The sequence below is a fragment of the Trachurus japonicus genome, chromosome 10, assembly GCF_045865225.1.
Source record: "Trachurus japonicus isolate A0001 chromosome 10, Traja_1.0".
NCBI lineage: Eukaryota > Metazoa > Chordata > Actinopteri > Carangiformes > Carangidae > Trachurus > Trachurus japonicus.
In genome coordinates, this window is record NC_140916.1 from 4,835,212 (window position 1) to 4,979,390 (window position 144,179).

At 44.5% G+C, this 144,179-nt stretch overlaps 5 protein-coding genes and 1 long non-coding RNA gene across 6 annotated transcripts; 2 read left to right on the plus strand and 4 right to left on the minus strand.

Moving 5' to 3' along the window:
• The first annotated feature begins 230 nt into the window (after nucleotides 1-230).
• noa1 (nitric oxide associated 1) lies at nucleotides 231-14,286 on the plus strand. The gene is made up of 10 exons (XM_085788996.1): nucleotides 231-438; nucleotides 2,448-2,699; nucleotides 4,206-4,898; nucleotides 6,300-6,464; nucleotides 7,127-7,234; nucleotides 7,576-7,667; nucleotides 7,753-7,884; nucleotides 11,194-11,310; nucleotides 11,599-11,716; nucleotides 13,153-14,286. Exons 1-10 carry the CDS (start codon nucleotides 291-293, stop codon nucleotides 13,404-13,406), a joined length of 2,079 nt encoding a protein of 692 aa, XP_085645122.1. The 5' UTR covers nucleotides 231-290; the 3' UTR covers nucleotides 13,407-14,286.
• Nucleotides 14,287-18,487: 4,201 nt separating this feature from the next.
• Nucleotides 18,488-29,055, minus strand: rest (RE1-silencing transcription factor). Its single transcript, XM_085788999.1, has 7 exons — nucleotides 28,923-29,055; nucleotides 25,863-26,161; nucleotides 24,488-25,090; nucleotides 23,131-23,291; nucleotides 22,971-23,054; nucleotides 18,651-20,393; nucleotides 18,488-18,614 (listed from the first exon to the last, which is right to left on the minus strand). The coding sequence occupies exons 2-6, from the start codon at nucleotides 26,147-26,149 to the stop codon at nucleotides 18,658-18,660; spliced, it is 2,871 nt and encodes a 956-aa protein (XP_085645125.1). The 5' UTR covers nucleotides 26,150-26,161; nucleotides 28,923-29,055; the 3' UTR covers nucleotides 18,488-18,614; nucleotides 18,651-18,657.
• A 6,026-nt stretch (nucleotides 29,056-35,081) lies between these two features.
• b4galt1l (DP-Gal:betaGlcNAc beta 1,4- galactosyltransferase, polypeptide 1, like) lies at nucleotides 35,082-72,097 on the plus strand. Its single transcript, XM_085789000.1, has 6 exons — nucleotides 35,082-35,426; nucleotides 53,766-54,001; nucleotides 62,618-62,805; nucleotides 64,129-64,251; nucleotides 69,714-69,818; nucleotides 71,958-72,097. The coding sequence occupies exons 1-6, from the start codon at nucleotides 35,111-35,113 to the stop codon at nucleotides 72,085-72,087; spliced, it is 1,098 nt and encodes a 365-aa protein (XP_085645126.1). The 5' UTR covers nucleotides 35,082-35,110; the 3' UTR covers nucleotides 72,088-72,097.
• A 3,910-nt stretch (nucleotides 72,098-76,007) lies between these two features.
• Nucleotides 76,008-81,738, minus strand: exosc3 (exosome component 3). The gene is made up of 4 exons (XM_085789001.1): nucleotides 81,411-81,738; nucleotides 77,886-78,035; nucleotides 77,564-77,715; nucleotides 76,008-76,255 (listed from the first exon to the last, which is right to left on the minus strand). The coding sequence occupies exons 1-4, from the start codon at nucleotides 81,639-81,641 to the stop codon at nucleotides 76,048-76,050; spliced, it is 741 nt and encodes a 246-aa protein (XP_085645127.1). The 5' UTR covers nucleotides 81,642-81,738; the 3' UTR covers nucleotides 76,008-76,047.
• Nucleotides 81,739-84,237: 2,499 nt separating this feature from the next.
• Nucleotides 84,238-87,983, minus strand: LOC146979286 (uncharacterized). The gene is made up of 6 exons (XR_015036793.1): nucleotides 87,833-87,983; nucleotides 86,755-86,885; nucleotides 86,372-86,480; nucleotides 85,726-85,823; nucleotides 84,729-84,898; nucleotides 84,238-84,488 (listed from the first exon to the last, which is right to left on the minus strand). It is a non-coding gene; the product is annotated as an uncharacterized LOC146979286 (long non-coding RNA).
• Nucleotides 87,984-111,291: 23,308 nt separating this feature from the next.
• On the minus strand, nucleotides 111,292-139,496 carry tgfbi (transforming growth factor, beta-induced). The gene is made up of 17 exons (XM_085789002.1): nucleotides 139,267-139,496; nucleotides 138,664-138,762; nucleotides 135,262-135,326; nucleotides 134,270-134,427; nucleotides 129,616-129,780; nucleotides 124,925-125,071; nucleotides 124,173-124,314; nucleotides 123,877-124,089; nucleotides 123,360-123,497; nucleotides 123,098-123,240; nucleotides 119,240-119,376; nucleotides 118,610-118,740; nucleotides 117,438-117,562; nucleotides 117,258-117,360; nucleotides 116,748-116,812; nucleotides 111,938-111,962; nucleotides 111,292-111,807 (listed from the first exon to the last, which is right to left on the minus strand). The coding sequence occupies exons 1-17, from the start codon at nucleotides 139,386-139,388 to the stop codon at nucleotides 111,746-111,748; spliced, it is 2,040 nt and encodes a 679-aa protein (XP_085645128.1). The 5' UTR covers nucleotides 139,389-139,496; the 3' UTR covers nucleotides 111,292-111,745.
• Between the last annotated feature and the right edge of the window lie 4,683 nt (nucleotides 139,497-144,179).

Sequence of the window (144,179 nt, forward strand, 5' to 3'; positions counted from 1 at the left end):
TCCCCAAAAAATAAAAAGTCATGCCATAGAGGGATAAGGTAAAAAAAAACAAAAAAAAAACATCACTGATATTTCATATCGATTCGTCCGCGCGACATGTTTGTATTAATTTTTTAATCAAACAAACTTTTAAACACTTTACGTTTCTTTCACCGGAACATAAACAAGTGACGGGTTTGACGTCACATCCGCCCCGGAAGTGTCTCGCCTGTAGTCGCGTGTGTGTGCTGCCGTTCCAAGGTGAGCTGGGTTCGGCTCGGCTCGGCTCGGCAGCAGGTCTCGGTCTCCAGATGTTCCAGATGTTCCGGCTGGTCCAGGTGTGTGTCCGCCGGGCCCCGCCTGTGGCCCGGCAGCTCGGCTCCAGAACCGGAGCCAGAGTCCGGAGCTGCACCGTGGACCCGAACCTGGAGGAGCAGTTCGTGTTCCCGGATTTTACAGGTGAGAACGGAACCGGTACGTAACACTGAGCCTCCTCCTGACCGGACATTTATTTACATGTTCAATAACTGAAAAGCCTCTGTTTTGCTGCTTGGAAAATATTTGGATGTGTGACATCACATGTGTGACGGGTATGACGTAGGAGGCCAGGGCGGGGGTCACTTTTTGAAACTGATCCATCATCGTCCAGCGTTTTGCTATTAAGATTTACATACATAGGCCTACAGGACAGAACACACTACGAGGAGAGAGAGAGAAAGACTGCAAGAGTGTCATGCAGTGTTCATAAAGGAAAAGAAAGACATACAAACCAATTCATAAGGCTGTTGTAGACAATGTCCCAGTGATCTTCTAGCAAGCACGCTGCCCGTTCCATATTCAGGAGATCTAGAAATTCTCCAAGCCATGACTCTCTGGTGAAACAACCCGGTTTGCGAACTTTCCAATTCATAAGAATGAGTTCAGCTATACCTATAATAATAAATATTCATAGGGTTAGTGTATGTGAAGAGGCTGTCACGTCTTCCACATGATAAAGATTCCTCACAATGATTATTAACAGTTATTTACTGTGGTTTGAAACACATGCAAACCTAATAAAAATGCATCTGCACAAAATAATCTGAAGTAATCTACTAATAAAACACGATGCTGACGTCAGACCAGCAGCTAATGGGTCAGTTTGCTTTAGTGAATGAATTGACAGTTTGAAGAAGATGGTTCATGTGTAGACAGATATTGAACAGGAAACAGCGGGTTTCACCTCGGCCTCGTCACGCCAGACTCTGATTGGACGAAGCTGTCACATCACTGATATGTAGGTCTGATAATAATAATAATACTAGAAAATTTCCTCTGGGAAACCCACGACCTTAAAGTCAAGACAGAGCTGATCAGACACATGATCATCTTTCTATAAGCACTGATATGGAGGAGCTGTAATCATATTAGGTTACCTGTGTGTGTGTGTGTGTGTGTGTATGTATTGCTTTAATCACATTAAGTTACCTGTGTGTGTGGGAGAGGAGTGCGTGCATACGTGCACATGTACATGTTACCTGTGTGTGTGTGTGTTTGATTGTTTTTGAACCTTAACAAGCTCTGGCCTGAGACTCAGAGGTTACCACGGCAACTTGAGGTGGTTGCCATTGACGATCGGGGTCCCCCAGACTAAGGCAGACAGAAACGTGGAGAAAAAGAGTGATTTTCTGCCTCTGCATTGGTCTCACATTTAGGCTTATTCTGACAAAACGGTAACTCCTATCAGAGAAAAACACAGGCCGAGAGCGTCACAAGGACTTCCTGAACACTTTGATATGATTTTGGTGTTTCTACAGTAAATATTTTGGAGAGACCTGTGAGTTTAAAACAGGGGTCTGTTCTGCTTCTCTCAGAAAATCTTTGTATTGGAGTCAATGAGGAGCAGAGACAGACGTGGCCGCACTTAGAGGCTGCCAATTCAAATTCTGTAAGTCTCTCTGATATTTTGAGTACATGATGAGAGACAGAACAAGTTTGTCTACAAATTTGGAAAAAATCATGTGTGTAGAGTGTAACTTGTGTCTGGGAGGAGTGTGGAAAGAGAAAAGTTTCAGAAGATTTCAGACAACTTCTCCCACTCCAAGCGATGATGTCACCCACTCTGACACGAACCTTCCGTGCAATACACAACCATTATAATCTCATAATTTCTCCAAAAATGATCATGGTCATTGATCAGTGATTGATCAAAAACTATACGACCTATCAAAACGTGGATTTATACACTAATACACAAGACTTGTGTCTACTGTTGAAAGTTTAAATGGAGTCTCTAGGTGAAAGTATGCCTGAGCAGTAGACGTTTGTAAAACTCCAATGATTGTTCTTTTACGCTCTTTTTTTTTTTCGCCCGTCCCATTCACTTCAATGCAAAAACTTTTAATGAAATAGCTGTAGGGACTAGTGCTCGTGGCGATTGCCCCGTGGCCCTAATAGTAATGTGTGTTGATCTCTGTCTCCTGGTCCAGGTCCAGGCGACGATCCCCCTCAGGACAGAGACCTGATCCATCACCTGACCCCCCCCTCCCCATGCTCGGCCCCTCCCCCTCCTCAGAGACACCTGAGGTCTCTGGAGCGCCAGCTGCAGGTGTTGAGCGCTGGCGCCCAGAAGGAGGCGGAGCCAGACTCTCTGATCCAGTTCCAGGACGTGGACTTTCCTCTGGACCAGGACCTGGTTTCCGCAGAGACCAAGAGGAAGAAGAAGAAGAAGAAGGCGGCGGGTAAAGCTTTTTAAACCTCTGTTGGTTCAGGGAGAACAGGTTGAACAGGTGGAGAGTTTTAAATATCTGGGGACAAAGATGGACACCCGCCTGTCCTTTCAAACACACTCCGACACCATCTACAATAAAGCACTCCAGCGTCTCCATCTTCTTAGGAAGCTGAGGCATTTTAATGTCAGCAGAAAGATTTTAACAATGGTTTACCAGTCACTCATAGAATCCACTCTCACCTTCAATATCATATCTTGGTACAACTTCCTCACCAGCAAACAGAAAACAAAACTGTCACGCATCACAGCTCAAGCCAGCAAAATAATTGGTTCACCACAAACCCCACTGTCCCATCTGTATGAGCGCTCTGTGATCAGGAAAGCCATCTTGATCACAGAGGAACCACATCCTCTCCATTCCTCATTCACCCTCCTCCCTTCAGGCAGGACAAAGTCCCCCTGGCCAGAAAATCACTCTTACCCTTAGTCTTACACTCTTACCCATACTGTGTATGTAAAGTGATGACAAGATAGATAGATAGATAGATAGATAGATAGATAGATAGATAGATAGATAGATAGATAGATAGATAGATAGATAGATAGATACTGTAGATAAATAGATAGATAGATACTGTAGATAAATAGATAGATAGATACTGTAGATAAATAGAAAACTTTATTGATCCCCAAGGGGAAACTACTTTGCCACCAGTAAAAACACATACATCCACTTGAAAAACAATACAAACATACCATTGCACAAAAACAGCTAACATGATTTGGACAGAGTACTCAAAAACAATGAAAGATAAATAAATAAGTATATAAGTATACACCTCCAGAAGGTAAAAAACAGCAAACAACCACTGGCTAGTGATTGCTGTTAAAAAATGTAACTGCTGCAGGAACAAAGGAGCGTCTGAGTCGTTCAGTGGAACACCGAGGCATCACTAACCGCTCACTGAAGGAGCTTTCAAGCTCCTTAAATGTATTGTGGAGTGGGTGGTTATCGTAGAGAAGGACTGGTCCTTGTTCTCTTCTCCACTATTACCTCAAGCTTATCTGGGTTAAAACCAATCACTGAGCCAGCCCTCTTGATTATTTTATCAATCCTGTTCTTGTCGTCAATAGATATACTGCCTCCCCAGCACAGGACACCATAAAATAAGACACTAGCCAGAATGCCCTGGTAGAAGATTCCTAACAGCTTTGGGCTGATGTCAAAGGATCGAAGTTTCCTTAGAAAGAAAAGCCTAGACTGAGCCTTCTTTACAAGGACCCCAGTGTTTTCCTTCCAGTTGAGCTTATTGTCCAAATGGACACCAAGATATTTGTAGGACTCCACAATTTCTATTTTTTGATTTCTGCTACCCTTTGGGGCAGACAATATATCTATCTATCTATCTATCTATCTATCTATCTATCTATCTATCTATCTATCTATCTATCTATCTATCTATCTATCTATCTATCTATCTATCTATCTATCTATCTATCTATCTATCTATTTAAGGTGAGCACAAGGTGTTTGGGACGGCGGACGTGGACGAGCCGGTCAGCGACACCGTCTGCTCGGGCTGCGGCGCCCTGCTGCACTGCGCCGCTGCTGCCGCCCCCGGCTTCCTGCCCAGCGAGAAGTACAAGGCGCTGCTGGCGGCGGGCGGCGGTCTGCGCGGTGCCGTGTGCCAGCGCTGCCACCTGCTGACGCACCACCGCCGCGCGCTGGAGCTGACGCTGCCGCGGCAGCGCGTCAGGGACGTGCTGGCGCGCGTCCGGCCGCTGACGGTGCCGCTCGTTCTGCTGGTGGTGGACCTGCTGGAGCTGCCCGACTCCGTCCCGCCCGACCTGCCCCAGCTGGTCGGCGCCAACAAGCACGTGGTCGTCCTCGGCAACAAGATCGACCTGCTGCCCGGAGACGCGCCCGGATACCTGCGGCGGATCCGGCAGCGGCTGGCGCGGTGCTGCGAGGAGGCCGGGTTCGGCTCGCAGGTCGCCGACCTCCACCTCGTCAGCGCCAAGACCGGCTACGGCATCGAACCGCTGATCTCCAGCCTGCAGCGGTCCTGGAAGTACCGCGGCGACGTCTACCTGGTGGGCGGAGCCAACGCCGGGAAATCCACGCTCTTCAATGCGCTGCTCGACTCCGACTTCTGCAAGTCCAAGGCCTCGGACCTGATCCACAAGGCCACGGTGTCGCCCTGGCCCGGTCAGAACAATACAATACTGTACATACTGTAGACAGTAAACTAGTACATACTAGTACATAGTGTAGATAGTAAACTAGTACATACTAGTACATAGTGTAGATAGTAAACTAATAGCCTACATAGTGATAGTAAACTAGTACATAGTGTAGATAGTAAACTAGTACATAGTGTAGATAGTAAACTAGTACATACTAGTACATAGTGTAGATAGTAAACTAGTAGCCTACATAGTGATAGTAAACTAGTACATAGTGTAGATAGCCAACTAATAGTGATAGTAAACTAGTACATAGTGTAGATAGTAAACTAGTACATACTAGTACATAGTGTAGATAGTAAACTAGTAGCCTACATAGTGATAGTAAACTAGTAGCTACATAGTGTAGATAGCCAACTAGTACAGAGCAGTGGTGTAGTCTATGTGATACTCGGGTATACTCAGTATAGCCACTGAAAATGCATAAATACTTCAGTATACTCAGTACAACAAAACTATCTAACTAAAGTAAATGTCAATGGTTCTCAAAGTGGGAGGGTTGACAGGGTTCAAAGGGGTCCCCAACTTTTTCTGGAAATTTTACCACTTTTTCCTAGAATATTTTCACTTTTTTAATGATTGTTTTAATTTTTTTTCTTTTTTTTGAAATTTTACCACTTTTCCTAGAAATGTTACCAGTTTCTTCTCAATTTTTCTGTTCTACTTTTTACTATTTAATTTTTTTTAACCATTTTGTATTATTGTTTACCCCCCCTTTTTTGAGAAAATTTTTAATAAAATTTTTTTTAAACACTTTTTCTAGAATTCTTGAGTAATTTTACCAGTTTCTTCTCAATTAAAAAAAAAACTTTTTACTATTTACTATTACCACTTTTTTTTTTTTTTTTTTTTAAATTTTAAACAGTTTTTTAAAAAAAATAAATTTTACCACTTTTTCTGAGAGATTTTACCAGATTTTTCTAAGAAAATTTTTTGTATATTTTTTTGTGAGCATTTTTACCACTATTTTCTAGAAATGTTTAAACTTTTTTTTTGAGAAATTGTACCTTTTTTTCCCCAGAAATTTCTCTATAATCTTTCAAAAATGTACGCCTAATTTAATGTACATTGATTGTTTATTTCTGATGTTTGCTTCAAAGTTTTGTCCAATGGGGGTCCGTGGTCTAATTTGTGTCAATTTTGGGTCCTTGATGTAAAAAAGTTTGAGAACCACCGGTCTATGTGATACAAGTATGAACAGTTTACCACCTAAAAAGCAGTTTACCCACTACTAAACATTAGACTACACCACTGGTACATAGTGTAGATAGTAAACTAGTAATCAATACATGAGTCCTGTTTGTTCATTGATCAGCTGACCGTCTTCTCCTCTGTGTCATGTGACCATCCGTGGTGCGTTCAGGGACGACTCTCAACCTGCTCAAGTTCCCCATCATCAACCCGACGCCCGACAGGATGTTCAGGCGGCGGCAGCGGCTGGAGGCGGCGGCGGCGCAGACGGAGGAGGAGCTGACGGCCGAGGAGCAGAGGAGGCTGAGGACGCTGGGCCGGGGGGGCTACCTGATAGGTGAGGGGGGGGTTAAAGTTATAGGTGTTTAACTTCTGTGGATCAGTTGAGAAATCCTGCGTCATCACAAAAAACTGTTTATTTAAAGCTAAAACTAACAAAACAGATGACGTGTTCATCACCTATTAGTTCATTATTATTATTAGTTAAAGCAAAAGTAAGCGATCCGGTGGTTTTGGCTAACTTCCTGTCAGCCGATGGAGTTAGCAGTCCCCGCCCTCGTCACCACATTCACGCGCATCCCTTGGCTGCACACACAGAGAGGACCGCCCCTTCATGCCGTTCTCTCTCCTCATTGGATAAAGGTTGTAGGATACAAGGAAAGTTTTCTCCTCGGCTTACAGCAGAGCAGAGTGACTTATATTAAAGCAGAAGTAAGCGGAATATTTGTGTTAATGTAAGTCTTAAATAGTTATATCTTCCGACAGCAATCACTTCTATAGAGTGTTTGGTCTGAAACACGGGTCTGTCAGTCACTCTGCTCTGCTGTAAGCCAAGGAGAAAACTTTCCTTGTATCCTACAACCTTAGTCTCAGTTCTGTATCACTCGCCCCAGGCTGAACCTTCAGCTGCGTTTGGTGGTGCGTTTTGGTGTTGTTGATGTTTCCTGTCCTGAGGCTGAACTGTTTCTGTCTGGTTCTGTCCTGTTCTCTCCGGTCCAGGTCGAGTCGGCAGGACGTTCCGCTCCGACGTCAGATCCAGATCCGATGAGATCCAGTTTGATCCTGACAGTCTGGCTCTGGGAGAAACCGACCAGGAGGAAACGACAGGTGAGAAACCACCTGACTAGAGGTCACCTGAGGTTTCCATGTTTCCCACATTCTGTGTCATAAACTATAAACTGTTTTCTTGTCTGTAACAACATCTATGTCCCATCTGTCCGTCCTGGGTGAGGGATCCCTCCTCTGTTGCTCACCCTGAGCTTTCTCCTGGTTTTCCCTGTTAAAAGGGTTTTCTATGGAGTTTTTCCTCAGTGGATGTGAGGGTCTAAGGACAGAGCATGTTGTTATGATGCCATGTGAAGCCCTTTGAGACAAACTGGTTGTAAAAACGGGCTATACAGATAAAATTGCCTACCTGTTTCCTGATCACCTGTGACCTCTGACCTCAGGTCCCAATCCGGCGGCGGAGGAGTTCAGCTACAACGAGCTGAAAGACGCTCGCTGGCTGTTTGACACGCCAGGAATCCTGAAGGACAACGATGTGAGAAACCCTGAGCAGGTCCAGTCAGCAGACGGCGTACAACCATCCACTGACTGACTGACTGACTCTCTCTCCTCTCCTCCAGATCCTCAGTCTGCTGAACCAACAGGAAGTCAGGTCCGTGGTTCCCACTCAGGCCGTCGTCCCCAGGACGTTTGTCCTGAAGCCTGGGACCAGTCTGTTTGTGGGAGCGCTGGCCCGGATCGACTTCCTGCAGGTGAGTGTCCAGGACCAGGACCAGGACCAGGACCAGGTGTAGATAGTAGGGGTTGTACAGACTAGTCGACTAATCGACTAGTCGACTTTACTGCTCCACAATGACGTTTTCAGCTTGACGTCGACTAGTCGCTGATCATGTGACAGTCCAAGAGTAGCGGCTTGAAACAACAGCTGAGTGCGCTGAATGAAAAAAATATGAGCGCCGTCAAGCTGGATAGAACGAGCACATACCAGACAGGAAGTCGGGCACAGAAAAGGCGAGAGAATCCGGTCAATTTTCAAAATAAAATAAACGATGATTAAGTTTGCTTGTCCGTCTATAGATATTTGTCAGTTGCGTCTGCACACAAGACACACATCCATACATACAGCGCTAGAGACAGACCTGTGTGTGTGGAAAACCGAGTAGCCTACAGACGGGTCGATGTTTGACCGGCGCGGAGAGAGCAGGAGAAGCTGCTGCCTGACACCAGACAAGCGCCTGTGAGGCGCTCCGCTTCCGCGGGCAGTGTGTCCGGGCTGCCGACAATTACAAAAAAAAAAAAAAAACTCCGCTCATATCGACAGCTTTACGTCACGCACAACAACCAACAACAGCAACAACCAACCAGAAAAAAAGCTGTGAGTGAAACTGTGACTGAGCAGGACTGTGATGGTGACGAGGCCATGTGTGTCGTTTTCCTCCGTAATTGTTTAACGGACAGCAGCTACAGTATTTTCTTTTGCACTTGTATAGGAGTGCATGTTACAAAAAAACAAACTGATTTACAGCTTGTTGTTTATAAAGCTGCTGTTCTGTGGACTAATTTCTGTGCATGAGCGTCTGTCAGTGAATACAGATTGTTGCAAAGCATTTCCCTCCTCCTGTGATTATAGTTATGATGGGAAAAATATGAATGACGTCATCAGCGACTAGTCGACGTCGACTCGACTTTCATAACATTAGAGTCGACTTTTAAAAATCTGAAGTCGTGCAACCCCTAGTAGATAGTACACTAGAACATACTAGTACATAGTGTAGATAGTAAACTAGAACATAGTGTAGATAGTAAACTAGTACATACTAGTACATAGTGTAGATAGTAAACTAGTACATAGTGTAGATAGTAAACTAGTACATACTAGTACATAGTGTAGATAGTAAACTAGTACATACTAGTACATAGTGTAGATAGTAAACTAGTACATAGTGTAGATAGTAAACTAGTACATACTAGTACATAGTGTAGATAGTAAACTAGTACATAGTGTAGATAGTAAACTAGTACATACTAGTACATAGTGTAGATAGTAAACTAGTACATAGTGTAGATAGTAAACTAGTACATAGTGTAGATAGTAAACTAGTACATACTAGTACATAGTGTAAATAGTAAACTAGAACATAGTGTAGATAGTAGACTAGTACATACTAGTACATAGTGTAGATAGTAAACTAGAACACAGTGTAGATAGTAAACTAGTACATACTAGTACATAGTGTAGATAGTAAACTAGTACATACTAGTACACAGTGTAGATAGTAAACTAGTACATAGTGTAGATAGTAAACTAGTACATACTAGTACATAGTGTAAATAGTAAACTAGAACATAGTGTAGATAGTAGACTAGTACATACTAGTACATAGTGTAGATAGTAAACTAGAACACAGTGTAGATAGTAAACTAGTACATACTAGTACATAGTGTAGATAGTAAACTAGTACATACTAGTACACAGTGTAGATAGTAAACTAGTACATAGTGTAGATAGTAAACTAGTACATACTAGTACATAGTGTAAATAGTAAACTAGAACATAGTGTAGATAGTAGACTAGTACATACTAGTACATAGTGTAGATAGTAAACTAGAACACAGTGTAGATAGTAAACTAGTACATACTAGTACACAGTGTAGATAGTAAACTAGTACATACTAGTACATAGTGTAGATAGTAAACTAGTACATACTAGTAGATAGTGTAGATCGTAAACTAGTACATAGTGTAGATAGTAAACTAGTACATAGTGTAGATAGTAAACTAGTACATACTAGTACATAGTGTAGATAGTAAACTAGTACATACTAGTACATAGTGTAGATGGTAAACTAGAACATAGTGTAGATAGTAAACTAGTACACACTAGTACATAGTGTAGATAGTAAACTAGAACATAGTGTAGATAGTAAACTAGTACATACTAGTACATAGTGTAGATGGTAAACTAGTACATAGTGTAGATAGTAAACTAGTACATACTAGTACATAGTGTAGATAGTAAACTAGTACATAGTGTAGATAGTAAACTAGTACATACTAGTACATAGTGTAGATAGTAAACTAGTACATAGTGTAGATAGTAAACTAGTACATACTAGTACATAGTGTAGATAGTAAACTAGAACATAGTGTAGATAGTAAACTAGTACATACTAGTACATAGTGTAGATAGTAAACTAGAACATAGTGTAGATAGTAAACTAGTACATACTAGTACATAGTGTAGATAGTAAACTAGTACATACTAGTACATAGTGTAGATGGTAAACTAGAACATAGTGTAGATAGTAAACTAGTACACACTAGTACATACTAGTACATAGTGTAGATGGTAAACTAGAACATAGTGTAGATAGTAAACTAGTACACACTAGTACATAGTGTAGATAGTAAACTAGAACATAGTGTAGATAGTAAACTAGTACTAGTACATAGTGTAGATAGTAAACTAGTACATACTAGTACATAGTGTAGATGGTAAACTAGTACATAGTGTAGATAGTAAACTAGTACATACTAGTACATAGTGTAGATAGTAAACTAGTACATAGTGTAGATAGTAAACTAGTACATAGTGTAGATAGTAAACTAGTACATACTAGTACATAGTGTAGATAGTAAACTAGTACATAGTGTAGATAGTAAACTAGTACATAGTGTAGATAGTAAACTAGTACATAGTGTAGATAGTAAACTAGTACATACTAGTACATAGTGTAGATAGTAAACTAGTACATAGTGTAGATGGTAAACTAGAACATAGTGTAGATAGTAAACTAGTACATACTAGTACATAGTGTAGATAGTAAACTAGAACATAGTGTAGATAGTAAACTAGTACATACTAGGCTGGTTCTGGACTCTGGACTTCCACTGATTAAAACTTGTTCACATCTGAGACTCTGAACCTGGTGACGTCCAGAGTGCAGAGCCTGTTGTGTGATTGATGATCAGTTATTGATCAGTTATTGATCAGCTGTTGATCAGTTATTGATCAGTTATTGATCAGTTGTTGATCAGTTGCTGGTCTCGTGCTCCTCAGGGAAACAAGTCCTGCTGGTTTTCGGTCATGGCCTCGGCTCGGGTCCCGGTCCACATCACCAGTCTGGAGAAGGCCGACGGCGTATATGAGAAACACGCCGGACACGTCCTGCTGGGGGTGAGAGGTCACAGAGGTCATGTGATCATCACATGGTCAGGGCCGGACGCTGACGTGTGTGTGTGTGTGTGTGTGTGTGTGTGTGTGTGTGTGTGTGTGTGTGTGTGTGTGTGTGTGTGTGTGTGTGTGTGTGTGTGTGTGTGTGTGTGTGTGTGTGTGTGTGTGTGTGTGTGTGTGTCTGTGTGTCTGTGTGTCTGTGTGTGTCTGTGTGTGTCTGTGTCTGTGTGTGTGTCTGTGTGTGTGTCTGTGTGTGTGTGTGTGTGTCTGTGTGTGTGTGTCTGTGTCCAGGTGCCAGCAGGCGGAGCGGAGCGTATGAAGCAGTTTCCAGCTCTGGTTCCTCAGGAGTTCAGGCTTCAGGGTCGAGGTCACGACGAAGCGGCTGCTGATGTCACGCTGTCGTCTGCAGGTGAACAATGCTGCATATGAACCATAATCTGTTGTTTATGACGGATATGACTACACTTATACACACATGGTAACATGGTAGATGATAATCCATTGATCCACTGATTGATTATAAAGAAGGCTTCATTGAAAACGAATGCACACGACCAGGAGGAGGCTCAGCAACACAGAGGAGAAGAGACAGTTACTGGCTGGTACCAAGGAAACAGGAAGTCACTGTCAAATGCATCAAAATTTGTTAATTCAGACTAAATATAATTTTGAAATCTGGCGAGCATCGGTTATCAGAAAAAAAACAAACTTTAATAGCAGCTATTTTTTCCACAAAAGCCTATGTTTAACTTATTCCTACGGACCTGTCCCTCATCAAATACAAAATCCAACAACTCCAAAACGCTCTGGTGGACAAGACAGAGTTGTTTTAGAGGGCAATGCAGCCGGAACTACATTCCAGACACGGCTGCTGGGCGGAGGGATTTCAGAAGAGAAAGTAGTTCAGAGTATTTGCTTCATGTGTCGTAATGTTACATAATTAGGGTGAATGCTACTTTTTAATCTTTTCTCACCTATTTCAGATTTCAAGCCTTCAACTGTTAAACTATAAATATGCAAGATTTCTACATTTTCCTCAAACATTTGTATTAACATTTCTACTTTTAGATGTTTTACTTTTACCCTTCAGATATGATGTAGTTATTTTTTACTTATTCTTCCCTTTAACGGATTGTAACTACTTCTATATTATTCTACTTTTACTCTTCAGATATTGTTTCATCTATATTAGTAATGGTTCAAAAATGTTTTCAAACTGTCACTTTTAAATAAATCTGAGTAGACGTTAGCCTTTCAATTTCTTCATACTGATCTTCAACAATTCATCCATTTTATACTCTATATTGTTTCATGTCTTCAAGATTTCTTCAGCAGTTTCTTTCCTTAAAGCAGAAGTAAGGTGATTGTTTGTGTTATTATAAGTCTTAAATAGTTGTATCTTCCAACAGCAATCACTTATATAGAGTGTTTGGTCTGAAACACGGGTCTGTCAGTCACTCTGCTCTGCTGTAAGCCGAGGAGAAAACTTTCCTTGTATCCTACAACCTTTATCCAATGAGGAGAGAGAACGGCATAAAGGGGCAGTCCTCTCTGTGTATGCAGCCAAGGGATGCGCGTGAATGTGGTGACGTAGGGACGAGGGCGGGGACTGCTAACTCCATCGGCTGACAAGAAGTTAGCCAAAACCACCGGATCACTTACTTCTGCTTTAATTCAGCATTGTTTCAACAATTTATTCAGCTCATTCAGCTTTCAGCATTCACCTGTATTTCCTTCAGGAAATGCATTCTCTACGTTATTATCTCCTAGCAGATCGATCAGCTGATAATCACATGTTTATATCTGGTGTTTGCTGATGATGCCCCCCCCCCCCCTTGTGAACAGGCTGGGTGGCAGTGACGGCGGTGGAAGGTGATGACATCACTCTGAGGGTCCACCATCCAGAGCCGGTGGCGTTCGGCCTGAGGACGCCGCCGCTCCTCCCCCACGTCGTCTCTCTGAAGGGACGACGCGTCGGCAAGTCCTGCAGCTACAAACCCATGAAGCCGGCGGGGGGGCAGCTGGACGGCGGTCTGGCGCCCGGCGGCGGCGGCGGGCTGCAGGTGGTGAAGAAGAAGAAGAAGGAGAAGGAGAAGTGACGGTGGCGTCCATAAAACTGTCAGATGTTTCCTGAGTGGACGGACTGAAGAAGGTCCTGGATCGTCTCATTGCAGTGACGTCATGACCCAACGCTGACGTCACCATAGTAACTCTGATGTCATCTTCTTGTTGACGTCTCGTGGCGTCGCTGTCACAGGACGGAGCTGCTTCAGACTATCCATAGAAATATCCACCTTTTGTGCCGGTTTTGCTCTTCTGGTGGAATTTTATGTTTACGTTTCCATGGTTTCGGTAGTCGTGGTAAATGTATGGATTTTTTTTTTTTTCAATGAAAATCTGTAAAACGCATGGATCATCACACCAGCTTTTTAAAAGTATATTTTTTTGGCTTTTCATGCCTTTATTCGATAGGACAGTTGAGAGTGTGACAGGAAATGGGAGGCAGAGATGAGGGGAATGACATGCAGGATAGGGCCGTCCGACGCGGGACTCGAACCGGGGCCGCCTGCAGCGAGGACTATAGCCTCAACACATGGGGCGGGTGCTCTACCAACTGAGCTAAACACCGCCCCATCACACCAGCTTTTAACACTAGATAGGATATCACATAAACTGACATCTGTGTTAAAAGCCAGCGTTAATAGAGGGTATGCGTTTACGTCACGTTCGGACTGAGTGGCAAAACAAGCGTCCCTCAACATGCTGGCGGATAGCGGTGGACTCATAAACTGGATAAAATATCTTATATCAAAACAAATTGATGTCAAAAGGAATCGACAACCAGCTCCCCAAAACCGTCTGCTCCACGGACACTTCCTGTAACACGCAGTGTGACCGCGGCACCTGCAGAGTGACTGACAGGCTCACTGTTAAGCCTGGTTTAAGCCTGGTTTATGCTCGACGCAGTCGCGAGTGCGCGAGGCTCGCGCGCCACAAATGACGTAAACGCGCACCTCGCGACGGTGTCGCGCGCTGTCGCGCACCTCCAGGATTTTGAAACTTGGCGCGCGCTGCGCGAGTGTCGCTCGGTTCAAAATGGATGAATTTGAGGGAAGACTGGCTGAGCTGGTACGCTCTAGCATTTGTACAACTCGTAATTAAGTTATAAAGACCATCAAATGACCCAGAACTCGAGGAACTATGCAAATCCGGTCCCTCCTCTCCTCCATGTGCATCTGTTTACAACAAGCCGGCGAAAAATCAATACATGGAGCGATCGATAACGTTATATAACTACTACACTGATGTTGCAAGGACGGTTGGTTTTCAAATCATGTAGTTAACTATCACAATTACACTGGAGCTTTTTAATTAAGGTAAATAGTAGAGCTACAGGAGAAATCCTGCTTACTTCTTCTCTGTTTTTAGTTGCTTCTGCTACTTCCTATTGTATTTTTTTATCTACCGCCCCCTGTCTTTGCTACGAATATTGCAACGGTGAATGCGGCAAGTATAAACGCCTGTGCGCTCTGCCGAGGTGCGCGCGCCAACTGCCAACGGAGCCAGGCGAAAGTATAACCAAGGCTTTACTGTGTAGAGGGACGAGATTACAGCTGTTACTGTCGTCCTGACAGTGACTCCCGACACTAAAACACGAGCTGCTTTTATTCTGAAAAACTCTAACAAGTCAAACTGTAGGATGTGTTAGAGGACTAATTTATCTGTCTAAACATCAGAACTATGACACCTGAAACGGTAAACACAGCTGATCGATCGAAAAAAATGACCGCTCCAGTGAATTTACTTTCCGTCATTGAGAACAGGTTCTTGAATGTAACTCGGTCAAAGTGAGACGTATCCTCAAGATTTTTAGCAGCTCTGTTAGGTCATGCATGCTTTATATGCTGGCAAAGTTAGACATGTCAGACTTGTGTGGGCTCGGAGAAAATCGCTTCGTTACTTGCTCGTTTTTAAACTTTGGCGGCTCTGCCACTCGTCTTTTTGCCACTCAGTGGACGTTCCACAGCGACGTCCGAGTACCGTGACGTCATGTGCATACCCTCTATCCACCACTTTATTTTCCCGTGATCCATTGCGTCACACCACAACGGAAGTCGGTTTTCAACATGGATGTATTATCAACCCCGTAGTAGCATTCTAGCGAGCGGCTAACTGGTAGCGTTAGCCACCGGTGTAGGCACCAAATGTGGGGGCTCCGGGCTGCCAAAACCGCCCTGACTAATCTGATGTTTGTCAAGTCTACAAAACGAATTACCGATCAAACACCACCACTTCTGTGTGCACGCCTCTGCAACTAGTCATGGCTATTGTAGCCGTTAGCTTCGCTGCTGCTGACAGCTAACAGCAGCAGCAAACCAACATCACGACATGAAACTACTCCAGTTAGCTCAGTCATGTTGTTACAAAGATATCCGCTGGAAAAAACATTTTTTTTCATGGGCTGTTTAGTGTTTATTGAGTTATTTAAGACACTGCTAACGGCTAACGGTTAGCCCAGCTAACGTTAATCTACAATGTAATGAATGGAGTGTCATGGCGACACCCAGCGTCGTTCTCCGGAAAGTGGTGGATAGATCCATGCATTTACCGCGACTATGACAACGACTGAAAACCATGGAAACGTAAATGTACAATTCCACCGGAAATACAAGACCAGCTTATTGTGTATGACCTGAGGAAGAGCAATAGCTCGAAACGTTGTCACAATTAAATTATATTTATAGGAGCCCTTGCAGTGTGCGAGCTTTTCTTGATTTTTTTTCGTCTGTTTTTTTTGGCTCTGCACCTGCATACAGTGTTGTCTATGGATGTGCGTGCATTTCTGCTACTTTGCGGCTTATGATTTTGACCATAGATGACGTTCGGAAACTTGTGGATACACGTAGATGCCGCATTCTGGCCTGTCAGGCGCATCAATACGGCCGCCATCTTGGGCCAGGCTTTCTGACCGTAGACGTCTGACCAGCAGTCAGACCCTGTAGAACAGGTTTCAGTGTATGCATGTGGGTGTGTGTCTAAGTATGAAAGTGTATGTTTAATAAAAAAATAAAAATACAATGTTTTGTTGTATCATAAATATACAGCTCTGGAAAAAAATAAGAGACCACTTTCACAAATGTTTCTTAAAAGCATCTCTACATGTATGACAGTCATTCTTTTCTTTTTTAAACACCAACACAAACACAACTCCTTCTCCTTAATGAGACACTGATGAGGTCATCACTTGAACCACATCTGGTTTTATAGGAAGAGAGCCGTTAGAGCCGGAGCTTACCTACAGGTGTGATGCTGGTGGAGGTGTACATGTACATTTTTATGTGATTCTGGCTCCGGTATAAAAACCACTGCTGGGATTAAACATTGACATTATCCCACAAAAACTGATTTATAAACTCTTCCTGAGTTCAAATATTCTTGCTGTGTTCTTTAGGAATAAATATGAACATGTTTTCTTTGCATTATTATTATTCAAGGTCTGAAAAGACTTGATATTTTTTGTTATTTAGACTAGTTTAGTCATTTTCAGCCAATAAAAGCTCTAAATGACAGTATTTTTATTTCAATTTTGGGAGAAATGTGGTCGGTAGTTGATTTTTTTAATTTAATTTTACTCAAACACAGTTAAACCAGAGAAACTGATCATTTTGGGAGTAGTCTCTAAACCAAACGGCTTGAAAATCGGTTGAATATTCAGTGAGTTATGGTGATTTTAATGGTTGACAGACCTCTGCCTCTGTTGACTAATGCAGGAAGTAGACACGGCTTCCCCCTGACCAAGATGGCCGCCGCGTCGCATCGTTCCAATGGACAGCAGCGTCAGAGGCATACATACATCTATGTGTACATATCTATGGATCTATCTGCTGTGTGTTGTTTACTTTTCTCATGAACAAACAGACAAACCAACATGTTGATCTGTGAAAGTCTTTATTAAAAAAACATTGTGATACAGTTAATGTTTGAGTGTTAGTTTGTAGAAGAGCGCCCTCTACCTGCAGACAGGAGCAGCAGGTTGATGACGTCACAGGAAGAAGAAACAAACAAACAGCTGCTGAATTAAAAATAAAGAAAAAAGAACTCGTTTTTGTATTTTGGTCGATTCCTGTTTGTTTTTCTTCGTCCTGACGTCACCGACGGTGACGAAGACAGAAAGCTAGTCACAGAGACTCAGAGTCACTTTGGCTTCTAACTTAAATCAGATATTGCACAAGTTTATTTACAAGAAGACGATTTACGTTTGAGCTGCTCTCAACCGTTCTGGTTCTGGTTCTGGGTCTGGTTCTGGTTCTGGTCACGGTCACGGAGGATCTCAGACGGGACGATTGTCAAAGGCACCAAAGGTTTCAACCACTCAGAACAGTTACAGTACAAAAAATTTGCTTCGCACATGATGTCACACATGATGTCACACACAGGAAGTGACATCATCATTATTAAATCTTGTCAACATGATTTCACATTCTTTAGAAAAAGTTTTTTAGAAATGAATCTGGAGAAAATCAACAGTTACAGACACAGAGCCGTTAAAAAAAGTCATGTACACGTCACAGAACCAATGACCTCGGGTCAGAACGCTAAAACGAAGTTCTCTTCCTTAAAGGGATAGTTCAACATTTTGTCAAATTGGCCCATTGCCATAATCGCTATAATCATAGCAGTAGGTTAGTTACCCCAGGGAGAGTAGCTGCTGGAAATAACGAAGATAATAACACAACGTTACCAGACAGAGTTGTTTTAGAGGGAAATTCATGCAAAACCACTGATGCGCGTTGCCTTCAGGGACAGTTTTTCATCAAGCAGTCTCTGTATTTCCCTCTAAAACAACTCTGTCTGGTAACGTTCTGTTGTTATCTCATAGCGTGGTGAATGTGCAGGTCACAACTTGTCCACCAGAGCGTTGTGGAGTTGTTGGATTGTGTATTTGATGAGTTTGATGAGGGAAACCAAGAAATCCCATGAGACTCCGTAGCGTAGCTCTGAGCAGCTCGCGGCTCTGCTCCGCCGTTCTAAAAATAGCTTGCACCGACAATTAAAGGTAATGAACCTACTGCTATGACTATAGGGATTATGGCAATGGGCCAATTTGACAAAATGTTGAACTATCCCTTTAATGTGAAGTCAGTCGGACAGTTTCAGACCCGGTCCAGACTGCGGGTGGAGCTGCACCAGAACCAGGACGGAGACGAGGACAGATCAACGAAGACGCCGTAGCGTGGACGTAGACGCCGGTTCCTCCAACAGTTAGTGAGTTAAAGACGAGACGCAGGTGAACAACGCTCCGGTTCCTCAAACCGGAGGAAAGTCTGAAAGTGTCTGAACACACGGTCGTCACTTCTGTCCCTCGGCGCCGGTGGCGCCGGCGTCCATGTAGTAGACGTTGACGAGGTGGCGGTTGAGGTGGCGCCGGTACTCCGCCTCCAGAGGGAACGTGCGGTCGCAGAAGATGCACATGTGGCTCTTCAGCTCCGTCGGCGTCGGGATCTCGTCCGTGGGCGTTTCCGGGTCGTTGGGCATCTTGCCGGAACCGGCGCCGCCGTTGCCGTGGAGGCCGGAGTCGTCGCTGCCCTCGGAGGCGCTGTCGCTGATGTCACTTCCTCCCTCGTGGCTGCTGTGGATCCCCTCGTCGTCCTCCGGATCGGCCGCCGCTTTGACTCGCTGCTGGCCCGGCAGCACCAGCGACGGCGCCGACGTGGGTTTACGGAAGACCGGAGGCGATGGCGTGGATGGCGTGCTGGGCGTTGGGGTCGTGGCCTCACCGGCGCTGCAGCCGGGCGCCATCGGAGGCTCCTCAGCCGCCACAGCTGGCGGTTCTGGGCCGGTTCTGGCGGTCTGCTGCGGCTCGTCTTTAGTCGGATCCGGAACAGAGTCGGATTGGAGGCCGGCCGCCGGCGTCTTCCTGGTCTTCTTCTGTGGTGGCGGTGGCGTTCCGTCCTCGGCGGTCCTGACCCGCTTGGACTTGGCTGGCGGCGCCGGCGGCTCAGACGAGTTCACCGTGGACAGATCCAGAGCCTCCGACGCTCGCCGCTTGTTGGCCGCTGCCTTCTCCTTCTCCTTCCGGGTCTTCTCCGGACTCTCCGGGTTCTGCTGAGCTGCTGCTGCTGCTTCCGGGTTTCCTCCCGAGACTTTCTCCGACTTCTTGGATCCAGACTTCCGGGACTTCCTGTTCTCTTTTCCGGCGCCATTGTTCTTCTCCTTCTCCTCTTTCTGCTTCTCTTCGTCTCGAGACACTTTCTGTTTCACCGGTTTTTCTTTCTGTGGCGGTCCAGGTTTCTCCGTCTCCCTCTGGTCTTTCTCCGGTTCCGGTTCCGGTTCCTCCTGGACTGGCGTTTTTTCCACCGGCAGCTTCTTGACCCGTCTCTTGACCTTTCCATCCGTGGCGGCGGTGGCAGCCGTCATCTCCACTGCGGCGGCGACGTCTGCAGCAGGCGTGTCGTGGACCTTCTCGCTCTTCTTCTGCCTCGTCGTCGCCTTCTTCTCCGGATCCGACTTGTCCTTCGGTTTCGCCGGCGGCTTCTCGCTCTCGGACCGTCTCTGAGTCCTGTACGGTGCGTCGCTCTGCGCAGGCGCCATGGCGACGGCAGTGGCGGCGGGCCGGCTGCTCTTCCTGATGGACAGGTTGATGGGGCTCGTCGGCTCCGCGGCCTCGTCCTCGTCCTCCAGCTCGTCGAAGTCCTCGTCCACGCCAGAGGAGCTGTCCAACTTGCCGGTGGTCGCGTTGGTTCTGGCGTCCGGAATGTCGTCGCCGCCGCCGGGCTTCTTGATGCGCAGCTTGACCTTGGAGACGTCGCAGCCGGAGACGTCGCAGCCGGAGTGGCGAGACTTGATGTGGTACTGCAGGTTGCACTTCTTGGAGGCGGCGTACTTGCAGAGCGGACAGAGGAACTGGCGAGGATTCAGGTGCAGCTCCACGTGCTTCTTGAAGTTGCTGCGGTCGGCCGTCTTGTAGTCGCAGTACGGACACGACAGCGGCTTCGGCCCGTTGTGCACCTGCCGGGCGTGCCGCGTCACCTCGTGCTGATTGGCCGCCAGGTAGTTGCAGCTCTCGCACTTGAAGGGTCGCTCACCTGCAGCGGACGGACGGAGAGGAAGAGGAAGAGGTTAGGATGCTGCTGCCGTGGCGATGGGAACAGGCTAACAGTCTAATACTGCGTTCATTACAACTCGGAGGTCGGGATTCCCAACTTGGAAATTTCCGACCTCCAACATCATTGCATTCACGCTGCAGGAACTCGGAAGAGAAAAAACATGGATACCCGAAGTAAGTTTGACATGTTGTGTATGCAGCAGCAAATTATGTTTATTTTGGAGGCAAATGAAGAGGAGAGGAGACGCCGCGGACGAGTGCACATACGGTAATGTTATAGCCTTGATAACAGTTAAACGTTATTTCCGTCACATACGAGGACCGCAATTTCACACCATACAACAATCACAGCTTAATATAAACATATTTCATATAGGCTACTGCAATAACACACAAAAATATGCATTCAAACCTCAACAAATAACTTAAAATTTCTAAATTCTAACCGTTTAAGATGAGGGCTTTTTTCCGACTTCAGAGTAAAAAACGAGCTCCGAGTTGTAAAAAATGAATTGAACGGCGTCGAACTCGGAAATTACAGGTCGGAAACTTGGGTATCATATCAGAGCTCCGACTTGACGCCACGACAACATCAAAACATGGCAGCCCTCGTCTTAAACGGTTAGAATTTGGACATTTTAAGTTATTTGTTGAGGTTTGAATGCATATTTTTGTGTATTATTGCAGTAGCCTATATGAAATGCGTTTATATTAAGCTGTGATTGTTGTATGGTGTGAAATTGTGTTCCTCGTATGTGACGGAAATAACGTTTAACTGTTATCAAGGCTGTAACATTATATGTGCACTCATCTGCAGCGTCTCCTCTCCTCCAAAATAAACATAATTTACTGCTGCATTGATTTTTCGTATTCAGCTATGAGCCACAACAATACGCCAAAATTCCTTCAGGTAGCCATGTTTTTTTCTCCCGAGTTCCTGCAGCGTGAACGCAATGATGTCGGAAGTCGGAAATTTTTGAGTTGGGATTTCCGACCTCCGAGTTGTTATGAACGCAGCATGAGGCCGACGTCATCTCTGAGCCAATCTCTGAGTGAATGTGATGTCAGTTTTAATGACATCATCACTCGGCAATCCGCCTCAGAACTGATGATGTCACCACACAAACACACACACAAACAACTGATTAATAACAACAGACACTGAACACAACACACACCACAGGGTTACTATGGTTACCGTGTTAATCCACAGGTCAGTGAAGGCAGCACGGAGAGAGAGAAGAACAGACTGTCAGTTCTGTCAGTGGTTCAGTCAGTAGTTTAGTCTGTAGTTCTGTCAGTAGTTGTGTCAGTAGTTCTGTCAGTAGTTGTTTTGTCAGTAGTTCAGTTTGTAGTTTAGTCAGTAGTTCTGTCAGTAGTTCAGTCTGTAGTAGTTGTGTCAGTGGTTCAGTCAGTAGTTGAGTCTGTAGTTGTGTCAATGGTTCAGTCTGTAGTTCTGTCTGTAGTAGTTGTGTCAGTGGTTCAGTCAGTAGTTGTGTCTGTAGTTGTGTGGTTCTATCAGTAGTTCAGTCTGCAGTTCTGTCAGTAGTTTATTCAGTAGTTCTGTCAGTATTTTATTCAGTAGTTCTGTCAGTAGTTCAGTCTGTAGTTCAGTCAGTAGTTCAGTCTGTAGTTCAGTCTGTAGTTCTGTCTGTAGTTGAGTCTGTAGTTGAGTCTGTAGTTGAGTCTGTAGTTGAGTCTGTAGTTCTGTCTGTAGTTCAGTCTGTAGTTCAGTCAGTAGTCCAGTCAGTGGTTCTGTCAGTAGTTCAGTCAGTAGTTGTTAGGCCTGTAACGATACACGTGTCGAAACCAAAACCGCGACACTCTAAGACACGAACCTGTGTCGCCAATGAAATGGCAGAACCGCGACACACCCATTCCAACGCTCCCTGTCTGTTTTTTTGCTTTGACCCCTAGGTACATGGCACAGATGGCAAGCTTGTTTCCTAAACTTAAATAGTCTCCACAATGGAGTTAAGTTCTGTTTATTTTTTAACAGTATTTTGATTGAGAAAAGAGAATAGTTTCTCTGTTTTTAATTTATTATTGTCATGACCCCCCCCCCTCCACGTCGGAGTCAACATCGGAAAAAAAAGTAGGCACCGGACCTGCCGTGCCATGTAAAAAAAAAAAAAACACACACAAAAAAACTGACAGCGAATGATTGTCATGACTTCCTGTATCTGGCCCTTCAAATTAAAAGCCCTATAGCCTTTCATATACAGTTCAGTCATATTGATTTTGACTTGATTTTGACAAGAAAGGGCTTTTTTTTTTCCTGCAACCAATCGACCAATGAGATTTTGGTTGGCTAATGATTTTTTGGTCTATTTGGGTGAAGTTATAATTGTTATTGTTATATATTGTTGTTATAATAAATAATCCAGTTTTTGCTACCAAAATCTCTTCCTTTTTTAACCTTAAAAAATTAGAATTGAATCGAATCGTGTATCGAACCGTGGGTCAGAAATCAAGATACGAATCGAATCGTGACTTTGGTGTATCGTTACAGGCCTAGTAGTTGTGTCAGTAGTTGTTGTGTCAGTGGTTCTGTTACCTGAGTGCGTCCTCATGTGCCTGGTCAGGTGAGTCTTCTGTGAACTGGAGTAGTCGCAGTACGGACACTGGAATGGACGAACACCTGCAACACAACGACATGGTCACATGGTCAGCTGACCCACTCTGGTTCTGACCCGTAGAACCGGAGCAGAACTGACCTGTGTGCGTGCGGATGTGCTGGATGTAGTTGCTCTTGCGGTCGGAGAAGTAGGAGCACTGGCTGCAGGTGTGCAGTTTGCTGGGGAAGTGGTTCCTCAGGTGTTTCCTCCAGTGGTACTGGCTGACGGTGGTGTAGGGGCACAGCGTGCACTTAAACACCCTAAACACACACACACAGACACAGACACACACCCGTTATCCCTGGTCAGCTGCTCTTATTGTGAAGGTGCGTGGTGACGTCTGCTCTTATTGTGAAGTCTGCTCTTATGGACCACTTGCACAATGTAGTGTGACGTACTTCCGCTTTAAGAAGTTACGGTCCACTCACTTCCGGCGCTCATCTTTACCATAGTGCTGCTGTATTTAGATTAGCCTACATCTAACACTTTACACCTAACTCTCTCATTCTACATTCATAGTTATGTTTGTACATGTTGTTACTAGCATAGTCAGTTCAGTTTGTATTTTTATATATAGTAGTCGAAGCATTTTTATCATTTAATCATTGATCGCATTTTGCCGTTAGCCGCCTGGCTAACTTAGCATACTGGCTTTCATTATTTTTGTACATATTGTTTTAGTGTTCAGTGTGTAGGCCTATATAGTGTTCCGAAAAATTTTGATCATTTTTAATCATCGATCTACTCGTAGTTCGTAGCGTTAGCTTAACCTGCCACTAAGCTCTCAGCTGAGCATCAGCTGATAATGAGTGAAAAGTTATGGAGAACTAAGACATGAGGGGCGAAGAGAGGCTTAAAAAAGTCTTTCTAAACTCCGTAGAGCTGGTTGCACTCTCCATAAACATTACAGTGTTTTTTATTTTTATTTTTTAAATAAAAGACAAGCAGCTAACGGCAAAATGCGATCAATGATTAATGATCACAAATGCTTCGACCAATATAAAAATGCAAACGGAACCGACTATACTAGTAACAATATACTAACATGAATGAAGTGTGAAAGTATTGTTTGTAATTTTATTACGTTTATTAAGTTAGCCAGGCGGCTAACGGCAAAATGCAATCAATGATAAATGATAAAAAATGCTTCACTACTATATATAAAAATACAAACTGAACTGACTATACTAGTAACAACATGTACAAACATAACTATGAATGTAGAATGAGAGAGTTAGGTGTAAAGTGTTACATGTAGGCTAATCTAAATACAGCAGCGCTATGGTAACGATGAGTGCCGGAAGTGAGCGGACCGTAACTTCTTAAAGCGGAAGTACGTCACACTACATTGTGCAAGTGGTCCATTGTGAAGGCACGTGGCGACGTCTGCTCTTATTATGAAGGCGCATGCTGATGTCAGCTCTTATTGTGAAGGTGCATGCCGACTTCCTGTTACCTGTGGTCGTCGCCCTCCTTGCTGTGGTGCTTCAGGTGAGCGATGTAATGGTCGTATCTGTTGGTGTTGTAGCCGCACCGCTCACATCTGATCAGCCCTTTGATGTCGCCCGTCATCGCCATGGCTCCCGTGTCCCCGCCGCCGCCGCCGCCGCCATCTGTGTCGTCCCCGGACTGCGGCGCGGCGTCGTGTGCCTCGGTGTCCTTGGCCCGGGTCTTGCTGCGGCCCTCGACGCGGTTGACGACCATCATCTTGCTGACGCTGTGGCTGCTCAGGTGCTGGACGAAGTCCTGCTCGCTCTGCGCCTGGAAGCTGCACGGCTTACAGTGGAACGGCTTTTTCTTCTTCGCCTCCACCACGCCGCCGCCGCCACCGCCGTCTTTACGCTTCACGTCCCGCTGAGGCGTTCTGGTGGAGGAGGGGCGGAGCTGAGGGTGGCGACGGGACAGGTCCTCAGCGTTGACTCCGCCCACCTGCTCCTCCTCCTCCTCCTCCTCCTCCTCCTCTTCCTCCTCCACCAGCGACGCCTCCATGTTCACACCTGGAGACTCTGGATACTCGATGATACACACCTCCCTGTGGTTCTGGTCGTCATAGCTGTACCTGCACACACAGGTGAGTCAGAACAGGCGAGTCGTTACAGGTGAGTCAGAACAGGTGAGTCAGAACAGGCCAGTCGTTACAGTTGAGTTAGAACAGGCGAGTCGTTACAGGCCAGTCGTTACAGGCCAGTCGTTACAGTTGAGTTAGAACAGGCGAGTCGTTACAGGCGAGTCGTTACAGGCGAGTCGTTACAGGCGAGTTAGAACAGGCGAGTCGTTACAGGCGAGTTAGAACAGGCGAGTCGTTACAGGCGAGTCAGAACAGGTGAGTCGTTACAGGTGAGTCGTGGCATAGTGGTTAAAGCGGCCGCCCCATGTAGAGGCTACAGTCCTCAACGCAGGCGTCCCCGGTTCGAATCCCGCGTCGGGCAGACCTTTCCTGCATGTCATTCCCCCTCTCTCTGCCCCCCCCTTTCCTGTCTATCTCACTATGCACTATCAAATAAAGGCAAAAAGCCAAGAAATATACTTTTATTAAAAAAAAAGAACAGGTGAGTCGTTAATAGGCGAGTCGTTACAGGTGAGTCGTTATGGGTGAGTTAGAACAGGTGAGTCGTTACAGACAAGTCGTTACAGGTGAGTCGTTATGGGTGAGTTAGAACAGGTGAATCGTTACAGGTGAATCGCTACAGGTGATTTGGAACAGGCGAGTTGTTATGGGTGAGTTAGAACAGGTGAGTCGTTACAGGCGAGTCGTTATGGGTGAGTTAGAACAGGTGAATCGTTACAGCCGAGTCGTCACCCAGGTAACGGGTGGATGGGCAGGTCCTGACCTGATGATGCTGTCGTCCTCGCTGTCTGAGTAGCTGCTTCCCACCGTCTTCAGCTCCATCATCTCCTTCTCGTCGGCTGCGCTGCCGTCTCCACCTCCGCCCACACCTATGCCGCCGCCGCCGCCACCTCCGGCCTCGGACGCCGTTACAGCGGCGACGTTGGCCAGCATGACCAGCTGGGGGGCGGGCAGCGTGTTCCTGGGTAGGTCGCTGAGACTCTGGGCGTCCTCCATCAGAGACACGCCCACAGGAAACATCTCCACAGAGAACACGGCCTGAGACGCCATGACGGGTCAGCCCTAAGAGATGACATCACACACACAGGTCAGGTGATGTTCTCCAGGTGTTTAATACGTGACCTGATGATGTCATCACTGTTGTTGTCTGTTCGTGGCGCCAAGGCAACATTTTAAAGGGATACGCCAAAAAAATGTTTCGTGTCTTGCCTCACTCCCGAGTCCATGACCAGCAGATAGACACCATCCTTTCCACTGTGCGTGCAGTAACAAGGGAGATAGAGCCGTATCGCCCGTAATTAGCTTAGCTCAAACACTGGAAGTGTATAGGTAGTGTTAGCCTGCCTCCACCTAAAGTCGCTAATTAGCTTAGCTCAAATTCTGGAAGTGTATAGGTAGTTACTGTGCGTTCACACCAAAAGCTTCCAAAGCGTCAAAAACGCCGGAAGTCAATTCATTTTCAATGAGAGCCCGGTGACACTGAGCGTCTAAACAGGCGTCGCCGCGCTTCCAAAGAGTCCAAAGCGTCCAAAGCTTCCAAAGCGTCACCAGACGAGAAGTTGAGCCAGGTTTAACTTTAGGGTAATTAGCTATGACGCGGTTAAGCGGCAACCGGCGGCAACCTGTCAGAATAGAAATGTCCGTCGGCTGCCTTTTTTTTCTCTTTTTTTGTATTTCGGCTCCCCAATGACCAGCGCGATCGAACTTTGACGTCAGTCACGTGACGAGCGGCCAAAGCGGCTGAAAATATTTGCCGTTTTGGGAGCTGTCTTGTCTGACGCCCACCCTCGAGCGTTTTTGACGCTTTGGAAGCTTTTGGTGTGAACGCACAGTTAGCCTGCCTCCTACCCAAGCTGAAATCAGCTGTCAGAAGATTTCAAAATAAAGCGTCTTTGCTTGAACCCTCCGTTTTGACCGATCTCGTCCCGTTACCGGCATTTGACCGCTCAAGATGCCTTACCGGAGAGTTTTGTCAGCTCTGAGACGAAGATTGGCCCGCCGGTTTCCGTTTAGAGTTGCTGAAGAGTTTCTCTGATGACTTTAGGTGGAGGCAGGCTAACACTACCTATACACTTCCAGTGTTTGAGCTAAGCTAATTACGGGCGATACGGATCCCTTGTTACTGCACGCACAGTTGAAAGGATGGTGTCTATCTGCTGGTCATGGACTCGGGAGTGATGCAAGACACGGGAAAAAAAATGTTGGCGTATCCCTTTAACAGAACGGTGCCTCTGTGATGCTGTTACAATATTCTCCGCTTTCATGACTCTGAGTTGATAACAAACATTAGTTTTTCACCTCGCTTGCACACGGTCTATGAAACGAGTCCATTGTGTTTGCAACCAATGAAGCACTGTATATATTTGTTTTGATTTTCCTCTCTTCATTTCTAACAAACTTGTTTCAGTTTTTTTTTTTGCTGGTATGTGAGATCTGGTGCGTGCCCCGTGCCTTTGCTCTCTCTCTCTCGCTCCTGATCCACATAATAAATTACATTTATTATTTCTTTAGTAAAATTTGCGACATAACAAAATCCTGCTACTGTTTCTACCCTATTGTTTCTACTGTCTCTACTCTTTAAGATGTTTTTTTTTTACTCTTTCTTTCGTCTCTACTATTTTTACTCTTTCTACTGTTGTGTGTTGGAATTTAACCTGAACACGTGACCACGCCCACTCGGCAGATAGACAGGAAGGGTTAAACTCAGGTGCTGCTGGTGATGATGAGCTATAAACTTTAGTAAAAACCTGGTTCTGGTTCTTCTCTGCGTATTTTGTTTCTACACTTAAACAGAACTGATCTGAACTTTCTCTAAAAGTTTCCTCTTCACTTTCTTCCTCCTCTTGTTCCCTCCGCTGCCTCCCTCAACATGAGTCTGTCTGTCGGCCATTTTGAAAACAGCACCACGGCTCCGTCGACAGCGACACACACACACACACACACACACACACACATGGACGGGTGTGTGTGTACGTGTGTTTGTGTGTGTGTCCCAGTTCTTCAGGACTTGAACCCAGACCTTGATCGCAGTGAACAGTCAGAACCATGTTAGTTAAACCCGGTCCAGAGACTCGGTTTGTTCTGGTGGAGCTGGTTCTGGTCAAAATAACCACAACACAACCACATAAATCACATCATAGTCTCAGATGACAATGTGTTTTTTTTAATGTATTTTGCCCTATTTATGTATTTATTGTCCTACTTATTTTTATTATTTTTTAATCTTACCTGATCTTAATTTGCACTGTTTTGCACTTTTCTCCTCACTAACGTTATGCTCGTGTAAATGAATGTGGAGCAATGCAATGGTCGGTCAACTGTAGAAACAGAATCGCCCTATGGGATAAATAAAGTAATCTCAACTCAACTCAACTCGGATTAAAAAGTGAAACTAAACATGTTAATCCGGATTAACGGCCTGAGTCCGGATCAGGACCAGAACCGGACTAACGTTAACCTCCCCGTCTCCGGTGAAGTTGTGATTTTTCAGCCTCCATGTTAAAACTTCACGTTAGTTTGCGGAAGCGTTTTTAAAAAAAAACAGCGACCTGTTGTTGAAAAAAGTTGGACAAAGTGTCTCCGGAGAGTTTCCCCGGAGTGTGGCCGGGTTGTGGAGATGTGAGGCCGGGCAGGGAGCGGCTCGGAGCTCGCTGTTCGGTGCTCGGAGCTCGGCCGTTAGAGTGAGTGTTGTTAGCCATGGTCCTGATCAGCCCCGGACAGCGCCTTCTTCTTCCCCGACTCCATTTTACCCTCAGCACCACCACAACTCTGTTCAACTCTCTCCCAACTCTCCCCACACACTCACACACCGCCTCTAACTCACCCTCTCCTCCGGTCCAAACTTTTCCGTTAGTTTCCGAGACTTTTCTTCCACTTTTTCCGTGTTTTTTAGTTTCTTCTTTTCCGACGCGCGGCGCAGTCAGTCAGAGAAAAGTGTCCACGGAGAAGTTTCCGCACATTCCTCCACAGCGACGTGCTGACGTCACGGCGGCACGTCGGCCCGCGAGCTGCAACTTTGTGTCGTTGAAGATTTTTCCTCAACTTGAACAATATTAGGGGAGACTGGGGACAGTTGCAACACTTTATTTTATTTATTTATTCATTTATTTACATTTTTCTCAGTTACTCAGAGACTTTTTGGACTAGGCTCATCAAACTTTTATAGATTAAACATACATTTGTCAGCTAATTAGTCATACCATTTAAAGATGGTTACATATGACACATCAATCACAATATTCATTTGAATGGAAGAATCCAGGCGTTGCAACTGACCCCAAACGTGGGGACAGTTGCAACACGGATAAGGGACAGTTGCAACATATTAAACATACATTAAATTTCACTAATTAACTTTTGATTTTTATCTCAATAAGCATAGTATTCCTAAAATATGCACAGTCTTACAATAATACTATAGTATTATTTAGTTGTTTAATAATATTTATCAGAGAACAGTTGGAGTTTTGTTTTGCGTCGAACATAGGCCTTGAATCAATGTGCAGAGGTTAACAGTGTTAGCTCAGTGTGAGACAAGAAGAATGGAACTATTTGCAACACAAAAAACGTATATAAACACATAGGCTACTCTACTTTTGGATGATTTATTCACTGTATGACATCAAATAAATTTACTTTTCTCTAATTTTCATAGGAAAATATACATGTGGCTACTTCTGTCCCATAGAATAAGATACAACTAGGCTATAGATACAAATTGCATATTTCATTATAGCAAGTTATCTGGGGAATTATTTTTGAAATCTCTCATGGTTTAATATTATTGGCTGTTATGTTCATCATGAGGAATAAAATAGATATATTGTGCCTATTTTAAACTAAAAATGTTTCATTTTATACATTTGCATATACGTGTGTGCTTCCATATTCAAATGGCAGTTGTTGCAACCGTCCCCACCCTGTCAGCCTTGACAAAACATCATGTACTAGCTAGACACAGTGACACTGACACATGCTAACCACGTCATTTGATAGTCAACAAAACAGTGATGCAAACTAGGTATGTTTGGATTAATTCATACAAAAGGTCAGGACAGTATGACAAAAATACAGCTCATGAAAAAAGCTATTTTCATACCCTTAAAACAACTTTGTCTCAGTACAAGCAGGAGCAGATGCTGAATATGTCTTCTCTATTCTTGGTGGGTAGAGGGTGTAACTGTGAATGTGCAGTGTGAGTGTCATCACTCTAGCATGTTTCTGATTGGAGAAATAAGGCTTGTTGCAACCGTCCCTTGTTGCAACTGTCCCCAGTCTCCCCTATATAGTGTGTAAAATCAAGATAAACATCTTAATTGACTGTAGAAGTGTGATAATGTATTTGGTCCATGGAGAAAATGACATCACCTTTATTACAAAACCTATTATTTATATATATTTATATTTCTTTTTTATATATATTTCTTGACTACTTTGCTCTTTTAACTTGTACACTTTGAGTAGGAGATGTTATTGTAACAAAAATAAATTTCCCCTTGGGGATCAATAAAGTATTCTGATTCTGATTCTGAGTCTATTCATTTTGTATGTCAAATTTCACATAGGCTACACAAATGCAAAAACTCCAAAACTCCACCCAACTTTAGAAGTTTCTTGCATGAGTTTAAAGAGTAGGCTACATGAAATCCCTTACACTAATTGACACTAAAACAAAGCACCACATCCCCAGATATATAGCCTACGAGAGGTTTTTCAAAGAAGAATAATGTATTTACATTCTGTTTCCTTGTTTTCTGTGTTGTTTTTCCCCTTCCCTGTCATTTTATTTATTCATTTACTTATTATTCTCCCTTCTTTTTTTAAAAAGTTTACTGGCATTACTAATAATAACCTTATTTTACTGTGATTTATTTTTTATTTTTGATGATATGTATTATATAGGATTGGAGCACCTGCCTGTTGTTCTACAGTATGTACAATTGTTTGTATGTACAACCTTTTTCAATAAAGTTCATTGAGAAAAAAAAACTTTTAAGTTTTTAGAGAATTAATGAATGAATGAGTTCACTGCAGTCACAGTTATTTACTTGTGGTGATACTGATAAGAATGTAAAATTAACCTGTACTGTGTTTTTTATAAATTTGTTTTGGATGGAACTAGAAGACATGTTTACATTTTTTGACAGGCATCACTTTAAAAAAAAGACATAATTCTCATTTATGATGAAAAAACTTAAGCCATTATGGTGAACAATCCTGTTGTTAGTGTTGTTATTGGTACTTTTTGTGTATTTTTTTTTTTAAACTTTGTACACATTTTGCCTCTCACAGTTACAATAATCTCTAAAGGCTGGCCAGGTTAACAATGTGAATCTAGGTATTGGTTGCATGTGTGGGCGGGATATTGGGCATTGAATGTACCAAAATCAACTTTTGAGAGGATTTATCATTGATTGTTTGCATTGTTTTATTAATGATTATTATCTTCTATGTTTAAAAACACATAGGCTATAGCCTATTCAAATAAAGAAAAGAAAATCTGTCTGAAAATGAATGTAGGCTATAGGCTACTTGAATGATACTTTACAACATAGAAACACTGAAGAGATCTGTGACCACTGATAAAAACATCAACAGAGTGAGTAACCACCTGGCTTCATCCTATGTGCAAATCGCCTCATTTAGGTTAAAATGTGTCTCAGTGACGTCATCGCAGTTATCTGATGATGAGTGTGTGAAACGTTGTGACTCCAGAAAGTCTCGTGCCACCACGTTAAAAACACATTACCATACAAAGTTGGTGGTGGGAGGCAGTGTGACGTCACAGATCAGACCGACTCACACGGAAACCGAACTTCTTGCTGAATCTACTAACTACATCCATGATCGAGTCAAGCGCGCGGAAACACCCCGGAAGTCGACTATGTCTGCCTTCAAAATAAATGTGCAGTGCTGAGACATGGGACCAAGAGCCAGGGTTGATGTTACTGAAAGGTTTAAACACTGGAAATACATTTAACAACAAGTTAATAAATAAAACGGTGACACAACATTACAGTTTAACAAGAGAAAATTAGAGACATCACACCTGAAAATCAAGTGTTGGTGTCGTTGAGGTAAACAGTGTTTCATCAGCAGTCTGGAGTCTGCCAACAAAATAACTGTTTAATCTTAAAAAGTAAAAAAAACAATTAAAAGGTATATACTACACTTTGTCATTTTGTAAGTTTGTAAAAATGAATTCAGCTGGTTTTAATACATTATATTCTCTTTCATCTGAAGGGTTGATAATTTAAGAGTAAATTTAAAGGAGATAATGAAATCTAACCCACATGAAGTTACCACACCAGCTGAACAGATATCCGTCTGCTGCTCTCAGTTTATTTATTATATTTATATATTCTTTATAAGACTCAAAAGGGGTCCATAAAAAAATACAACATAAAAAGCATCAAAATCATTGTTGTTGTTGTTGTTGTTGTTGCTGCTGCATGAAACATAAAAGCTGAGATGACAAAATACAGTGACAGCCCAAGCTTGACTTCAGACAGTTTAATAGCTAGCTATATATTTTTTTGCTCCATTGATTTCATTTTCTTCATTAAATTTTTTTTTTTTCCCATTTTATTTATTTATTTAAGGAGGACAGTGCACATTAATGAACATTAATAAACGTAAAGGTGCCAGTGTTGGCCAAAGGCTAATTATCGACTGCAGTCCTCCTGGCAAGGTGTTAAAAGCCATTAAAATGAACAACAAGGACATAAGGAACATAATTCATAAAAGCAGGAAAACACAGGAAACACAAAAAACAGCACATGAATTGGAACGTATCTAAACAGAAACCAACAGACAATAAAACTAAAAAAAGAGACAATTAACATGACCCTACTATATATAAAAACAAACAAACAAACAAACAAAAACAGCAACAGCAAACTATTGCAAATTAATTGTATGAATAATTTTTTAAGAGCTTTGATCACTGTATCTTTGTGTTGGGATGAAAAAATCTGTAATAACTATTATATTTATATATTATTGATAAGACTCAAAAGGGGTCCATAGAAAAATACAACATAAAACACACAACACAACATAACAAACATTTTAGTTTCTTCCTTTTCTACAAACATGTTGTTGTCATTTTCTTCATTAATTGCATGAATAATTTTGACAGAGCGCTGCTCCCTCTGTCATTTTGTTGGGACATAGGCCTATAAAGTCTGTAGTTAATCGCCGCCGTTAATTTCCACATCTGTAAACATTTATTATTATTATTTTTTTATTCAAAACTTTGTTTCATATTACAAAACAGTTTTTCAAAATAATATGCAATATATAAAGCACTTCTATGGTATACGCTGGGGGGAATTTACAAGTTTACAAAAAAATGTTCAAGTTTTCACAAGTTTTTCTTAATCGCTTTCTGGTTGCTTGAAAATTTGATGGAGGTTATGTACTGCTTGAGCTCACCGCTAAGAGCAATAAAGGAAGGTTTTTTTTTTTTTATGAACTTACATGTGAATATGAAATTTTGCAATAAGGTTGATAATAAAAGTTATGTCGCTTTTTTCCTTGTTTTTTTCGGGACAGGGAGCCCAAACAGTAGGCTACATTCCTCCAAAACAAAATAAAATGTAAACATTTTTCATTGTGAAAAAACCCAACCGGAAGTGTGACGCGCAGCTCCGTCGCCCTGACAGTTCGGGCTTCTCCGGTGACGCAGCCGAAGTTTGCCGAGTTGCTCCGTCACTTTTTTCTCGTCGGTCGGTCGCTGGTAAAGCAGCAGTTTTCTCCGCGGCGGTTCTGAAAACGCGTCCGTCGTCGTCGTCGTTGTTCGTCGGTGACGTTTCCGGTGCGCGAGCAGAAGTTTGTTTGACCGTTTTCCAGCCGTTAGTAACCGGAAGAGTCACTACCGGAGGGAAGAGTTAACGGAGTTACCAGAGTTAACGGAGTTTAACAGAGCCGAGGAGCTAATGGTGTAGCTCTGTTTCCTCCTGTTGTTTAACGTTAACAGGACACAGTTTTGGACTTTAACGACTCTTTGTTCGGTTCTGTTCGGTTCTTTACTGTCCGGTTCCGCTCCAGGACCAGTTCCACCTGGACCGAACCGAGCCGGACGCCTGTTGGACCAGACTTTGTGAACTTCTGAGCCGACTTCTCCGGAGCATGGAGCCGGAGAGCTGAGCAGCAGCTAACGGTCTGAGATCAGATCAGATCCGGGGGTAGAAAGAAGAACTGTGCGGAGTATTGATAGGTGACTATAATTGATAGAAAACCAGTATTGATACCTGTCTATAACGTTAGTCGATAGAAAACCAATATCTGTCTATAATTGATAGAAAACCAACATTGATACCTGTCTATAGTCGATAGAAAACCAATATTGATAGCTGTCTATAGTCGATAGAAAACCAATATAGTCGATAGAAAACCAGTATTGATACCTGTCCATAATCGATAGAAAACCAATGTTGATACCTGTCTGTAGTCGATAGAAAACCAATATTGATAGCTGTCTTTAATTGATAGAAAACCAATATTGATACCTGTCTATAGTTGATAGAAAACCAATATTGATACCTGTCTATAGTCAATAGAAAACCAAGCTATAGTCGATAGAAAACCAATATTGATAGCTGTCCATAATCGATAGAAAACCAATATTGATAGCTGTCTGTAGTCGATAGAAAACCAATATTGATAGCAGTCTGTAGTCGATAGAAAACCAATATTGATACCTGTCTATAGTCGATAGAAAAACAATAGCTGTCTATAGTCGATAGTGAACCAATACTGATACCTGTCTATAGTCGATAGAAAACCAATATTGATAGCTGTCCATAATTGATAGAAAACCAATATTGATACCTGTCTATAGTCGATAGAAAACCAATATTGATAGCTGTCTGTAGTCGATAGAAAACCAATATTGATACCTGTCTATAGTCGATAGAAAACCAATATTGATAGCTGTCTGTAGTCGATAGAAAGCCAACATTGTGACTATATTTAGGAACCGTGCGGAGCAGCGGGGTGAAGTTCAGGATGCCCGGAGACTCCTCCACCGTCAACTTTAGCCTCCTCCACCGGGTGTGTAAGCTGGTGGTGCTGCTGTGTTTCCTCCACATCTCCGTCACCGTCGTCTTCTACGTCCGCTCCCTGGACATCCGGTTCGCCTTCGTCCAGCACCAGCAGTCCAACAACAACAATGCCACTCAGCGGAATGCGCTCAGAGCCGCCGGCTTCACGGCCAGAGCCGAGCCGAGGAACAGGGCCGAGATGATGGAGCCCAGAGACCAGGAGGGGACCCCTGAGCCCGGGAAGAAGCTGGAGAAATGCCCCGAGACCTCCCCCCTGCTGGGTAAGAGTCACCCCTTGGACGCACTGCACGCGGAAGCTGGGCGCACGCACTGCGCGCGGCTTCTCGGGCGCTTGGGTGGTCGCACTGGGAGCATACTTCTCCTCCTCTCTCCGCGCCGGTCAGACATCGACTGCAGTCGTTCATACTCGTATTCACTCGGTTTTCCACACACACGTCATTTTAAACATGTGTCTGTGTGTCTCATGTGCAGACGCAACGGTCAAATATGTATAGATGGACAAGCAACAACTTAATTAATCATCATTTAATTATTTTATTTTGAAAATTGACCGGATTCTCTCGCCTTTTCTGTGCCCGACTTCCTGTCTGGTACGACCACGTCTGTCCAGCTTGACAGACGGCGCTCTCGGTGCGCGCGGCTCGCGTGAAAAATAGAAATGAACCAAACTGAAGCGCTCCAGGCGCACGCACTGCGCTCCACGGCGCGAGATGTGCGGCCAGGCAGACCTGTTAACATGTGCGCCGAACTGAAACTCCCTCCGCTCCAGGGCGCTGCGCTTCGGTTCCGCGTCTAGTGCGTCCAAGCTGTCAGACCCACCAGAACCAGAACCAGAACCAGGTTCAGCTCAGTCTGAAGGTGACGTCACCACAGCTGTCAATCATCTGTAGCCTACGTCACCATACAGCACAGCAGGCTGCAGCTGATCGATCAACCGATCAATCAGGTGTTCTGTTCGTATGTTCCGTCACTAAACCGATCAATCGATTATTAATAACAGCTGATGTTGAACATTAGTGTGATTGATTATCAGAGGAGGAGGAGCACTGCTCACACCTCACCTTTATTTAGACAGGACACATCTGCTCTAATACCTGTCTATAATCAATAGAAGACCAATATTGATAGCTGTCTATAATCGATAGAAAACCAATATTGATACCTGTCTATAATCAATAGAAAACCAATATAGCTGTCTATAATCGATAGAAAACTAATATTGATACCTGTCTATAATCGATAGAAAACCAGTATTGATAGCTGTCTATAATCGATAGGAAAACAAAATTGATAGCTGTCTATAATCGATAGAAAACCAATATTGATACCTGTCCATAGTCGATAGAAAACCAATATTGATACCTGTCTATAGTCGATAGAAAACCATCAGAAGTTACTTTAAAAGTAGGGGTGCACGTCAGTCGTTCCAATAATTATCGTCCCGATATCAGAAAATGATGACGTCATTCTGATAAGTCCGATATCATAACGAATAGCCCCGATAAGATATAGTATATAATATTTGTATGTATGCAAAATATCTACTTCAGTTCTAGAGGCGTTTGTTTTTATCCACCTTTTTCCGAACGTCAAAAACATAAGTTGGTTTTGCTCTTCCGGTGGAATTTTATGTTTACGTTTCCATGGTTTCGGTAGTCGCGGTAAATGCATGGATTTTCTTTTTTTTTTTCCAATGAAAATATGTAAAACGCATGGATCATCACACCAGCTTTTAACAATGGATATCACACAAACTGACATCCGTTAGATCCATGCGTTTACCGCAACTATGACAACGACTGAAAACCATGGAAACGTAACATACAATTAGGGCTGGGCGATATGAGAAAAAATCCTATCACGATAATTTTTTTCATATCAGTCGATATCGATATATATCACGATAGGACTCAAGTCACTGTTTTTGTCAAGCCTAAATGTTCCATCATACTCACAAGTGAGATTTGAAGATATCAGAAGGTTATTTCTGATTTAAATATTTATTTTTCGTGAAAAATTGAACATTTCAGATTAGGGATGCACATGATTAACCTTTTAACCGTTAACCGATAACAAAAACTTTGACCGATTAATACTATCGGTTATTTATTTATTTTATTAGCTCCTTATGTCGTCAACTCATGGGGGCATGTCGACACGTGCAGAGTTCACGTGCCTTCAGTCATATTTCGCAGCAAAAAGTTACACAGGAGGACTGACAGTATGTGCAGCAGCAGCCCCCATGAAGGAAGATCAGACAATAAATGTAACCTACACGGACATAGATGTGCATCACCTGTAACAACGGCGCTGGAAAAAAAAAAAAAAAAAAGAGGACGTCGCTGCTCTCCAGCCTGTTCACCTGCAGCTCCACAGAGGAGCTGTCAGAGGAGCTCTGCTGCTCCTTCAGCCTGGTGTTTGGCTGCACTTTGTATAAAAACAGTTCTACATTGGACGATCTAACCTCCAGAGCGCGATCAGCTGAGACAGAGCGCACTGATCAGCTGTCGCGGCGCATGTGTGTATTTAGCGGCAAAAAAAAAAAAAATTTTTTTTTTTTTTTTTTTTTTTTGGGCGTGCGCCGCAAGATTCTTAATCTTATCGGTTAACGGTTAATAATCGGTTAACGAGCGTCGGTTATCGGTCAGAAAAAAAATTCAAAATGTGCATCCCTATTTCAGATGTAATGATTAACATATAAAAGCAATGAGTAGCCTAATAACAGTTTCAGATAAATAAAACTGGTATTATATACAGTTAGTTTCAACCAAATAATTTGATTGGACAAGAGACATACAGGAGTGCTGATATAGGCTACAGTACAACAGCACTGGGTCTTTTTACAGACATTATCACTCCGCTGTTCAGGCGTTCTTTAACATTACATCAGACAGGAGTTAGGTCAGACTAGAGCCAAGCTCCCCATACAGGAGCTTCTCCATCTCTCTGATGCTGCTACAGTTATAAACGGACGTGAAAATTAAAACCCGGACCTGACGTGGTCCGTTAATTAGCGATCATTCTCAGCCTAAACCCGGCTGAAAAAGAAATAGGAAGAGAAATCGCCGCGGTTAGCATTTGCTTCGCAAGTGGCCAGTGTTTAGGTCGGCACAGCTGAACAGTGTCGCTCTGGTGTGAGGAGCAGCAGCGGCGGCAGCAGCAGAGCGGCCACGCCGTGACTGCGCTCCCTTTGATGTGTGACGGCGAGCCGCTCCGACTGCCTGCTGTCTCCGTGGTTAAAGTTTAGGGTTGTTTACACCTACTGTATTAGAGTTCAATCAATCTGGGTTAATGTAAACATGACGTACCACGTCTTTTCGCGGTCACTCGTTCTCCTCCATTTTTTCTTTCGAGGCAACACTCATTTTCTCTCTCTTTTTACTGGCGATGCCCCGCTGCTGACGCCAGGCTGCAGCAGCCCAAACATTACCACGTGTTGTTGTGCTGTGTACAGTCTTCCTGTGCTGTGTCAATCTAACCTGGTTGGCTCAGCCAGTGGTTCAGCGCGGCGCAACTCTCGTTTTCATTGGCTGTTTCAAAACATGAATGAATGAAACCTATCGACTTTCTATCGACCACGTTTCATATTGCTATTGAGTAAAGTTATATCGCGATATATATCGTTGTCGTTTTATCGCCCAGCCCTACATACAATTCCACCAAATCCGGCAAAACCAGCTTCTGGTTTTGATCAAATAGTGTTTTTGGTTTTGTTCACAGTGTTGATGTCATGGAATATGTTAGGTCCTCACTAGTCCTTCTGATCTACAGGTAGGCTATGTTATCGGTTATCGGTTATTGGTTATTGGTTATTGGTTAAAAAAAAAGTTATCGTGTATCCGTATTTAAAAAGGTTTAAAGACACACTGTTGGACATCTTGTTCTCCTGTGTGGGCGGAGCCAGTGTGTTTAACAGTGAATCAGTGGAGCAGTTTACACAAGAAGTTTACAGAGTGTTTGATTGACAGGCGGAGAGCAGCACACACACTGGTTCAATATGTTGATCCTGTGTGTGTGTGTGTGTGTGTGTGTGTGTGTGTGTATGTGCGCTCACATGCACTTCACCCTCTGAGGGAGACAGAGACTTGTTGACACATGTGACTGCATCAGACCTCAGCGGAGCACATTCAGTCAGTGGTATCCATGGTAACACTGCAGGGTTTCACCCAGATGTGTTAAAGGGACAGTTCAACATTTTTGCCATTATCCCCATAGTCATAGCAGTAGGTTTGTTACCTTTAATTGACCTTTCGCAAAACCCCGCCCCCGAACGGTCATTGTCCAATCAGACATCATAGCAACCGTTACTATGTAAACAAGGTCCGTCAAGCTTTGGACCTCCGACAAGCAAAGTGTATTGTCGGACAGTAGTTGCCCGAAGAGTTTGGCTGGGGGAGTCATGTTCTCTCCCTTCCCAAAGCTGAAAACACAACAGGAGAGGTGCCTACAATGGGTCAAACCGTGTGGAAGCCCCACAGCCGGACCCTTCTCCCACTCCCAGCTAAATGTCATGAAAATAAACAAGCATACATAGCCTACATCTGCTCCAAGGTAAGCTAGCAGGACTAGGGCTGTATCCCAAATCACTCACTACCACAGTGTTTCCTCTGGATTTTTTTAAGGGGGGGGGGATCTGACCTTACAACTTTCACTTTCACCAAGCACTGCTGCAGCATGTGCGCTTCTCTCTCTCTCTAGCTCTGTGTGTGTACATGTCAATAACAAACAGCGCTATGAGGAGATGAATGAACGGAACACATGCAGCGGTGTATTTGCGACAATTTAAAAAAAACAGAAGGAGCTGTACATATGAGGAAACACTGTAGGCCTACTATAGTGTACTTCCACAGATTGAATCCTCTCGATGGGGAGAAAAAAAGAAAAGAAGAAGCTCTGGTCTCGGTCCGCGATACAAACACCACGTCCTGTTACCCGTATTCTCTTGCAGATGCGCCACATGATGCAATTTATGAATCGATAAAAGCCCTATTTTGATCATCATTATGTTTACATTGTGACCACGCAATTTTGTAGTGGTGTCAGAATGTTTAGTGATTATTAATATATTCATAAATATAGCGCTCATATGGCTCTGAGACTCTGATGCCTCAAGACGCTCAATATAAAAACACTGTTGACACTCGGGCAGCGTCGAGAAGCTTGTCCGGCTAGCAACGGTAACTAAGGGGGGCAGAGCTTTTGCGAAAGGTCAATTGTCGGTGCAAGCTGTTTTTAGAACGGTGGAGCAGAGCCACGAGCTGCTTAGAGCTACACTGTGGACCAGACTTTTTTTTACGATACGAAAAGGTTTTCAACCAAACACAAACTATTAACATGAACAGCTGCCTGACAGTGTCTCCATGGTTACAGCTTAATGTTACCTCTCAGAGACTCCCTGTCCCCTGTCTTCTCTGTCCTCTCTGTCCTCCATGTCCCTCTCTGTCCTCTGTTCAGTCTGTAGCTCAGAGACAAAGTCAAACAGAGAAGTGAAACCAGCTACAGGAAGGAGACACAGTTCACCAGACCAGGTTTCTGTTGGAGGAGGAGGGACACCTGTCCCCTGTTGTCCTCCTGTTGTCCCTGTTGTCCCTCTACAGGTGTAGTCTCAAGTCTAAGTGTGACCAGTTTGTGCAACTGTTGTTTATTTTCACACCGATGTCTCATGTTTTCATATCTCGTCATATCTCGTCTCGTCCGTCCCTTTGTCTCCTCCTCTGTCTCCTCCTCTGTCTCGTCTGTCCCCCTCTGGACACTCGGCAGCCCGGAGGCCCAGGTGTGTCCGGTGTGTCAGGTGTGTCAGTAGCAGGTGTCAGGTGTCAGGTGTGTTACTTGGCGTCCCACCAACACAAACTGGTTTTACCTGAGGAGGTCGAGTTACAGCTGTGACCTCACACCCCAGTGCCTAGGGATGGGAATTGATAAGAATTTAGCGATTCCGATTCCATTATCGATATTGCTTATCGATTCGATTCCTTATCGATTCTCTTATCAAAGTATAAAGAACATAGTTATTTAAGATTGTCTGTGGTGTTTTTAATCATAAAAGAAAAATAATTAGTTGAAAAAAATTGTATCAGAATTTTTTTCTTCTATCAATTAGGCTACTAGACATTTAAGGTGATCCCATTTGAATTCCAGGCGACCCCACATGGAGTCCCAACCCCAAGGTTGAAAACACTGCATTAATGGCTCTAACATTAAAAAAGTAGACAGGACCGACCTGCCTGGACAGGTTAACACTAGACCACTGTGGCTGTGGGGCAGCTGTGCTCACAGGACGAACTTAACAATGTTTCCATTACATGGTTTTTATGCATCTGTATTCTTCTCACTAGTTATTGTTTTCATAACGTTCATTTTTATGCGGAGTGAGCGAGTGAGCGAGCGAAAGAGAGAGAGCGCGCGAGAGAAAGACACAGGGCGTACCATTTCACCTGGCTACGAGCAAAACCTGAAACGAGGTGGTTGGAAATGAAGAGAGAAAAACAGAAAGAATAGACATGTAGCCTGTTCAGGAGACGTTGTCCTGTCATCACGACGTGAGGGAGGGAGAACCCAGTGTTTCCCATTAATTAAAAAGACTGTGGCGGGCCGCCACAGTCTCGTTTGGGCCCGCCACAGTCTCTCATGAAAATTTGAAATTTTTTTTTTTTCCTTACGTGTGTCTACGTGCGGTGTGCCCGCACGCGAGAGAGGCGGCAATTTGAGAGGCTGACTGGCAGAGATGAGAGCTGGTGAAACACTAGCATGGTCATTTAAAGGGATAGTTCAACATTTTGGCAAATTGGCCCATTGTCTTAATCGCTATAGTCATAGCAGTAGGTTCATTACCTTTATTTGTCGGTGTAAGCTAGTTTTAGAATGGCGGAGCGGAGCAGCAGGCTGCTCAGAGCTACACTATGGAGGCTAAAGGAATTTCTTGGTTTCCCTCATCAAACTCATCAAACACAAAATCCAAAAACTCCAAAACGCTTTCGTGGTCAAGTTCTGACCTGCACAATCACCACGCTATGAGATAATAACGGAACGCTACGAAACAGAGCCGTTTTCGAATTAAAAACAGAGTCTGCTTGCTGAAAAACGGTGCCTGAACGCAACTCGCATCAGTGGTTTTGCATGAATTTCCCTCTAAAACGGCTCCGTCTCGTAACGTTCCATTATTATCTCATAGCGTGGTGATTGTGCAGCCCACAACTTGTCCACGACAGTGTTTTGGAGTTGTTGGATTGTGTATTTGATGAGTTTGATGAAGGAAACCAAGAAATTCCTTTAGCCTCCATAGCATAGCTCTGAGCAGCCTGCTGCTTCGCTCCGCTGTTCTAAAAATAGCTTACACCGACAAATAAAGGTAATGAACCTACTGCTATGACTATATGGATTATGGCAATGGGCCAATTTGCCAAAATGTTGAACTATCCCTTTAAAACATCATCTCTGATCTCTGCCTGCACATACATACAGACAGGGGCGCACGCTAAATGCACTATATCGCGCTACTTGCTCAGCTGCGGCGCTATATCGCCGCCCCGTCGCGCCATGGTCTCCAGAAATCCTGTGGGAAACACTGGAGAACCGGATGTGGCTCACAGGTTTAGTGATGAGGAAACGTCACTGTCAGCTGCCGCTCCACGCAGACAAGTCACAAACTTTATTTTGGGAGAACAAACGGTGACATGTGAATATAAACACTAAGCACCCTCATTTATAATGATGATTGATTTTAACATAACGTTAACGTCATTAATCTCTCGTTCAGTCCGGTAATAATTCTACAGTATGATTATTATAGAATGAATTGATCGAACCAATACATCAGGGCTCCAGACCAAGTAAATGTTTCATCTACTCGCACATGTGCAACCAACATGTGTGTGAAATGTGGAAGGAGCGACTCAAACAATCTGGAATCGGTCATGGTTGTAGCAACCCAAAACGTAATAACAACCAATTATGTAATAATTTTGGCCATTTTAGATGTAATAAAGCCATTTTTTTTGCCAATAATGGAATACATTATTATTGGTAGTATTAGAAAAAACCTTTGACATTGTAATAGAGCTGCAGAAATTCATCCATTAATCGAACAATAATCGATTGTTAAATTGATCGTCAACTATTGATAATCTAATAATCGGTCTGAGTAGTTTTATAATAAGTAGTTTTATAATAGTTTTATAAGAAAAAAAGTCCAAGTCCAGTCTCTCTTTGGTTTGTGGACAAAACAAGACATTTGAGGATGTTGTCTTGTGGTTTAAGAAACACTGATTGATATTTTTAACGTTTTATTGACTAAAAAACTAATCGATTAATCGTTTAAATAATCGACAAATTAAATAATCCTTAGTTGCAGCCCTACTTTAGTGATACATATATGATGACGTTATCAGCACCAGTTATTCTAATTTCAAAGGGGTTTTTAATACTAGGCCAATAATGTAATAACTTGTTACATTATTTAATGGATAGGGGCCAGTGTGCTCCCAGTTAAAATTGTTAATTTTGATCAAACACATTGCAGCAGCTGCAGATCATTGTATCATGTTCCTAAATAACTTTAGATAACATTCATGTCCAATTAGAGAGTTCAGGTTCATGGAAACTGAAAGAAAATAATCAGTAAGAAGAAGATAAGTAAGAGTAAAGATGTTGTGGTGTTTACTGTGAGTCCAGATGCAGGCTGCTGACCTGGGACCAGTGTGGCTCCTCCTCATGTTGTGGTGTTTACTGTGAGTCCAGATGCAGGCTGCAGACCTGGGACCAGTGTGGCTCCTCCTCATGTTGTGGTGTTTACTGTGAGTCCAGATGGAGGCTGCTGACCTGGGACCAGTGCGACTCCTCCGTCAGGAACAGGCCCAGTGTTAATGAGCCGCCTGGACTCAAACCAGCGACATATTTCTGTGATTACACAGTGAAATTCTGCTGAGTGTGGAAACAGTTTCCCTCCTGTCAGCCTCCGAGCTGCAACACAAGTTAAACACAAGTTAACCCTTCACCAGGATGCCAGGACCAGTCACTGCTGTAGGGAGGTAGATCAATTATAGTGAAGGGTCTGATCAATTAGTGAGTTCTGTCATCACTTTGATGAAGTTTAACTTTGAACACAGGAACTGGGTTCATGTTGGCTCACCTATAACTCACCTGTAATTAGGGTTTCACGATACCAGAATTTCAGTAGTCGATACCAATACCTGTGAATTTCCATGATGATTAAAACAAAAACAAAAAAACAGAACCCATGTAGCCTACTTTTAAATTCACTACTTTATTGAAAACTGTTTCAAACTGTCAAGTATTTAACATCATCACTAGGCCTGGGACGATAATCAATAAATCAATTAATCGCACGATAAATGAAAATGAACTCGATAGTTTTTCCGGCCTCGATAAATCGCCATGTGCATGCGCACGTATTTGTTTTGGTCTCTGGCCTCCAACCAGGCTGGATGCCAAGAGGCTTCACTCTGTGCATCGGGCTCAGCACCTGGGCCGTTTGTTTTGCAGAATGAAAGGAGTGAACCCTCTTTTCAGTCATCCAGGATCTTTGTTTCCCAGAATGCATTTCTCAGCTAACCGGCAGCGCAGCGCTAGCTATAAAGCTAAGCAGCTAAAAGCTATTTTACCGTAATTCTTGCTGCCGCGCTGTTAACACGTCACTTTTTAAAGTTTTAATATTTTTTCATGCGGGAAAGTCACCGTTCAGATCCCCAGTCTGTGGTCAGTTTATCCACATATCGCCTGTTAGGAGATTTCCTCCAACGTTTTTGGAGCTAATGTGGCAGCAGCGAGCAGGAGGAGCGGGGCTTCCCACAGTCTGCAGCATGGATGTATTATGGTCTGCAGCAGCTCACGGGCCGGTCAGCCTCCGTCATTGGAGGAGCAAACGACTAAAACTTATCAGCAGGTTTTTAGAGGTTTATCGCCGGCTGGTTTGATACTTTTTAGGAGATAAATGCTGGTCTCATTGATGAAATCTTACACCTGTGGAAGTCATATTAGTTTGTTTGTTTGAATGAAAAGTGAAGCTTCAGGTGTATAACGTTATTGGACAGAAGAGCTGCACTGTTTATTATTTTTTGTTTATTTTATTTATTTAGGATAGTAGCTATATAAGTTCTTGTCATTCCAATTAAAATGGTTAAAAAAAAAATACTCATGAGAAATAAAAGTTTATCGCATTTAAAAGGGACTACTTGCATTATTATGAAATATTATTATTATATTACCGTAAAACACCAAATAAGGGCCCGGGCGTTTATTTGCTTAAATCGCTCAAATCAACAGGCGTTTATTAGGGACCTGCGTTTATTTGGGACCTGCGTTTATTAATAGTGTTCAACCTGGACCTCTTTCTGGGGAAAGAGGCTTCACTCTGTGGCGGCAGGCGGCGGTGGAATGATGTGCGTTTCTCGAGACATTACTGTAAATAAGGCCAGGGCGGACTCGTTCTCGGTCTCGCTGACCTCCGCGGTCCAGGCCTGCACGGGTACCACGGTCCTCCGCCCTCTCTGATCCGCCGCAAGTTACAAAACCCCCGCGGACGCCCAGTCTCTCCACTCCTCTCCCTCACTTCAGCACCTGTGTTGGCTCGCACCACCGTCCCTTTTTTTTCTTTTTTTTTTGATTGAATGAAGTAGGCCTATAACTAATAATAATGCAACGTATAGCCTAACTAAATACGCGTATGAGTAATCAGAGAACAGTAGGCTGTTTACGCTACTTTTAAAAGGAGTAAAGTCATTTAAAACGAGGAGCGAGCCGAGCCGAGCCGACACGGTGCAGCCCAGGACAGGTGCTGAAGTGCGGATGAGAGGAGTGGACAGACCGGGCAGGAGCAACCAGCCCACAGGCGTCTCGTCGGTCCTCGGCCGTCTTTAACGTCACAAGACACCCGCTATATTTGCATAGAATATTTTTTGGCAACCAGAAAAACAATGTTTGACCCGGCGTTTATTTGGGATGGGCGTTTAATATAAAAATATTTTGCTACACCCGGCGGTTAATTGGGACCGGCGGCAATTTGGGACTCGGCCATTATTTGAAGTTTTACGGTAGTGGTTCATTTGTTCTCAAAAAAATGTGTCAATAATATTGTTTATCGTCAGTAATTTGTGGGACAATATATCGTCCAGCAAAATTTATTATCGTCCCAGGCCTAATCATCACTGTGCTCCACATCTTTTTGCACAGAATTTATTAGGGCTGCCCCCAAATAGTCATAAAAAATCATTAGCCGACCAAAATTTCATTGGTCGATTGGTCGCAGGGAAAAAAACAAACATTTGGAGACCTGTCTTGTCAAAATGAAGTCAAAATCAACATGACTGAACTAGGGCTGTCAACGAATGGCAGAAATGAGGTTCGAATATTGCCGCTTAAAAAAAACAGATATTCGAATAAAATTCGAATATCTATTTTTTCACATTTTCTCCAAAAATCAATACAAAGAGATGGACTTTTATAGCGGTAGCCTGTATTTATTATCAGCGCATGTCAAACACGTTTTGAACAGCTTACATTACACAAAACAAACAGCTACACAATGCAAATCAGCAACGACATTATATGCATATTAATACGTGAAAAAAGACAGCGTTTTACTCAGCCTTTATCAATTCATGTCAAACAAGTTTTGTGATGACGCGAGCAAACAGCTCGCTCGGGAACGGGATAAGAGCCAGCATGTTTTATTCCCACATCCAAGTAATGATCCTTATAACGCGGATCAAGCACAGTCGCGATGAAGTGCAGAGGATCATCAGAGCTCTCAGTGAACGGCACTATTTTTTTAATGCGCGATTAAAGCTGTCACTCGGTAGTTTGGGAAAACAGAGAAGCTGCTTCTCTTCAGACGTGACCACACAGACAGGTGTGTGTGTGTCTGTGTGAGTTACTACGGTTACCGCGGCGCTCCCGTCCCCCGGATATTTCTGCAGCTGGATTGACATGATCCGGTCTGAGACATGAAACTCATGGACTGAGGAGTCGTCCTGCTGCGTTCTGCAGCGTTCTGCACGTCACACCGACGACCGTGCATTGTAGGAGGAAGTTGTAGGCTAGTTGCTGTTGTTGTGGTTGTGCGCGTGAAGATAATTTAAAAATAAATTATTAATATTCGAATATCATATTTTAATAATCGAATTTCATTGTTATTACTATAATTCGAATATACATTCGAATTTCAAATATTCATTGACAGTCCTAGACTGAACTGTATATGAAAGGCTATCCACCTTATTCCTGGGGTCGTTACTGTAGAAACGGTTATGGGTGGAACTTCCGGTCAGCACCGGAAGTAGCGGTGAGCCATTGGCTAACAGCAGTGGTTGCTAGCGGTCTTGATTACTGTTAGCGGTTTATTTGAAAGTTTTCACATTGTTTTCTGTTTTCTTAGTAAATTCGGTAGATGAGGCAATTCATGTAGTGATAATAGATCGGTTATTGATCCATGGTGGTGTGTGCTCGTAATTAAAAATCAGCTCGAGTGAAGAGAGGGAGTAGCGCTGTTTGGTTGACCCGTCTGCAGCTTCTGGGGGCTGCGGGTGGAGGACTGGACTGTGTTGGACGAGTCAGACCAACAGGTCCGCTTGGACCGTGGCCACTCGGACCAACAGGTCCGCTCGTACAACCTAATCTGGGCAGGAGACCGAGAAGTGGACGGGGCTGAACCGGGAGAGAGGCAGTCACTGGGCGTGTGCGTGTGTTGTGACGGGAGTGAGGGGGCGCGCCGCCCGTCACAGAGGAGAAATGCATTGTAATGAATGTAACAGCCCCCCCCCCCCTCGAGATTATTGTTATTCTGACACATGAGTTAAATAACAGCTGTGTTTGAAACCACACTGCGGTTCGCAATCGCGGTGCAGAAGAGTGAGTTTGGAGCTGACGAAAGGAGAGAAAAAAGAGAGTCGGTGGGAAATGCTCATTGATTATCAGACAGCGATCAGCTCCGCGGTGCTGACGAACCCGCTTTAATATGACAAACTATGATTGTGATTAAAAGAACCTAAACCAAGTGGAGTAGAGCTGAGCTGTAACTGTGTAGTGGAGAAGGGGCAACAACACACGCTATGCGCACGCACGCACACGCGCAATCGTCCCCTCAGATGCGGCTGCATCTCTCCAGGACACTGGTGTGTGTGAGTGCGAGAGAAATAAAAGTTGTGACTTGCTTGGGCAAACGTTGTTTGGTGTCACCCGCTGATTTGCATAGGTACATAAATATCTAGACCCCGAATCTAGGCAACTTTCCATAGCTAGCAGATAGCTCGTTGCCTCAACAACTGAAGCAACCAAGTTAACAAGTAGCTAAATATGCTACTGTACGTTATCTTTTTATCTTTGGACACTTTTTTAAGTCGTCCTCACACCTCACAATATTAGTAGGCAGCGGTATTATGATATTGTCTCGTTTGAGTTAAAGTAAAAGGTGGTGTTTTATGTCTCTAACGCTCGCAGAAAGTGGATTAGCGCGTACTGTTAGCATGTAAACAAACGGGACTTCCGGTTCGCACCGGAAGTTGCGCCCATAATTCCCGCAAAGCATCATGGGGGCTAGGAATAAGGTGGATAGGGCTTTTAATTTGAAGGGCCAGATACAGGAAGTCATGACTCGCTGTCAGTTTTTTTTTTTTTTTTTACACGGCAGGTCTTTAGACTTTAGACTTTAGACATTTATTGTCCCTCCCCAGAAAATAGCAAGTATCGATTAATTTTTTTTGTGTTGGTATCGAATTGGTACCGAAGTATCGGTTCTTGTGACAACCCTACCTATAATTCACCTGTAACTCACCTTTAGTCTCACCTATAATTCACCTGTATCTCACCTATAATTCACCTGTATCTCACCTATAATTCACCTGTATCTCACATATAATTCACCTGTATCTTACCTATCACCTGTATCTCACCTATAATTCACCTGTATCTCACCTATAGTTCACCTGTATCTCACCTGTATCTCACCTATAATTCACCTGTATCTCACCTATAGTTCACCTGTATCTCACCTGTATCTCATCTATAATTCACTGGTATCTCACCTATAATTCACCTGTATCTCACCTATAATTCACCTGTATCTCACCTATAATTCACCTGTATCTCACCTATAGTTCACCTGTATCTCACCTATAGTTCACCTGTATCTCACCTGTATCTCATCTATAATTCACTGGTGTCTCACCTATAATTCACCTGTATCTCACCTATAATTCACCTGTATCTCACCTATAATTCACCTGTATCTCACCTATAGTTCACCTGTATCTCACCTATAATTCACCTGTATCTCACATATAATTCACCTGTATCTTACCTATCACCTGTATCTCACCTATAATTCACCTGTATCTCACCTATAATTCACCTGTATCTTACCTATATTTCACCTGTATCTCACCTATAGTTCACCTGTATCTCACCTATAGTTCACCTATAGTTCACCTGTATCTCACCTATAGTTCACCTGTATCTCACCTATAGTTCACCTGTATCTCACCTATAATTCACCTGTATCTCACCTATAGTTCACCTGTATCTCACCTGTATCTCATCTATAATTCACTGGTATCTCACCTATAATTCACCTGTATCTCACCTATAATTCACCTGTATCTCACCTATAATTCACCTGTATCTCACCTATAGTTCACCTGTATCTCACCTATAGTTCACCTGTATCTCACTAAACCCTGCTAGATAATTGGGATTTCTCTGCACACCTGTTACACTCGGTTGCGCTGAGTTTTTTTTGACATGAGCTCGCGTCTACGTCGATGCGTGCCGGACTCCCCTACATGGTCATGCTGAGGTCTCTGCTCCAGCCGGCCCCGCCTCCCCCCATGCTGCTCTGTTGTGCCTGGTGTCACAGCGGAGAGCGGAGCAGAGCACTTCCTGCTTCTTCCCTGCATGTTTTAGCGCTGTCGCGCCACTTTACTGAGTTTTATGTAGGACGTTTCATGTAAGTGAAGCTGCACCTGTGTGAGGAGCGACGTACCGCCGGGGCAACGTTGTTCGCCGGACCGACGTAACGCTGGACCGCCGCAGCACCGGAGCTCTGGAGCTGGAGCGGCTCCTCACACAGGCAGAGCCCGTCTGCAGGCCTCCTTGGCCGGGCTCATCGCGGTAGAGAAAACCCTTTTTTAGACGTTTACCGCCGTGTGGTTAGTCTATTTAGCAGATTGTTGGTCTCATTGATGAAATCTTGTGGCAGTTGAATTAGTTTGAATGAAAAGTGAAGCTGTGAGAAGGAGGAGGAGAGGAGGTGCAGTGCTGCGGAGCTCTGTAGTCTATGTGCACAAATCACCACATTTACATCAAGAAATAACTGTTTTACAATGAACTGACCATTCTGCATATATTTTTAATTTATTTTATATATTTATTTTTGCATTTTTATATTACATGTTACATGGTTACAGTAGCCTACATGGCAAAGACTTCTCTATACCATCTTTGGTTAGGGTGAGACGGTCATGGGCACATTTCATTACACAATGTAGACTGGTCAGATACATACTGGAGATCTGGCACTTTGCCTACTGCAGATTTAGCTTTTGTTTGCATACTACATTTTGGCCAAATCAGTATAGAGGGATTATCTGTTTACCAACAAATCAGGATGCGTGCGCAACCTGACTGCAGAAAGAACTGGTTGTCATGGTTACCTCCATGGATCTAGTGTAGTCAAAGCGGTGTTAGTTAGCGATGTTGTCAGCCTACCACAACAGTTTATCACCTACTGATGTAGTGTGTGTTTTATACATAGACGGTTTTATAGTTTTATAACGGCAGGAAAAAAAAAAAAACGTCAGGACGGAGGATCGAGTTTGTACCGCGGCAACGGAAACTCAGCCACGGGACAAGCCACGGACTCTCACAGCACGGCGTCGGTCGGTCAGCGGTAAAAACAACACTGTCACTGTACATCCCTAACGTTACCTACAGTTATTTAACAGACAATAATGTTCAGGAAAATACTCACGTTTACAAAACTCAGTGTCCGTGAGGACTGATGCTGCCTGGTCAGAGACGAGGGAAGAGGACGGACCTGTCTAAAGTCTGGAACAACTGCATAACGTAACTATAACGTTACGTGCATGGCTGAGTATGTACCGGTAATGTAAAACAATATAGTTTAACGTTAATTAATCTCAGCTTGCTTTCCATTAGTATGTGACCTCGTCTTCAGTCACTGTCGTAGTAAACATTTCACAACTCATTCGCTGCAGTTCTCCAGCTGTGCCTGTGGGCATATCTAGCTTTATCACCATTCAAACCAACGTGTCTAACACATTAACTTATATTGCTCGAAATGAATCGCCAATGTACTATTTTCTCTCTCGTTTGCCTTGAAATGGGTGCGAGTTGACGCTATTCTGTAAATTTTGCGCGTTTTGTTATTTTTATCAAAACAATTAGTGCAACTAACAGCACAAAAAGGCATGATCACGGCTCTTGCTGCTCTCTTTCTGCAGGCGACATGCGCAGTAGAACGTCAGTGACGTAGGCTGGTAATCCCTCTATAGGTACTAGTAGAAGACATCGTCATGGTAACGCAATGCTGAGGGAGTGGTTCATTTGCATTTAAAGGGAGGGGCCACTGAAACAGACCGTTTTGCAGAGCCCTGTTTTTGAGAATGCTGTGATGTTTGATCTTTGGGGTATTTTGACCGAAGCACGCCACAGACATGTCTTTAAGACACCCAGGAACTATTTTAGTTGGTGCAAAAAGGAGCATAATAGGTCCCCTTTAAGGCGACCCCATCTGAATTCCAGGCGACCCCATATGGGGTCCTGATCCCAAGGTTGAAAAACACTGCTCTGCTGTCTTTCCTGTCTGCTCTCAGAGTGTGTGTGTGTGTGTGGGGGGGTAATGTAGTGTTGATTCTCTCTCTCACACACACACACGCGCGCACACATGTTGTCAGCGGTGAGGTCCGACCAGAGCGATTGACGTGTCCAACCAACCCAATCAGACGCGCGGGTTCGGAGTCCGGACCGAGAATTAAGAGTTGGACCGCGCTGGTCCGTGCTTCAGCACCCGTGTGTCAGGCCGCGTCTGGTTTTAATTAACACGGGGATAAACAGTCAGCGTCGCGGTCACCGGAGCTGATCCCTGCCCTATAAGCAATGAGAGCATTTTTTACCGGGCGCGCTAAACCACACAAACGGGTACGACAGTAACAACTCCACCTCGACGCTGGGACTTTAAGCAACGGCGGATTTTGCCACGGCTACGGCAGCCGGAAATAAATCTCTCCTGACGCTGGTGCCGTAGCCGTCAAATCCGTAGTAGTCATTAAGCAAGATGCTGCGGCTGCGGTAGCTGTCAGATCAAACAGCTGATCGCTCACGTGACAGGGTGAGGGTAAATAAACACAGCTGATGTGAGCGCAGACCTGTCAAAATGCCCTGTCCTAGCTGCGTCAGGTGCTGCACAGCGTCAGGTGTAACTTCATATGAACGCAGCTCAAAGCGCCTCTCATGGTGACCAAGCTCAGATAAATACATTGGATCAGCTGTAGTTTATCGCGTGTCCTCCTGCATAAAGCCGCAATATACCGGAGCTCCTAAAAAAAAAAAAAAAAACGCTACGTGCGGCGGAGCTGAAAACAGCTGAGTTCTCCTCTACTACAGCTGAACAGCTGGCATGTGGTCAAGACGTACAGTGACCTGTCACACCTAAACTTCAACCTCAGACTGTCTGCTTCCCAGATGATCACACAGGGAGAGCATGAATGTGTGATGAGTTGTGTTACAGAGCAGTGTTACAGAGTCCTGTATTTAGGCTTATTCATCAGTGCTTTATGTTGTCATGATAATTAATAGGCCTATATGCTGAGAAATAAAATTGTAAATCAAACAAATCCTACAGGGAAGATCAATTTATGTTTAACGAATCAAATATTGTTTTGGTCATAGTAACTGATAATAAATAAGCTATGTTTAATTCTCTCTTTTTTTGGGGGGGGCGCACAGCTGTTTATTTTTCATTAAGGGAGGCTCACTGTCTCTCTCACACTTTGAAAACTCCTGGGTTAGTGTGTCACTATCAACCGTAGAACACGTTTCATTTCAGAAATACAACGAAAACCATTTAATTCACTCGTCTGAGACACGCGTTGTAGCGACAACGTGAGGACACTTGATTTGCCGTGGTAGATCAGCCGGCGACGGCAGGCAACGCCGGCACAACGGCTTCAGTCTCGATCAGCGGAGCAAAGATCTATTTCCGGCTGCCGTAGCCGTGGCAAAATCCGCCGTTGCTTAAAGTCCCTAATGACGGCCTGACGCGCATACCTGACCAAAGTTCGTCTCTGCTGGAAAGACACATTACTCTGTCAGGAAACAACATACCAGCATCGTTCTCCACCAGTAACGAAAAAATGAAATTTTTGTCGGTAAAAAAAATAACTCGCCAGAGTGGCGAGTGGTCTTAAAAATTTACCAGCCAGAGACAAAATCTACCCGTAATTGGCGAGTGGCGAGTGTTAGTTTTGGACCCTGATCTCACCTGAAGCTCACGTGTAACTCACCTATAATTCACCTGTATCTCACCTATAATTCACCTGTATCTCATCTGTACCTGTGTGTGTCCTCAGTGGGCCCTCTGCGGGTGGAGTTCAACACGCCTGTGACCTTGGAGCAGATAAAGCGCGAGAACCCTGGCGTCCAGCTGGGCGGGCGGTCCAGACCGCGGGACTGCGAGGCGCTGCAGAAGGTCGCCATCATCATCCCATTCCGTAACCGAGAGGAACACCTGAAGTACTGGCTCTACTACCTGCACCCCATCCTGCAGAGGCAGCAGCTCCACTACGGAGTCTACGTCATCAACCAGGTACCATGTCACTCTGATGTCACTCTGATGTCATCACTCACCTTCACCAAAGACGGTTTATAAACCAAAGCTGTGTTCGAAATCATCCACTCATTCACTCACTCCCTATCCACTACATCATGTACACGATGTAGGGAACGACGGGAGGAGAATTCAGACACTACACGGTAATTCTCTGGACATGGTTACGTCAGCAGATGCTCCAGGTGTTGCTGTGACGGAAGCAGACGCGCCGAGAATCATGTAAACAAACCGGACACATAAAAATAAAATAAGAAAAACCAGACACTTGTGGGAACATTTGAGGATGTGATTCTGTGTGGTTGTGTTTCTCGGACAATAAACTGTTGAAATATCGGAAGTTTGGTTTGCTCAACTGCTGTTGTTTGTCCCGACCGTGAGCCGTTAACGGCTCTGTGGCTATTAGCTTAGCTCGTTAGCTCGTATTTACTACACATTCTGCTACAGTTTTGTAATTAGATTGATTTAATGCTGCCTGTTATTTATCGGATGCTGCTGCCCAACTCCTGCTCCTCGGGCAAACGGAGCGAAAGCAAATACGTCTGAGGAGTTTATTGGTTAATAACCTAAAGAAATCGTAGCTAACATGCTAATTAGCTTGCTCTTCTTCTCTGGCAAAACACGACCGCATTGCATTGTGGGATACGGGAGTAGAAAGTAGTGTACATCACTTGTTCACTCAATTTTGCGGTGCATTGTGGGTGTTTTGTCGTCCACTACATAGTGGATGAAATTAATCTCGGAGAATTCGAACAACACTACAAAATGGCGAACGCACTATATAGTTAGTAGTGCACTACATCCGTGATAGGGGGCGATTTACAACACAGCTCAAGACCTTCCATGACGAGTCAGCTTCCTGTATGATGTCACTAGGCTTCTGCACGGCCACGCCCCTTTAGGGAGACAAGAGGCAGCCTGGAGTGTATTGACTCCAATGGGAAAATTTAATGTGAACACCGATTATGGTCGATTCTTTCTCCCCACAGTCACTGAAGTAAATTTTGAACTCATTTTTCACAAGCCACATCTCTTCTGAACAGCCTCCTTTCATGGTCTGTGGTGTTTTGAAGTGTTCTGGTTGATTGATGGATTAACGGATTAATGGCCGCGCTCTACAGGTGTGGCGTGTTGACGTGGAGAAGTGGTCAGGTGTGAAGCCAGAGTGTTGGCAGAGGGAGTGTCTCTGGGAACGTCCTGGAAACATCCTGGAAAAGTCTGGAAACATGAGACTGGGGAAACTTGACTTGAGCCCTTTGCTCCTCTTGGATGCATAGGAAAACTGACCTCTATTGTTACAGGGAGAAATCAATATCTGTCAGAGAGGGAGTGGGAGTGTTCCTGTGTGTGCGTACGTGTGTGTGTACATGTGTACACGTGTGTCTTGCTGATGTCCACGTCTGTGCAACGTCACCACAGATAAACTCACGTAGCCAGGGGCAGAAAGCGGAACATTCCTCATTGTTAACAAGCAGCAAAAGAAAATGACAAGGAGTTGTTGTGCTATTAACGGCAAAAACCGGCAACAGGATGGGAACTGTATAATATCTCATCCGTTTGCCAGAAGAAGAAAAAGAAGATTATGGCTCCAGGCCGTTAAAAGAGCAGATTGGGGTCCCGAAGGATCCTGAGGAGTGTCCGTCATAAAACTTTAAAGGGTTTAAGGCTTTAAAGAGTTTCTCTATCTGCAGAACGAAAAATTCCGCGACAATAAAAAAGTATCATATTAATGTGGATGAATCTCCGCTACCCACACTTGTTAATGGGCCCATTTTAGATATCGTATATATCGTTTTGTCTCTATCGTTATTTTGTTATTATTAGTGGTGGCGGAAATGCTGGTCGAGCCGACCAGCGTTTCCTTACTTTCGGTTTCGTGGCGAGTCATGAGAATAACGCCGCCGAATCGCCGCTTATGGTGGGAACTATGACGGTATGTGATCGTCTTCGAACCTCTGACTTTAATTCTTGATGAATGAAAACATGAGTCCGTCTTGCGCCGGTCCAAGAATTTCACGGTGCGCGCGGAGGCTCATAAATGTAGTGTGAAAACACTTTGCTTTTCCAAAACTCCTCGTTGTCCCTTTAAGTTTTGCACATGACCACAAAGTACATAATTATATGATTTATAGACACGCAAATTGTCCTTTGTGTACACACTGGGCTTCTCCATGAGATAACTGTATGTCGGGCCATATGATAACTGGCCATTAGGACATCAAAGACACATGCAGCCGCGATTCCGTGCCCCCGAAGTCTGCATCGCATTCATGTGATCGGTTTGTGAGGGTGAGCGCTGGTATTTAAATATCAGATGTCAGAGGGAGAACAGCTCCGTCTGGTCTGGTCACACTGTTTACTGCCCTGAATGTCGCGACGCATGATGTTTATTTGCGTCGTTGTGGAACACACACGTTTGAACATCAGTTTCCACCTTCGAATGTTCTCATTTTTAAAATAATTTGAATTCTGTTTGAACAGCGAAGTTCGTTCTGACGGCCCTAGCACGCACCTAGTGTTGTCTGTACACAAGAAACCCGTCTATTAACGACTGCATCCGTCTACGCAGACCAGGTACAGGTGTGCACAGGTGAGGGCTCAGACTCTGAACCTCAGACCGTCAAACAAACATGTTTTCACTAAATGTAAATGAGCTGCTGACAGACAGGAAATCACCTGTCTCACCTGGCTCTTCATCTGGCTGTCGTACCTACAGGGTTTCCGCTACATGTAGTTGATCGTGCAAAATAAAACTTTTTTTAGATGTTAACAATGTAAAGCAGCATTACTTTGCACCTCTTTCCACTACACAGTTACAGCTCTACTCGACTCTACTCGACTCGGTTCAGGTCCTTTTCCATCACAGCTGAGTTCTTCATAGTTCCTCCTCAGCGGGGGCGTGGTCGTTACATCACGTCGTCTCCAGACTCACTCTTCTTCTGCACCTCGATGGCGGTCCACAGCTGGTTTTCTACACAGCATCATTTAACTCAGGTGACAGAACAACAATAGTCTCAGTACAGACCAGTTGCAGCTGTTTTTGGTGTGTTGTTAAAGGTACATTGTGTAGTATTTCCACCCATCTAGCATTGTGGTTGTATATCACAAGCAACTCAATCGTATTTTTCATGCTGCATTCACCTGAAATTGGGCAGACGGCAGACGGACCACAGCCGCTGCACGTAACGGCATGAACAAGCCTCTATGTAAACAAGTGGTCCGTCAGCACGAGGCAAAACAATACACGTGACAATGTGTTGTCATGGCGATGTGGTATTGTTGACCTGACCCACGTTTTACCGGCTTTCTCTGGACTTCTGTGACTAAAATGACATCTGGTTTGTTAGCGACGGCCATCTGCCCGACTGCAGGTGAATGCAGCATCAGTGTAACGCTCCATTCCTCCTCACTGCGTTACCACGGTGACTTTTCACAGACGCCACCTCGACCTGAGCCGACAGCTCCGGTGTCTCCGCTGAGTTTCCGTGGTTTCCTACCGTCACGCTGCCACTGAACGTAAAAACATGGAGACACCACATGGCAGCCAGCACCGAGCTTACCCGCTCCATGTAGATATGAATGATATGAACGGCTAATTCAGAGCTGAAAGGAACACTTCAGTTTGTTGATGGGGGGGATTTCTGGTTAATGAAAAATAGACTTTTAAACCAAATAATCGATTTTCCTGAATAGATAACAGGAGAAGTTACACAATGTCCCTTTAAAATGAGCAGGTTTGATTCTCGTGTCGGACGTCGTGCTCGAGTGCTAGTGGAAAAGCAGAAAAAAAACAACAACAAAAAAACGAGTAGAGCCTTGGCGAGTTGAGCCGAGTGGTGCTAGTGGAAAAGGGCCATAAATAATAACCCCCCCCTAAAGTGTCTCTGTTGTTACACTGTTTTTACATGTTTCTTACAACCTCTTTGAACACTGGGTGTTTCAACACATTCACCTGTTGTCATAGCAACACATTGATTGACAGGAGCCCGACACACTTTCAAAATAAAAGCTCCGGGACTCTTCTAATAACATCTTGTTCTTGTTCTCACAGCTGTGTGTGTGTGTGTGTGTGACTCTGACTCACACTTGTTCTTCTCTCTCCTCCTCCTCCTCCTCTTCATCCTCTCTTCCTCCTTTGTTCTAGTTTCTGCCTCACCTGCACCTCTCAACACCCCCCCCCCCCACCCTCTGCATGTCAGGCATTTCTAAACCAATGGCTGTGCTCGGTGGAGACGCTGAGACCCGCCCCCTGCTTGGTCTCAGCCAGTAGCAGCTGGTGTTGAGGGTCGCTCTGGTAAACAGGCTTCTTCTTTCTTTCTTTCTTTCTTTCTTTCTTTCTTTCTTTCTTTCTTTCTTTCTCTCTTTCCTTCACTAACATGAATGTCACGATGTGTCTTTAAAGGGATAGTATCATTTTTTTAAAGTGTGGTTGTATGTTCTACAAATAGCCGCTAAGTACTTTAATTGCAGTAGAAGACTCTCTGCACTAGGGATGCACATTTTGAATTTTTTTTCTGACCGATAACCGATGCTCGTTAACCGATTATTAACCGATAAGATTAAGATGCTTGCGGCGCACAGCAAAAAAAAAAAAAAAATGTATCGCTCCAATTTTTTTTTTTTTTTTTTTGCCGTTAAATACACACGTGCGCCAGAGTGCAACAGAGCAGCGCCACATCCACTCTGTCTCAGCTGATCGCGCTCATATGGAGGTTAGATCGTCCAATGTAGAACTGTTTTTATACAAAGTGCAGCCAAACACCAGGCTGAAGGAGCAGCAGAGCTTCTCTGACAGCTCCTCTGTGGAGCTGCAGGAGAGCTGCAGGTGAACAGGCTGGAGAGCAGCGACGTCCTCTCTTTTTTTTTTTTTTTTTTCTCTCTCTCAGCGCCGTAGTTACAGGTGATGCACATCTATGTCCGTGTAGCTACATGTATTGTCTGATCTTCCTTCATGGGGGCTGCTGCTCATACTGTCAGTCCTCCTGTGTAACTTTTAGCTACTAAATATGACTGAAGGCAGTGAAGTCTGCACGTGTCGACACGCCCCCATGAGTTGACGACATAAGGACCTAATAATAATAAAAAAAATAACCGATAGTATTAATCGGTCAAAGTTCTTGTTATCGGTTAACGGTTAAACGCTTAATCATGTGCATCCCTACTCTGCACTCCTCCCGTTAGCAACGCCAGCCCATAGCCCTGCCCAGAGATTTACAACATACAGTGTTGTGAACAGACCCAAAGAAACGGCCTATTTTCGTGGCCTAAAAGAGGTTTTACCTGAAAAAAAATACACAGTTCCATTGTTCGCTATAATATAATTTTTTCCAGCCCTTCAAAGTGCAGGAAAAACACAGTTTTTATTTGGACCTAACCAACTGCTGATCAGCGGGCGCTAACCCTGGGCAGAGGGATACGTGAGTTGGTTAGGTCCACATAAAAAATGCGTTTTGGCGTTGCTAACGGGAGGAGTGCAGAGAGTCTTCTACTGCAATTAAAGTACTTAGGGGCTATTTGTAGATCATACAACCCCACTTTAAAAAAATGATACTATCCCTTTAACTCATCCTCTCCCTGTGAATCAGCGTCCTGACCACAGGCAGAGGACACAGGCAGTGTCAGTGTTTACTACAGCAGAGGTCACAGGTTGTCTCTGCTCCGTCGGCTCCACAGGTGAACGACTCCTCACACCTGAGAGCTTGTTGCAGGTGTTGGTTGCCCAGCAACCTGAGGTGTGTTTACTGCAGTGAGCAGCCAGTGATCTGATGAGCTTCCTGTTTGTTGCTCTGAAACTTCACTTGTACACCTGCTGCAGTCAGACCTGCTCCTGTGATAGGATGGAAAGGTAGAAAAGGTAGATGGTAGAAAGGTGGACAGGTAGATGAGTGGACATTGGAAGTGTGTCCCTGTCCTCAGGACAGAGACCAGATCTTTAGACTGACCTCAGTGTGTCCTCAGGACAGAGACCAGATCCTTAGACTGACTCAGTGTGTCCCTGTCCTCAGGACGGAGACCAGATCTTTAGACTGACTCAGTGTGTCCCTGTCCTCAGGACAGAGACCAGATCTTTAGACTGACTCAGTGTGTCCTCAGGACGGAGACCAGATCTTTAGACTGACTCAGTGTGTCCCTGTCCTCAGGACGGAGACCTGGGGCCTCATGTATCAATGTTGCGTACGCACAAAAAAGTGGCGTACGTCATTTTCCACGCCAACGTTCAGATGTATCAAAAGTGAAATGACCGTGGAAAAGTACGGTGGCCCACGCCAACTCCATAGCTGGCGTACGCACGTTTCTACAGCAATTGTTCCTTTGGCGACACTTAGAGGTGAAGCTGTGAAACTGTTAATAATGTGAAAACAATTAGACCTCAGAGTAATGTGCACATCAGAGACATGAACAACTAACCCATCCACATGTTGCAATTAGATAAGTGGATAGAAAAGCATGCGCAAAGTGGTGCAGAAAATAGCATCAGCTTTAGTCTTAAGATATTGCAGATGGTGCAGTGCGAAGTGCACATGAGTCCCGGAGGGTTTTTTTTGCACATGATGACTCTTTTGGTTTCCGAGGGCAATTCTCTTGGAACTGAGTGCAGTGCGCTGCGACCGGCCTGAGCGCGCGACACGGCGGGGAGCATTCATCCATTCAGGTGCTGACCACACTGTGAACAGGAAGCATTTTTATACTATAAATGTACAGATCATATGTGATGCGTAAATGTATCACATATTAACAAACATTGTGGCGAGGTGGCTGGTTCAGCACACGATTCATTCATTCAGCACAGCTGGGGACAGATTACAGGCTGGGACTGTATGCGCGCAAAGTAAATGTACAGTATTTGTTTAATTGTCCTATGTAACCCCCCGATGCACACTGAGCATGTCCGCCCAGATATCACACTGTCAGTGACTTTCTTTTTGCTGGTTAAACTACACAGACTGTGTGAAGTACTTAATGTCAATAAACACATGCGTAAAGTTGGACATGTGTCTTTATCAGCCTCCCTGGCGCACTTCTGCATTTACTACGCGATCTGTGTATAAAAAAAGGCAAATAAAATTGTAAATCCATTTCACATAATTTAGAGTACATTGTCTGCTTTCATTTGGGATGACAGCGGTCCTCCGCTTCACGTTCACCTTTATATAACACACACACTCTCCCACCCCCTTTGTGATGGTGCCGGAGGACGGCAAAAAAAAAAAAAAAAAAAGATGTTTACACGGCTCAACTTTATCGAGGAGCACCTTCAACTCAAATTTGGTTAAATTGCTGTTCCTCACAGTTTCTCATGGTGTTATCTGACCGTAAAGAGAAGGGAATCTTTGGTGCAGGCCTTATTTACATTGATTTTGCATATTTAAATGGAGGCGTGGACAGGGAGGAGATTACCACTTCGGCATGTGCGCTCAATTCCACGTTGATTGGGATGTACAAAGGAAAAGTGCTTGGATCCATGCGTACGCACACTTTGATACATCAGATTTTCTTTGTGCGTACGACAGTTTCTGGATTTTGGCGTACGCCATGTTTCAGTATGAAATCCACGCAAGTATTGATACATGAGGCCCCTGATCTTTAGACTGACTCAGTGTGTCCCTGTCCTCAGGACGGAGACGAGATCTTTAGACTGACTCAGTGTGTCCCTGTCCTCAGGACGGAGACCAGATCTTTAGACTGACTCAGTGTGTCCATGTCCTCAGGACAGAGACCAGATCTTTAGACTGACTCAGTGTGTCCTCAGGACGGAGACCAGATCTTTAGACTGACTCAGTGTGTCCTCAGGACAGAGACCAGATCTTTAGACTGACTCAGTGTGTCCTCAGGACGGAGACCAGATCTTTAGACTGACTCAGTGTGTCCCTGTCCTCAGGACAGAGACCAGATCTTTAGACTGACTCAGTGTGTCCTCAGGACGGAGACCAGATCTTTAGACTGACTCAGTGTGTCCCTGTCCTCAGGACGGAGACCAGATCTTTAGACTGACTCAGTGTGTCCCTGTCCCCAGGACAGAGACGAGATCTTTAGACTTACTCAGTGTGTCCTCAGGACGGAGACCAGATCTTTAGACTGACTCAGTGTGTCCTCAGGACGGAGACCAGATCTTTAGACTGACTCAGTGTGTCCCTGTCCTCAGGACGGAGACCAGATCTTTAGACTGACTCAGTGTGTCCCTGTCCTCAGGACGGAGACCAGATCTTTAGACTGACTCAGTGTGTCCTCAGGACGGAGACCAGATCTTTAGACTGACTCAGTGTGTCCTCAGGACAGAGACCAGATCTTCAGACTGACTCAGTGTGTCCCTGTCCTCAGGACAGAGACCAGATCTTTAGACTGACTCAGTGTGTCCCTGTCCTCAGGACGGAGACCAGATCTTTAGACTGACTCAGTGTGTCCCTGTCCTCAGGACAGAGACCAGATCTTTAGACTGACTCAGTGTGTCCTCAGGACGGAGACCAGATCTTCAGACTGACTCAGTGTGTCCCTGTCCTCAGGACAGAGACCAGATCTTTAGACTGACTCAGTGTGTCCCTGTCCTCAGGACGGAGACCAGATCTTTAGACTGACTCAGTGTGTCCCTGTCCTCAGGACGGAGACCAGATCTTCAACCGGGCCAAGCTGCTGAACGTGGGCTACTCCGAGGCGTTGAAGGACGACGACTACGGCTGCTTCGTCTTCAGTGACGTGGACCTGATCCCCATGGACGACCGCAACAGCTACCGGTGTTTCAACCAGCCGCGACACCTGTCCGTGTCCATGGATAAGTTCGGCTTCAGGTGAGGCAGTCACAGGTGCACCCTGGGAGTCGTAGTCTGATGGAAGGGGAGGGGGGCTGTGGTAGGCCGTGCCTCTGGGCTTCAAGGTCACTTCCTGTCACAAGAGACAAGGGCTGCGTTCCAAAAACAGGTTGAGTTTCCCTCGCTCACTTGCCCTCAGCCCTTGCTATGACGTCACACGGAGGCCACTTGGAGAGCGGAGGGAAAGTGGGCGGGGGAGGAGTAGAAGAGGTAAACGGAACGCACCTGCCCTCGTTCACTAACAGCCGGGACAATCACTGGTCGACCACATGTCTTAGGTGTAGCGCTGTACTGCCTCTTAAGGGGGGGGGGGGGGGGGGGTCTGGCCGTATTTTTAAATTCAATACTCTATAATATCAATATATACTACTCTTTCTCTCTGTCTGTCACTGATGATGAGCTCTGCTTCATCAGACCAATCCTGATTAAAATGCCTTATTCAACTACACATCAACACAGGCACAGCAACTATGTGAATATGAAACGTCAGATTAAAAAGGCTCTTTAGACACGTTTTTTTTGTGACAAATAAGTTTGCCTATTATCTCTACTAGCCTACCACTTGTAAATAGTTTGTTCTGACATGTCACTGCTAAACTAGTTTATTGAATTGAATATTTACTGACCCCTTTCATTTATTTTCTTCTTTGGTGGTAAACACCCAACTGGTGCTTGAGGTTCATTATCGCCACCGCATGGACGTATTTTTCGTGCACCACTGCAATGCATTGTGGGTGATATACAGCTCTGGAGTGACCATCAATGTTGACTTGATCACTCAGCCCTCAAGGGTCGATCTCACCAAGTTCACTTCAGCTGTTTAGAGAAATGGAACAGCCCTTATGATGGCGGCGGGGATTCCCCCGAGGGCAAGTGCTGAGGGCAAGTGAACGAGGGCGACTCAACACGCTTTTGGAACGCAGCCCAGTTGTTTGTGTTGAGATGGAGAGACCACAGAGGAAGACATGGGCTGATTCTGCACTTCCTGTTTCCTGTTCACACTCTCACTCACACACACGCACACACACGCACACGCGCACACACACACACACACACACACACACACACACACACACACACACACACACACACACACACACACACACACACACACACACACACACACACACACACACTCTCTCTCTCTCTCGCACACTTCCTGTTGAGGTCACAGAACTTCTCTAGTTTAACTTCACTTCTAGTGGACTTGTTTTCTCTAAATGTTGTTACATTGTTGTTATGTCATCACAGCTGAGTGTTTACAACCTCTGTGTGTGTGTGTGTGTGTGTGTGTGTGTGTAGGTTACCATATAACCAGTATTTTGGTGGCGTGTCCTCGATGAGTAAAGAACAGTATCTGAAGATCAACGGCTTCCCCAACAACTACTGGGGCTGGGGGGGAGAGGACGACGACATCTACAACAGGTACGAGCTTCTACCTGACCTGACATGACCTCGCTGACCTTAGAGGTCAGATTCCCAGTGTGCTGATGTTGTTGTCATTGACTGACCAGATCCTGGGCCCTGTTCTACGCAGCCGGATCTGGTCTCATCCAGGTAACTTCAGGGTTAAAGGATAATAACTGTTTCTTTTACATTCTGGACCTTATTTCTATCATAAAATCCGATCATTTCCTCACCCAGATAACTTTGGTGTCATTACAAGTCGTTGTGATGAAATGAGCTCCAGCTGAGAGTCTACAGTCTACTCTACTAATGGAGTCTACAGGGCAGCAGAATGCAGCCTCTAAATAACACATTATCTGCAGAGAAACTCCTTCATTTCACCAATATTTAGTTCTGATAGGCTAGTGCTATTCCCCTCTGAGTCCGGGGTTAGCTGTTATCAACATCCGGGGTCTGTAGGTTGACCTACTGACCTCTGACCTGGATGATGTCATCTCTGAGCGCTGCACGGCTCATTCTGATAATAATCATTCCGCTTTGGTATTCGGGTCCATTTTTATCTCAACTAGCCGGAGCTTTAGTGAGTCCAGGTTGAGGAGAGGAAGCCTGTGGAAGCTGAACTTCACCCAGCTGCTCATTTTGTTCTGACAAGTCGGAAACACGCAGAAACGAACCGTATTATTAGCAACAAGCCACGCTGCATGGCGCTCAGAGATGACATCATCCAGGTCAGAGGTCAGCAGGTCAACCTACAGACCCCAGATGTTGATAACAGCTAACCCCGGACTCAGAGGGGAATAGCACTAGCCTATCAGAACTAAATATTGGTGAAATGAAGGAGTTTCTCTGCAGATAATGTGTTATTTAGAGGCTGCATTCTGCTGCCCTGTAGACTCCATTATACGGATATACGCGGCTCTCGGCTGGAGCTCATTTCATCACAACGAAATCTTAAAATAAAACTTATTTCTTAACTCATTGAGTGCCGCGCTCCTTTCCAAAGTTTTAGTCAAGTGTACCGGCAATTTAGACCATTTTTGCGATTTTTGTAGAGCCACAGTATATTCTATATTATTGCCACCAACACATACTGTGGCTCACTTGAAAGGTGAAACTTTATGCTTCAAATGGCCACAAACCGTTTGTTTCTACGGGCCTCTGTTCCTGAGAAAAGTCAAGCTAAACATGGCTGGGTTTCACCAAAATCCCTCCTTTTTTTCTAGAAAAGGAGATAGAGCGTCTTTTATGAAAGGTGCTCTGTTTGTGCCTGTCGCTCTTCTGACACTCGCATTTCTGGATCAAAGGGCTCGTGTAAGATAAATATATACAACAAATGTTGTTCTATTCACAAAACCGACATCGGGGGCGGGGGGGGGCGCCACTAAACAACAATAACAGACACACCGTGCCCTGTCACAGCCTCTCACCGCGGAATGTGATGGTCTCTCGGCCACAGCAGGTCCGGAACACCGGTCCCGCCGGTGGTCGCGGTCCTTCTGTGGTACAGGTCGGTGGTGCCAGCGGCCTGCTTTGACCGAGGGATCATCACATTTTACCGCGGGAGGACCTTGGGGAGGACACGATGTTGCTCCAGATTAGGGCTGCCACAAACGATTATTTTGATAGTCGACTAGTCACCGACTATTTTTTTCGATTAGTCGACTAATCGGATCAGACGTAAATTGAATGTAAAACATACAGCTTATCGCACCAGCATGCAGCTGCTCTTATATACCATCATTAGCTTTCAGCTTGAAGTGTTTAAGGTATATGCTAACTAAAAATAAAGACAATTAAGATGATAGTTCATTAAACTTTTAATGAAATATGCAGCTTTAACTGTAGCATAAAGTGCAAACAGCTGAGTAAAATAAGGATAAGGCACTGGCCTAAACAACACCAAAATAAATACTTAAAGCAGAAGTAAGTGATATATTTGTGTTAATATAAGTCTTAAATAGTTATATCTTCCGACAGCAATCACTTACATAGAGTGTTTGGTCTGAAACACGGGTCTGTCAGTCACTCTGCTCTGCTCTGAGCCGAGGAGAAAACATTTATCGTATCCTACAGTTTTTATCCAATGAGGAGAGAGAACGGCATGCAGGGCTGTGTGTGCAGCCAAGGGACGCCGTGAATGTGGCGACGTAGGGACGAGGACTGTTATGGTGCGTTCAAGGAAACTCGTATTTTTCCGACCGTGAAGTCGTACCAGTTCGATCTGGTACGAGTTCACCGGTCGGAAGTTACGAGTGGCCGTTATAGTGACTTTCACCGGTAAAACAGGTCGGAAAAACACGAGTGGGTTGCCTGAAACGCTACAAAGTCGTAAGTTGTGACTTGAAGCTGTAATTTACGATTTCAAAAGCCTGCCTGGAACGCAGCATTAGCGAAAACGACCGGACCACTTACTTCTGCTTTAAAGGTTTTTTGTCTTTCCTTCATTTGTCTCTGGCATTAGACATAGCTACATTTAAATAAAATGAGGTGGACACCTGAAACTAAGGAATTGTTCACAATAATAAAGTTTTGGTAGGCCTATCAATCAAATATAACTTGTGCTCATTGTAAATAATAGGAGTCGTTCTGTTAAAAAAAAAATCAAATAGTTTATAAGACAATCGTCTTGTCTGAAAAAATGTAAATGTGCCTTTTTACTGTCACAGAAGGAGAAACATGGAAAGATTCCACCAGAAAGTTCTGTGTGAAACTGTCAAATGAAAACAAGTGAAACTGAGGTGCAGCTCAAACTCTGCAAGGTGTGGACTGTGATGAGAAGCTACTGGAAAATATTGACGTAGTTTTACGCCGGGAGAGAAGACTTGCTCGTTAAGATGAGCGCTCATTACGTGACCAGGACGCTGTGACCAGACGCGGTAACGTTCTAGTATTCTCCAACACCGATCTCAAAGTCCGCGATTTTATTTTTAAATGACGAACGGCTGTTTTTCAGTCCGTGATTTAAAACGATGGAGCGGCGGTACCGCTCCTAGTAGCGCTTCTCATTTAAAATGACACAGAGAGAAAGAGAGGGAGAGGAGCGGCGGCGGGCGGGGGGGCGGGAGGGGGGTTAAGGCTCATTTATGCTCCACGTACGGACGTAATTGTATGCGTCCGTTTCAAACGTTGTTACCGTCACTGCTCACATACTTCCATGCGTCCTTAACGTTGGCATGGATGTTATCCAACACATCCACTAGGGGGCAGCTCAGAGTCAAAAGTTTATGACAACAAACATGGCGACTACGGAGGAGATCTTGATAATGTACATAATAAAAGAAGAAAACGGACTCGTTATGTGATGCGGTGGTCGGTAAGGCCGTTAAATTAATCACAGCTGGAGGAGGAGAATTTTTTTTCTCTCATTCAGCCGTCGTGTCTTCTTCTTCTGTCTCACACTGGCTCTAGGCTCCGTATCGGGTAGTGACAGCAACAGCGCCCCCACGGTTTCCGGTGGTACTGCTCCGTTTGGTGCGTATCCGTAAGCTTTGTGGAAACGGACGAAAAACGGACGAAATGAACGCAGAGTACGGACGAAAGGCTCCGTCCGTATCCGTATGCGTATTTAACGTTGAGCATAAATGGGCCTTTACACCGGTGCCGCTTGATGAGGGACAAGACAGGTAGAGAGAGAAAAGAGAGAGACCACCTGTAAACTCACCTTGAGTGAGTGAGTGCACGTGTGTGTGTGTGGTGGGCGGCTGCAGCGGTGGGTGCGTGTGTGGAAGGTGCCCCAGCAGTTTTGAGAGAAAAACAAAGTTTAAAAAAAAGAAAAGAAACGACGCATCGACTATTAAATTAGTTGTCGACGATTTTAATAGTCGACGTAGTCGTGACTAGTCGACTAATCGTGGCAGCCCTACTCCAGATGAAGACCGGGCGGGACTGTCGGCTGAGAGCTTCCTGTTTCGGCTCCGAGCTGCTGGAGCCTCGCGGGTGAGAGCAGAGCAGCTGCTGCATCCACATGCAGAACTCCGTTTGCAAAAGCTGAGTTATGATAAGAACTTCCAGATCATGAGCTGTCATGAGACTTTGATCGTCATCTATTTCAGTTCTACTTGTCGTAGAGTCCCCAAATTTACACACAAGGTGTGTTAAAGTGTCTAGTTTCATAATTTAAAAAAAAAGCAAAAAATGAGAAATCTCGTTTTTGGCACTCAACGCATGGGAACGAAAAACGAGAAATTACGTGGTTGGCACTCAATGAGTTAATATATACAGACCTGCCAACCTGTACGCATTTTGACATCAAAATACGCTGGTACGAACAAAAAAAGAAAAGAAAAGCAGAAGCCACTGACCCTCATATGAATAAGTTTGTTTTGCTCCTCTGCTGTTGAACGTCCCTGTGGCCGAGTGGTTGGAGTTTGGGATTAGTAATTTCTACTTTAACATATTTAAACTACAGACTTGATTCAACTCGTAAAATGTTCACAAGACTTTCAGCTATCATTCAACCGTCTTTGATTTATCACAGTGTAAAACTCATCTGAATTTAGGCTCTTTGTGGTTGAGAGGTTAGAGGTTAGTTTTAAGGTTTAAAGGCCTTCCTTTAAACCTTAAAACTGTAAGCTCCTCCTACTTTCTTTTTAAGTCTTCAATAAAAAAATGGTTAGTCAACCGATAAATTAAATCAAAAGAGCCGTGAAGCACCAGATTATTGTATTGTTTGTTTGTGTGTCTGTTTTATGTTTTGCTGTTTCTGTTTGGGACCTAATCTCTTGTTTTGTCTATTTTATCTTGTTCTTTCTCTTCAGTGTTGTAGTCTATGTGCCTTAGTGTCTCTCTCCCATGTGTGTCTTCCTTGTTTTAAATCCATGTGTACCGTCTACCATCAAATAGGACCACAATGGAAATAAGCCTTTGGGCTTCATTGTGTTTTTAATCCTTTTAAACACTTGTCTAATGTTGTTCAATAAAGTTATCAATCAATCAATCAATCAATCAATCAATCAATCAATCAATCAATCAATCAGTTTACTGATTATGACGTCATAGGTTCAACTCCTCCATGTCAAATCACTACTTGCTCTTTGTCAATCTCCTGCTCATTCAGCATGACTTCAGCAGTCGCTTTCAGCATTCACATGCATTTTCCTTTTGGAAATGCGTTTTCTAGTTTAATTTGAATCTTATGAACTTTTGCTTTTACACTGTCAGTATTTCTCCGCAGCTCTTCCTGCTCTTTGCTGCAGCGACTGAGTTTCTTTCTGTCTGGATCTGATCTTCAGTTCTAGGTGGGTTAGGTCTAAGTGGAGTGGGCGGAGCTTAGTTCTGACACCACCTCCTCTCACATGGTCACAAGACCCATCTTGGATTATTCAGATGAAGATCGGATTCGGCGATTAGTTTTCACTCCAGCTGCAACACTGAGGTCTCTAACATCTGGTTGTTTCTGAGGACTCAGAGAAACAGCTGTCTGCTCTGACCTCTGACCTCTGACCCGTCTGTTTAACCCCCGTCTCGTTATGATGTCACAGGTTGGCTTCTAAAGGCATGACCATCTCCAGACCGAGCGGAGACACGGGGAAGTGTCGTATGATCCGACACCAGAGAGACAAACAGAACGATCCCAACCCCCAGAGGTGAGACACCCGGTCACATGACACTACTGATGTCACCAATATAGATTTTATTGGTCACGATTATTATATTAATTAATTTTACAACACTATGAATGTGTAAAATCAAATATAGTCAAAATATAATCACATTACTATTTATATTAACAAAATATTTAAAGTATCTATTAATATAGGACCAATTATTCTTACAAATGATACTAACATTTAAATTCCTACCAGTTCAGTGTAACGTTAACTGACATTAATTCTGGTCAAATTGAATTCGGGGCTGTATTTTCCTAACATTTTAGGTCTAAAAGAAGGAATCTGAAGATTTTCAGTCTAAGTAAACTCAAACATGCACCGAGAAGTTTATTTACTTCAAGCAAGCCGACATGTTTGTAAAACTAGATCTAATTCAAAGTCTGGCGGAGTCGAGACCCAAGTTGACGCTCGGTGTGTTCAGGTGCAGTCGGAAGCTCCCGTTTGTGTCATAAACACAGGAATATCAACTCTTGACTTGCTTGAAGTAAATAAACTTCTGGGAGCATGTTTGAGTCGCCGTCTGACGCTGTCTGTGGCTTTGAGGGATGGAAACAGCTTAAGCAGCAGAACTTCAAACCGCTTCCATTCATCGGACTGTTTATACTGTACACTATATGAGTTCAGTGGTGTCTCTAAGGATTCCACTCATGTAGCCTACCATAGATATCCGATTGTTTTCTGAGTGTTTGTTGTGGTTGAAAGAATTGCCCCCATGGGTTAGCGTTGTCGCTATCCCAGCGCCAGGTAGCCATGGTAACTCCGGTTTGCCTGCATCAGTTTTAGTCACGTTTTTTGCTCCAACCAACACTGGGTGACTATCAGGTAGGGCTGGTCGATTAATCGAATTTCGATCGTGATTACGATTTTGGCTTCTCACGATCATAAAAACACCGTAATCGAAGAAAAACGATTTTTTTTTTTGTCTATTGGTGTTTTATTCTGAAAAATACACATGCGCGCTTCCGCCCCCGCGCCTGCACTGCACTCCTCTCTCAGTTAATGCTGTGGACGAGTCCACTCGCGTGTTGACGGCGGCGTTTAAAAATCAGCGCCAGTGAAGAGAGATTAGCGGCCACCGCTCAGGACGAATGAACGGGAAATAATCATTTAAAACACTCGCTCGTCTCCTCAAAGCGGCCGCACAACAACAACCCTCCTCCTCCTCCTCTTCCCCCGGCCCGTAGCCTACATGTGCATATGTTTATAAAGCTGGCAAGGAAGCAATCTGTAGAGCGGCGGATAACGTTATACGATGTTACGACGTGTATTTGTGTAGTTTAATCTGTCATAAACAAGAGATCACTTACGGGGCGCGTCAAAAAAAAGAAGAAAAAAAAAAAGTTATGGGATGCGTTTGTGACGAGAGCTGGGACAGCACAGTGGGGCGGAGGCTCTGATCTTCCCAGGTTGGATTTCATCCCAGAGACGCGATAAGCGACACACACGGAAGCAGAGAGCCTCCATTCTCCCTCTTAATAAGTTAAACCATGACAATTACTCCAAATCTGTTTATTCAAGGTAAAAATGTAGAAAAGTTAAGCTAAACATCCTGTAGCCTATAGTTTCTGCTGCTGGATCATAAAACTTAAAAAAATAAGTTTTAAATAAATCTTGAATAAATATTTAAAATTATAAACTTAAAAACCTTAAACACACATTTGCACTGTTTATTTAAGGTAATAATGTAGCATGGTCTAGCTATAAATCCTGCATAGGCCCATAATCGTGTCAATAATCGTGATTTCAATATTGACCAAAATAATCGTGATTATGATTTTTGCCATAATCGTCCAGCCCTACTATCAGGACAACGATTTAGGGGTCAAAAATGACCGGAATTCTCCTTTAAGGTAATTTTTCTGTGTGTTTACCTCCACTTTGCCGTCCTAACCCGGTGTGTGTCTGCAGGTGTTGGTTCATATCAGACGTGTTTCCTCCTTTAGCTGCTGCTTCACTGCATCATGTCTGACCTGTGTGTGTGTGTGTGTGTGTGTGTGTGTGTGTGTGTGTGTGTGTGTGTGTGTGTGTGTGTGTGTGTGTGTGTGTGTGTGTGTGTGTGTGTGTGTGTGTGTGTGTGTGTGTGTGTGTGTGTGTGTGTGTGTGTGTGTGTTGCAGGTTCGACCGGATTGCTCACACCAGGGAGACGATGCACAGAGACGGGATCAACTCTCTGAGCTACAAGGTGGTGAAGGTGGACAAGCTGGAGCTGTTCACCATGATCACGGTGGACGTGGGGAAGCCGTGAGGGAGGGGGGAGGAGGGAGGAGTCATGTGACCAGGACTCTGACGCTGCCTCTGACACTTGAATCTGTGGGTTCTGGTTCTGGAGGACCGGGACCTGCTGGACTCTGCTGTTTAACTGGGGGAGGGGGGCGGGGGGGTCTGTGTTGTTGTTTTCTTCATGACTCGTCTCTGATTGGACGCCAGCTGTAACCAATCGTCTGCCTCCGTCTGTCTGTCTGTCGGCCGGCCAGACGCTGCTGCTGCTGCTGTGACGCATCCTGAACCAGGCTTTTATTTTGAAAATCAAGACAATCAGAGCGGCCGCCGCTGGTCACATGGTCCAAGGCCTCGCTGGCCGGGGATTATGGGTAACGACGACGAGCAGGGCGTTTAGATCTGGTCTGGTTCTGGATCTGGACTCTGAGAGAAACTGTTACTGCATTGATCAGTTATCAATTATCACTGTGATCAATAATCCTGATGATCAAGACCAGAACCACATCTAAACGCCCTGAGTGTGTGTCTCTGTGTGTGTCTCTGTGTGTGTCTCTGTGTGTGTGTGTGTGTGTGTGTGTGTGTGTGTGTGTGTGTGTGTGTGTGTGTGTGTGTGTGTGTGTGTGTGTGTGTGTGTGTGTGTGTGTTCGGGCCCAAAGTTGCTGACTCCAGACCAGTTACAAACCAAAACGTCTGTTACTGAATTGATTGTAAAGAGATCGATCGATGATATTGATCAGCTGACGTCTTCATGTGAAACCATGTGACGATTGAAAATCAATCAGAGCCATTGATCAATTCATTGATCGTCCAAAAAGCTGCAGATTGACTGATTGGGTGACTGACTGACTGACTGATAGATGAATTAATTGATTGACTGACTGATTGTATCTAAGTGTCCTTATCAGAGCTGTCGGTACCAAAGACTTAATTTAAAGTGAATGTGATCAGCTGATAGCTCGTTATCAATACCCATCATTTAATTAAACAATCTGTGTGTGTGTGTGTGTGTGTTTCAGACCAAATCTGTTGATTCTGTGTAAAGTGATCACCTGTTTGTGCCTTAAATCAGCTCTGAACTGTTGAACAAAAGTCTCATTAAAGACTGAGTGTGATGATGCTGCTGGTTGTTGTTTGTTTGATGTTCCGGAGGAGGAAGAGGAGGAGAAGAAAGGAAGGAGGAGTAGAAGGAGAAGGAAGAAGAAGAAGAGGAGGAAGAGGAGGTGTCACTACCCGATTTGCAACGCTACCCGATTTGTGACAGCCACGTACGGCAACTCCACTTGGACAAACTTAGTTGAATTGACGTAGGATCACTGCCCTATGTGCATCGCCAGAGACGGTTTATCTTTTTATTTATTTTTTTAAATACTTTATTAGTAATGTAAATTGAGGGTTGGTTGTGGTGGTCTGGATCTTGATGCTCAGAAAACAGGAACACAGGCGGACTTTTAATGTTTACTGTCCTCTCTTCTCGCCGGCCTCATCACCATGACAACCACAAACAATCACAACTACCACAACACTCACTGAATAAACGAGTCTGCCGCGGCTGTCTTATGACGGACCTACACGGTTTTTATTTTATTTTATTTTATTTTTTAATCATTTTCACAGTACCGTATTTTAAATTCACAGAACTTTAAGCATGTACGCAAATCGGGCAGTGCCCAAATGAAGTTTGTCCAAGTGGAGTTCCCGTAGGCAGCTGTCCAAGATGGCGGCAGATCGGGTAGCGTCGCAAATCGGGTAGTGACCAAGGGGGCAGTTGTCGGTCTGAGAAGTGAAGCTCACTTCCGCGTTCAAAAAACTGCAATCCCCTCGGATTCCTCTGGGGGCTGGTGTCAGAAGGGAGCATTCTCCATAGACCCCCATGTTAAAATCGCCGACTTTACATCCTCAGTAAACATGTTAAAAGCCTGGTGTCAGAACGTTTTTTCGTCTCAATCGATAGTTTCTACCCTCGCACACACTCTGAGGGGGGTGAATTTTTTTTTAACTCTACCGTTTTACTGTTATTAGGTTAAAATTCTGGCCAATTAGGGCGCGGAAACGTTGAGTGACAGGTCCGAGCAGCTCCGTGGACAGCTGCTTCGAGGCCAGTGGGCGGGATCTCGGCCGGCCAATCCAACATGGCGCTGTTCAGGCCGCCATATTTGAGTCACAAAAACGACTCCCCAAAACCAATGGGTGACGTCACGGATGCTACGTCCATTCTTTTTACAGTCTATGGTAGTGACAGGAGCTACTGTAGTTGAGGGCGGAGTTGGAGCCAAACAGAGCGACTTTTTCCAACATGGCCGCCATGTTCTGAGTTCAACTGGAATCAAAGAATAAAAGAAAATGGCTAAATGACTAAATAAACTCCTCATCACTCTGACACTTGGTCCCTATATAACTATGACTGATGATGCTATAGTTAGTGGATGATTAAAGGGACAGTTCAACAGTTTTGGCATATAGTCCCATTGCCATAATCCCTATAGTCATAGCAGTAGGTTCATTACCTTTAATTGTCGGTGCAAGCTATTTTTAGAACGGCGGAGCAGAGCCGTGAGCTGCTCAGAGCTACGCTATGGAGGCTCATGGGATTTCTTGGTTTCCCTCATCAAATACACAATCCAACAACTCCACAACGCTCTGGTGGACAAGTTGTGACCTGCACATTCACCACACTATGAGATAATAACACAACGTTACCAGACAGAGTTGTTTTAGAGGGAAATTCATGCAAAACCGCTGATGCGTGTTGCCTTCAGGGACAGTTTTTTATCAAGCAGTCTCCGTATTTCCATCTAAAACAACTCTGTCTGGTAACATTCTGTTATTATATAGCGTGGTGAATGTGCAGGTCATAACTTGTCCACCAGAGCGTTGTGGAGTTGTTGGATTGTGTATTTGATGAGTTTGATGAGGGAAACCAAGAAATCCCATAAGCCTCCGTAGCGTAGCTCTGAGCAGCTCACGGCTCTGCTCCGCCGTTCTAAAAATAGCTTGCACCGACAATTAAAGGTAACGAATGACTATATGCTATGACTATAGGGATTATGGCAATGGGTCAATTTGACAAAATAAATGTTGAACTATCCCTTTAAGTATCAGTATCATAACAATCTAATCTTCTTATAAATGTCTATGGTTGAACAGGAGGTCACATGATCATCAGGATGAACATGTGACCTCATCCTAAAGTATGACATCATCATTGTGTTTCTCTGACACAGAAACGTTTTTTCATTTACTTCGTCTTTTATTTAAAACCTGGATTCAACAGGAAGCTGTGACCTTTGACCTCTTGTGTTCCCAGAAGGTGAGAGCCAATCAGCAGAGAGGACAGACGTGTATTATTACAAATGTTTATTACAAATAACAATCAACAACAACTTAAATCTCTCCTCCTCCTCCTGGTCCCGTGGTCAGCTGACCGTGAAGCTCCGCCCCCTCACGTGACCTCAGGGTCGTCTGTCCGTCAAACTGGCTCAGAACCAGTCGGATGTGAGGTCAGCTCAAACCCTCCTCTGATTGGCCACAGGCAGCCAATCAAGATAAAACGCACAGTCTGTGACCACACACTGCAAAAACTCTAAATCTCACCAAGAATATTTGTCTTATTTCTAGTCAAAACTAATCTCATTCTACTTAAAATAAGAGTCATCACATAAAAAGTAGCTTGTTTTTAGACACTTTTTACTTCTTTCAAGCAGATTTTCACTTGAAATAAGTAGAAAAGTTTTTCTTTCTTATTACAAGCACAAAAAACTTGCTTTCACTGGCAGATTTTTCTACTTATTTCAAGTGAAAATTAGTTTGAAACAAGTGAAAATTATCTCAAAACAAGTAAATTTTTAGGTGATGAGTCTTATTTTAAGTGAAAGAGATTAGTTTTGACTAGAAATGAGACATTTTGACAAGAAATAAGACAAATATTCTTGGAAAGATTTTGAATTTTTGCACTGGAGCCAGGTGGTCTGATGTGGTCCGACGTGGACTACAGCGCCCCCTGCTGGACCCTCTTGAACAGCTGTCGTCTCTGGGCGGTCGTCATGGTGTCGCAGCTCTGCAGCAGGTTGGCGATGACCAGCGTCTGCTGCACGCTGCTGGCCCGGACCCAGAGCCGCCCGTTCATCCCCACCACCAGCTCACAGGGGAACAGCTGGTCCAGGTCGGTCCGGATCTCACTGTGGGGGGCCAGGAGTCTGGAGAGGGGGGGGGGGGGGCAGTTAGGGTTATACGCTCTCATGACTTTGATTCTTAAAAGTTATAATGTGTAGGAATTCCCCCCATCTAGCGTTGCGGTTGTATATCACAAGCAACTCATGCTGCGTTCAAGACAACTCGGAAGTCGGAAAAAAAACGAGCTCCGAGTTGTAAAAAATGAATTGAACGGCGTCGAACTCGGAGGTCGGAAACTCGGGTATCATATCAGAGCTCCGACTTAACGACTTGACGTCACAACAACATCAAAACAAGGCAGCCCTCGTCTTAAACGGTTAGAATTTAGACATTTTAATTTATTTGTTTAGGTTTGAATGCATATTTTTGTGTATTATTGCAGTAGCCTATATGAAATACGTTTATATTAAGCTGTGATTGTTGTATGGTGTGAAATTGTGGTCCTCGTATGTGACGGGAATAACGTTTAACTGCTATCAAGGCTATAACATTATATGTGCACTCATCTCATCTGCAGCGTCTCCTCCAAAATAAACATCATTTACTGCTGCATTGATTTTTCGTATTCAGCTATGAGCCACAATAATACGCCAAACTTCCTTCAGGTATCCATGTTTTTTTTCTCCCGAGTTCCTGCAGCGTGAACGCAATGATGTCGGAAGTCGGAAATTTTCGAGTTGGGATTTCCGACCTCCGAGTTGTTATGAACGCAGCATCAGTCGTATTTTTCATGCTGCATTCACATGAAATTGGGCAGACGGCAGACGGACGACAGCCGCTGCACGTAACGGCATAAACAAGCCTCTATGTAAACAAGTGGTCCTTCAGCACGAGGCAAAACAATACACGTGACAATATGTTGTCATGGTGATGTGGTATTGTTTTACCGGCTTTCTCTGGACTTCTGTGACTAAAATGACATCTGGTTTGTTAGTGACGGCCGTCTGCCCGACTGCAGATGAATGCAGCATCAGTGTAACGCTCCATTCTTCCTCACTGCGTTACCGTGGTGACTTTTCACAGACGCCACCTCCACCTGAGCCGACAGCTCCGGTGTCTCCGCTGAGTTTCCGTGGTTACCTACCGTCACGCTGCCACTGAACGTAAAAACATGGTGACACCACATGGCAGCCAGCACCGAGCTTACCCGCTCCATGTAGATATGAATGATATGAACGACTAATTCAGAGCTGAAAGGAACACTTCAGTTTGTTGATGGGGGGATTACTGGTTAATGAAAAACAGACTGAAGAACCAAATAATCGATTTTCATGAATAGATAACAGGAGAAGTTACACAATGTCCCTTTAAGATAGTGATGATGTCATTACCTCCTGACCAATCCCAGAGAGACTGTGAAGAGGAGCCCGCCTCCTCCAAACACTCCCATCCCATTGGCTCGTCCTGAACTGTCGATACACGCCAGCTCCGGCTCCATGTCCTTATTGGCTACGATGAACTGGGCAAAGACCAGATCCCCCACCTGCACAGGTAACAGGGGGAGGAGTTAAAGGGATAGTTCACTCAAAATTTTAATTGAAACTTCTCCCAGCCCTTAGTCCACATTAGGGGGAGTAGATAATGAGTGAAATTTGAATTTTGGGTGAACTATCCCTTTAACTACAGGTAACAGGGGGAGGAGCTAACTCTCACCTGCACGTTGGGTCTGTTCCTCTTGGTGGCTCCTTCGAAGGCCAGGTAGGACAGAGACGCCTGCTCACTTCCTCCACAGTCCACCTTGAACACGTCGCCTGACTTGGCCGTGATGATGCCGATGACTGTCTCACCTTTAGCAGGGACATACTGAGGACACACACACACATACTCAGCTCCCACAATGCACTGCTTCAACACCTGTGTCCTGTCTACTAGCTGTTCTACAGTCAACACAGGTCTGGTCTCTCCTCCTCTGTGCTGCTGCTGCTAATAATAATAATAATAATAATAATAATAATCTCATGATATTGGCAAAATATTTCATTAAAAAAAATGAAATATACAAAGTCACAACATCTATATCAATATTTATTTGATCTTTCTCTTCATCAGACCCCAGGAAACTGTCATTAAAGCAGAAGTAAGCGGAATGTTTGTGTTAATATAAGTCTTAAATAGTTGTATCTTCCGACAGCAATCACTTATATAGAGTGTTTGGTCTGAAACACGGGTCTGTCAGTCACTCTGCTTTGCTGTAAGCCGAGGAGAAAACTTTCCTTGTATCCTACAACCTTTATCCAATGAGGAGAGAGAACGGCATAAAGGGGCGGTCCTCTCTGTGTGTGCAGCCAAGGGATGCGCGTGAATGTGGTGACGTAGGGACGAGGGCGGGGACTGCTAACTCCATCAGCTGACAGGAAGTTAGCCAAAACCACCGGATCACTTACTTCTGCTTTAATTTATGTAGCATAATATTATTATGACTCCAATATGTCAGGTTTGTATTTAAATTTTATTTATTTACCTTCCTTGTATTTAGTAAAAAAAAAAAAAAAAAGATTCATGGCTTTCCTGTTCCATTTGTTACTGTGTTACTCAAACGCTGATGTTTAGCTCAGTTTTAAAGTATAATATCATTGGAAATGATTCTGATTGTAAGATTTGTAGAATTTAAACAGGCAAGAACACTGTTTTTGGTGTACTGATCAACTTGACTCAAGATTTTAGGCTATTTTTCTTCCTTATCATGACTTCTTTTAGAATAGAGGAAAGAAATAGAAAATCCACTTGAAGGTTTTTATTTTTTTAAACTTAATTTCATCAGTAGATTTCTCCTAAAGTCACCAGGAGTTAGTCTGAGCCATGTCATGTCCGGTGTCATTGTAAAGCTCTCTGTCCTCAACAATGATGTCATTTCCTTTGTATCAGCAACAAATGATAAAAGTAGGATTGACAATAACAATCTGTGTAATTTTACAGTCCAAGTCTTTAAAGGCCGTTTTCTCAGAAAGAGTTTTTCAGACTCAGACTCTGAGCTAGAAATCTCCACTTCAGCAGCACTTACACACACCAAACCTTCCACTTTGATCCCTTTCTATATTCTGAAGGTTTTTACAGAGGGGATTGTTATATATATTAGGGGTGTCACGATTTCGATTTTTTATCGAAATTACGTCACGATCTCCCCGAGTTTTCCTTTACTTTTTATTTCGAGACATCTCTCTCTCTCTCTCTCTCTCTCTCTCTCTCTCTCTCTCTCTCTCTCTCTCTCTCTCTCTCTCTCTCTCTCTCTCTCTCTCTCTCTCTCTCTCTCTCTCTCTCTCTCTCTCTCTCTCTCTCTCTCTCTCTCTCTCTCTCTCTCTCTCTCTCTCTCTCTCTCTCTCTCTCTCTCTCTCTCTCTCTCTCTCTCTCTCTCTCTCTGTGCGCGTCTGCAGCAACCCAAACAAATGCACATGTTGACTGGCTCTATTCCAGCCACATGATTGGTTCTGCGCAGCGGAACTCTCAATATCATTGGCCATTTGCCAAAACATGGATGAATGAAAACTATCGACCACAGTTATTTCACAATTTATAGCGTTTTATCACCCAGCCCTGGTGGGCTACTGTCCCTCCTACCTGGGAAACAGGAAGGAGACACAGCTCTAACTACACAACACCGACAAGCACTGAGAGCCGCATGTTGCAGTGACGTTATAAGATTTAAAAAAAACAACAACCAGCAAATAATAAGCCGACGAAAAGGTGCAAAATTATTACTATTTGCGGGGGCTTTCGGGGGATCTGGTGACGGTGGAGGATCCGGGACTGATTCACTGTGGGCCACCGCCAGTCTGATCAGGACCTGATCATCGCAGTGCTGCAGCTGCAACTCTGCCCCGCTGTCACATGACTCTCGCGTATCAGTGCAATCTCGTTTACATTACATTAAAGCAGAAGTAAGTGGTCCGGTCGTTTTGGCTAATGCTGCGTTCCAGGCAGGCTTTTGAAATCGTAAATTACAGCTTCAAGTCACAACTTACGACTTTGTAGCGTTTCAGGCAACCCACTCGTGTTTTTCCGACCTGTTTTACCGGTGAAAGTCACTATAACGGCCACTCGTAACTTCCGACCGGTGAACTCGTACCAGATCGAACTGGTACCACTTCACGGTCGGAAAAATACGAGTTTCCTTGAACGCACCATAACAGTCCTCGTCCCTACGTCACCACATTCACGGCATCCCTTGGCTGCACACACAGCCCTGCATGCCGTTCTCTCTCCTCATTGGATAAAAACTGTAGGATACGATAAATGTTTTCTCTTCGGCTCAGAGCAGAGCAGAGTGACTGACAGACCCGTGTTTCAGTCCAAACACTCTATGTAAGTGATTGCTGTCGGAAGATATAACTATTTAAGACTTATATTAACACAAATATATCACTTACTTCTGCTTTAAGCCGACATCAGGAGAATAATGAGACACAACGGTAAATTAATGAAAATAAAATTATGATAATGTACAGATATAAATATATTTGTTTCAAAACCTTGGGGGCAATTTTGGCCCCTGGATCATGATTTTTGGGGGCATGATACCTTTATATTGTAAAGAAATTATTTAAATGTGACCATTAGTGCCTAATGTGATACATTATGGAAATTGCATCACTTATATGTATCCCATCTTTTGAAATAAGATTTACTGTACAAAATTTGATGAATAAAACCAATGATCGTAGACTAGACTAGTCTGAAAATAGCATAGGCGTCTGTGCTGTAAGAAAAAGAAAAAAAATCGAGAATCGAATCGAATCGTGACCCTAAAATCGAAAATCAAATCGAATCGAGGATTTGGAGAATCGTGACACCCCTAATATATATATATATTGATATATCATTCACAGCCTCATTTATAGCCTACAACGTTTTATTATGGAGACATTCGATGTTTAGGGCTGGTGACAGTATTTTCTCATTTACAGAGTGATAAAAAGAGATAATCACAATCCTCCTCTGTAAAAACTAAAGACTCTAATATGTCAACTAAATAAAACAAAGTAGCTTTATCCATTGTTCAAGTTTCTGTTCTGGAAATATTAATGTGATAAACTTGTGAAGTTTCATGGTGAAATCTGTTTAATGTGTTGCTCTTTTCACCTGTTGTGTCTCAGTTTAAAACAAAGACACGTCCTGAGTCCAGGCGGTTCGAGAACCTGAACCCTGAGTTCTGGTTCTGGTCCCAGTGGGAGCCGGACTCACCCTGCGCTGCTGGGAGTCGATCCAGAACACGTTGGGCTGCTTGTGTCGCAGGACTCCGCTCTTGCAGACCAGCAGCCGGTCTCCGCTGCGCCTCAGCCCTGGACCACAGACCAGCTTCTCCGGCTTGGTCCGCTCCGTCAGGGAGATGGTGGAGCCGGAGTCCTCCCGGCAGCAGAACTCGTCTCCGGGCAACAAGACCTCCCCCACCCGGTCCTTCAGAGAGGAGAACATCTAGACCTCTGGTTCCGACACGTGCTGTTGTTGATGCTGCTGCTGCTCGGCGGACTGAAATACATGTGACACCGCAGCCGGAAGCAGCCGGTCCGTCCCCCGCGAGACTCCGGAGAGAAACATGCCCAGGTTTTTTTGTTTTTTGTTTTTTTTTTAAATTGTGCGACACAGAAATTGCATACACTGCAAAAACTCAAAATCTTTCCAAGAATATTCGTCTTATTTCTTGTCAAAATGTCACATTTCTAGTCAAAACTAATCTCTTTCCACTTAAAGGGATCAGATAGCACACATACGTCGTGCCGACGTATTCCCGACGCATCAAGTTCCGTCGCCAAGACGTCGCATAGAGAGCGTTTGCTCATTGGCAAGATATCGCCGAGACGTCGGCCTTTGATCGAGCTCGACCACCGGCCGACGTCTCGGCGATCAATAAAAGCAGGAGCGGGAGCGCCAGGCGCTCCATATATTTAGCCTATAAATAATTCATACGACCTTTATTCATTTAGGTCGGGCCTTTTGAACTAGGTAGCCTACAATATATATTACAATCCTACGTAATAAATAAATAAATTATAATCCCTGTGTGCTGCATGTACAATTAAGAGGCAAAAGTCAAGTTTAAAAAAAACTTTATTCATGCTTCACTCAGGTTAGGCTACAAAACAGCATAAATTCAATCAATAAAACCGTCATCAATAGATTATAACTTGTGAGTCCTCTTCATCAGCATCTCACTCCTCGAAGGCTCCGCTGGCCCCTGCCCACATAGCAAGACAGGTCTGGCCCAGTTCTGGCCCACATGATGTACTAACATCTGGCCCACATACCGCAAAGAATGACGGCCCTTTACTGGCCCGGATCTGGTTTACCAGAGCTGGTCCACACGTGGGCCAGCTCTGGGCCAGCTGTGGACATACTGTTTGGCCCTGAGCTGGCCCATGTGTGGCCCACGTCTGGCAAACCGGATCTGGGCCAGTAAAGGGCCGTCATTCTTTGCAGTATGTCGGCCAGATGTGGTTTGCCATGTGTGGCCCAGCTCTGGCTAAATGGATGTCCGCCTCAAGTATGCTTTGAAAAAAAATGTCTCAGCACCTGTCATACATTTTTTTTTTTTATTTAACACTCATGGTTTAAGTACATTTCATTTCATATTTCAAGTTTTTTTTCCCCCTCAAAACTGATACACAAATACCATACTACACAAATCAAAGTCATCCATATAAGACATACATTTAAAAATATATATATATCATCATACATCATAAATACATCATGCATCTTGCCCTTGGTTGATCAAGAGTAATGAGTCACTCAGTATGTTTACATGCAGAGCTTAATCGAGCTATGCTCAAAATTCGATTTTGGCGTCAAGTCAGACTTCTGTCCTTGTCTCAATATACATGCAACTGAAAAAACCGAATAACTGACGGGGTCCGCCCCCTCATGCGGCGTCACCCGTTGCTTCAGCGGGTTAATACGCCCCCCTGTCCTGTTGACTTTTCTGTCACCTGGTAAAAAACTGAATATAAACAACTTATAAGCTTAAATTCTCAACTGCAGTTCCCGACCAGACGCGCCAGTCTGGGCTGGATGCGCGGAGAATAGGATACGGGCTTCCTTTTTTCATCTCTCTCTCTTTTTTTTTATTATAAATAAAACACTCTTGCTGGTTGCGCTGTGTGAAATGCATTGAATCGGCGCTGATGTTGGGTTTTTTTCTTTACTTTGCCGGGTTCGGGCGGCTTCTCTGCTCCACTTTGTGCCGTCTCTACTGTTGCAGAGCAGCTCACATGCATTGTCCAGTTCTACTCCGACTAAAGGTCTTTGCACACTGACTCCGTTTTTTTCGCATGCGTTTTTCGTATCCGTCATCCGACAAAAAACGTTACATGCAGGCTCCTTGCACACTGAGTCCGTTGCGTTTTATTCGCATGCGTTTTTATTTTGTGTTCGAAATTTCGGAGAGGGAGACAAACATCGTCACGCAATGATGCACTTTGTGGTTCTCTCACTTGTTGAGAAATGAAAGAGAAAAAGTGTCCATCCTGAGAGGAGCCAGTAGCGAGGGGATCTGCTGCTTGTTAATGAGCAGTGGAACTATTATGATCACTTCAACAGGATATTATAGGATGTCAGTGGTCCAGTTGGATAGATATTGATTATTAGCTCACACGTTAAACAGAAGACGGACAATTTCCATGATCCTGAACAGCGGCTGGCGCACACACAGACACAGACACACACTCAGCCAGCGGTGCAGCGGCTGACGCACGCACGCACACACACAAACACACAGACACAAGACACAGCGGTGATCCCCCCTCCCTCTCAGCCTCGAAACGCTGATGTGATTGGTCAAAAGGCTTTTCACGGATGCGAAAAACGCATTAAATCGAACCTGATCCGAAAACTTTTATGACGGACGAAAGTTTCGGACTCGGTGTGTAAACATGATTGACACAACATGAGGTCCAATTTATTTTTTGACGTGCGGCAATTTCGGACGACAAAAACGGACTCAGTGTGCAAAGGCCTTAAGGTGTATACATGACGGAGAAAATCAAATTCCAATCGCATTATCTGGGTGTCTTAATCGGAGTTCTCAACTCCGATTTCAGTCGGACTAAGGTGTTTACATGCACTTCAGTTGTCCAGTTATAGTCGGATTAAGGCAATAATTCGTTTTTTTCAAGTGTCATGTAAACGTACTGACTGAGTCCAGTCTTGGCTGTATAGGGTGCTCAACATGGTGTTCAAGAAACTGGAACTTAAAGGATTCGCCAGTCACCAGCTCTGCTTGAGACTCCTGTTGTTCATCAGGTGTTCAGACTGGCACGATCCTCTCTGCAATGAGAAAACAGAAACAATGCAAAAGTTAAAGTGCTGCAGTACCTGAGCATGGTGCCCACACAGAGATAAACTCAGCAATCTGTTGTTAAATTGAGCACCAATGAGCTAGCTAAGACAACCTAAATACATCTCCTCAAACAACATACATACGTACAACGTACATAACTGACCAGCTGTATTAGCTTATTAAAAATTGATTTTTTTTTGGCATTTGGCAACTTAACCACTGCTTACCTGTAATCAGTCTTGACAAGACTGGTGTCTGAGTCACTGGGTCCAGACTTGAGTGAAGACAGGTGGGACAGTAGCATCATGCGATGTTCAGGAAACTGGAACTTTGAGCAGGTGTTGTCATCAATCCTGCTGTAGATTCCCAGGGTCTCAATCAGGTGTTTACTGTGGATCTGCAACCAGACGAAGAACAACAACAAAGAAAAATTATTATCAGTCATAATTAAATTTTATCTATTTATACCCAGGGGGTAAAGCAAAAAAACAGACACGGGCGTTGTAAAAGGTTTGACAGCAGAAATTATATCTAGGAACTTCAAGGATTAAAACCTGGGATGACAACCCGGTCAACTAGCTGCTGGAAAGCTACAGGGGCCAAAACCCCTTTCTTGGGCTATAAAATTGAAGAATAATAATAAAATATAAAAAATACTATAAAATTTGGCACAGAGTATCTTGATGCATAGGGGGAGGCATGAAAAAAAGATTCTGGGGTTTGTTGCAGCTCAATTTTAAGATATCACCCTCAACATCCCAAAAAAGACCAAAAAAAATTTACTGTTCGCCTGACAAATTCTCATGAAAATTATTGTTTTTCAGCACTTTATGGAGAATATCTATGCCTAACATGTATATAGAAAACTTCCTTTATTCATAAGCTTCCATTTTTGGGGATGTTGAGGGTGATATCTTAAAATTGACTTGCAACAAACCCCAGAATCTTTTCTTCATGCCTCCCCCTATGTGTCACGATACTCTGTGCCAATACCTAAATATGTGCACTTACATAATTTTGCCAGCAAAATTGCCCAAGAAAGGGGTTTTGGCCCCTGTAGCTTTCCAGAAGCTAGTTGACCGGGTTGTCCACCCAGGTTTTAATCCTTAAAGTTCCTAGATATCATTTCTGGTGTCAAACCTTTTACAACGCTCCGTGTCTGTTTTCCAAAAAACTGGAATTTTGCCCCCTGGGTATTAATAATTTCAATTTAAATGTACTCACTGAAGCTGAGTGTTGATAACACTGATAACGCGATGTACTGGCCATGCCACATTCCTACAAAGTAGGCTAGCTGCCTTGCATTCTCCAGCTGCACCATGCTGAGGAGAGGGAAAAATGATTTTGTAGTGTTAAAAAAAGTGTACAACTAAGGATGGGATGGTTCTGTACAAATCTGTATGTTGAACACAAAATGAACTCATGCAACTTAACACTTCAGTAATAATGATAATGGACAGAAGTAAGTTAACTACATGGATATCTGAACAAGGCAGTTTTAGGCCGGTGTATTTTCCCTTTTCCTCAGCGGGCAGCCCCGGTTCGGGTCCTGCATTGGACGGCCCTGTCCTGCATGTCGTTCCCCCTCTCTCTGACTCCCCATTTCCTGTCTTTCTCTCGACTGTGCTTTCCACTGAAGGCAAAAAAAGTCCCAAAAATATAAAAATGCTGGCTATGCCGCGACGAGCATGGAAAACTTCACAGCACAGCCCTCCAGGCTCCTGTTGCCAGGGACGACCAGGTGTGGGCCGGACACTCAGTGCTTCACGCAGACTGTGTAAAAATACAAATAATTTAATTTAAATGTAAATATCAAATTAACATTCTATTCTGAATCCCAACTATCACTTTAAGATACGTTTTCACTTACCACAGTTGGTGTCCTTGGTGTCTGGGTGCATCTTCTGGTACTGGCTATGCTGGACCTTCACGTGAGCCTCGATGGAGGATGGGTTCTCACCATGAACGATTGATGCCATCTGAGAGTTTTGAGAGGGAGAGAGAGAGAGGGCGGGGGGTTGCTTACAAATATATCTGACTTTAAACAGTAATCATGTCCAAATTATAGCTAACAACCAAGTTAACTGTGTCCTTGACTTGGATTGAGTTACGTTCTTTTTTATCAAGATGGGTTGGGTGACCTAAGACATGTTTTTCCAGCTGGTTCTTGCAGTTTCTACCTTTTGACAAGCTTCGTTACAGACATATAAACATAACTAAGGAAAGCTCTGAAAGCATCATGCACACACTCACCTTGAAGTGACTGGCCCCTTGAGATTGTTGATGAATTAACTGAATTTGATCTGCTTTTTCAACGACCCTTGAAATGGGCACCATGGTGTCTGAAAGGCCTCACTCAGCTGTTTCACCATCCACATCATTATCTGAAAAAAGTAAACAGAGGGAGATGAAATAGCTGCACACTTGACAGGAAAGTAGTCAAGATAAACTCAGCTAATTTAACTAGGGAGATATTACTAGCTTGTCCCTAACCAAAGCATGCCTTAGCTGTGATAAATTAAATTCAACAACATTCAGTATTTCCTCTATCATATTTTATCCAGATCAACAGTTTGAGAACCCACAGCCCACGTTTTGTTAATTTTTCAAAACAATACTATCATTTGATTAGTGTATTATATAAATGCCTATGTATCCACTTCAACCTTTATACAAATCATAAAACAGGCGACGTTGTGAATGGAGAACTTTGTCCTCCTGAAGCTGTCATACATCTGACAGGCCACTGTCCACCACAGGAAACACTTGAGGACATAGTTTATAACTAGTCTGACAGCTAGTCACTGTCACTGACACAGTCAAACCAAGAGTTTAAACTTTATCGCTCCTGGTGGGAGCGGCACGGCTCTTCACACACGCAGGCAGGCACACGCTCGCATACACACACACACACACACACACACACACACACACACACACACACACACACACACACACACACACACACACACACACACACACACACACACACACACGATCCAAAAAGCTGTCACATGCGCCGCCAGACTTTTTTTTTTCAGAGGTCTGAAGCTGCATTTTACATTAGCTGACGGCTAACGTTAGCGCGAATTGACATAACTTAATGTTACTGAGAGGAGGAAAATCTTTTGCAAGCAAGCAACACACTGCCCCACTTTGAAAACCAAGTTAGGTTACGTTATCTTTAACTTAACAACGTTAACGGGCGAGCTACAGGCCCGTTTTGTGTTGCCAGGCAATAATGTTAAAGCTAATGCTAACGCTAAGTTGCTAACGTTTTGTCAACGGACATGACACTCCAGTTAAATTTAATTAACTTAAATTTAGTTACCTCTGAATCTCTGCGCCTCCTCTCCGGTCACATCCACGCCAGTTTCACGCATCCTTTTCCATGTTTCCTCTGTCAAAGGGACAGCGAGTGCCATTGCTGATGTTTCTTCTCTGCCAACTGCTGAAATGCGAAAATCCTCGGCGACCGTTGGTCGTTGGTCAACTGCCAAGTCCAACAGCCAAAAGTAGAGCTGGTTACCCAGCAACAGAGAGCAGCCCCTCCCCCCCATATCCTCCGGAACGTTTGTTGGACGTTGCCTAGGAGATCTGTGGCAAATCTCGCGAGAGTGTGTTGTTGAGCCAGAGGCAGGCCTGTGATTCTCCTGATGTGTCCGTCTGAAAATTGCCATTTTAGTGTCAAAATGTTCAGAAGTGATGTCCTTTCTTGTTTTTAATTTTCTTACAGTCAGTATTATATCAAAATTACAGAATTGACTGGATAATTTTATCAACATATATAAATATTTCTATTATTTCAAGGCTAATTCAACTGTAGCTCAGAAGTTAAAGCAAAATTAATATTTTATTAACATGTTAATATTTACTTTAAAAAAAAAAAAAAAAAAACCTTCTGTGGTAACTAAACATAAGAAACAGTAAATGTTCCTTTACTGCTTGGGAACATACCATTTTGGTCCTCAAAAAGCCTACATCCTAGTTACCTTGAGGTCCAATAATGAGTCCTATGGAGTAAATTAATGTAGATTGTTGTACCTGAGGGGACAGAAATGGACTCGTACTGTAGCTATTTCTGAGAGTGTACATTTTGTGGTCTGTTAAAAAAAAACTACAGAAAGAGTATAATATGCTACAGTTATACTATTTAAAATTATTTTAAAAATACTATGAAAACAAACAGAAAACACTACAGTGATACTTTAACAAACATCATAGTAATACTACACATCTAATATAATAACACTATAGGATTACTTAAGTAATGTTCTATAGTGTGCTTGAAAAACAATTACAGGAACACTATAGAATGTACTATAGCCATACTATTTAATATACTACAGGAATACTAAAAAGAAAAGTTACTATTGGAATATTTTAAAACTACCATAGCAAACAAAATAGCACTATAGAATGAACTATAATAATACCAATGCTGGCAACACGTACCATAGAACACTATAACCTCACTATAGGACACTTTACAATTATTATAGTGAACTATAGTAACTCTTAAGTACATTTTCGTAAGGGAGAGATGTTTGTATTTAAAAAAAAAATAAAAGAGAGAGATGTTAACAGTCTGCTGCGCTCTGTCACTGGGAAAACACAGATCCCCGCCCAAAACATAGACACAGCAGAACTTAGGTTTTGGGAAAATCCTTCAGACTAAGGCAGAATATTTCCAAGAAATAAAGGTTTTGATGGATAGTGGGTTGATGCACTAACTTAAAGTAACAAGTGGATTATTGGGGTGTGAGTTATGGGCCACATACACTCAAACATAACCGGCCCACATCTGGCATGCCATACATAAACCGTGCCACCATTGCCACATCTGGCCCACATCTGGCATGCCATACATAAACCGTGCCACCATTGCCAGATCTGGCCCACATTCGGGCCACATACCACTTGCCATGCCAGCAGTGGGCCAGAAGTGCCGGCTTGCTGCCAGATCTGGCCCAGACCCGTCTGCTATGTGGGTGACGAATCAAATGGCATTAGGCTCCCCCCTCCTCATTTCATCTGCAGAGGCTGAGAACTGCGGTGAGGAAGAAAAAGAGGAGAAAGATGAGGAAGAGATGTCAGGGCCAGAACAGCAGAGTCACGGAGTGTCTACACGTACAAAGTGTGTGTGTGTTAAAGGGATAGTTCAACATTTTGGCAAATTGGCCCATTGCCATAATCGCTAGGCTATAGTCATAGCAGTAGGTTCATTACCTTTAATTGTAGGTGTAACGCCTGGGATCCACTGGCGTTCGTTTCGTCCGCCGCGACGCGGCTGCCTGTTCATTTCTATGGGACGCGTCGAACCGTTAATGACGCGCCCGCAAAGCATTCTGGGTACGCGGCGCGTCCGTTCGAGCAGTTGCGGCGCGTCCAAAAGTTGACCGGAGCTCAACTTTATGCAAATGAATGCGTCCGACGCAGGGTCACTGTCCAATGGGGAGCGAGATAGAGAACAGGTCGGGGGGGCGGGGGTCTGTTTGTCCACTGTCCGTTAACTCGCCGGTCTGTGTTCCCGCCTACCGAAGCGTCCGTTTTTTCAGAGGCGTCGCGTCTGGCAAGAAATCGTATTGACGCCAGTGGATCCCAGGCGTAAGCTATTTTCAGTACCGGCGGAGCGCAGCAGCTGGCTGCTCAGAGCTACACTATGGAGGCTAACGGAATTTCTTGGTTTCCCTCATTAAACTCATCAAATTCAACATCCCAAAACTCCACAGCGCTTTTGTAGACAAGTTGTGACCTGCACAACCACCACGCTATGAGATAATGACGGAACGATACGAAACGGAGCCGTTTTCGAGGTAAATTCATACAAAACCGCTGATGCGCGTTGCGTTCAGGGACAGTTTTTCAGCAAGCAGTCTCCGTATTTACCCTGTATTTGCCCCTCCACCAGCCTGCTCCATTGATGCCCCAAGCGACCCTCCACCAGCCTGCTCCACTGATGCCCCAAGCGACCCTCCACCAGCCTGCTCCACTGATTCCCCAAGCGAACCTCCACCAGCCTGCTCCACTGATGCCCCAAGTGCCCCTCCACGAGGCTGCTCCATTGATGCCCCAAGCGAACCTCCACCAGCCTGCTCCACTGATGCCCCAAGTGCCCCACCTCCACTAAACACTCCAGGCTGCAACCCAGGGACCAGAGCCCCAACCAGACCGAAGCAGGGGAGGAAGAGGGAAAGACACGAAAACGATGAGCTGAGGCAGAGGCTGGAAGCCATTGACAAGCGTCGTGAGGAAAGAGCCCAGAACCAGAGTTCGGAGGAGGCACGGTTTGCTGCTACAAATTCTAGAATGCGCTTCAACTGGGAGCAGCAAAGTCTGGTAGCTCTGAGTTTCTTACTTTGTTTTTGTTGTATTTTATCATATTCTTTCAATTACTGATGGATATTTCTTCTGTGAAGAGAAGAGTTTTCTCAAGTGAAGAGCTTTTTTTGTTGAAGTGGAGAAAATCTGGGGTGTATCACACTATTCCGGCTGAGTTGAAGAGGCGTTTTCGTGGTTGCCGTGCTGGTGCAGGTTTAAAGGCAAGGAAGTGGAGATACAAGCCCATTCTGCCGTCTGTCATCATGGGGAATGTCAACTCTCTGACCAACAAGAGTGATGAGCTGGAGATATTGGTGAAGACTCAGAAAGTTTACCGTGAGTGCAGCCTGATGTGTTTTACTGAGACCTGGTTGAATCAAAACATCTCTGACTCCATTGTGGATGTATCTGGCTTCACTCTCATACGGTCAGACAGAGATGCTAAGGCAAGTGGCAAGAAAAAAGGAGGAGGTCTGGCCTTATTTGTGAACCAGAGATGGTGTAATCCTGCACATATTACTGTCAAAGAGAAGATGTGTTGTCCAGATATTGAATTATTGGCTGTTGGAATGCGGCCATATTATGTACCAAGAGAATTCAGTCATATCATAACAATACTTGTGTACATCCCTCCCAAGGCAACAGCTGATGTTCCATGTGAAATACTGCATGAGATGGTTGAGATGGTTGCTAGGATACAGACAAAACATCCTGAGGCACTTATCAATCAATCAATCAATTTGTTTATTTCGGGCATGTCAATTTAAATAATCATCATCACACTTAATCTTGGTTCAAATAATACAATACACATGGCCGAAAGGGAAAGCGGGAGAAGCAAAAGCTTATCTAGTCCCGCCCCCATTACCCACAGAATAAAATCTTTTTCATAATCGGATCATATCATAATCTTTTTCTTTTGTTTTTGCTTTTTTTTACATTTTGATATAACATTCTTTTACTTATGACATTTGACATATTTGACATTATTATAATATCAGGGGACTTCAACCATGTTATCCTCTCCTCCCACCTGACTGGATTCACACAGTTTGTTAAATGTGCTACCAGAAAAAACAAAACCCTTGACTTGCTGTATGCCAATGTAAAAGAAGCTTACAGAGCCACTGCCTTGCCACTACTGGGCAGGTCAAATCACAACCTGGTTTGTCTGCAGACCTGTTACAAACCCTGTGTGCAGAGGGAACCTGCAACTACACTCACAGTAAGAAAGTGGACACCTGAGGCTACTGAGGCTCTGAGGGACTGCTTTGAGTCTACAGACTGGAATGTTCTGCTACACTCGCAGACACCTAACAACACATCCACTGACATTGATGAGATGGCAGGCGATGTGTCACTGACTATATAAACTTCTGCAGGGATGTGGTGTTGCCGGTCAGAACAGTTCGTTGCTTCACTAACAATAAACCGTGGATCACAAGTGACATCAAAAGCTTCCTAAATAAGAAGAAGGAGGCTTTTAAGATTGGTGACTCAGTCTTGATTAAGACAGCACAGCAGGAACTGAAAGTGAGACTAAGGCAAGCAAAGAGAGACTACAAGAAAACGCTGGAGAGCAAACTACAAAATAATAACATCAGGGAGGTCTGGAGAGTAATGAGGACCATCACTGGATACAAGGAGAGAAATAGGCAGCCTGGGGGAGATGTTGACCTGGCAAATGAGTTCAACCAGTTTTACAACAGGTTTAATATAGCCTCTTCTCCCTCACCATCACCACTTGGCGGTCCTGCTCCATCCGGCGGTCCTGCTTCCGGCGGTCCTGCTCTACCTGGCGGTCCTGCTCCATCCGGCGGTCCTACTTCCGGCGGTCCTGCTCCTCCTGGCGGTCCTGCTCCATCAGGTGGTCCTGCTTCCGGCGGTCCTGCTCCATCTGGCGGTCCTGCTCTACCTGGCGGTCCTGCTCCATCTGGCGATCCTGCTTCCGGCGGTCCTGCTCCTCCTGGCGGTCCTGCTCTACCTGGCGGCCCTGCTCCATCCGGCGGTCCTGCTCTACCTGGCGGCCCTGCTCCATCCGGCGGTCCTGCTCCTCCTGGCGGTCCTGCTCCTCCTGGCGGTCCTGCTCCATCCGGCGGTCCTGCTCCATCCGGCGGTCCTGCTCCATCCGGCGGTCCTGCTCCTCCTGGCGGTCCTGCTCCACCTGGCGGTCCTGCTCCATCTGGCGGTCCTGCTTCCGGCGGTCCTGCTCCATCCGGCGGTCCTGCTCATCAGGTGGTCCTCCCTACTACTACTCTACTGCTACTACTCTCCCTGGAGGAAGTGTCGGCAGAACTGAGGAGACTGCATCCTGGCAAGTCAGCTGGCCCTGATGGTGTTTCTGCTAGACTCCTTAAGGACTGTGCTGCCCAGCTGGCTGTGCCTCTCCGTACCATCTTCAACCTGAGCCTGCAGTCATGTAGGATCCCTCTTCTCTGGAAGACCTCGTGCCTGGTGCCGGTTCCCAAAGTGGCGAGGCCAGCAGGAATCAGTGACTACAGACCAGTAGCCCTGACTTCTCATATTATGAAGACTCTGGAGAGACTACTACTTCGCCACCTTCGACCTCAAGTACAGCATTCTGTGGACCCCTTGCAGTTTGCATACCGGGAGAACATTGGGGTGGACGATGCAATCATCTATATGTTGCATCGGATTTACTCCTTCCTGGATGAACCTGGGCGATATGTGAGACTGCTGTTTCTAGACTTTTCCAGTGCCTTTGACACAATTCAACCTAGTATGGTTTCTGAGAGGAAAGCTGGAGAAGATGGGTGTAGATCCAACCATCATCTTGTGGGTCTATAACTATCTTACAGAGCGGCCAGAGTATGTGAGGCTGGGGAATTGCATGTCAGACACAGTGGTGAGCAGTGTAGGAGTACCACAAGGTACTGTGCTCTCACCTTACCTCTTCACACTTTTCACTGCAGATTTCACATCTACATCTGAATCTTGCCATGTTCAGAAGTACTCTGACGACACGGCCATAGTGGCATGTGTGAAGAAGGGACAGGAAGATGAATACAGGGACCTGGTGGGGGCGTTCACAGACTGGTGCAACAAGAACAACTTGTTGCTTAATACATCAAAGACCAAAGAAATTATTATTGACTTTGGCAGGTCCAAAAGATACTTACGGCCTGTGACTGTGGATGGGGTGGACATTGAGAGGGTTCAGTCATACAAGTACCTTGGAGTACACCTTGATGACAGGCTGGACTGGTCCGTACAAATGACGTGTACAAAAAGACACAAAGCAGGCTCTTTTTTCAGAAGACTCAGGTCTTTTGATGTCTGTAATGTAATTTTTTTTTTTTTTTTTTTTTTTTTAAAGGTACTTTATTTGTCACATATACAGCTAGTACAGTGAAATCCTTTCTCTGCATTTAACCCATCCCTGAGGAGCAGTGGGCAGCCACGGTGCAGCGCCCGGGGACCAACTCCAGATTATGAGCCAGTGCCTTTGGTCAGGGGCGTTGACTGGAGGATCAGGCTAGCTGGCATGTTTTTTTTTTTGACACTTTCTTTTTATTGTTTTTCTTTAGCATTGCATAAACATTATACAACAACAATACAAACAAATAAAAATAAAATAAAATAAAAATAGAATGTGAAAAAGAACATGTTGGATCACCATGCTTCTACAGTTTGATCATTTTCAATGTCAATATGGTCCTTGTCCTGTCGTTTTTATGTATTCAGTCCATTTCTCCCACTTCCGGCAGTATTGATCCTCTTGAGTCCTTATTTTATAAGTCAGTTGTTCCATAATATGTATTTCGTCCATAACCTTCAACCAATCTTCCTGTGACGGTGGGTCTGTCTTGTACCATTTTCTTGTGATTGCCTTTTTACAGGCTACTAACATAATCTTCAATATGTATCTATCATCTTTCAACACAACATTTTCCGTAATGACACCAAGATATAATAATGTACAAGACTTGGATACATCATAACCCAAAATTCTGCCTATAACCAAATGAACATCTTCCCAGAATTTTGTGATTTTAGGACAGAGCCAGAACACATGTGAATGGTTCACATTTACATCTCCACAGCTTCTCCAACATGGCTGTGGTAATTTAGTATGTTTATTCCTAATTTTGGGTGTTATAAAAAATCGAATTAAATTTTTCCAGCAATGTAATCTCCAAACACGTGATGATGTTGTTGACTGCTGTGTATTCCATATATGTGACCATTCATCATCAGATATGTTCACACCCAGCTCGCTCTGCCACTTCAGTTTAACATATGTCGTCGTATTCCCTCTTGCCTCCATTATATGCCCATAAATTGTAGAGATTATTCTGAATTTCTTTCCGTTGTAGGCTTCAGTTATGGTTTTGATTATTGAATTTTTGTCCAGATTTACACTATTTTTTATTTCTTTATTGAAAAAGTTCCTTATCTGCAAATATCTGAAATGATCTTGGTTACTTAAATCATATTTTTGTTTAATCTCCTGGAAGCTCATGAAATTCCCATTTTTGATTGCTGTACATATCGCTGTTAATCCATTAGGAATCCATTGTTTAAATCTTTGGTCAAGAGAGCTGGCATGTTTTTAGTGGTGGGGGAAACCGGAGCACCCGGAGGAAACCCACGCAGACACGGGGAGAACATGCAAACTCCACACAGAAAGGACCTGGGCAGCCGGGGATTCGAACCCAGAAACAGTGCTAACCACTGTGCCACCGTGCCGCATGCGTATGTTTTATCAGTCTGTCATTGCAAGTGTTACATTCTTTGCTATTGTCTGCTGGGGTAACAACATCAAGGTCAGGGACAGGAACAGACTAGACAGGCTCATCAAAAAATGTAGCTCTGTGATGGGGGAGGGAGCGGAGCTGGTAGAGGCTGTGGTTAAGTGGAGGATGGGGTGTACGTTGAAGACCATCCTGGGTGACCCCCAACACCCTCTACACAAAACCCTCTCAGGTCAGAGGAGCAGCCGCAGTAAAAGGCTCATCTCCCTGACCTGCAGAACTGAAAGATTTAAGAGATCATTTGTTCCTGCTGCAATCGTTTTATATAACACTTGTTAAAATGTTTTTTGTGTTCATCTTTTTTGTGTCATTGTTGTGTGAGCTACTGGATTAACTTGAATTTCCCTGCTAGGGATGAATAAAGTATTCTCTATTCTATTCTATTCTATTCTATTCTATTCTATTCTATTCTATTCTATTCTACAGTAACTGACATGTTAAGAAGGTTACCTTCACCTCTCAGGTCGCTGGTGCAATTTCGAATTCATGAGCTCCTTTTTAACATGGAGCAAGAATACATTCATCAGCAGACCTTTCACACTTTGCAGCCATTGTAGCTACAAGGTGTGAAAGGTCTGCTCCACTGTGCTTCAACAACTTCTCAGGCAGAAACATGTAATTGACCATCATAATTACATTTTCAGAATCTTACCAGGATAGGGTCTCATGAGATTGTCATGGAGTGGGAACGCAGCATCTCCCACGAACACGTGAGGATTGGTGACATTTGTACCAGGCAGGACATCTGGTGGTGGAATGTCAAGAGTGCCACCCAACAGTTTCCGTCCGAATACACTTTCCTGGAAGATGCCACCATCACTTTGACGGCCATATGCGCCGACATCAACCATTGTGAAGCGGTAATGTGCATCACACATAGCCATCAGTACAAGAGAGTGTGTTCCTTTATAATTGAAGAAATCGCTCCCAGCTCTCGGAGGGCAACGAATTCTGACGTGTTTTCCATCGATAGCTCCTGGTAAATTAGAAGATATAGGCTACTTGTTAGTGGGTAGACAGACAGACTGACAGAGACTGACAGACACATACTGACCTAAAAGGAAGGGATAATCCCATATCCGCCAGAAGTCCCGGGCAATTGCTGTCCACTGGTGACCAGAGGGGAAAGCTACAAACTCTGTCAAATTTCACATTTGGCCCATTACATCTTGGATTTATAGCCCATTGTTACGGACCTTGAAGAAAGGCTCGTAAGGCCCGGAACATATCAAATAAACAAACCAGAAACAACGGTTGCCACTAAAGAATAATAAATGTTTATTGGGTTAAACAAACAAATACGAAGAGCAACAAACCAAAAGGGTTGGAGGTTCCCGGCCAAAACAAACAAAAGAGAGGGGAACACTGAGCCAGCCATCGGCCGTCGTACTCAGTGTTCACCCCCGAAACTAAGGCTGCCTAAATAATCCACTAAACCTAAATGAAAGAAAAGGGTAATCCGAAAACAGGACTACCGGGAACCTCCGAACCGAAAACCAAAATAACAAAAGCTCAAAGGATTCTTGGCATGGGGGAAACCGGAGCCTCGGTCTCCTCACCCGTTCACCTGCAGGGAAGAATAGAGAGAGAAACAGTGATTCACAGCCTCCTCAAGTCAGCTCCAGCTGACGAGGTGATGAGTCTCACCTGGGACTGGCTGCGAGAGAGAGAGAGAGAGAGAGAGAAAGGTGGAGAGAGACACAAACACACACGCCCACGCCCACACACAAGCACACACACATTCACACACAGAGCCCCACCTCCTGGCCACACGTAACACCCCCACCCAGAGCTTGTGAATAGCCGGGGGCAACGTGAAGACCAAGGAGGTAGGGAAAAAAAAACACATTCACAAGACCTAACACCGCGACAACGTGTCGGCCAGGACGTTGTCCCGCCCCTTCACATGCCGAATGACCACGTTAAAGGACTGCAGGAAGAGCGCCCAACGCATTAACCTCTGGTTAGTGTTCCGCATCTGATTCACAAAAACTAAAGGATTGTGGTCCGTATACACATCAGTTGGCAAACTCGCAGAACCCACATAAACCTCAAAGTGGCTCAGCGCCAGGACCAAGGCCAACGCCTCCTTCTCAATCATAGAATACGCGCGCTGGTGCTTGTTGAACTTCTTGGAGAAGTAAGAGACGGGATGTTCAACCCCGTCCCCCCCCTCCTGAAGCAGAACAGCACCCGCACCCACATCACTGGCATCAACAGACAGTTTAAATGGACGATCAAACACAGGGGCAGACAGGACTGGGGCCGTCGTCAACAAAGCCTTAATACATTCAAAAGCACGCTGACAGCCCTCAGTCCAGCGAAAACACACCTTCGGGCTCAACAAGTCAGTGAGGGAAGCAGCTACCGCAGAAAAGTTCATACAAAAACTACGGTAGTAGCCCGCCATCCCCAAAAACCGGCGCAATTCCCGCCGTGAACGAGGGACAGGAAAAGAAAGAATAGCCTCCACCTTGGAGTGCACCGGCCTGACTTGGCCCCGACCAACCACTTTGCCCAAATAAGTCACTGTCGCCTGGCCAAACTCGCACTTAGCAAGGTTCAAAGTAAGATTGGCGTCACGCAAACGCCCAAACACAGAATACAGCTGCTGAATGTGTTCGTCCCAGGACCCAGAGTACACAACAATGTCGTCCAAATATACCTCACAACCAGAAAGACCAGACAACACGATATTTACCAGCCGCTGAAAAGTCGCTGGCGCATTACGCATGCCAAACGGCATCACAGTGTACTGAAGGAAAGCGTCTGGAGTCACAAAAGCAGAAATTTCTTTCGCCCGAGGAGTCAGTGGCACCTGCCAATATCCCTTTAACAGGTCAAGTTTTGTTACATACTTGGCACCGCCAACATTATCCACACAATCCTCAACTCGGGGAAGAGGATAACAATCAGGCCGAGTGACTCCATTCACCTTCCTAAAGTCTGTACAGAACCGGTCTGAACCATCAGATTTCATAGCCAGCAGACAGGGAGAACTCCAGGGACTACAGCTGGGTTCAGCAATACCATGGCCCAACATGTAGTCTACCTGCTTCTGCAAGCGTGCACGTTTTTCTGGATTAACTCGGTAGGCATGTTGTTTAATCGGAAACGAATCTCCTACTTCAACATCATGTTGCAGCACCTGGGTCTGAGAAGGCACATCAGAGAACAGTGACATATGCGAACCAATCAACCGGACCACATCCTCACCCTGAGACGGAGGCAGATGCGAAACACAACCATCAAGATTAACCAGCAGTTCAGAATTCTTCAAACGCCCATGAACAACAGCACTGGACAAGGCAACGACATCACCATCAGAATCCAACTCCTCAGACTCCGGCAAATCAGCACCGGACAGCGCCACAGCCGCCTCAGCCCGATCGATCACTTCAGCACCGGACAGCGCCACAACAGGGGAGGGTGAAACAGACCCTCGCTCCAGATAAGGCTTCAACATGTTGACATGACAAAGCCGACTTCGCCTCCTGCGGTCCGGGGTCGCGACCACATAGTCACGAGCGCTAACCTTCTCCCGGACAACATATGGCCCACTGTAACGTGCCTGTAACGATGAGCCAGGAATGGGCAACAGCACCAACACTTTGTCCCCTGGGCTGAAGCTACGGCTCTGCGCATCTTTGTCGAACCAACGCTTCATCTTGCCCTGGGCAACAACCATGCTCTGTTTAGCCAGCTCACAAGCACGACGAAGTTTTGAACGAAACTCACACACATAGTCCAGCAGATTCTGTGGGTCTGCACTACCAACCCATTTTTCATGCAGCAATTTAAGCGGACCGCGCACCGTATGGGCAAACACAAGCTCAGCAGGACTGAAACCCAGCGACTCCTGTACCACCTCACGCACAGCGAAGAGAAGCAGGTGGACACCCTCATCCCAATCCTTACCATACTCGAGGCAGTAAGTGCGCAGCATAGATTTTAGGGTCTGGTGAAACCGCTCAAGCGCACCCTGACTCTCTGGATGGTACGCGCTGGAATGACAATGAGAAATGTCAAGCTGCTTCACCACTTGTGCAAAAACCTTAGACATAAAATTTGACCCCTGGTCCGTCTGCACCACCCGTGGCAAACCAAACAAGGAAAAAAACTTAGTCAACGCTTTAACGACTGCAGGGGCGGTGATCCTACGCAGAGGAATAGCCTCAGGAAAACGAGTGTTAGCGCACATAATGGTCAGGAGAAACTGATGACCCGCCTTGGTGCGGGGAAGAGGCCCTACACAGTCTATGATAACACGTTCGAAAGGCTCTCCTACAACAGGAATTGGATAGAGCGGGAACGGGGGAACGGTTTGATTGGGCTTACCAGCGAGTTGACACACATGGCAGGTCCTACAGTGCTGACGCACATCGGCTTTAAGACCCGGCCAAAAAAAACAACGCAACACTCTATCATATGTCTTATTTACCCCAAGATGGCCAGCCAGAGGATTATCATGGGCCAGCTTCAAAACCTCTGGTCGAAACAGCTGTGGAACTACAACTTGCTTCACAACCCCCCAATCCTCTTGAAAACCCAAACGCGGTGGCACCCACACACGCATCAGCACCCCGTCCTTCAAGAAATACCTAGGAGACCCACCCCCATCATCATCATTCAAACCCACAGCCGCAAAGAGAGAAACCAGCGTGGGATCACGCTGCTGCTCGATGATAAGCTGTTCACGTGACATGGACAATTTAACCTCTGAACTGTCCGATAGAGAAGGGGGAGATGGCGGGGGAAGAGAAACCGGGTCTGGGGAGGGAAGGGCTGGTAGCACTGACGAACCCTCCTCAGCCATAAAACTGTCACTCAACTCTACTTCCTCGTCACCGGACTCAGGCTGCAGCTGACGTTGCTTTGCTGCCATGGCACGGGTAATAGCGCAGACAGAAAACACCCCTGGGAACTTTCTCACCAACTCATCTGAACAGCTGTTACTTCAGGATTAAGCAGGACCTTCCCCCCCGCTAAATCGTTCCCCAGGATGAAAGACACCCCCCCGACAGGAAACTCATCACTGACACCAACAATAACAGGGCCCGTAACCAACTCTGAGTCCAGGTGAATGGTGTGCAAAGGAACCCCCACAAACTGCATCCCAAACCCACGGACCAACGCAGCCGACTCGGTTGAAGATTTCTCAGACAGAGGCAACACCCCACTCAAAATGACAGACTGAGAGGCTGCACTGTCCCTCAGAATAACGACAGGGACTTTCGGACCTCCCGCAGTCAGCGAGACCGCCCCCTTCATGACGAAAGGCAAAAACACATCATCAAGCTCCGGAGACTGCCCAGGATGGGAGCGTGAGAGAGACGGACTGGGAGCACTAGGAGACTGACTCAATGAGCTTTCGGTTTTTAACAAATTAACAGCTTTAGGAGGCTTGCCCCTTTTGTTCAAAGCAAAACAGTAATTAACTGTATGGCCACGCTTCTTGCAAAAGAAACAAACCCTGTCACTCTCCTTACCCCCCACACTCTCCCTACCCCCTGGCTTTACACTCGGGCCACTCCACTCTCCACTCACCTTCTGCGTCACAGGGGGCCTGGGCGCAGAGAAGCTGCGACCCAGGGAGGACTGCGGCTTATCATAACTGTCCCTATGAGTCAAAACGTATTCATCAGCAAGTACCGCAGCCCTAGAAATTTCTAACACGTTACGGTCATTAATGTGTGTCACAATTCGTTCAGGCAAACAATTCTTAAAGTCTTCCAACAACACCAACTCACGCAAGGCAGCGAAATCAGAAACATTCATAGAGCGACACCAACGATCAAATAACACTCCCTTCTCATGACCAAACTCGACGTATGTCTGCTCATCTGACTTCTTGAGACGACGGTACCTCTGGCGATATGCCTCGGGCACTAACTCGTATGCCCTCAGTACCGCCTCTTTGACATGATCATAATTCAGGCTCATACCAGACTCCAAAGACGCGTAGACATCCTGGGCCTTGCCCGTGAACACACATTGCAAAAGCAAGGGCCAAACCTGCCTAGGCCACCCCAGGGTCACAGCTACACGTTCAAACAGGGTGAAATATTTGTCAACATCTTTATCACTAAAAGACGGAACGAAACGGATGCATCTATTTATATCAAAACCACTGGAGGCAGGAGGGAGAGGGGGAGGAGGAGGTGCCTGCTGTAACTCCAGCTCCTTCAGACGCACCTGCCTCTTTGTCTCTTCCTCCAGCTTCCGCACCTCCAGATCACCCGACAGCTCTTTCTCCCTCAGATCCAGACGGCGCAACTCAACCTGCAGCTCCAATCCCCTGAGACGAGCCGCTTCATCCACACCTGACCCTGCCTCCACCCCCTTCATGACCGGTTCACTCAAAAGACCCTCTTTATACAACACAGACAACAGCTCAGTTCTTATAGCCTGCTTCTTCATTTGCTTGGTCACCGTAACTTTAAGAAAACTGGCCAGAGAAATTAACTGCTCTTTAGTGCAAGAACAGAACTGCTCCATCGTTGGATGAGCAACAAACTCCTCAGCACTAAACGCCATGACGAAACTGGCCACACTGATCAGACAAGGGCGAGAAAAAAAAAACCAGACCGCCCACCAACCTACTCCCTCAAAATACCACCCAAGAGGGCAAAACACAGCAGCACCAAAAAAAAACCCACGGTGCACAAACGTGCCGGCCAAAAGAACACAGACAACCACACTAGGAAGTCCACGCCCACAGCAATTTACCCAAAACCGCCTGGATGACAGTGCCACTGCACACGTCACGACATCACTTGCGCAACAACCACACTAAGAAAGCACAAGCCAACAAACACTGTCAGTGACAACCAAGTCGCACCACAAAATCAACCAGATACGGCCTACCACAATAGACACGGCACTCACAGTTGGAATCAACAGAAACACTGAAGACCCAACATGTAACAGACGAGCCCCCAAATATGTTACGGACCTTGAAGAAAGGCTCGTAAGGCCCGGAACATATCAAATAAACAAACCAGAAACAACGGTTGCCACTAAAGAATAATAAATGTTTATTGGGTTAAACAAACAAATACGAAGAGCAACAAACCAAAAGGGTTGGAGGTTCCCGGCCAAAACAAACAAAAGAGAGGGGAACACTGAGCCAGCCATCGGCCGTCGTACTCAGTGTTCACCCCCGAAACTAAGGCTGCCTAAATAATCCACTAAACCTAAATGAAAGAAAAGGGTAATCCGAAAACAGGACTACCGGGAACCTCCGAACCGAAAACCAAAATAACAAAAGCTCAAAGGATTCTTGGCATGGGGGAAACCGGAGCCTCGGTCTCCTCACCCGTTCACCTGCAGGGAAGAATAGAGAGAGAAACAGTGATTCACAGCCTCCTCAAGTCAGCTCCAGCTGACGAGGTGATGAGTCTCACCTGGGACTGGCTGCGAGAGAGAGAGAGAGAGAGAGAAAGGTGAAGAGAGACACAAACACACACGCCCACGCCCACACACAAGCACACACACATTCACACACAGAGCCCCACCTCCTGGCCACACGTAACACCCATTTTTACAAACAGTTTGTTTGTCTCAAAGGGCTTTACATGGCATCATAACAACATCCTCTGCCCTTAGACCCTCACATCCACTGAGGAAAAACTGCATAGAAAACCCTTTTAACAGGGAAAAATTTGGAGAAACCTCAGGGTGAGAGAGGGGAGATCCCTCACCCAGGACAGGCAGAGGTGACATAGATGTTGTATACAGACAAGAAAACAGTTATGAATATGGAATATAACACAGAATATGGAAAACATTATTATTATTATTATTTAAGTAGCTAGAAGTTTGGAAAACTACAGTGTCAAATTAGTTCCCTCACCACTGCCTGCCCCACAGTATGCCTCTATGTAGCAACTACAATGTTAACTATTATGTAACTGTACAATACATATATCCCGCTTATTACACAGTTCTTCTCCTCTGTGCTCCTCTGACCAGAGCGGCTTCCCGGCAACGATGTTTCTACTCGACTATACGGCCCGTTATTCAGAAATAATAGCCTAATAATAATAGAGCGAATGTAGCCTAATAACTAAATAATTTAAAAAAAAACAGGCCAATATACGAGTGATTTTATTCCAAGACTCACCTCCGATATCGTCTGTGACACTGTGGATGTGCCCAGGCGGTAGCTGGCAGAGACGCTCTGCTCTGAGCAGCCGGTCGCCAGGACGCGCAGTGTCACTGCCACTCTCTGCGCCGCACTGACCGGTGAGCGATGGGTGCCCTGGCGGAGAAGAAACGGTGCCAGGCGCCCGACAAGCTCATCAAACTTTGTGTTTTCCATACGGAAATATTCAAAGTATTTCTCCTCGTCCATTGTTTTCATTTGGCGCACCAACGTGCCAAACTCCCCCGCCTCATCCCTTGTTTCGTTAAGTGGCCTTATATACCATCTTCTTTTTCTTTTTTTTTCTAAAGCGAAAAGGCAAATAATACCCCTTTCCCACTGGTCAAAAAACCCGTTTAAACCCGCTAACAATCGGCTTTTGGTGGCAGTGGGAAAGGCGCACCGAGCCGAGTCGACCCGCGTCGACGCGGGTCAAACGACTCGGCAAGCGACGCGGGTTAAAATCGCCTTTAATCAGCTCGGCTCCGAACGGCTTGCAGTGGGAACGCCAGACCCGCGTCAACCCGCTAATTTACGTGATGACACTGAACGTTACGTGACGTCACGTCATCGCGCCGGTCGCGTCTCTTATCACGTACCAAAACAAAGCTCTGCTCCGCTCTCATTCGAGACTGGGATCAAAAGATCAAACAACACTGACCAAAAACGATTGAAAAAAAAGAAACGACAGTCTGTTTAACTGATGTGTTGTGTCGCGGACGTCCGTCACATGGCCGCGGCAGACTCGCTGTCCTCCGCGGTCCTGGTGCTCCAGGTCAGCCAGACACCTCGTCTGCCTCGGCGGACAGACACTCCGCGGCGGGCGGCTGTGGCACGACTGTGTGTGTCTCTTGCACCGCGGATGAGAGCGGGGCGACTGGTTTATGCTCTGTCTGATCCCCCAGCGGGGGGGCAGACTCGGCTCATTTTGGTCAATGGGAAAAGGGTCAAATGCCGATTGTTGGCGGGTCGACCCGCGTTTAAAAAACCCGCGTCAACCCGCTAATTTTAGTGGGAAAACGGCTTACGTTCTTCCTCTTCGTCTGATGTCGCCATGGCAATAAGTGAAGTATTGTGGGAAATGTAGGAAATTGGAATGTTCAACTATGAAACCAGTACGCTCGACTATGACACCTCAAACGTCCGCGGACAGTGCGCACGGAGTCCGCGCTGCTCACAGTACGCGCACAGTACGCCTGAGCAGTGACGGCTGGTATCAATGGGCTAGTGGGGCTAAGCCTTCCCTGCATTACACAACAAAAGATAAGGTAAAAATATTCTCTAAATAACACACAAAAGATTGTTCTAAGTCTTAGTACAATTGGAACTAGCAACAATATTAAATAGTTTCAAGAAAAACACAGGATATCTTAAATGGGCTAATTTTAATCAGCCCGAGCTCAGCGAGTCTGCTCCTTACAGTCTATGGTCTGCTCCCATTCATTTTGGATGATTGACAGGTGCCATGTCCCGCCCTCGCCATTCACCGACTGTTTGGGCTAATTTCATTCAGCCCACAGGCTGAGCGGTTCTGACCAATCACAGGGCTTAAAGTATTCCGGCCCCGTGCCGGATCTCCGGCGTTTGAAAATTTCAGAAAAAAAAAAAAAACACACACACACACACACAATATTTGGCTGCACACAGAGAAGTTCATGGCTGGAGAAGACGGAGGACAAATGTGTCGTAGGAAGACAACCCTGGCCTGCCTGCGCGTAGGCCTACTGTATGAGCCTGGTGACGTGAGTCAGTCACTCGCTGGAGGCAGTGATACGCCAGGTAGCGTCGGGTCTCTTGCCGCTGTTGACGTCGGCACAAACGAACCTGGTGGTACGAGCGGACGTAACGGCGCGCATTCGATTTCGTTTTTTTTTTTCTCCGTGCAAAAAAAAAGACCCCCCCCCCCCACGCCCCATAACAGAGGAAACGGGCCCTTGGCTGGTCCAGACCCCTAGATTACAATTGTAAGGCAACAAAGCTATAGGACCCTCAGTCAATACTCAATGTGCTTTTTTTTTTTTTTTTTTTAAATCAAATTTTCCCTTCATGTTCTTCTCAGAGTACACCAGAATGCTTCAATGTGTTAAAATCACATTTAATTTTTTTTCTGGGGGGGAATGACCATTGTTGTGAGGTCAGACACACCTGGATTTATCAGTTTGTCTGTATGTGATAATGAAGTGGCTTGAGCTCAGGAAGTAGTGGAAAAAGGATAAAGCCCATTGTCATTAGATCTATTTTTTGACATTTCCACTTTTTATTTTATTTATTTATTTTTTCTACACATAGTTTTCATACATTTCATGCATATATTGATGTTTTAGAGGTCTTGTAATGTCATGGTAACTTGTTGCCAAGTCATGGGAAAGTCATGGAAATTTGAATTAAATGTGAATTAAAATGTGTATGAACCCTGTGTACATCACCAAGCACAATGCCAAAAAGTTGTTTTCTAAATTGCCTATAATGTGTAGGCTATGCGTCGGATCCACCGCACCCCCGCTCCTTGGAAAAAAGTTCAGGCTCAGGATTTTTTTTTACTTTAAGCCCTGCAATCAGCAGCGGGCTGACGCAGGGTCAGTTATTGACAGGCGTCATGTCCCGCCCCCTTGATTTACTTGTCATTGGGGCTAATTTCATTTAGCCCAACACCGCTGTTTTCAGACCAATGACAGGAACCGGAGGGAAAGTTGTGTTGTTGTGGGAGGGAGAAGACAGAAACAGCGGCACTAGGCGCTAGCATCACAGGTAGCTACTTTACTGCTATAAACTGTCTTTGCTAACATGAACGAAGTGGAGAATGTAGTTTCTAAACTCACTGGGAGCACCAGACTTAAATGACATGGCGATAACATACCAGAAAGGCCGTCGATATGAGCTGCATATATCGTCTTCTTTTTTTTAAATTGAGCAATATCGTCGGGTGTGTGTGTGTGTGCGAGCGTGAGAGAGAGAGAGAGAGAGAGAGAGACTGTGTGTCTGTGTGTGTGTGTGGGTGAGAGAGAGCGAGAGAGACTGTGTGTGTGTGTGGGTGAGAGAGAGAGACTGTGTGTGTACGTATGTGTGAGATAACCTGGTGTTTTTTTTTTTTTTTGGACTAGACCCTTCTACTTACTGCAGTGTGTAGGCCTAGTTAGTTGCTATAGGCCTACTTTTGTGAGATGGGATAACCCTAACTTTTAGGTACTGCTGTGTTAACCATTTAATGAGTATAATTTATTTATTAGCCCACCCAACTAATTTGACCACCAGCCGCCACTGCGCCTGAGTATGTGGGGGCCTTAATGCTACGGTTCGTTTCTGCGTGTTTCCGACTTGTCAGAACAAAATGAGCAGCTGGATGAAGTTCAGCTTCCACAGGCTTCCTCTCCTCAACCTGGACTCACTAAAGCTCCGGCTAGTTGAGATAAAAATGGACCTGAATGCCGAAGTGGAATGATTATTATCAGAATGAGCCAGGCAGCCCTCAGAGATGACATCATCCAGGTCAGAGGTCAGTAGGTCAACCTACAGACCCCGGATGTTGATAACAGCTAACCCCGGACTCAGAGGGGAATAGCACTAGCCTATCAGAACTAAATATTGGTGAAATGAAGGAGTTTCTCTGCAGATAATGTGTTATTTAGAGGCTGCATTCTGCTGCCCTGTGGACTCCATTATACGGATATACGCGGCTCTCGGCTGGAGCTCATTTCATCACAACGACTTGTAATGACACCAAAGTTATCTGGGTGAGGAAATGATCGGATTTTATGATAGAAATAAGGTCCATAATGTAAAAAATGGTAATTATCCTTTAACGCCAGGTGTAACTGACTCCGGGTCAGTTTGTCAGCAGCTGTCTCACCTGCTCTGAGCCTCGTGGCCGTGATGACGTCACCTGCCTCCATTGGTCCTGGAGCTCGAGGCCCTGCCCCCTAAACCCAGCCAGTCCAAATATGGGCAGAGAGGGAGACTTCTGTTCTGAACCGGTTCTGCTGACACTGCATCGCTACAGGAAGTTAGTCAAAGGTTTCTCATGTTTCCCCTGGTGAACGGGAGCGTGTGGAGGTTCAGGTTCACACTACACACACACCCCATAATGATGAACACACGTCAAAGTCAAACCTTTGAATTAAAACACTGAGGGCCGGATTTACTAAGATCTCAGATAGCGGACGCTATATTGTTTGTGCCCGCTATAATATTGCGAGTTTGGTTAGTGCACGCAAAACAGGTGATCTACTAAGAGTAACCCGCTAAATGAAAACACGTGCAAACCGCAATATGTAAATGAGGGTTTTGCGCGTGTAATCGTTTCCGCCATGGAGAGAGTGGGCAGAGAGCTGGATGGACGAAGGGACAGAATGACATTTGATCCGATGCATACAATGACAGTGTGGCAGGTCGGGTGTTGCTCTGCTCCACCCCCTCCCACTCAATCGACCGGTGCTTGATTGCACATTGCCAGCACCTGTTAATCATTGCGCTCCTGCGGGGCGCATTCTCTCCCTGGCACTGACCTGGAAAGGCCCTGTGTCGGCGTGCTCCGGCTGTTTGGCGTGCTCTGTTCGCTTGGTGTTGGCGTGATTGTGTGGTTGTTCGCAAGGTAAGTGTGGGTGCGTCGTGCAACGTTGTGTAACGTTATGGCACATTATGGGGTAACAACCGCCGTGATTTTGTTCTCAGTGTTGGCCGTGTCAGTTGGGTTGCAGCTGGAGGAAGTGTGGTGTCCCCTCTCTGCCGTTTTGCAGACTGGGACTTGATCGTGAGTGTTAAAACTCTCTTTATCGGTAAGCATGCTCTTTTACTAATCTTTGTTGTCTATAGTAGCCTTAGGCTAACAGCTGTTGCCCTCTGCTCTGTCCTGCTGTAGCTGCGGTATCTGCAGCGGTTTCGTCTCTCCTCCTGCGCTCCGAGGATGTATTGCACCGCCTATTGCTGACCATCACGGCCATCTAAGGGTAACATCTGCGGCCTCCAGCCCTGGTGCAGCCGCTCCGTTTTCACTCTGTCGTCCACGCCATTGTTTTGTTTTTGGTTGCAGCTCTCCACGCAGCAACAGACTGAAGCCCCACTGCAATTGTTTTTGTTTCTTTGTTTGTTGGTTTATTTGGTTATTTCTTTGTTTATTTTTGGTTAATAATTTATTTGTTTTTCTGGTTCCTCGTTGGGCCAGCTGTTTAGAGCATTTTCTTTCTGTTTATCTATTTTCTTTAAGTCACATATGGTTATTTTGTTTAGTTTTATTTTGGTTATATTTTTGATTTTGTTTATTTAGCTATGGGTAGGCTCTAACGCAACACCTGATTGCCACCCATAGCTGAGTTATTATTTAAATTATAATTTAAGTATTTGTACTCACTTTAAAACAAATAATTTGTATTTATGTTGGTGTGCATGTGGGTGTGAATGTTGTGTGTGAGTGTTTTAGGATAGGCCATTTTAACTAATTGTCTAACCCAACCCTTGAGTGTCGCTCACCTAATTTTGTTTCTTTTCTCCCTGGACAGGAGCTGGGTAGTGCGTGGCAGACTCCCTGGTGGTGGTCCCCATCTCACATCCCTTAAGTTTGCTGTGGCACGTGGTGGTTTGGTTTGTAGTATTTTTGTGTGTTTTAAGTTTCTTTAGTCTGTCCGCCTCCCTGAGTTTGGCCCTGTTCCCCCTTTTTTGTTTATTTCCCCCTTAACTTACCGTGGTGAAGCAGACACTCGGGTCCCCAAAGAACATGTTCATTTTAAATCTAATAAACCATTGTTAAATAAAAATAATTTATATCTTTTGGGAAGTCCGTCTCATGTCCTCTTTAAAACTTTGTGTAACGAACCTGTGTGACCTCATAGTAGTTTTAGTACCGGGTCAAGTTTATTTCCTGGGGTGCAATTCCCCAGGTGGCGTTGTTGGACAACTTCCCCCTCTGCACCACATCTCGCCACAACAGCATGTGTGTTCATCTCTCTCGCGCTCTGTTTAGATAAATAAACACAAATCGCTACAGGGCCCAACTCGTCATATAGTGACGAACAGGCAGCAGCTGCAGCGACAATCACACACCTGTAATATGTGTGTGTGTGTGTGCCGCCCATGATCGAGTGGATTAATAGAGAGCTCAGGTGGGACACACGGATCTAAACGCTCTGACCACAGACCAGAGGGATTAAAGACGGGTGAAGGCAGCGGTGACGTGTCTCAGTCCGGGACCGGGACCGGGACCGAGAGTCGGAGCTGAGCAGCCAGGTGAGAGGAGAGGAAAGGAGAGGAGAGGAGCGCACTGCAGGACAGACGTGCCCCGTGCGTAACGGCGCGTAAAAGACTTTTAACACGGCTGGAAAAACTGTTACAGAATTACCCAGACGTGAGGAAATGCAGAGATGTAAGATCATGGGGCTCTCACAGGTATCAAATCAATAAACGCATACGTTTTGGCAAAGTTGTATCAGTTAGTACATGGTTTTCAGACGTGGTGAATAAAGACGCAAAAACAGCCACCGCAATCTTTTCCTGGTTTGGTAAATCACATTGCACGCGCTAAATAAATCTATTTGCATCTACTCCTCCCAGTATTTAGCACGTTCTGGCTGAAACGCCCATATTTACATTATTCATCAAGGCAAACACGCTAAATGGATCGCACGTGCTATTCTGCGCGTGTGAGGGACGCAATCCTCGGTGCGTCCGGTTAGTAGATCAGGTTCCACATGTATTTGCGCGTGCAATCACGTTTGCACACGTTTTAATACACGCAAACCTTTAGTAAATCCGGCCCTGAGACTCGTCCATGGTCTTTATTTAACATTGGATTTTCAAAATAAAAGCCCTTAATCTGAGTGTTGAACTCTTCAGTTCATATGGGGGAGATGGAAGAGGAGGAGGAAAAGAAGAAAGAGGAAGAGGAGGAAGAGGACAGGGAGGAGAAGAAAGAGGAAGAGGATGAGAGGAAAGAGGAGGAGGAGAGGAAAGAGGAAGAGGAGAGGGAAGAGGAGGCGGAAGAGGAGGAGAAGAAAGAGGAAAAGGAGGAGGAGGAGGATGAGGAAGGAGAAGGAGGAAGAGGATGAAGAAGGAGGAGGAGGAGGAGAAGAAGGAGGAAGAGGAGGAGGAGAAGGAGGAAGAGGAGGAGGAGGAGGAGAAGAATGAGGAAGAGGAGGAGAGGGAAAAGGAGGAGGAGAAGGAGGAAGAGGACAGGGAGGAGAGGGAAGAGGAGGAGGAAAAGGAGGAAGAGGAGGAGAAGGAGGAAGAGGAGAAGAATAAAGGAGAAAGAAGAGGAGGAACAAACTGATGACGAACAGAAAGATGTGAAACTTTTATTTTGCTGCTTCTCTTATTTTTAATCTGAAGAGAAAATGGGTTCATATCCTGTCTCAGTCTGTGTGTGTGTGTGTGTGTGTGTGAGGCGTTCAGGTCTTCTCATTAAACCCTGTAAAAAGGAGCTCTGTCTCTGCACTGCATTAATATTTCATAACGTTTCCTCCAGCGGCGCCGAGCGTGCACGGAGGAAACGTGCACAGATTACAGATGATTTACACACACGCACACACACACACACACACACACACACAGACGACTCGTGAGTTTCACTCCTTCAGTTTATTTTATAAAAACAGATTCTACAGAGACGCCGGGTCGATGATTTAAACCTGCCACATGCTGCAGGACACACACACGCAACACATACGCATATGCACACACACACACACACACACACACACACACACACACACACACACACACACTCACACAGACGTCTGCTCAACACTAGTTTTTACAGAAAACAAATCAATGTTTGATAAAAAATAAGAAGTAAATTCAAACTGTTTCTCTCAGAGTGAAACTACGTTTCCCAGAATTCCTGCAACAAACACACTGAGTTGTTCTGATTTATTCCATTTGTACAGATTATTTGAAGTGGCAGTGAATGCCTCGTGCACCCAGAGGAGCAGCAGGGAATCGAACCTGAGGCCGTTTGGGCCCAGGCCGGTTCAGGGTTTCTTCTTCTTTGGTTGCATCTGGATCCTCCGCCGTGTGTTCACTGACCGTGGGTCATCATCCTGCTGGAGCGGCTACGGATCACCTTCTGGAACAGGTCGTCTGCGAACCAGAACCAGGATCAGAACCCGACTCTCCGCTCTGATTCACATTTTTGTTTTTATTTAAGGTGGAAATCCTACAGAGTTAAGGTGGAAAGAGAAAGTTCCTCTTTAACCAAACACAAACTCACCGTTCCTGAAGCTCTTGGAATCGACCTGTTGGACGGAGACGACACAGTTACTGATTGTCCCTGGAGTTCCTGAACACATCACACCTCTACTGGTCTCCACTTAACTGGTCTAAACTAGAGCACTGGAAAAGAGAGTAGCGACACGCATTGGTCAAGTGGAAACGCCCCCTGGTGGCGGGATATGGGTATTGCAAATGCGCCCAAGAGCTGGCATCTCTGCAGTGTTGGTGAATGAGTAAGTGCGGTATTTTCAATAATTTAAGGACATTTATAGATCACCCACGTTAATAGCATCATCGTGGACCCTTTTACAGATAAATATTAACATATAGTGGCCATTAATTGTTGTGTCACGAATGCTTGCTGTTTTAAATGATAAAGATAAGTCCACTAAAGTGTTTGCGCGCTAAATTCAACTGTGTTAGCTAACTGTTCGCCACTTAAGCCTGTGTTTTCTTTAGTTTGTTTGTTTGGTCAAGCAAGTTATTGTGCTGCTGGCTTTTATTTTATTTCCATGCGAGGCTTTTTATGTTATTTATTTTGACAGCTGGTGGTTGCTTAGCAACTGTAAAGCGTTCGCTCGTCCCCTTTTGTGTTTGTCCGCTGTGTGACCGGTACGTACTGTAAACAGCTCCGTGTGTTTTTATTAATTATCATTTTTTTAATCAAAATTGGAGGAAAAACTTAACATAATACGTTTTGGGTTTGATTTTGTCACATTTTGTAATGTTTTTTAAGTGTTGTCATCTTTTATTTTGTGTGTTATATCTATGTTTATAAAAAAAAAAACAGTTGTTCAACACAATACAATTTAAATTTTGAAATAAATAAATTATAAGCATAACTTAATATGACCAAGGCACCTAAAAGCAAAAACACAGCAGTTTTCATCAATTTACAAGCAAGTTGGCAACACACATACATTGGAGTGAATGGGTTTCTTGGGCGGATTTGCAATACCCATATCCTGCCACTAGGGGGAGAATAAAGTTACCACGGGAGTCTATGGTGGTGTCGCTACTCTCTTTTCCAGTGCTCTAGTCTAAACCGGTGTCTACTGGTCTCAATTAGTGTCTACTAGTGTCTATACTGGTCTCTACTGGTGTCTACTGGTGCCTACTGGTCTCTACTGGTGTCTATTGGTCTCTACTGGTCTCTGATGGTGTCTGCTGGTGTCTACTGGTCTCTACTGGTGTCTACTAGTGTCTATACTGGTCTCTACTGGTGTCTACTGGTGTCTACTGGTGTCTACTGGTGTCTACTAGTGTCTACTGGTGTCTATTGGTCTCTACTGGTGTCTACTGGTGTCCACTGGTGTCTACTGGTCTCTACTGGTGTCTACTGGTGTCTACTGGTCTCTACTGGTGTCTACTAGTGTCTATACTGGTGTCTACTGGTGTTTACTGGTGTCTACTAGTGTCTACTGGTGTCTACTGGTCTCTACTGGTGTCTACTAGTGTCTACTGGTCTCTACTGGTGTCTACTAGTGTCTACTGGTCTCTACCGGTGTCTACTGGTGTCTACTGGTGTCTACTAGTGTCTATTGGTCTCTACTGGTGTCTACTGGTCTCTACTGGTGTCTACTGGTGTCTACTGGTGTCTACTAGTGTCTGTTCGTCTCTACTGGTCTCTACTGGTGTCTACTGGTGTCTACTGGTGTCTACTAGTGTCTATACTGGCCTCTACTGGTGTCTACTGGTGTCTACTGGTCTCTACTGGTCTCTACTGGTGTTTACTGGTGTCTACTGGTCTCTACTGGTGTCTACTGGTCTCTACTGGTGTCTGGTCTCTACTGGTCTCTACTGGTGTCTACTAGTGTCTACTGGTCTCTATTAGTGTCTACTGGTCTATACTGGTCTAAACTGGTGTCTACTGGTGTCTACTGGTCTCTATTAGTGTCTACTGGTCTATACTGGTCTAAACTAGGGGTGGGAAAAAAAATCGATATTGCAATATATTGTTGTGCTCTCTGTCGCAATAAATAATCGATACACTGACGGCAAATATCGATATTTTGTTACAACACCCATTTACCCCGTTGTCACCGTCAGTACTTTTTTTTTTTTCACCATCAATACTTAATCTCTCCTGTCCTTTTTGTGGGGGCGCTAATCCCGTAAATGAGGGTAAAGTAGGCGTGAGTAGCGGCAGAAGAAGAAGACCCACCCGCAAGTTTCCACCAGAGTTTCCACTCTAAAGTGTGCACCCACTTTGGCTTTTACGAAACAGATGACAGGAGAACACTGGATAAAGAATATAATCTGCAAGAACTGTTTTGCGAAGGTAAAATATACAGCAACCACACAGACAGGCGTATGTGTCTCTGTGTGTGTGTGAGTTACTACGGTTACCGCAACGCTCCCGTCCCCCGGACATTTCTGCAGCTTGATTTACATGATCCGGTCTGAGACATGAGTCGTCCCACTGCGCTCTGCACGTCACACCAACTATCGTACATTTGTAGGAGGGAGTTGTAGTTGCTGTTGTTGCCGTTGTGTGCGACGTAGAGCTGCAGCTTCGACTAGAGAGTTTTTTCTTTTTTCCCCCCAATCGCCCGTTCATTCAGCCTGGTGAGGGAGGACGGAGTGGAGTGGAGTGGGGGGGGGTGTTGGCGCTGTCTTATAATGTCAGCCTGGTGAGGGAGGACGGAGTGGGGGGGGTTGGCGCTGTCTTATACAGTAATGTTACAGAAAACCTGCATGTTTTTTCTCCTCATGTCCTACACTAGAGAACTTGTTCTTCTTATCACCAAAGAGGCTGCTCTCTCTCTCTGACAGCTGATTTTTTAAATACCACGAATGGAAAGCATAAGAAACTACATAAAACAAGTTGTTACTGACTTTTAAGTATCATAAAGCACTGTCCTGGTTTACATAAGACATGTTATTAATGTTCATGCACTTTAATGTCTCCAGCTGTACAGTGTTTATTCATTTGTACATTGTACAAAGTTTTGGAATAAATGCATGAGACTTTTTCCTTTTTATGTTTTTTTTTCAGTCACATATATCGTGATATATCGTTGATGAAATTTCTTGCAATATATCGAATATCGCAGATATCGTGTATCGTGATATTATCATTATCGTGGGCCAAATATCGCCACAGTATCGAATCGTGAGTTACCCATATCGTCCCACCCCTAGTCTAAACGGGTGTCTACTGGTGTCTACTAGCCTCTACTGGTCTCTATTAGTGTCTACTGGTCTAAACTGTTGTATTCATTAGATTCACATGACGTCACTGTGTTTCTGCGCCGCCATATTTGTGTCCGAATCAGGGCAATCTGGGCACAGATCACAGCGTCACGTTACCAGAACAAGTGGAGTAGTAGGAGTAAATCAGCAAGAGACCGAAAATTGACGTTATTTGAAAGATGCCAGGATTATATTGTGCTGTTGACTGTGATAGCAGTCGCCAAAGAAACCCCGGACTGCAGTTTTATTCCATCCCAAAAGACGTAAAGTTATAGACGGAATAAATAGTTGACTGCAGGCAGTCTATCAGCATGGGCTGTGACAAGTCTCACAAAAAGAGGGGATTCACTTTTTTTTAATAACATGCTGGTCTAAACTGGTGTCTACTGGTCTCTACCGGTGTGTCTACTGGTGTCTACTGGTCTCTACTGGTGTCTACTGGTCTAAACTGGTGTCTACTGGTCTCTACTGGTGTTTACTGGTCTAAACTGGTGTCTACTGGTCTCTACTGGTGTCTACTGGTCTAAACTGGTGTCTACTGGTCTCTATTTGTCTCTACTGGTGTCTACTGGTCTCTACTGGTCTCAACTGGTCTCTACTGGTCTAAACTGGTGTCTACTGGTCACTACTTGTCTCAACTGGTCTCTATTTGTCTCTACTGGTCTCTACTGGTGTCTACTGGTCTCTACTGATCTGAGTCTCACCCTGGAAGCCGCTGATCTGAGAGGAGCTGCAGGTCCATCAGCCTGTTCCCTGTCGACCTGTCGAACTGGTGTCTACTGGTCTCTACTGGTCTATGCTGGTGTCTACTGGTCTCTACGGGTGTCTACTGGTCTCTAGTGGTGTCTATGGGTGTCTACTGGTCTCTACCAGCGTCTACTGGTCTATACTGGTCTAAACTGGTCTATACTGGTCTCTACTGGTGTCTACGGGTGTCTACTGGTCTCTACTGATGTCTACTGGTCTAAACTGGTGTCTACTGGTGTCTACTGGTCTCAATTGGTCTCTACTGGTCTCTACTGGCCTCTACTGGTGTCTACTGGTCTCTACTGGTCTAAACTGGTGTCTAGTGTCTACTGGTCTCTATTGGTCTAAACTGGTCTCTACCGGTGTCTACTGGTCTCTACCAGTGTCTGGTCTCTACTGGTCTCTACTGGTCTAAACTGTTGTATACTGGTCTGAACTGGTGTCTATTGGTCTAAACTGGTCTCTACAGGTCTAAACTGGTCTCTACTGGTCTAAACTGGTGTCTACTGGTCTCTACCAGTATGTCTACTGGTCTCTACTGGTGTCTACTGGTCTAAACTGGTGTCTACTGGTCTCTACCGGTGTGTCTACTGGTGTCTACTGGTCTAAACTGGTGTCTACTGGTCTCTACTGGTGTTTACTGGTCTAAACTGGTGTCTACTGGTCTCTATTGGTGTCTACTGGTCTCTATTTGTCTCAACTGGTCTCTACTGGTCTCTACCGGTGTCTACTGGTCTCTACTGGTCTCAACCGGTCTCTACTGGTCTAAACTGGTGTCTACTGGTCACTACTTGTCTCAACTGGTCTCTATTTGTCTCTACTGGTCTCTACTGGTGTCTACTGGTCTCTACTGATCTGAGTCTCACCCTGGAAGCCGCTGATCTGAGAGGAGCTGCAGGTCCATCAGCCTGTTCCCTGTCAACCTTTGGAGCTGCAGAGACAAGAACAGGATCAGGACTCGACTCCAGGACCAGGATCCAGTTCCTGAACCCCAGGACCCTGCACTGTAAAAACTCAAAATCTTTCCAATTAACTTGTTTTTAGATCATTTTCACTTGTTTCAAACTAATTTTCACTTGAAATAAGTAGAAAAATCTGCCAGTGAAAGCAAGTTTTTTGTGCTTGTTAGAAAAACTTGCTCCACTATCAGATTTTTCTACTTATTTCAAGTGAAAATCTGCTTGAAAGAAGTAAAAAGTGTCTAAAAACGTTACTTTTAATGTGATTAGTCTTATTTTAAGTAGAATGAGATTTGTTTTGACTAGAAATAAGACAAATATTCTTGGTAAGATTTTGAGTTTTTGCAGTGTGGTCTGAGTCCTGAACCCCAGGACCCTGGTCTGGGTCTTGAACCCTGCAAAGGGGCGGAGACTCACGCAGAGGTTTGATGATGCTGTTGACGCCGTGGACGACCCCGTTAGTGGCCATCAGGTCGGCGTCGGCAACCGGGACCCTGTTGACGTAGACGGTGTAGTTCCTCTGGAAGAACCAAACACACCAATCAGTCGCATCGATTAGCACCGATCAGAGACCAATCAGATGTATCGATGACTCACCACGCCCAGCTCCAGCTTCACTCCCTGCAGCGGCTTCAGTCTGGTGTGAGAGCCGACGCCCCCGCTCACCAACATGCCCTCCCCCAGGTGATACCTGAGCACGGCTGACAGCTCCTGAGGGTTACCTAGCAACAGACACACACCTGTTACAGCTCCTGTCCACAACAACAACTCATGTTTAAATGTTGGATCCTGGTTCTAGAGGGTCAGAGTTAGAGGAGGTGACATCATCAGGTTGATGGAGCTGAACCTGCTAGATGTTCTGGAAACACAATGATGGCTCTGCACGCCGTGTTTTACTGTCTTTCTTAGCACTGTTACCTCACTTTATTAAGTTTTAGCAACGACCGGCTCGTCACAGAGGCAGCAGCTGGTCTGCAGAGCTGCTCGGCCAGCCAACCTCCGTCGTCATCCCGGGGGAGAAAACGATCGCTAATTAAAGCAGAAGTAAGCGGAATGTTTGTGTTAATATAAGTCTTAAATAGTTGTATCTTCCGACAGCAATCACTTATATAGAGTGTTTGGTCTGTCAGTCACTCTGCTCTGCTGTAAGCAGAGGAGAAAACTTTCCTTGTATCCTACAACCTTTATCCAATGAGGAGAGAGAACGGCATAAAGGGGCGGTCCTCTCTGTGTGTGCAGCCAAGTTATGCGCGTGAATGTGGTGACGTAGGGACGAGGGCGGGGACTGCTAACTCCATCGGCTGATATGAAGTTAGCCAAAACCACCGGATCGCTTACTTCTGCTTTAACTTACCCGCAGGTTTTTAGAGGTTTACCGCCGGCTGGTTAAATTATTTTTAGGAGGTAAATGTTGGTCTCATTGATGAAATCTAACACCTGTATTGGTAGCATTAGTTAGTTTGAATGAAAGGTGAAGCTTCAGGTGTGAACTGGAGAAAGGAGCAGCGCTGCCCCAGGGCTCTAGCCTACGTACAGAAAGCCATAGGCAGTGGCTCATTTGCATTTAAAGGGACAGGCGCTGAAACTGGGCTGTGATGTTTGATCTGTTGAGTATTTTGACTGAAGCAGGTCACAGACACTCAGGAACTATTTTAATTTGTGGAAAAGGAGCAGAATGTCCCTTTAACCAGGAAGCAGCTGTGGCAGTGGAGCGGTGATGTCACTGGTGATGTCACAGATGTTGTGTTCATGTCATGTTTCATACTCACGCATCATCCGGTTGCGCTCGGCCTGCGTCATGGCGCTGAAGGCGTCGTTGGTGGGGGCGAAGAAGGTGAGCGCCCCCTCCTGGTTGAGCAGCTCCGTCATCCCGGCCGTCTGGATCGCACCAACCAGGAGGCTGGAACCACAGGGGGGCGGGGCAAGAGGGGCGGGGCCATGAGCGTTATGTGGACGGGAGGGAGAGAAGAGAGAGCCCTCTATTATTACTTTATTTATTATTATCAATACTATGAATAATCATGCTGCTATGAGCACTTTGCACTTTGTCCACCACACGTGTCCACCACACACACAGTATATGACAATCAACATCTTGCTGCTATAAGCACTTTGCACTTTGCCTACCTCATACATGTTGTTGTCTAAGTTTTGTCCATTGTCTAACTGTGTCTGTTTATGCCTCACCTTTGTATAGTAGCTTGTATTCTGTGTATTTTTTAACTTTTATGTTATGTGTAGGGACTACAGATGGAAATTAGCTGGGAGCTAAATCTGGTGCAACCATCTTTTCATTTTTTTTCCTTTAAATGATTAATGTAATTGCACACTGTCCCTTATTAAACTAATAAACTATAAACTAAACTAAACTAAACTCTGATTGGCTGGCATGTTCTCACCTGAAGCGGTCGTCGCCCTTCAGGACGTCCATGATGGTTCCCGCCGGCGGCGTCAGGACTTTGTCCACGGTGAACATGGCGCCGTAGCGGCCCGTCTTGTCGTGAGCCGCGATGCAGGCGTTCTCGATGCACAGGTTCTACAACACAACACAACACAGGTCTAGACCTAGACCACCTGGACCATCTGGACCACCTGAGATACAGGTCTAGACCTGAACCACCTGAGATACAGGTCTAGACCTGGACCACCTGGACCACCTGAGATACAGGTCTAGACCTGGACCACCTGGACCACCTGGACCACCTGAGATACAGGTCTACACCTGGACCACCTGAGACACAGGTCTAGACCTGGACCACCTGAGATACAGGTCTACACCAGGACCACCTGAAATACAGGTCTACACCTGGACCACAGGTCTAGACCTGGACCAGCTGGACCACCTGGGACACAGGTCTAAACCTGGACCACCTGAGATACAGGTCTAAACCTGGACCACCTGGACCACCTGAGATACAGGTCTAGACCTGGACCACCTGAGACACAGGTCTAGACCTGGACCACCTGAGATACAGGTCTACACCAGGACCACCTGAAATACAGGTCTACACCTGGACCACCTGAGATGCAGGTCTAGACCTGGACCACCTGGACCACCTGAGACACAGGTCTAAACCTGGACCACCTGGACCACCTGAGATACAGGTCTAAACCTGGACCACCTGGACCACCTGAGATACAGGTCTAGACCTGGACCACCTGGACCTGGACCTGGATGTGGAATCTCTCTCTGGTCCTGGACTCAGCCTGATGCAGATCATTGAGCTGTCTCACTGTTGATGTTGGTCTGTGGATCAGACCAGGATCTGAAGTGGTCTCTGGTGGCTCCACGTGGTTCTGGTCCAGGATGAACTCACCACATGCCACAGAGTTTCCAGACCGGGTCTTCCTCTTTAACCTTTACCTCAATGAGAAACAGACACGAACTGAATGACCTCATGATGTCATCACTGCGGAGGCGGAGACAATGACAACAGACAATCCTCACAGTTGCCTAGCAACGGATGACACAGCCGCAGGACTCAGACGGTCTCTGCAGGATCCAGGTCTGAGTCACTGACCGACGCTTCCAGGAAAAGGAAAACCACCGGCTCATTATGGACTCAGCGGTTTCCAGTCAGGACCAGGTTCTGGAGCTGGACTCATCAGGACCTCCAGAAAACCACTGTGAGAGCTGCGCTTGGTCCTCCAGACCGCCAGACATCACCACCATCATCATCATCATCATCAGCTGAGAATACCAGGTTTGTTTCCACCAGGACGACCAAAGATATTCAATATATGGAAAGATACTCCATGAGAGGCTGCTCCAATGATAGAAATGGTTTCACTTCCTATCTCTCTAAATGGGCGTGGCCAACCGTCACCCCACCTCGTCTGTGAACGTGTGTGTGGATTTATACAATTTGTAGGTAGATGAAAGTGAGATATTTATATTTTCTTATGATAACATTAAAAATTTACACTACTAACAGTCATATTTAGCATGACAAAAATAATTTAAATCATTTTCATGGGAGTTCGCAGCCATTTGTTTGACGTTGCCTAGGAGATCCGTGCCAAATCTCGCGAGAGTGTGTCGTAGAGACAGAGACAGGTCTTGAACAAAGTGGATTTTCTCCTGATGTGTCTGTCTGAAAATTGCCATTTTCATGTCAAACTGTTCAGAAGAGATGTGGCTTGTGGAAAATGAGTCCAAAATTTACTTCAGTGACTGTGGGGAGAAAGACTCGACCATAATCTGTGTTCACGTTCAATTTTCCCATTGGAGTCAATACATTCTATGCTGCCTCTGGTCTCCCTAAAGGGGCGTGGCCGTGCAGAAGCCCACGTGACATCATACAAGCTGCCTTCTCATGGAAGGTCTTGGTTTATAAACCGTCTTTGGGATGACGGAGCTCTGACTCGTCGTTTACACGTGGACCAATTGACCTCTGGCTAAGCCCCGCCCCCTCCACTCACTCGGACAAACAGTCAACATTCGGTGACAGTTGCTATGGCAGCTGTCACAGTAGGAGACATTTCACAGGAGGCAATTGATGATTTTTGGAGACAGAAAGATTAAATATCATCTCCAAGTCACCAAATCTTCACTTAGCTTTACTGCTATGGCTGTCGGTTGCCGCGAAACGCCGATAGCGACTGGCTAATTTCTGTTAGCCTGTCTATGAAGTTTTACATTAAGTTAGCATTAAGCTAGCAGACTTTATGCTTAGTTGTGATACTGGCTAACATCTAAACATCTCTGACAATATGTTGCCTCAAATACGTTGTTGACTTAACTTAGAACAGATGTAGACATCCTTGTTAATTTTATCCACGTTTAGTTGCTGTTGTGGTCTACCGCATAACTTTATCCAGAGCAGACACTTCTCTCGGGTGAGATATGGCTTGGGAAAAGGTAAAAAAAAAATACACCCCGTCGCCCAGCCTCTCGGGATACCTAGTGTCGGAGTTGCAACTTGCATGTACCCCATGCACACCGTTTGACCATTTTAAACTTAAAATGTCAAGAAAAAACATATAAAAACGAATGAAAACTGACTAACTGCAATGCATTTCAATGGACGTGGAAGCAGAGAATGACGCTCTGACTCGTCGTTTACACATAGACCAATAGGACGACGGCGCTCTGACTCGTCGTTTACACGTGGACCAATAGGACGACGGCGCTCTGACTCGTCGTTTACACGTGGACCAATAGGACGACGGAGCTCTGACTTGTTATGTCAACCAATAGGAGGACGGAGCTCTGACTCGTTATTTACATGTCAACCAATAGGAGGACGCAGCTCTGTCGCAGGTGTGGAGACCATAGATACAAATAGATGCCGCCTCTGACGCTGCTGTCCATTAAACGATACGTCAACGCGGCGGCCATCTTGGTCAGGGCAAACCGTGTCTACTTACTGCATTTAGGCAGAGGTCTGTCAACCATTAAAATCACCATAACTCACTGAATATTCAACCGATTTTCAAGCCGTTTGGTTTCTTATAAATGTCAGACATTTATTTATGATACATCCTACATACACTTACTGTACACATACTCAGACACACACGCACATGCATAAATATACTGAAATTTGTTCTACAAGGGTCTGACTGCTGACTGTCTATGGTCAGAAAGCCCTGACCAAGATGGCCGCCGTGTTGACGCGTCTGACAGGCCTGAATGTGGCGACTACTGCTGCGTTCAAGACAACTCGGAAGTCGGAAAAAAACGAGCTCCAAGTTGTAAAAAATGAATTGAACGGCGTCGAACTAACGAAATTACAGGTCAGAAACTCGAGTATCATATCAGAGCTCCGACATTCCGACTTGACGTCATGACAACATCAAAACATGGCAGCCCTCGTCTTAAACGGTTAGAATTTAGACATTTTAAGTTATTTGTTGAGGTTTGAATGCATATTTTTGTGTATTATTGCAGTAGCCTATATGAAATACGTTTATATTAAGCTGTGATTGTTGTATGGTGTGAAATTGCGGTCCTCGTATGTAACGGAAATAACGTTTAACTGTTATCAAGGCTGTAACATTATATGTGCACTCATCTGCAGCGTCTCCTCTCCTCCAAAATAAACATCATTTACTGCTGCATTGATTTTTCGTATTCAGCTATGAGCCACAATATGCCAAACTTCCTTCAGGTATCCATGTTTTTTTTTTTCTTCCGAGTTCCTGCAGCGTGAACGAAATGATGTCGGAAGTCGGAAATTTCCGAGTTGGGAATTTCGACCTCCGAGTTGTCTTGAACGCAGCATTACGTGTATATATCTATGGTGAAGACTCACGTTTCTGTAGACAAAGACTCTCAGTCTGAGTCCTCCCAGAGTCTCCAGCTCCTGGCCGTGGTACAGAGACTTAGACGACAGCTGCTGCTTCAGCAGGTGGTTGGTCATCAGCTTCCTCAGGTCAGAGGTCATCGTCACACTTCCTGTCACACAAAGGTAAACACAGGGTCAACTTCCTGTTACACACACACACACACACACACACACAGGTGTGAGGATGACAGTCAGAGGAGATGAAGAAGACACAACAACAGTGTGTTACCTTTGAAGGCGTCGTTCAGTGGAACCAGCAGGGTCAGAGCCTCGGACCCCGTCAGGTGGGGTCTCAGACCGGCTTCCTCAAACAGTTTGGTTGCCGTGGAAACAGATGAATCTTCGGCAAGCTCCAGGAGAGTTTTGGCTGTAGAGGATCAAATCATTGAGATCATTGAGTTTCTACTGCGTTAGCTTCAGCATTAACAGCAGTAGCTCCAGCCATGGGCATCAGCAGCAGCTTCAGCAGCAGCAGCAGCAGCTTCAGCGTCAGCAGCAGCTTCAGCGTCAGCTTCAGCTTCAGCAGCGTCAGCAGCAGCTTCAGTAGCTTCAGCTTCAGCAGCAGCAGCAGCTTCAGCGTCAGCAGCAGCTTCAGCAGCAGCAGCGTCAGCAGCAGCTTCAGCAGCAGCAGCAGCAGCTTCAGCTTCAGCGTCAGCAGCAGCATTAGCAGCAGCTTCAGCTTCAGCGTCTACAGCTCCTCTCCCCTGGGGGGCTACATAACGTGGTCTCTCTCTCTGTCTCTGTACCTGAGTCTGGGATCAGCAGCTCGTTGATGTAGTGGACGACTCCGTTGGTTCCCAGCTGGTCCTTCCTGGTGATGATGGCCTTGCCGTTCAGGGTCATCTGGTCTCCGTCGCAGCCGACCTCCAGGACCGTTCCCTGCAGAGTCTCCATCGGAGCGCCGGACACGATCGACTCCGAACACTGCATCTGCCTCAGGATGTGGTAGTTGAGCAGGTCTGAGGAAACAGAGGAGGACACGGGTCAGTCAGGTTCAACCGGCGGAACGCCGGAACGCCGGAACGCTGCCTCCTGGTTTCACCTTTCAGAGCCACGGGGTCTCCCAGGATCCTGTTCAGCGTCTCCTGAGGAATCTTCTCGAAGGCCTCGTTGGTGGGAGCGAAGATGGTGTACTGCCCCTCCTCCTCCAGCATGGCGGTCAGACCGGCCGCCGCGATGGCCGTCTGAAACACAGCAGTCTCAGACTAAAACCTGGATCTGGATCAGAGTGAAACCTGGACCTGGATCAGACTGAAACCTGGACCTGGACCTGGATCAGACTGAAACCTGGATCTGGATCAGACTGAAACCTGGACCTGGATCAGACTGAAACCTGGATCTGGATCAGACTGAAACCTGGATCTGGATCAGACTGAAACATGGATCTAGATCAAACTAAAACCTGGATCTGGATCAGACTAAAACCTGGATCTGGATCTGGATCAGACTGAAACCTGGTCCTGGATCAAACTGAAACCTGGACCTGGATCAAACTGAAACCTGGATCTGGATCAGACTGAAACCTGGACCTGGATCAGACTACAACCTGGATCTGGATCAGACTGAAACCTGGATCTGGACCTGGATCTGATTAAAACCTGGATCTGGATCAGACTGAAACCTGGACCTGGATCAGACTGAAACCTGGATCTGGATCAGACTGAAACCTGGACCTGGATCAGACTGAAACCTGGATCTGGATCAGACTGAAATCTGTGGACCTGGATCTGATTAAAACCTGGATCTGGATCAGACTGAAACCTGGATCTGGATCTGGATCAGACTTGTACTCACACGCAGAGTCTCCAGGTCCTCGTCGATGTCAATGAGCGTGTGCACGTTGTTGGAGATGGCGGTGATGACGCGGTCGACCACGTGCACGATGCCGTTGGTGGCGTGTTGATCCGGTTTGATCAGACGAGCGCAGTTCACTGTCACCACCTGAGGGGGCGGGGCTTAGCTTAGAGGGGGCGGGGCTTAGCTTAGACAACACTCAGTTCACTGTCACCACCTGAGGGGGCGGGGCTTATCTTAGCGGGGGCGGGGCTTAGCTTAGACAGTGTGTTACAGTTTGGCTCATTTCTCTAAACAGAAATTACATTCTCAAAACAACATGGACAAATCTCCAAAACAACTTGGTGATTGTTCACAACAGAATTGTATTTCTCGTTCATTTCATCAAATTGCAAATGTCTTCGTACATCTTTGCAAATGATTAAGTTCAGCTGGCTGCAGTAGCACAATGTCCAAGAGAATAGATCTTATTTTGTATGTTTTATGGCAAGAACAGACAGACAGATTACTAGAAGAATTGGATATTGAGTGAGGGGCAGGCAATATAAGATGTATCTTCTCCCTGCTCCAGTGGCGTCATTTCAGTTTTAGACAAGGTATGGCAAGGACCCACCCCTCACGGGGGGGTCCGAAAATTTGTGCGCATTGTAAATTGAAATGCAGCAATCTGGTGTGATTTGAGAGCAAAATCACGAAGCTTTCTGAGGCCCCGTCCATACGAACCCGGGTATTTTTGAAACCGTGTGTTTCTCTACACGGTTTGGCCTTTCGTCCACACGTAACCGCAGAACTGGGCTCCTGAAACCGGAGTTTTTTGTAACCAGAGTCCAGGGTGAACTTTTTCGAAAACTCCGGTTTCAGCTTCACGTGTGGACAGGAAAACCGGACATTTTTCAGAAATCCCTGCCCTCCCTAGTTACTGTTGCTAGCACGTCAAGTTCTCGACGCTGACCATGCGCTGACCACTCAGACGCTCCTGTGAATATCAATAATCACTAAACATGCGGACACTAATACAAAACCGCGTGGTCACCATATGTGGTTACATGCTGCTATTCCGACATGCCGCTATTTCGACATTGACTTCTAATTTTATTTTTCAAGCGTCCCACTAGTCCGAGATTCTTTTTTCATTGTCGGAGTGGGGGCACTTTACTATTTTTCAAACATTCCGCTTTTCCGACATTGATTGATTAGGCTACATTATAGTCAGACCTGTCCTGATTTTTTTTCTTCATCTGAGACACTGTTTCTCATACACAAATACATAGGCCTATAAGAGAGAAGAAAAAACAAACCCTCCAAGTTTAAAAACACACCGGCAGCAGCACCCCTGATCTGCAGCTACTGAGACTGTTATTATTCTGTCACTGAAGTCAGCTGAAGAGAGAATAACTTTGTTGCTGCTCCACAGAGAGCACATGGCTAATTAATATGCACGTGCTGACCATTGTGTCTACGCATTCCGGGGGCAGAGGTGTGTTCACGTGCACAACTGCACACCATTCAACCAGTTTGATTTATCAAAGAGAAATTGCGGAGAGTTGTGCATGCACAGTTTGATAGATCTAAAAAAGGTGTAAATATTTTGGGTGTCTTTTCTCCGTAGGCCTAAGCAAAACATTTAGTAGCAGCAGTTTTACACTGCTTACTTACAGTTTTGATAAATGAGGCCCCAGGCCCTGAGCCCAGAGCCCAGACGCTCACAGACGCAGCTCTCCGCTGTCCGTGGTGCTGAAGGTGACAGGTTAACTTGACAAACAAACTGCAGCATAGTTCTGTTTGTTTATCATGTGTGTTAGTTTTGTTTGCGACTTGATAGTTGAGTTGTTGAAATTAAGAACATCACTCCCTCATCAAACCGGTGACAGGCATGCTGAAAAGAAAAGAGAGAGAGACGCGCCTGGGTATCGCAGCTGTAAAAAAAAAAAAAAAAAATCGGAATAGCGGTATCAAAAAGTGTCGGACTACCGGCATGTCTAGATAGAGGGATGTCGTCTAATAGCGGGATGTCTAAATAGAGACATGTCGGAATAGCGGGCGGACCCCACCATGCTGATATGGCTAAAATAGGCTTTTATCAAATTGTAAATTGCGGTCACTTCCCCACTGTGTTGCTTCCTTCCGTCCTGTACATTTGTTTTAAATGAAGCCTTTCAGAATCAATCAGTGGATCGATGGATTGTCGTTACGATGTGTGTATTTGTGTATTTTCGTATCTGTCATAAACAAGAGATTACGGGCGGGGTACGTGTTAGTAGCGCGGACTCGCGGTGCCGGTCAGTTTGAGCTGTTTGAGCCTCCACTCTCTCTGTACAGGTTATAGCTGCTTTCCTGTTAGGAGTGATATCACCACCTACTGCTTTGGAATGCACATGAAGACGGATTTGCGGTTTCATGTGGACGGAGTTATTTTTTATCACACCGGTGGTGTGGACGCGAATTTTTTTTTAACCGGGGTCCAGAAAAGTTCGGTTTCAAAAATACCCGTGTTCGTGTGGACTAGGCCTGAATTATCACTATCAATGCTATGGATTGGATGATACTCACAATACCCCACACAAGGGTTCACAATCAAACTTATTTATCTTTTGAAAATAAATCATTAGTGGGGTCTGAAAAAGTCAAACAGAGCTCTCGTAGTTGATGTAACAGTGTGATAAATAATTTCCCAGGACAACTCCAGCTTTTCCAGGACCTTTGACACTTTTTCTCAATTTCCATGTGTTTTCCATGACTGGATAACCATTTTCCAGGTTTTCGAGGATGCGTGGGAAGTATTAACAAGTATTTTCTTGTTAAAATCCATTTGTAAATAATCTCTGGAGACAAATGAATAGGCTATTTGAAGTTTATCCACTCCGTAAAAGGTGTCTGTATCCTTGCCATTTCTTTTGTGTCAACAAATTATTGCCAACATGAGTTTATTCACTGCTAATCTACAGTACATGTTTCTACAGTAAGAACAGCAAAGTTTAACAGCAAAATCAGAGTAAATTTAATCTGGGAACAAATTAAAATTTTCACAACAACTAAATTGAATGAGTGATTCCTCCTGTTGCTGCTGTGATTCACTACATTCAGGTAGCCTAATGTTAGAGAGGGCCTTGCTTGGGACTTGTTTGTCTCAATTAGAAGTTTTTGTGATTTGTGACAAGATAAACAGCCTCCACACTCCACAGACAGCTGTCATTAGCCTGTTCTTAACAAGATGACTGCAGCAGCTTCACAGTGTTTCTCAAATAAGAGCTTTCATTTTACTGTCTAAGTAGCTAGTGTTAGCCAAACAAGCACTGAAATATGACTCATATTTATGCATGTGGAATAAGTGGTAAACTAAGTTGTTAGCAGGCACCACTGGGAAGTCATGTTGATGGCTTTATAACTCACAAAGGTTTTAGTCGCTCCACATTCACGTCTACAGCACATGGAGTTATACAGTCATATGAGTTACACCTATGATGCAGCGGCGTGCACTCGTACACGCGCTTTCACAGACACAGCGCACGGCGCGGGGCAGCCCCGCCCCTCAGCGAGAGACAGAGAGAGAGGAGGAGAGAGGAGCAAGAGCAGCATGGTGTTCAGTGAGAAAGAGGCAACACTATCGCGAGTCGGTCAGAGAGATACAACAGGACACAGTACGCCGTCCCGGTACGCCGTAAAAAGTCCCGGTACGCCAGAGGTTATGTGCCAGTACTCCGAACATTTTCTACCAAAGTCAAGGTATGGCGAGTGCCATACACCGCCATACCCAAATGACGCCACTGCCCTGCTCCCTTCCAACCAATGAAAGAAATGTTGTGATTTGCCATGATATTGTCAAATTGTGAAATTGCCTTGGTTGGAGTAAATAGAAAGAAAGAAAGAAAGAAAGAAAGAAAGAAAGAAAGAAAGAAAGAAAGAAAGAAAGAAAGAAAGAAAGAAAGAAAGAAAGAAAGAAAGATCTAAACTGTTGATTCTCAGTCTGATGGTTGTTCTCTCCAAAACATGTCAGCCTCACATGCACAATAGTCTGTTCAGTCAAGAACATAAACCACCACCATATTAATTTACAGCAATATAGGCTACATATAATTTTCCTTGTTTTTGTTCATGTGTTTATATTACAGTATATTATGATGTTTACATTTTCTTTTTACTCTTATGAATGGAAGTTACTTTACATACGAATAAAAATGGTTACCTTTCCTTGAGTAGGAGTGCAATGTGTGATGTCAAACCTTATAGGCTACTCTTACCCTAAAACCCTGTTGTTGTTTTTTTCTCAGTTTTGTACACAATTGTATTCTGTTAGCTAGACAAAAAAAAAGTAGTCCAGTAACTATTGTGAATGAAGGACTGGGCTCAGACTGAGAGGTAGACATGAGGGACGTTTCAATGCTCCTCTGTCATAGGGACAAAACATCTAAACATTTTGACATGCAGTGCTCACACGATGCCAAAGGGACGATGCATTTTGGGGAAACTGAATATTTGTATGAGAAGGAAATTTAGTTTTGACACAAGAGTGAAGTGTTTTGAGAGAGAGGATGAGCTTTTGCCAGTGATCTATGGTGTTGAGCTGAACTTTATCACTGTTCTGTCAAATGATCTGAGAGTTTAGAGAATGTAATTTCTGTTTAGAGAAATGAGCCAAACCAACTGAGAACAACTGTAATGTGTGTGTTCCAGTGTGTGTGTGTGTGTCTGACCCCGTTGCTGTAGTGGTGGATGTGCACGTCGAAGTCCTGGTACATGGAGGAGAAGGAGGATCCGTGTTTGAGCTCCTCTGACGTCAGTCGGCGGTTCACCATGTGGTAGTGCAGCGCGTTGAGCAGCTCGATGTTCACGTTGCTCACCAGCGCGTCCAGGATCTCCTGCAGCGCCAACACATGACATCATCACTCCCTGTCTGGGCCGCTCGCAGCCTCACATCAACACCAGTCACTGTTGTGTGTGTGTGTTCAACTCCTTTACTCTAGTAAAAGTAATAGAGTACAGTCTCTGGAATGTACTTTAGAAGTAAAAGTATAAAGTAAAAATGACAAAAGACTCAGGCTGGATGAGTCAGACTAGTATGGCAAGTGGATTTAACATTTAAAAGCTAAGTTTGACTCTCTGGAATTAACATTGTAGATATCAACAACGTCTTTGTGACTTGTCGTAACTACATTTTGAATAGTTGGATTTTTCATTCAAGATATCTGTAATTCAGTTTTGCCTCATCAAAAAGAATATTTCCGATATCCGCAACTACGTTCTTCCTAGGACAAATGACATCACTTTTGCCATTCATGTGTATGGGGTTTGTCATTACAGATATCTACAATTCAGTTGCAGATATCCGCTATGTGAATTACTGATATCTGTAACTGAATTATGACTAGTACTAATTCCAGTTTGAGATATCTACAACGTCATTTTGACTAGTCATAATTCCAGTTACAGATATCTACAACGTCATTTTGACTAGTCAAAGCTTAATTACATATATCCAAAAAGGGACATGTAGATATCTTTAATTGAGGTGAATTAAAGATATCTTGAACTGGAATTATGACTAGTCAGAATCAATTTGTAGATATCTCAAACTGGAATTAGTACTAGTCGTAATTCAGTTACAGATATCTGTAATTCACATAGCGGATATCTGCAACTGAATTGTAGATATCTATAATGACAAACCTCATACACATGAATGGTTAAAGTGACGCCATTTGTCCCAGGAAGAACGTAGTTGTGGATATCGATGTGAAATATTCTTTTTGACTAGGCAAAACTGAATTACAGATATCTGCAACACATATCCAGTCTTTAAATGTTAAAATGGCTTGACTAGACTAGACTCTAATAGAACAGGAGCTGAATGCAGTAACAGACGATGAGTCAACTCTATAAGGAATTGGACTGGAAGGTCACAATCAGGTTCTTCAGGACAACTAACAACGTCTGTCTCCAGAAACATCACAGCAACGACAGCTAGAGGAACCAGTGACCACACAGTGACCACACTGCCTGAAAAGTGGTTACAGGAAGTAAAGCATGTCTACATTATGGGATGTCTGACTGCATAGTTACAGCTAAAAGTACCAGCGCCAGTTATTGACTATCTCACCTTATACCTCCAAATTTAAATTTTGGTAACGCTTTATATTAAGGTCCTTGTAATAAGCATTAGTTAATAGGTAATAAGGCCCTTATAAGTGATTACAAGATGCTTATTAACATTATTATGCATTTATAAGACTATATATGCATTAATAGACTCATTATAATATAGTTAATAGCAGACTATAAGAGATTTATAATAACTTATAATAAACTTAGTTAACTGTTTGTTGATGCTTATGAACATTAATAAAATCCTTATGAGTATCTTATAATTGTTCATAATAACATTACAAACACATATATTGACTCAACTAGCCCAATCATTATGTCTTTATTAGTCTTAAGGTCTGTGTAATAAGCGTTAGTTAATAGGTAATAAGGCTCTTATAAGTGCTAACAAGTATTAATAGTCTCATTATAATATAGTTAATAGCAGACTATAAGAGATTTATAATAACTTATAAGAAACTTGTTAACTGTTGATGCTTAAGAACATTAATAAAATCTTCATGAGTATCAATCTAACCCAACCATGATGTCTTTGTCATGCCTTTATTAATCTTTTTTTTGTTTGATTTATTAACATTATACTTTATTGCTCATCTACGTATTATAAGTTTACTTGTTTACAGTAAACTGTGCTTTTTGCAGGTACTGGATCTAAAGCGAGAACAATGTCTTATTAAGGCTGATAAATCTTTTATTATGCATTTGATTTTGGTTTTCAGAAAGGTGCGTCGGAGGAGAAGAGTAGAGTTTCTTCTCACTTGAAACAATTTACCCTTTCGCTTTTATTTTGAAGGCAAACAGCAAAACCGGAAGTTCCGGTTTAAGCTAGCAGCTGATAGCTTAACACATGCCCATGTGTAAAATGGAGGTAGTTGCCCAACATTTTTGCCCCCGAGTAGAATTCAAACCCATTCTGGGCCTCGAAAAGAAGCAGCTGACAAGAGGAAGCGTTGTGAGACGGAGGATGACTCTTCTGGTAAGTTTAACTGCTGCTAACTAGTTAGTACAAACTCAAACATGCATAGCTAACGTTAGCCGAAGCTAGTGTAGACCTAGCCGCCTCAAGACTGTTGCTGCCCTACGGAAGCGCTTCTCTGTGTATCAGTGAGAACGTTTTTATATTAAAATGTAGTTTATTTTGTCTCCAGCTAGGCTTATATACATACAATGTACATTGTCGAAATATATAACTTCTCTCTTTCGTTGTGCACCGTCTGATATGTTCTTGACACTTTTCTGTACATGATAGCCTACTTACTGCTGTGTACATTCAGCACAGTCATTTGAGTTTGAGTTTGAGTTTAATGAAATGTGCTACATTAAGACTCTATTTAAAATGCTTGAAAATTAAACTGTAAAGTGTTATTGCAGGATATATCGAGACTTTTATTTTTTTATGTTTTTACATTAAAAAAAATGTCATTATGAAAACTCAGATGTAAATTTCCTCTATCCTCATTCTCTCCCGACCCCTCCTCAGACTCCTCAAGCTCCTCAACCTCAGATGATGGCAAGAAGAAGAGGAAGAGGGAATTGCTTTTGATGCAAACAAGAGTGCAAAAGAGCAGCTGCGTTAAATGTTCAATGGAATTAAAAATAAAAAAAAAATAAAAGTGTACTTTTTTTTCAAAGACCTGTTTTAGGTTATTTTTATACATTTTAAGTACTATAAAAATCATGTTGCACTTTGCAAAATTGCACTTTTTTGAGTTAAATTATTTGTATAATATGCCTAAATGTTTTAAAGGGGCTTTCTACCTGTTTTAGGTGATTTAGATTTTTATACATTTTCAGTAAAATGTCTCTTTACTTGACAGCAATGAATAAAACAATGTTGGGCTTCACTGTTGAAACATTTGTATTACTATGCAATCTTTTCTTTACATTTCATCAACCTTGACCACATGTATTGTTCATTACAGATGTGGAAGTTGTGAAAATCATTGTTAACCATTAATGAATGCATTACAAAAGATTTATTAGACTTAATAAGGCATTGTTCTCGCTTTAGATCCAGTACCTGCAAAAAGCATAGTTAACTGTTAACAAATGCATAGTTAACTGATAATAAGGGCATAATAATGCACAATAAAAGATTTATCAGCATTAATAAGACATTGTTCTCGCTTTAGATCCAGTACCTGCAAAAAGCATAGTTAACTGTTAACAAGTGCATAGTTAATTTATAATAGATGAGCAATAAAGTATATATTAATGTTAATAAATCAAACAAAAAAGATTAATAAAGGCATGACAAAGACATCATGGTTGGGCTACACTCAATGTGTTTGTAATGTTATTATGAACAATTATAAGATACTCATGAAGATTTTATTAATGTTCTTAAGCATCAACAAACAGTTAACAAGTTTCTTATAAGTTATTATAAATCTCTTATAGTCTGCTATTAACTATATTATAATGAGACTATTAATACTTGTAAGCACTTATAAGAGCCTTATTACCTATTAACTAACGCTTATTACACATACCTTAGGATTAATAAAGGCATAACAAAGACATAATGATTGGGCTAGTTGAGTCAATATATGTGTTTGTAATGTTATTATGAACAATTATAAGATACTCATAAGGATCTTATTAATGTTCATAAGCATCAACAAACAGTTAACTAAGTTTATTATAAGTTTATTATAAATCAATTATAGTCTGCTATTAACTATATTATTATGAGTCTATTAATACATATATAGTCTTATAAATGCATAATAATGTTAATAAGCATCTTGTAATCACTTATAAGAGCCTTCTTACCTATTAACTAATGCTTATTACAAGGACCTTAATATAAAGCGTTACCTCAATTTTATTTAAATAACTACTGTCATTATTATCTCTTTACCTATTTTTATTCATTTATTGTTTTTTTTATTGCTTTAAATATGACTTTTTTATAGTTAGAGAACTAGATACGGTCTACGTGCTCTACCTTTATCTCTGCGTGACAGATGAGACCCAGTCTCAAGATGACTCTTTGTTTAGTTTTGTGATGTTAATCATCTGTTTATGTGCATTAAAGGCAATAAAGTTAAAACAATTAAAATTAAAAATGAATTGTTGCCATCAATGCTACAAGGAGACGTCCAGCACCGAACAGAACACAGCAGGACGTGAGGAGTAGGAAGGACAGATGTGTCCAGATAGATACAGATACCTGAAGAATCTACTGAAGTACTGTAACAAAGTATTTGTACTTGGTTACTTCATGTGTGTGTGTGTACTGACGGTGGGCAGCGCGGCCCAGGCCTCGTTGCTCGGGGCGAAGAAGGTGAAGCTTCCTGGTCCTTCGATCTCGTCCCTCAGCTTGGCTCGGTCCGAGTACATCTGAGTGGTGGAGGCTCCGACCACGCCCAGCGTGTTGTAGATGTTCACCAGAGGCAGCGCTGCACACAGTTTGAGTGCATTTCTCAAAACAATTAGTACAAACTGTAAAACCTGTTGGATAACCTGCAAAAGTGCATCACTCGCTCAACATGGAAAGTTCATCCCTCAAAAGTAAATATTCATGTCAGTGAAACTGTCAGTGTCGTACAGTGTAGTACATGAGAAGTCTTGACACCATCGGTTGTGAACGAGATAGTCAAACGGTTTTATCATGTTTTCATTATGACAGTTTACACTCTAAGTGTTTTCTAATGCGAAAAAGTCATGACACTACCTGAAAATGCTCCAGACAGCGCTACACACTACTAGTACAGCCATGTGAAAACTACAGTACAGTTACACATTACTGTATTTAGTGCAGTAACTGATACTGAATATGTATGTTTCACATTTTTACTGCATAATGCTCTTTGCAATTCTAAGTTGTTCACAGCGTTGTGCAAAAGAAAAATACACTACAGTCATCTATTTACAACAATCATAAGAAACACCCTGTGGGTAGAGCTGTGTAAAACTGTAAATAATACTGCAGTACATATAGTAACTGAACCTACAGAGTACTTTTACATTTTCATTCTGATCTGAGAAAAGCACCAAAAACTGTAAATAAGTTAATAATAAATAAATAAAAGTTATGATATAGATAGATAGAACGATAGAACGATAGATAGAACGATAGAACGATAGAACGATAGATAGAACGATAGATAGAACAATAGATAGATAGATAGATAGATAGATAGATAGATAGATAGATAGATAGATAGATAGATAGATAGATAGATAGATAGATAGATAGATAGATAGATAGATGGATGGATGGATGGATCTACCTGCAGGACAGCCCTTCTCTCCAGGAATCCTCTCATATCCGGGGCAACACTCGTACGTGATCACCCTGCAGCAGACGACACACACACACACACACACACACACACACACACACACACACACACACACACAGACTCATGAGAACCTCCTCCAGCCTGGTGGTCTGGTCTGTGGTTCTGGACCTGTCTGAACCGGGTTCTGCTGGTTTTGGCCTCATAAAGTGGTTTTCCCTCATAACTCAGACTCATAAACTCCGTCTGTGTCTAATGACGCTAATAAAGTTCCCTGGTGCTGTGAGAATCTCCTGTTTCCCCCGAGCAGTAAACGCACCGTTTCCCACAATGCTCCACTTTACATGGCCGCAAAGACACAGGCCCACACTGAGCCCACGGTTCTGGTTCTGGTTCTGGAACAACAGACACTGTGGCCTCAGACCTATGTGAACCAGACGGAGCGGTGACGGGGGTCCACAGGTCTCAGGTTTGATTCCCTGAGCGACGCATCATCATCACTTCCTGTGGATATTTCCATAATAAAAGTGTCTCAGCCGTCTGGACTCATAAAGCTCATTTCCTCAGAGAGAAGAAGAATGTGTGTGTGTGTGTGTGTGTGTGTGTGGGAGGGGGGGGCTAGCCTCACACTTCCTGTTCTCTACAAAATAAAACGTTAGGCTGAAGTTTAAATCAACTGGACCCCCCAGGACTGAGACAGAGCGAAGGTTCAGGTCTCCGTCTCCGTGTCTCTGAGCTGCCGTCTCCGATCACAGCAGTAAAATGTAAACAGATGGAGATCAGCTACCGGCTGTGTGTGTGTGTGTGTGTGTGTGTGTGTGTGTGTGTGTGTGTGTTTGTGTGTGTGTGTGTGTGTGTGTGCTGGAACACACTGGACTGATTATCAAACCAGATGGAAACTCAACTCTCGTTTGTTTCCCACATAAACAAAGATGGCCGCCGTGGACTCTTGACAAAACAAACAGAGCGAGGTCGCACTAACTCATCCAGGGAGGAGGGGGGGGGGGAATCTTTCAACATTTAAAAGCTCCATCCTACTTCCTGTTCATCACCACAAGTTCCTCAACACATGTGACTCAGAGGGAGGAGGGGCCAGAGGTGAGGGGGTTGCTACCAGCTACCGGATGAAAAACGAGGAACAGAAACGGAGAAGTCAATCATTTCCATGGTAACAGATGAATCATTTGTAACTGACAAGTTCAACTAAAAATGCTAAAACAGCTGTTTCCATGAAAACCAACAAAACCATTTCACAGCTGCTGCTCAAACACTGAGGAAGATGAAGATGAAGATGGAGATGGAGACAAAGAGGAAGATGAAGATGAAGATGGAGATGGAGACAAAGAGGAAGATGAAGATGGGGATGGAGATGGAGATGGAGATGGAGATGAAGATGAAGATGGAGATAAAGATAAAGATGGAGATGAAGACAAAGATGGAGATGGAGATGAAGATGGAGATGAAGATAAAGATGGAGATGGAGATGGAGATGGAGATGGAGATGGAGATGGAGATGAAGATGAAGATAAAGATGGAGATGAAGATAAAGATGGAGATGAAGATAAAGATGGAGATGGAGATGAACAGCTTCAGTCTTCATCACTTACTCATCCACAGGCAGCTGGTTATCACATCACTAAAAAACAATATGTGCTCACACACACACTCACACAAAGAGACACAAACACACACAAAAACACACAAAGACACACACACAGACACACACACAAACACACACAAAGACACACACACACACACACACACACACACACACACACACACACACACACACACACACACACACACACACACACAGCTTTAATCCTGTCCAGCTCATGCAGAGTGAGGTCTGTGACACAGCTGGTCCACTGCTGCCAGGGCCTCATTAACACACACACACACACACACACACACACGCACGCACGCACACACACACACACACACACACACACACACACACACACACACACACACACACACACACACACACACACACACACACACACACACACACACACACACACACAGATATGAGGTTTCCATCTGGCAAATGCAAAATGAAAATACCAGCAACATCCTCCTAAACACTGAGCGTCGTCATGACTACGACCCTGACGTGACCCCTGGACGGAGGAAAAAACCTCTGACCTGAAGGAGCCAAACATCTGCAACATCTGGACCGACCGTGTCTCTGTCTCTGTCTCCGTCTCCGACTCTTTACATTATTGATTCACATCGTCTCAGGTCACTGACTATTTACTGTGAACGCTGACTGACTGTGATGGTCTCCTATTGGTCCGTTCCCTCCTCTGTCTCTGTCTCTGAACGATAGATAGAACGATAGAATGATAGAACGATAGAATGATAGAACAATAGAATGATAGATAGATAGATAGATAGATAGATAGATAGATAGATAGATAGATAGATAGATAGATAGATAGATAGATAGATAGATAAATAGATAGATAGAACGATAGATAGATAGATAGATAGATAGAACGATAGATAGAACGATAGATGGATAAAAAGATAGATAGAACAATAGATAGATAGATAGATAGAACGATAGATAGAACGATAGATAGATAAAAAGATAGATAGAACAATAGATAGATAGATAGAACGATAGATAGAACAATAGATAGATAGATAGAACGATAGATATAGATCGATAGATAGAACGATAGAACAATAGATAGATAGAACGATAGAACGATAGAACGATAGATAGATAGATAGATAGATAGATAGATAGATAGATAGATAGATAGATAGATAGATAGATAGATAGATAGATAGATAGATAGATAGATAGAGTCTGCCTCTCCTATTGGTCCGTTCCTCCTCTGGTCAACATAGCTGCAGTCAGCCACTGAACACATCAGGAATCCTACAGACCTTGAACACAGCGGCAGGTAAAAGCTCTGAGCTCCAGACTACAGCAAAATGTGGACAACTGAGTGACCCCTGCTGGTTCTGGTTCTGGTTCTGGTCTTGGTCCCGGTCCGGGTGCTGGATGTAAACTGACACTGATGGTTCTGCCAGACTTTCTCTGGTTACATAAGAGGTGAGGACACCTCCGGAGAGGGACATTCCTCCTCTGCACCCCCTCCCCCCACTGAACCCAGACTACACAAACACACTCAAGTAGAAATCCAGATACAGGAACAGCTTTAGACCAGAACCAGATCAGTCCAGATCCAGAGGGACTCAGACAGTCCTAACTTAAGGACTTAGAACCAAAGACAAAGACACTCTTTGTTTCTGTGCAGCAAAAAGCAAACTGCAGCTGGTTCTGGTTCTGAGAGTCCAGACTCTGGTTCTGGTTCTGGTTCTGAGAGTCCAGACTCTGGCTCTGGTTCTGGTTCTGGTCTTTGGTTTCAGACTCACGTGGGTTTTCCACAGATCTTGCGGTGGTACCACTGTTTACAGTTGGTGAAGTATTTCTTATCGGTTCCTTTGATCTGCTGCATCGCACACACGTTGGGTCTGAAGAGAGAGACAGGTAAACAACAACAGGTAAACAACAACATCATAAACCATAAACAACAACAGGTAAACAACAACAGGTAGTAAACAACATCAGGTTAACAATAGATAACAGCAGGTTAATAACAGGTAAACAACATCAGGTCCTTTAAACTCTAAAGTTTGATGACATCACTGATAAACCACTGCTTTCTTCATCAGTCCACCTTAAACAGAGTAGCCTATGTACAGTTTAAGGTGGACTGATGAAGGACTCTTTTGTTAACAGGCACCGTGTTTCCTTATAAACGGACTCCACCTTTAAAAGCTTTAGTGGTTTCTGTCTGAAAGACCCTGGTAGCGCTGCTGCTGCTCTAAAGTTTTTTAGTCTGTGATCCCGACCTCAGACCCTCTCACGACATTAACACCAGTGAGTCCGGATCACAGATCACAGAGACCAGAGACTGGAGACTGGAAACCAGAACCTCCTGCACGGCGTCGGGGGAAACTTTTAACTGAACTCACCCCTGCTGCCGACCGCGGATCCGGCTGTGCTGCAGCACCGCCTGGTACGGAGACCGGGCCAGCACCGACATGACCAGGACCAGGACCAGGATCAGACCTGGGACCAGCGCGCAACCTCTCATCTCGACTGTCTGAGACTCAAAGACTAGATTAATAATCTTGCAGCAGCTCTCTGGGTCTCTGCTCCGCTTCCTGCTCCGTCCTCTTCCCGCTCCGCAGCCAAAGTCCCCCCCCCTCCGGTCCACAGGCCGGATTTATGGAGGGCGGGGGGAGAGGAGGGGAGGGAGGGGTAGGAGGGAGGGACAGGACTCACCAAGAACTGAGGTCCTTTAGTTCATGAAAATATGAGATCCACAGACTCAGACTTTGTCCACATGCAGACTTTGTCCAACACTGAGACACCGTTCAAAAGTCATAAACATCTGATGATGGATGCTGCTGATGGACCTGGATGAGGTGTTTCTATAGCAACAGAAGAGACGTCCAGGTCCAGGCCCAGGCCCAGGTCCAGGTTTGAGACTCTGAGCTCTGTTCTTTGTCTCTGTTGCCTTCATGTGCCACCGATAAAATCTGACACATGGAACACAGCTGTGCTGCGTTCAAGAGCAGAAAAGAGACACGATAAACAATCACAGACAAAGACATATAGAGGGACAGAGACACAGACATATAGAGACCAGGACCACCAGGCTGAGGAACAGTTTCTTCCCTGAGGCGGTGCGAATGTTGAATGCTGGGGGACCTCTGTAGCACCCCCCCCTTTTGCACATTTTACACACACACAACGCTCACACTGCACAATTGCCACTTTAGAGTGCCAGGAGGGCGCTGCTGCTGTTGTCATTGTCATTGTATCTTTTATTTATTGTAGCTATATTTTTTACTGTATGTTTTAAAACGACATTACTCGTCTTATCGCAATTTCATTCATCCCATGTTGTTGCATGACAATAAAGAGACCTTTGACCTTTGACCTTTGACATAGAGGGACAGAGATACAGACACAGAGACACATAGAGGGACAGAGACACAGAAAGAGACACAGACAGAGACACATAGAGGGACAGAGACACAGACACATAGAGGAACAGAGACATATAGAGGAGACATATAGAGGAACAGAGACATATAGAGGGACAGAGACACAGAGAGGGACAGAGACACATAGAGGGACAGAGACATATGGGACAGAGACACAGACACATAGGGGGACAGAGACATATAGAGAGACAGAGACATATAGAGGAACAGAGACATATAGAGGGACAGAGACACGGACACATAGAGGGACAGAGACACAGACAGAGGCAGAGAGACAGACAGAGACACATGAACATGCTATGTTATGGGATATGTGCAGTGCTGTTATGTCTTGTGTTTGCTGGGTTGATATGGCTGAGTTGTACTGTTTTTTTTGTCATTGTGGCCATCAAGGCATTTATAGCGCAGCTACAGTGTCCAAGACAAATTTCCCTGAATGGGACAATAAAGTTTGTTGTATCGTATCGTATCGTATCGTATCGTATCGTATTGTATCGTACATAAAGACACAGAGACACACAGACAGAGGCACAGACAGAGACAGATACACAGAGACGCATAGAGGGACAGAGACAGACACATACAGAGACACAGACAGAGACAGAGATGGAGTAAGTTTCTATTTTCTAGATTTTTCCCGTTTTAGAAACACGTGTCCATCGCGTGTCCATCAGGTCCACGTGTCCCACAGTGTTTAGACCGAGTGTCCTCACACAGCTTCTGCTTACTGTCATGGACTTGTTCCAGCGCCAGGACCATTACAGACTGTCTCTGGACCCGGTCCAGACAGTGGCTCCTGGTCCTGATGAGTCCAGAGTGTTGTCATGCTGATGAAGTCTCTGTTGGACAATGTAAACAGCAGCGATGAGTTCACTGACATCTGTTTAAACTAGAGATGTTTCATGTTGAACATAGCTGCTGTGACTCAGCTGAGTGGTTGGCAGCTCTGGGCCCTCTGGTCTTCACTCTGTGGTCCCATGTCTTTGGTCTGTAGTATCAAGTATGTGGTCCCATGTCTTTGGTCTGTAGTCTTAAGTCTGTGGTCCTATGTCTTTGGTCTGCAGTCTTAAAGCAGAAGTAAGCGATCCGGTCGTTTTGGCTAGCTTCCTGTCAGCCGATGGAGTTAGCAGTCCCCGTCCTCGTCCCTACGTCACCACATTCACGCGCATCCCTTGGCTGCACACACAGAGAGGACCGCCCCTTTATGCCGTTCTCTCTCCTCATTGGATAAAGGTTGTAGGATACAAGGAAAGTTTTCTCCTCGGCTTACAGCCGAGCAGAGTGACTGACAGACCCATGTTTCAGACCAAACACTCTATATAAGTGATTGCTGTCGGAAGATATAACTATTTAAGACTTATATTAACACAAACATTCCGCTTACTTCTGCTTTAAGTCTGTGGTCCTATATCTTTGGTCTGTAGTCTTTGTCTGTGGTCTGGGGTCCCATGACTTTGGTCTGTAGTATCAAGTCTTTGTCTGTAGCTTCAAGTCTGTGGTCTGTAGTCTTTGTCTGTGGTCTGCAGTCTCTAGGCTGTGATCTGTGGTCTCAAGTATTTGGTCTGTAGTCTGGGGTCCCATGTCTTTGGTCTTTAGTATACAGTCTCTAGTCTTTAGTTTACAGTCTCTAGCCTTTAGTTTACAGTCTCTGGTCATTCGTTTACAGTCGCTAGTCTCCAGTCTTTAGTTTACCGTCTCTAGTCTCTAGCCTGTAGTTTACAGTCTCTAGTCTCTAGCCTTTAGTTTACAGTCTCTAGTCTCCAGTCTTTAGTACAGTCTCTAGTCTTTAGTTTACAGTCTCTAGCCTTTAGTTTACAGTCTCTGGTCATTTGTTTACAGTCGCTAGTCTCCAGTCTTTAGTTTACCGTCTCTAGTCTCTAGCCTGTAGTTTACAGTCTCTAGTCTCTAGTCTTTAGTTTACAGTCTCTAGCCTTTAGTTTACAGTCTCGAGTCATTAGTTTACAGTCTCTAGTCTCCAGTCTTTAGTTTACAGTCTCTAGTTTCTAGCCTTTAGTTTACAGTCTCTAGTCTCTAGCCTTTAGTTTACAGTCTCTAGTCTCCAGTCTTTAGTTTACAGTCTCTAGTCTCCAGCCTTTAGTTTACAGTCTCTAGTCTTTAGTTTACAGTCACTAGTCTTTAGTTTACAGTCTCTAGTCTTTAGTTTCCAGTCTCTAGTCTTTAGTTTACAGTCACTAGTCTTTAGTTTACAGTCTCTATTCTCTAGTCTTTAATTTATAGTGTCTAGTCTTTAGTTTTGTTGCATCTTCAATAAAAAAGAATGAATGTCCACACAGCAGGAATGCAGTTTAGCGGTTTCTTTACTTGACCATCAACAGCATGGCAGTACACAACATGGGCTTCACTTCCGGAGTGTCACTTCTTCTACTTAATACCAACCTTGACCTATGCTAATCCACATACGCCCCCACCCTGGACTCTCAGGTACTACAGCCTCAAAAAGCGTCAACTGCATATAAACATGTAAACTACCTGTGACTGCAACTGGTTCTCTTGTAAGGAACAAATAATAATTTTCCTACTATACCACATCTCCTCCCCCTTAGGTTAACAGCTCCTGCATGTAAATGGATACTGTATCATACATACAAACATTAACATATGAACACAGGGTTTCCCCCAGAAAACTTGTTAAGCCCGGTGGTAGGGTGGCACCGGCGGCCCATCGGCGGGCCACCGGTGCCCAAGCGTGTTTTTTTGTGACAGGGGCCTGACCCTGACCGATGGCAGGGCCCTGTAGGGAACAGATTCATTAATGGAGCAGTAGCATTTAGCGGGTGTGATTCCATAAGTCTCTAGCCTTTAGTTTACAGTCTCTGGTCATTTGTTTACAGTCGCTAGTCTCCAGTCTTTAGTTTACCGTCTCTAGTCTCTAGCCTGTAGTTTACAGTCTCTAGTCTCTAGTCTTTAGTTTACAGTCTCTAGCCTTTAGTTTACAGTCTCGAGTCATTAGTTTACAGTCTCTAGTCTCCAGTCTTTAGTTTACAGTCTCTAGTTTCTAGCCTTTAGTTTACAGTCTCTAGTCTCTAGCCTTTAGTTTACAGTCTCTAGTCTCCAGTCTTTAGTTTACAGTCTCTAGTCTCCAGCCTTTAGTTTACAGTCTCTAGTCTTTAGTTTACAGTCACTAGTCTTTAGTTTACAGTCTCTAGTCTTTAGTTTCCAGTCTCTAGTCTTTAGTTTACAGTCACTAGTCTTTAGTTTACAGTCTCTATTCTCTAGTCTTTAATTTATAGTGTCTAGTCTTTAGTTTTGTTGCATCTTCAATAAAAAAGAATGAATGTCCACACAGCAGGAATGCAGTTTAGCGGTTTCTTTACTTGACCATCAACAGCATGGCAGTACACAACATGGGCTTCACTTCCGGAGTGTCACTTCTTCTACTTAATACCAACCTTGACCTATGCTAATCCACATACGCCCCCACCCTGGACTCTCAGGTACTACAGCCTCAAAAAGCGTCAACTGCATATAAACATGTAAACTACCTGTGACTGCAACTGGTTCTCTTGTAAGGAACAAATAATAATTTTCCTACTATACCACATCTCCTCCCCCTTAGGTTAACAGCTCCTGCATGTAAATGGATACTGTATCATACATACAAACATTAACATATGAACACAGGGTTTCCCCCAGAAAACTTGTTAAGCCCGGTGGTAGGGTGGCACCGGCGGCCCATCGGCGGGCCACCGGTGCCCAAGCGTGTTTTTTTGTGACAGGGGCCTGACCCTGACCGATGGCAGGGCCCTGTAGGGAACAGATTCATTAATGGAGCAGTAGCATTTAGCGGGTGTGATTCCATAAGGCCTTAAGATTAATGTTAAAAGTTGACTAGAAATTTGAAAATATTATCA

Excerpts from the sequence above, each read along its gene's own strand:
- noa1 (XM_085788996.1), top strand. The coding sequence starts at position 291 with ATGTTCCAGATGTTCCGGCTGGTCCAGGTGTGTGTCCGCCGGGCCCCG. Across the intron at positions 439-2,447 it reads CGTGTTCCCGGATTTTACAG|GTCCAGGCGACGATCCCCCT; the intron begins GTGAGAACGGAA and ends CTCCTGGTCCAG. Across the intron at positions 2,700-4,205 it reads GAAGAAGAAGAAGGCGGCGG|GTGAGCACAAGGTGTTTGGG; the intron begins GTAAAGCTTTTT and ends TATCTATTTAAG.
- rest (XM_085788999.1), bottom strand. The coding sequence starts at position 26,149 with ATGGCGTCTCAGGCCGTGTTCTCTGTGGAGATGTTTCCTGTGGGCGTG. Across the intron at positions 25,091-25,862 it reads GAGGACGACAGCATCATCAG|GTACAGCTATGACGACCAGA; the intron begins GTCAGGACCTGC and ends CTGTGTGTGCAG. Across the intron at positions 23,055-23,130 it reads GCACATCCGCACGCACACAG|GTGTTCGTCCATTCCAGTGT; the intron begins GTCAGTTCTGCT and ends GTTGTGTTGCAG.
- b4galt1l (XM_085789000.1), top strand. The coding sequence starts at position 35,111 with ATGCCCGGAGACTCCTCCACCGTCAACTTTAGCCTCCTCCACCGGGTG. Across the intron at positions 64,252-69,713 it reads GACGACGACATCTACAACAG|GTTGGCTTCTAAAGGCATGA; the intron begins GTACGAGCTTCT and ends ATGATGTCACAG. Across the intron at positions 69,819-71,957 it reads AACGATCCCAACCCCCAGAG|GTTCGACCGGATTGCTCACA; the intron begins GTGAGACACCCG and ends TGTGTGTTGCAG.
- exosc3 (XM_085789001.1), bottom strand. The coding sequence starts at position 81,641 with ATGTTCTCCTCTCTGAAGGACCGGGTGGGGGAGGTCTTGTTGCCCGGA. Across the intron at positions 77,716-77,885 it reads GGAACAGACCCAACGTGCAG|GTGGGGGATCTGGTCTTTGC; the intron begins GTGAGAGTTAGC and ends TTACCTGTGCAG. Across the intron at positions 76,256-77,563 it reads TCTCTGGGATTGGTCAGGAG|ACTCCTGGCCCCCCACAGTG; the intron begins GTAATGACATCA and ends CCCCCTCTCCAG.
- tgfbi (XM_085789002.1), bottom strand. The coding sequence starts at position 139,388 with ATGAGAGGTTGCGCGCTGGTCCCAGGTCTGATCCTGGTCCTGGTCCTG. Across the intron at positions 111,963-116,747 it reads TCAGATCAGCGGCTTCCAGG|GTCGATTCCAAGAGCTTCAG; the intron begins GTGAGACTCAGA and ends TCCGTCCAACAG. Across the intron at positions 111,808-111,937 it reads TTCCAAGAGCTTCAGGAACG|ACGACCTGTTCCAGAAGGTG; the intron begins GTGAGTTTGTGT and ends TCTGGTTCGCAG.